The 139,273-nt window shown below is 37.1% G+C and overlaps 3 protein-coding genes across 4 annotated transcripts; 2 read left to right on the plus strand and 1 right to left on the minus strand.

The window, feature by feature from the left end:
- The first annotated feature begins 10,711 nt into the window (after positions 1-10,711).
- Positions 10,712-26,456, plus strand: LOC131164422 (uncharacterized). Its single transcript, XM_058121597.1, has 5 exons — positions 10,712-11,031; positions 11,382-11,548; positions 12,419-12,609; positions 12,724-12,921; positions 26,286-26,456. Exons 1-5 carry the CDS (start codon positions 10,712-10,714, stop codon positions 26,454-26,456), a joined length of 1,047 nt encoding a protein of 348 aa, XP_057977580.1.
- A 22,061-nt stretch (positions 26,457-48,517) lies between these two features.
- Positions 48,518-88,941, plus strand: LOC131164574 (2-C-methyl-D-erythritol 4-phosphate cytidylyltransferase, chloroplastic). Its single transcript, XM_058121867.1, has 12 exons — positions 48,518-48,815; positions 48,940-49,022; positions 49,161-49,232; positions 51,969-52,024; positions 54,526-54,605; positions 54,727-54,809; positions 64,365-64,442; positions 81,412-81,480; positions 84,921-84,989; positions 85,103-85,149; positions 88,400-88,490; positions 88,662-88,941. Exons 1-12 carry the CDS (start codon positions 48,545-48,547, stop codon positions 88,731-88,733), a joined length of 1,071 nt encoding a protein of 356 aa, XP_057977850.1. The 5' UTR covers positions 48,518-48,544; the 3' UTR covers positions 88,734-88,941.
- Positions 88,942-90,763: 1,822 nt separating this feature from the next.
- On the minus strand, positions 90,764-101,223 carry LOC131164709 (protein STICHEL). 2 transcript variants are annotated; one of them, XM_058122117.1, is made up of 7 exons: positions 100,817-101,223; positions 98,235-100,665; positions 97,534-97,753; positions 95,284-95,844; positions 93,124-93,925; positions 91,885-91,966; positions 90,764-91,790 (listed from the first exon to the last, which is right to left on the minus strand). In XM_058122117.1, exons 2-7 carry the CDS (start codon positions 100,419-100,421, stop codon positions 91,689-91,691), a joined length of 3,954 nt encoding a protein of 1,317 aa, XP_057978100.1. In that variant the 5' UTR covers positions 100,422-100,665; positions 100,817-101,223; the 3' UTR covers positions 90,764-91,688. The 2 variants fall into 2 exon arrangements, with proteins under 2 accessions (XP_057978100.1, XP_057978101.1); XM_058122118.1 differs by having other exon boundaries at positions 100,849-101,028.
- Between the last annotated feature and the right edge of the window lie 38,050 nt (positions 101,224-139,273).

The following is a 139,273-nucleotide window of genomic DNA, read 5'->3' on the forward strand; positions in this document are numbered from 1 at the left end:
CCTCGCAATTGACGACCTAGAGGTAATAGGAGAATATCCATAGATCAACACGTTAGACGAAGATCTCATGAGCATCCCAATAAACAGTGACCAGGAGAAGTGTGTCCAAGTCGGGAGCCGCTTACTAGAAGTCTTAAAAATAGAGCTGAGCCGACTATTGAGGGAATATATAGACATTTTTGCCTGGTTAGTCGATGATATGCTGGGGATCGATCCCGCAATCATGGAACACAAGTTATAGGTGGAGCTTGTGAAACAAAATAAGAGGAGTTTCACTTTGGAGCGAGTCAGGGTGATAGACAAAGAGGTAATGAAACTTTTGAAGGCCAATTTTATAAGGGAAGTCAACTATCCAGAGTGGCTCAGCAACGTTGTCTTAGTAAAGAAGCCAAATGGAAGGTGGCGGAATTACATCGACTTCACAGACTTGAACAATGCATGCCCAAAGGGTAGCTTCCCCCTTCCAAGGATCGATCAGCTGGTGGACTCCACATCTGGACACGAACTCCTAAAGTTTCATGGATGCATACTCAAGGTATAACCAAATTTGTATGCACCCTGAAGATGAGGAGAAGGCACCGTTCATCAGCGAAAGGGGACTCTACTGCTACAAGGTTGTAACACCCCAAAAAATGATATGTCTGGGAGTGTAAAAATAAATAAATAAATTAAATTAAATTAAAATTAAATAATTAAATAATAATATAATATATATATATATATATATGTAATCAATCCTTCCTGATTCTTCAAGAAGGATTAAATTCAATTTCAATCCAACACACCCCAGAAGCTTTCTCTCTCACCGTCCCAACTCTCTCTCTCCTCAACTCACTTTCTCTCTCCTCGATTTTTCGATGAAACATGTGTCGATTGAAGAACGAAAAATATCCCTAGGTTCAAAATTCAACCACCAACATTTTTAACTATAGTGGATTTATCATTTGGGCGTCGTAGGCACCACTCCTGGGATAAGGTAAGGAGAGTAGGTTATGTCAGGCATATTTTAAATATTTTTGATTAAATTTGAATATATGAATTTAATTATATTTATGTGATTTAAATATATGCTTGGGTTTGGGGATATTTTGGAATTAAATTAAACTGAGGGGATTTGATCATATTGGTGTTTTTAAACATGTTAGAAATTAAATTTAAATATAGGAAGTGGATCATAGCCATGTTTTTTTTATAAAAAAAAAATTAATCGGTTAATGGGAGCGTGTGAGCCTAGGAATATTAAGATAATTGTAATTATGGGGTTGTGCTAATTAAACTAGGAAAATATGATTTTAGGGTTTTAAGCTCCGAACATCGTGGACGTTAGTTTAGAGATCTTAGCAGGCACCCTCTCAGTAAGCAAGTAAGGGGAATAAATTATAACCGATATTTTTGGGAAATTAACTGATTGATTTAAAGTATGCGAAAATGAGAATACTGTATATGGTTTTGGAAAACTATGATATGAATATTTCCCTGTGATTATTATATTATGATTATCAGACAAAAATTGTGTGGCGTGAGGAATGTGAAATAACAGTTTTGTACTGGGAATGTGATTTATATTGAAATATCTGATTTGCACTGAGAAATGATAATATGAGATATACTGATGTATTTTATAAAGATATGAAGATATGAGAAACTCAGCTGTGTTTTATATATATATGATGAAATGTGATATACAGATATGTTTTACTGAGAAACAATGAAATGTGATACACAGATATGTTTTACTGAGAAATGATGAAAAGTGATATACATATATGTTTTATAAAAATGATGAAATGAGATATACAACCATGTTTTACCATAAATGATGAAATGTGACATACAGATTTGTTTTATATAGAAATGACTATATGTGATATATACAGACATGTTTGATACAGATATGATGAGAATTATACAGACATGATGAAATATAAGCATAGAAATGTGAAAATGAGAACTCTGATGGATCAGTGATATACAGAGAACACGATACTGTTGCTAGCATATGTGTTAGTGTAACCACACATCTTGGATAGAGTGTGGTAGTGACAGTCGATTGGGCCTATGAAGAGTAGAGTTACCCCATGGGGTCCGGACCAAGAATGGGTAGGTCAATCGTACTACAGATGTGTATAGTTTTGATCTAACTTGGTAGGCCAACCACGGTTAGGTCCTGCCTTCAGGCTGCACAACCCGATCATATGGGGTGAATACATGACGATGTGATATGAATGTCCTCAGGATGGTTCCTCATTACAGATGCGATAAATGTATGTTACAAATATGATGAACAACTACAAGTTACAAACTCGTAGTGTTATATACTGGTGGATACTCATGAGCTAGAACTTGAATATGAGAAATGAAATGAAACATGAATAGCCATGAGTTACAGATAGTGTTATATAATGGTGGATACTCATGAGCTAGAACTTGAATATGAAAAATGAAAGCTTATGAAACTATGTTTATGTATATATATATATGATTATTGGTACATATCTGTTTGTTTTTCTCAATTGATATAATTATTTAAATGAATGTGTTATGATACACCAAAACTCATGTTGTCACACACTGTCAATAATTTATTTTGTCTTACTAAGAGGTGTCTCACTCCTATAAATTTAACATCTCAGGGAATACTAGAAATCAAGTCCAGAAAGCTCCAGGGCAGGTCTGGTTGGTTGTGTGTAAAGGGTAAGTATTAGTGAGATTTGTCATGTGAGTAGTGGTATTTTGGGAACTTCTGGTATTGTATAAAATTTTAGATTTAGAGAGAGAGAGTTACTGATGTGTTTTGATGATGCTAGCACTCTGGTATTGTGTTTGGGATTGTATACATATTTGTTTCCGCTGCTTGGTATTTTTATAAGTGTTGGACAGAGTACTCGGTACCCCACTTCGGGTCAGGTCATGTTGATATATGGTATCAGAGATATTTGATAAATGATTGATTATTATTGTTTATTATTGTATTAGAAAAAAATGGTAGAAAAACCAGGGCACGACAGTTTGGTATTAGAGTTACTAGGTTCTGCAGACTTCAACGGAATACAATACCAGAGTATAGGAATGGATCTTGATGAGAGTAGGAGATGGGTAGATTGGGATTTTAGTCATTAATTGTTGGAGGTTAAAGATTGGAATTTAGGATTTTATCTTGCAACCTAGAGGCAGGAAATTCCGTAGTGGTTTCTGTGATTTTCCTGAGGTGACGATTTCAGGAAAGTCATGGAAAACTATTGCCGGTTCTTGTTTCCGAGTGGTAAGACTGAATCTTAAATTGGGAATGAGGACGTTAAAATGAATGGTTATAGTAGAATTTCTTATGGTTCTTAATCAAATAAGTGTATTAGTTGTGTTATGATGATAGGGTTCTAAGTCTGTTTTGTTCAATTTTTAAGATGGACCCTAGAAACAGCAATACAAATGCTGGTGGTGGCGACAAAGCAGGGCCTTCTAATATGGGTGGCAAAGATTCAGATGCAGTGTTGTGTAGTGTCACCCAACAAGTGATGGCAGAGATGACCAGGAATTCAGGGAAATGGGGTTGTACGGCTGCACAGTTTACACATATGAATCCCCCGTCATTCTTCAGAGGGGCCGACCCATTCGTGGCTAAGAACTGGGTCCAAGAGATTGAGGAGATGTTGGCAGTTCTCCCTTGTACTGATGAGCAGAAGGTTTTGTTTGCTATGTTTAAGTTGATAGAAGAGGCTAAACGCTAGTGGAGATCAGAGATTGTTGAAGGAGCAGAGACCTGTGCCTATAGCTATAACCTGGAGTCGCTTCAAGGAGATATTCTTCGAGTGATATTTCCCCGCTACTACCTGAAATGCTAAAGCATAAGAATTCTTGAATTTGACCCAGGGACACATGACAGTACAACAGTATGCTGTTAGATTCGTCGAGTTGTCCCATTTTGCCCCGTACATGGTGCCAAATGAGGAAAGAAGGCGAGGAAATTTGAGAGCGGCCTGAGGCAAGGCATTTATGAGCAGGTAGTGGCTTTTCAAGTCCATACTTTTTTAAAATTTGTAGATAAAACCACAATGATTGAGACCACCCTGCAGAGAGGTGTTAGGGCACAGAGTCAGAGGAAGAGGTCAACACCTCCAGATTTTCAAGCAGGTACCATTCAAAGGCCTTGGAGGAGGCATGGAAGTAGAGGAGATCAGAGACAAGAGATGGGAGACTGAGTCGTATAGGGCAGACCATTGCACCCTCCTTGTCCTAGGTGCCATAGGAGACATCTAGGAGAATGTTGAGTTAAAGAGGTGGTTTGTTATCGATGCAGTTGATCTGGCCACATAGCACGAGACTATCGTGCACAGATGGGTAATGCACCTGCTCCTAGAAAATTTTGAGAGAACAATCAAGCACCCCTAGAAAATCAGCAGAGGAATACCATCTCGGCCCGGGTTTATGCTCTGACACCGGGAGACGCAGAGGCAGCAGGTGATGTGGTGACAAGTATCATTTCTATTTTGTCGTATATAGTTATCATTTTGTTTGATTCAGGAGTGACTCACTCCTTCATTTCTTGAGATTTTATCAAGATATGTGAAATAGAAGTTCAACCACTAGATGTCAATTTATCAGTGACTACGCCGACCGGGACCGTAGTGTTGTGTAGGAGGGTACTTAAAGATTGTCCAATCCGTATTCAGTGGAGGTCCTTGCCAGTTAACTTGGTAGTTCTAGACATGCATGGTTTTGAGGTGATTTTAGGAATGGACTGGCTAGCTGCCAACTATGCCATTATTGACTCCTATCAGAAAGATGTAGTATTCAGACCTCCAGAAGAGTGGGAGTACACATTTGTGGGGACATGTGTGCGTACCCCACCACCGATATTATCTACCATCCAGGCATGGAGGTTGCTACTAGATTGATGTCAGGGATACCTGGCCTATGTAAAGGAAGTGCCAGAAGGGGAATTAAAGTTGAAAGATATCCCGATAGTGAGAGATTTTCCTGATGTGTTTCCGGAGGATTTGCTAGGACTGCCTCCTGATCATGAGATAGAGTTTGCTATCGACCTATCTCCGGGAATAGTGCTGTTTCTATAGCGCCGTATAGAATGGCGTCGGCAGAGTTAAAAGAGTTGAAATAATGGTTACAGGAATTGTTAGACAAGGGGTTTATCAGGCCCAACGTGTCACCTTGGGGAGTGCCGGTATTGTTTGTGAAAAAGAAATATGAGTCGATGAAAATGGGCATCAACTACAGAGAAATAAATAAAGTAACAATTAAGAATAAATACCCGCTTCCCCACATTTATGACTTATTTGACCAGCTTCATGGGACACAAGTTTACTCTAAGATTGATCTCCGATCAAGGTATCATCAGGTGAAAATCAAGGCAGTGGATGTGTAGCGACCTCAATTTCCTAAATAAGAAATATAACATAATAAATGGAAAAGTCAACCCGAACTCGTGGGTAATGGGGACACCTGTCAAATACAACGGAAATCTACGCAGCAGTAAACATAAAATCCAAACATTCATCCATAAAGCATAATACCAGAGCTTTCTATAACATTATAAAACTATACTTCTATACATCCTCTTATACATCAAAATGTCTCTAGGGTCAAACACAAAATAACACTGACTCTATTACAAAATCTTACCCTCCTCACAGGGTAATCTCACTAGCTCAACGACGGCCTTGACCCGCCGATCTCTCATAGGCTCCTGAAAAATTAATTAATTTTGGGGGTGAGACACTTCTCAGTAAGGGAAAATAAACTAAATACAACTGTGTGGCAATATGAACATTTAAGGCATTTATACATATATAGTGCATTTCATATTTTCATAAAAATTCACCTTATCATACTAAATATTCACATGCTTTCATATCTTCTAATAAGTCATATCATACATAAAACATCTGTTATAGCTGAATAGTACTGAAAATATACCCAGTATGAATAGCTAGCTGGTGTCATGTATTACCCCCCATGACGGGTTGTGCAGCCCGAAGGCGGGACCGGACAATGGCTGGCCAACCACTGCCGAGTCAAATATGTTTGTAAGTACGATGGGCCCGTGACACCCTGGTCCGGACTGTCAGGTGGACGTCCACACTCTACTAAAAGCCACATCGACTATCCATCTCCCATCCCCTCGTGGGATGGTTAGCACTAATCTGACGTAAATATCTTATGTACACATATAGCTACGGTACCGAGCCCCTGAACTGAACTAAACTAGCATCCTGGTTGTGATAACATATAATACATGACCATTTATAATATCATTGCGGTCTCGTGCCGAAAATATAGTAATTACAGCCTCGTGCTGAATGTAACATAATTATGGCCTCGTGCCGAATATATCATAAATATGGCCTCATGCCAAAATCGTTTCAGGTACATACATTCTGAAAATAATTCAATTTATCATGCATTTCAACATCACAAAGTACTATATACTTTCATAATTTTTCGAACTATACTGCGTTCATGTCATTAACATATCGTAATATTTCTTCACATAAAATAATATTCATGCCACACATGTGCTGTGCAAAATCATACTTCATATTCTTAAATCATAATTTTCTAGCATCTCATACATACATATACATTTTAACGTCATAGCAGTATATTCCCAAAACGTACATTTCATTCATAATATACCAGTATAACATAAGTTTTTTTGAAAATAAATTAATTTGTAATTAATAATAATTTGCATGGAAAAAATAACTATTTTAGTTTATTCCCTTACCTGACTACTGAGAAAGCCCCTAAAATTTCCTAGCCTAACCCCAGTAAGATTTTCTACTCAATACCCTGAAACTCAAAACTTCCAGTATTAAACATCAGTATTTTCATGCGTACATCAATTCCTATAATTATCACAAAGTCTAATTTGGCTTAAAAAGCCTTACCTCAACTTAGGGATGATTTCTAAATAGCTTTCACCAGCGATCCGCTTCGATAGATTTGGAGAGAACTTCCCTAGGAGCGTCGTGGTGACTTTGGATAGTCGATCCAGTGTAAAAATGGCCCAAAAACAAAAAGAGAGAGAGAGAGAGAGAGCCGAAGGGGAGAGAGAGAGAGAGTGGAGAGGAAGCTTAAAAATGAAGTTAAAATCGGATTTTCCATATATATAGAGCCAGATTCGTCGATGAGACACGTCATCTCGTCGACGAGTCCTTCATTAAATTCGTCAACGAGACCCTACATTCGTCGACGAAATTCAGGCTGCCTCAGAACCCCTCTCGGTATTTTCTCATCGACAAAGCCCTGTGTTCGTCAACGAAATTCTTAAAGCCTTCATCGACGAAGTCTATGGCCTCCTTTTGTTTCTGTTTCTATTTCTCTCCCTCTTAATTAGACAAATTCCATTTTATTTGGGTCATTACAGGATGTTCCAAAGACTGCTTTCCGAACAAGGTATGGCCATTATGAGTTCTTGGTTATGTCGTTTCAGACAGACGAATGCTTCTACTGCTTTTATGGATATGATGAATAGGGTTTTCCATAAATACCTGGATTAGTTTGTGATGGTATTCATAGATGATATTCTAGTTTATTTGAGGAGTTTTGAGGAGCACGGAAATCATTTAAGGCTAGTACTTCAGTTGCTATGGGAAAGGAAGTTTTATGTTAAATTCAAGAAATGTGAATTCTAGTTAGAGAAAGTTGCATTCCTTGGACACATGTTATCTAGGGATGGTGTCTCAGTGGACCCTAGAAAAATAGAGGTGGTAGTTGATTGGGCAAGATCGATAAATGTTCAAGAGGTTAGGAGTTTCTTGGGTTTGTCAGGGTACTATCGCCGAGTTATGAAAGGATTTTCGAAACTGGGTCCTCTGACATGGTTGATGAGGAAGAATGTAAAGTTTGATTGGAATGACGATTGTGAGCAGAGCTTCCAGGATTGAAGCAGCGACTCGTCATTGCACCGGTTTGGACTATTCCATCAGGAGATGGTGGATTTGTGATCTACAGTGACGCGTCTCTGAGAGGACTTGGGTGTGTATTGATGCAAACAAGGGAGGGTTGTGGCTTATGCTTCTCGACAACTCAAAGGGTATGAAAAGAATTACCCTACCCATGATATGGAGTTAGCAGCTTGGTTTATGCGTTGAAAATTTAGAGACATTATTTGTACGACGGAAAATGTGAAATCTATACTGACCATAAAAGTTTAAAGTATTTCTTCACACAGAAAGAGTTAAATATGAGGTAGAGGATGTAAGAACCCGACCTGAGATATGTAGATCTAATAAATAACAAAATGGTAAAAAGGTAAATTTTGCAGGCTTTGTTGACAGAGCCATTGTTCTCATTGACAAAGGCCCTCATACTCTTTGCCGCCAAAATTCAGAGCCTCGTCAATGAAGAGATACTGAATGCATTGTAAAACATCGGAATAAGGTTCATCACCGAAGGAGCTGGTTCGTCAACGAAATATATGGATGATTCGTCGATGAAGGCACCATCTCATCAACAAGGTTGGTCGGGTCAAAGGGTTTATAAATATCCATTTCTCTTGCTTAGTTGCTAAGAAACCTCTCTCTCTCTCTCTCTCTCTCTCTCTCTCTCTCTCTCTCTCTCATTCTTCTCTATTTGTCGCCTGATTCAACAATCCAACATTACTGCGTGGATCAGGGGAGGAATCTCTACATTTTTAGCGGATCAAAAAGTCATTTTTGAGGATTTTCAGGTTTTGACCCAAAACCGAGGTAAGGGTCCCATTTTAGTTTTGTTTTGGAATATATGTAGTAGTCCGAATTGTAGTGAAGTATAGTTCTTGGATGTTTAGGTTTTGGTGTCTCGGTTTGTAGTTTTGGAGTCGTAGAGTTCGTATTTTGGTATTCGGGAAAATGTAAGGGGATTCTGTTTATATCAGTTTATTTTTGAAATCAGGATCGGTAAACCTGTAGTTTATGATCATATGTATGTTTTGACTACTTATTTGGGAAAATCAATCGGGTGAAAATACGGGATTTTTGGGTTACAGTTTTTTAGAAAATTTGGGGGTTTCGGGTATCATATCTATTTTGTTTGGAAAATCGTATGTTATATTAAAACTGTAGTATTAAGATGATCGTACCCATATTTGTATTAAACTGTATTCTTGAACTGAAAACAATATGATTTGTTGTATACCAAATAAGTGTGGAATGAATGGTTGTATGTAAAATGTTCCAAGTTTTTGTAAAAACAGCTAGGGGCGGCTAATTACCGTACGCTGATGAATATAGGGACATGAGTTCCAAAATTGTTTCAGGTTTTGTAAATCAGCCAGGGGCCACTGATTACCATACACTGAATAAGCTAGGGGCGGCTAATTACCATACGCTGACGCCATGTCTCGGCTAATTACCGTGGGCGAGAGTGTCCAGCTCTATATCCGAGGGTGTGAAATATCGCTTGTTCTTTCTGACTGGTCACCAATGGGTGTGCGCTACACCGTAGTGGCAATGATATCGCTGTGAGGCTTTGGTTATCACAGGTTTTTGAGTGCTCGTATTGGCAATGTTATCGCTGTGAGGCTTCGGTTATCGCAAGGTAATTGTGTGCTTAGTGTGATGACACTAATCGTATGTTTGGGTATCGTATGTACTGGAACTGGATTATGAAAAATACTGGAGCTATATTGAACTGTATCGTATTGTATTGTGTTATGTTTTATGCCGAAATAACACTCGTATGCCACACACTGATATAACCTGCTTTCTTCCTTACTGAGAGGTGTCTCACCCAAAATATACAAATATTTTTCAGGTCCTTCAGGCAACCGAAACTAGCATCCTAGTGTCCGGAAGTGGGGGTGTCAGTTAGCTGCGTTTAGTACCTACGTAGGTACGAGTTTTGTAACCGGGTTATCGGTGTTAAGTTTTGTAGACACCCAGAGTATGTATAGTATTTTGGGATGTGTATTTCTAGTTCTGTATAGACTCTGGTATGGTATGATGTATGTATAGAAAGAGCATTTTTCACTGCGTATTTTATGAGTATGAATATATATGTGAATGTGTATAGGGTTTACGTGTGCCCCACGGGGTCAGACCCTCATTCAGTATTGTATCATGTATGTTTAATTGATACAAAGACAGGTTAGGTTACTATATTCACACATGGGACCATCTGCGAGTTCGGGGCGTGACAACTTGGTATCAGAGGTAAACCAGGTTGTTAGGTCTTGTAGACTTGGTTAGACGTATTTATGTGTACATACCAGAGTATAGGATGTAGGAAATGGGTAGTGTAGGTCAAGGGTTGTTTTGTTGCTAGATGAGGACTCGTTGACGGTGTTCTGTGTTTTTTGTAGAATGACGATTTCAATAAAATCACGACAAACCGTTGATGGTTTCATTTCGATGTGATAAGACATACCTGGACCCGTGAGAGTAGTAGTAGTTGACATGATTAGTTTTCAATGATTGTGTTAATTGTGTACGATATAGGAATTCTAACTGATTCCTATCTTACTTTCGGAATGGAGCCCAAAGATAACAACTTCGATAGTGGTTTCGAGGGGACTACAAGTGATGAATCTCCTTTTGTGCCTTAGGGTTTGACAAGGCAAGTTATACGAGAGATCGGGTGGACTGTTAGGAGACGTGAGCATTCTCCTATTGCTACAGGTTGTACCATAGAGAGGTTCACCCGCATGCACCCTCCTACGTTTACAGGAGGACCCGATCCGATAGTAGCAGAGAACTGGGTGTAGAAGACCGAGAAGATGTTTGAAGTTCTCCACTGTACTGACCAGCAGAAGGTTCTCTATTCTACCTTCGAACTGGCATGGGAAGCCAAAAGATGGTGGACAGTGGTGAGCCTGCTTGAGAAGCGAAGAGCTAACCCATATGGTATGACGTGGAGCCGCTTCAAGGAGGTATTTTTCAAGAGATACTTCCTGGTTTCCACGTGTGACGCGAAGGCCGATGAGTTCTCGAGCCTGATGCAGGGAACCCTGATGGTGCAGAGATATGCTGTCAAATATATTGAGCTATCTCGTTTCATGCCGTACTTGGTCTCAAATAAGTATAAGAAGGCTCAGAGGTTTGAGAAGGGTTTGAGGAAGGACATTCACAGGCTTGTGGGGATGCTGCAGATCCGATAGTTTTCTGTGCTAGTGGATAAAGTCACCATAGTTGAGGTGGACCTCCAGGGAGATGAGGTGGTACAGGAACAGGAACAGAGGAAGAGGCCAGTATCTTCTAGTTCTCAAACTGGTCCTCGACAGGGACAGTGGGAGAAGAAGAAGAACTTTAGTTCAGGTTATCACTAGAATACCGAGCGACAGAGTTCTCAAGGGGATCCATCCTCTGCACTATGCGCCAAGTGTCGTAAATGGCACGATGGTGAATGCCAGCCGTTCTGGGGTAACTACTACAACTGTGGCAAATCAGGCCACATGTCATGGAGTTGTTAGGCACAGAGGAGCGATATGCCTGCATAGAGCCAGACCGTGGAAGTAATCAGCTGCCTCGGGGGAATTATCAAGCAAACATAGCTTCAGCGAGGGTGTACTCCCTTACTCCAGCAGATACAGAACACGCTAGGAACGTGGTGATAGGTACCATGTTATTGCTTTCGAATAGAGCTATTGTTTTATTTGATTCAGGAGCAACCCATTCGTTTATATCTGCTAGTTTTGTGAAACTGTATGAGGTTGAAACCCAAGTGATGGATGAATGGTTGTCTGTGGCTACACTGACTGAGAGTGTAATGATTTGTAGTAAGATGTTAGGAAACTGCCCAGTAGTTGTCCAGGGAAGGCTACTGCCGGGGAACCTAGTGGTGTACGCCATGTGTGGATTTTACATCATACTAGGGATGGATTGGCTATTCTTTAGTAATGCGGTGATTGATTTTCGTAGGAAGGTAGTAGTGTTTAGACCACTTGGGGAGCAGGAGTATGAGTTTGTAGAATAGTGTGTACGTTCGACGCCACAAATTCTGTTAACTATGCAGGCGAGGAGATTACTTTTGTACAAATATCAGGGGTACCTAGCTTGTGTGAAGGAACCACCTCGGCATGATCCAAAACTTGAAGATATCCGAGTGATTAATGAATTTCCGAATGTATTCCCAGAAGACTTACCAAGTTTACCTCTTGATCGAGAGGTAGAGTTCGTTATCGAGTTCCTACTAGGTAAGACACCAATCTCTAAAGCTCCATACCAAATGGCTCCAAATGAACTTAGAGAGTTGAAGAAGCAGTTGTAAGAACTACTGGACAAGGGCTTTATTAGACCTAGTGTTTCGCCCTAGAGAGCTCTAGTATTGTTCGTGAGGAAGAAGGACGGGTCAATGCGAATGTGCATTGATTACCGTGAGATTAACAAGGTAACAATGAAGAACCGATACCCGTTGCCTTATATAAATGATCTGTTTGACCAGCTGCAGGGAACGTAGGTCTTTTTGAAGATCGATCTATGATCAGGGTATCATCAGGTGAGAGTTAGGACTAAGGATGTTGCGAAAAATGCTTTTCGAACCAAATACGGTCATTACGAGTTTCTGGTCATGCCTTTCGGGTTGACTAACGCTCAGACGGTATTTATGGACATAATGATCAGGATTTTCTATGAATATCTAGATCAGTTTGTAGTGGTATTCATGGATGATATTCTGGTATGCTCTAGGAGTTCAAAAGAGCATGAAAACCATCTGAGGTTGGTACTTCAGGTACTACGGGAGAAGAGGTTGTATGCTAAGCTAAAGAAACGCGAATTCTAACTGAATCAGGTCGCATTTCTAAGCTATGTAGTGTCGAAGGGGGGTATCTTAGTTGATCTTGGTAAGATAGAAGCAGTGATTGACTGGGTAAGACCGAAGAGTGTACAGGATGTTCAGAGTTTCCTAAGACTGGTTGGGTATTACCAGCGGTTTGTGGAAGAATTCTCGAAGTTATTGGGCCCTCTGACACGGTTGATGAGGAAGAGTGTGAGATTTTATAGGATCAATGAGTGCGAGCAGAGTTTCTAGGAGTTGAAACATCGATTGGTTAGTGCTCCGGTTTTAACCATCCCATATAGGGACGGTGGTTTTGTGATTTACAGCGATGCATCGCTGAAGGGGTTGGGATGTGTGCTGATGCAACAGGGTAAGATAATTGCTTATTCTTCTCAACAACTCAAGGAGTACAAGAAGAATTACCCCATGCATGATTTAGAGTTGCCGGCAGTAGTATATGCGTCGAACATCTAGAGACACTACTTGTACGGTGTACAGTGTGAGATCTTCATGGACCACAAGTGTGATGCCCCGATTTTCGTACAAATTTTTTTCAATAATAAATAAATATTCATACGTCATGAACAACATCCATAAATCGGCCACGTCAATAATCCTACTATCATTCATACTACTCGACTCGCACTGAGTACTAGGTAAAAAGTTATTTTATTTATTTAACCTAACAACGGAAAACAATATATTTATATCATCTGAAATACAATACTGAGAGTATCAAAATACACATATACACCATACTATCTCATACCCAAAAACAATACAACCCTAGGGAATCACACCTCCCTAGTCCACCAAAAACTCACTCTGTGTGTGTCAGGGTTTCAGCTCCCTATGATCACGGAGCTTTATCACCCGATATGTCCTTGTTCCCTAAAAAATTTAGATAATTTAAGTGTGACACATCTCAATAAAAAGGAATAAATTATTTACAGCGTGTGGCTTTTTCCTTCATATCATATATATATATATATATATATATATATATATATATTAACTGTTCTGATACCCACTGCTATGAAACTCAAGCCTGTATACAATATTTATACCTACACAGCGAAAACATAAACCATACATCCATACATACTATACAATACCAGAGTTCAATACATTCAGACCATAGTCATATAAAACAACTCTCTCTAGTAACACCAATCCCAAAAATACAAAACTCACCCTAAAACCAGGGCTATCAAGAAATCTCTCTATCTGCAAGCCTGGTTTGCTCGCCTACCTGGATCACCTGAAAAATGTTAAAGTAATAGGATGAGCCAACGTTCAGTACGATGAAATATGTTATTGCTAGTGTGTGGCAAATGAGTTACAATACTATGAAAATCTATTACTATATAATCATGTATCACTGAACTTGTAAATGCAATACCAGTAATATAAACCATCACCTTTTCCCTGTTGCTTAACATATCTGTACTAAGGTTTCTACTTCAAATACTTCTAATACATATATTGTCTCTATAAATCTATATAAACATAATAATAACTGAAAACTTCCCAGTGGATAATTGTGTGTCATGATTTAACCCCTTATAACAGGGTTATGCGGCCTATAGGCGGGATCTACCCTGACTGGTCGACCAGAATAAACCACTATACTCCATTAGTCTGATCAGCCCTCCTCAACCCATATCTGATGGGGAGTCTGTCCACTCGTGGGCTCTATACAATCGACTGTTATATCACGTATTATCTGAATAGGTGGTTGCACTCTATATGCTGTATGTAGCAACGGTATCATGCTCTGTAAATTGTAATGGTCCGACAGGGTCTGATACTATATAATATATTTCTGTATATAACTATCTGTTTTACCATGATTTTGTAATAACTGTATAAACCATGACGTTGTGATAAATTGTACCTGTATTAACTGTATTTTCTGAAATAAACTGTAAAACTGTATGTCATGGTACTATAAACTATATTTGTATCAACTATATAATCATGGTATTCTATAATTACTATAAAATATATTCACTGTCTGTATACTCTGTAAAACATATCTCTGAAAAATACTGTAAAGCATGTCTCTGTACTATATCTATATTCTCAAGCCACACAATAATTTAAAACATATTATACATAATGGATAAACTATATAAATTTCTACTGTGAATAACAATTTGGTATAAATATATATATATCCTATACTGAAAATCATACTAAATTTGTCTAGCATAACATATTTCTCTTACCCGATTTCTGCTAAAATCCCCCCATTGTAGCGAGTCCTACACCTGCAGGGTTCTCCACTCAACACCCTAAAAATCATAAATTCCAGAACAAAACATCATTATTTTTACTTCTACGTTTCCTACAACTGCTACTAAACAAAATTTTATTTAAAAGACCTTAGCCTGAATTTGGGATGAAATCCAACTTCGTCCCACCAACGATCCGCTAAAGCAGAGTTAGAGAGAACTTCCCCAGGAGCATCGTGATAGCCTTAGATCGTCGATTCGGTGAATTACGGGGCCGAAATCGAAGAGAGATGGAGGTGGGGCCGTGGGAGAGAGAGAGAGTGAGCGAATTCGGTGGATTTTTCTGTGAGAAAACCGAGTTAAACACTATTTATATTGCGGGATTCGTCGACGAGTCATGCCACCTCATCGACGAGTCCTGTAGAAAGTTTGTCGAAGAACCTACAACCTCATCGATGAGACTTGGAAAATTTCTTGGGACTCTCACCTTCAAAATGCAACGTCGTCGCGTTCGTCGACGTAGTCGGCTGCCTCCTTCTGTTCCTGTTTCCATTTCTCTCACTCTTTATTATTTAAATACCATTATTCTTTGGGTCACTACAATATGAGTTCAGTTATAACATACTTTACTTTTCAAAATAACATTTCATTAGAGAAAATACACTGGCAAATATATTCTCATAGTCATATAGATATACAACACAAGCTTTTATAAGGTTTAAAATCATTGCAACACATTTTTACTTGCAAAGTTCCTAAGAATAGGGAAGATTACCCACCCATACAGGTAGCTTCCCTCTGCTCTAGCACGTTATGTAGCCAGGTATGACCACATCTGATACCTATCATTGCACTCACCTTACTCAATAAACCCTCAGGCAGAGAGTTTCACTTCGCCTCAATTATTTATGTCATTAACTCACACGGTTCATTTCTCATATTTAACATTCTTTATTTCTCAATTTCCATTCTTTTTTTCATTTCTCATTTTAGCCAATTTTATCATTCTTTCACTTTCCATTTCCATTTTACTTTCCTACTCATGAGTATCCTTGGTATCAAATACCAACGTCGCGTCTGTAACTTATGGCCACCTTGAAGATCTTTCTATCCAGGTCATGCTTCCCCCCATGGTCAAGGTTGTACAGGCCAAAGGCTAAATCTAACCGTGGTTGGCCAACTCGGTTAGATCAAAATATCATATCACGTCTATAGTACGACTGGCCGGCCTATAACCCTGATCCGGACTCAGAGGGACCAACAACCCCACAAAATGGCACAGTCGACTGTCACGCCACACGCTCCAAGAGTTTGTGTGGTTGCACTACACCACTAGCAACGATACCGTGCTCAATATCATAACCATGGGGTGATATCGCTGTGAGGCTTCGGTTATCGCAGGTTATCGGGTGCTCGTATTGGCAACGTTATCAGTGTGAGGCTTCAATTATCGCAGGGTAATTGTGTGCTTCGTGTGACGACATTGACCGTATGTTTGGGTATCATATATACTGGAATTGGATTTTGAAAAATACTAGAACTGTATTGAACTGTATCGTATTGTATTGTGTTATGTTTTGCGCCAAAATAACACTTGTATGCCACACACTGATATAACCTACTTTCTTCCTTACTGAGAGGTGTCTCACCCAGAATATACAAATATTTTTCAGGTCCTTTGGGTAGCCAAAACTAGCATCTTAGCGTCTGGAAATAGGGGTGTCAGTTAGCTGCATTTAGTACCTGAGTAGGTACGAGTTTTGTAACCGAATTGTTGGTGTTGGGTTTTGTAGACACCCGGAGTATGTATTGTATTTTAGGATGTATATTTCTAGTTTTGTATAGACTCTGGTATGGTATGATGTATGTATAGAAAGAACATTTTCCGCTGTGTATTTGATGAGTATGAATATGTATGTGAATGTGTATAAGGTTTACGTGTGCCCCATGGGGTCGGACCCTTATTCGGTATTGTATCATGTATGTTTAATTGATATAGAGACGGGTTAGGTTACTATATTCACACCTAAGACCCATCTGCGGGTTCGAGGCATTGTAACGCCCCGAACCCTTAAACCCAGGTCCGGCGTGTTATACCGGATAAAATCCTTGATAATCCATAATTAACATAACATATGCAGCGGAAAACATAAACAAAATCTTCATATAACACAATACCAGAGTTTACTAATTTCTATCTATAATCCAAAGTATCCATCCAACACCTGCATTCCCATACATACATACATACATCTCCAAAAGCATTTCAGTATTTTCACAACCATTTTGTTCTCAACAGGCTTAAAACATAAAAACTTAAAACATAAATATTTACATTTCCCCAAAGTGTTTTGAAAATATACCCTTTCTCTTTAAGTCCCTAAAAATGCTAAATATCCTCGAGCTCCCTAAGCTCGACCTCGAGGATATCCTGAAAAAGAAATAATCATATTCGGGTGAGACACATCTCAGTAAGGGAAGAAACCATATATTAAAATAGTGTGTGACCAACATGAGTTTATAGATAACATAATATTTAATATTTGAAAATCCTTAACATAATTTCTGAAATCATTCCCTGATCCTAATCAAATACATGCAAATGTTTAACCCACGAGATTACCCGAAGATAGGGGTGATTACCTGCCCATACAAGTAGCACCCCTCTGCTCTGATATTTAGGCAATCCAAAGGTTGCAGTTAAAGCATACCAGGACGCTCACCTTACTCAGTAAGCCCTCAAGTGATAAATTAATCTCGTACTCACATCGTTCAACAATAGCTTATTGGCAAAGGCCCTAAGGATAGAGAAATCTACCCGCCCATACAAGTAGGTTCCCTCTGCTCTAGTACGTTATGCGGCTACTGCCACATCTATAGCTACTAGTGCACTCGCCTTATTCAGCAAGCCGTCAGGCAAAAAGTATGCCTCGCCCAATCGTAACATGTTCTACGTACACATATACTTCTATTATCATAATACATCATTCTTTTCTATCATTATACATTCATGCACATTCATTCCTGTTCATAACTTAACTTTGTATTTCGTTTCACTTTAAGCGACTCTTTCCCATTTACATCATTTACCTTTGTCATTTCATTTCATTGCCTTTTCATCATCATTTCATTTCATAACATTTCATTTCATTACTTCGTACTACAGTTGGTCTTTAGCCATCATCAGTTATTCTACGTAGAAACGTGCTAGATTTGCTAACATAACTCCTTTTAATTGTCATCAGTTAGTCTACACAGAAGTATGCTAGATCTACTAACATGGCTGTCTTTCAGCTATCTTACATTTACATGGTTGCATTTAACATACATAGGCAACATTGTCCATGTCATATTTTATTCTTATTGTTTTACTTACTTAGCCTGTATCTCATACATTTAACATATATTTGCACAGATTCTCATGCCACACAATTTAACAGCAAAATTCATACATTGCCCGTAAAATAAGCCAACTAACATTTAATATTTATATACTAAAAATACCTTTCATGTCTTACATAAATATTCTGAAAATATTTACCACTTTCATCAGTTCAATTTCGCATATACATATCTAATAAATAATCCTAAACTCGAAAAAAATATAATTTAAACAGTTGGCATTTTACCCATATCGAAAAAAATTACACGTACATATAACACAATTTATTTTTCGTTTAATTCATAAAAATTCTAATTTAATATATATTTTTTCTCTTACCTAGTTTCTTGAATTACGCCAACAAGGACTCCGAAAAATACCTGCGACGCTCACCCAGACCCTGAAATTAAATTCCTAATTTCAATAAATTATTCCTGAATAAAATATTAATTTAATACTTCCTATGGCCATAATTTTTAAATAAATAATTATACCCTTAAATTTAGCCAAATTGCCAAATTTCCTAAATCCCACTCTCGCTTTGGAGTAGGGCTTAGAAAATCCCAATTGGAAAATTATCTATGCCAAAATGATGATGACAACGACTAGGACCCTGTGGTGGTGTCCATTGGTCGATTTAACCACATATTAACAGCAAAATTGAGAAAATGGGTCATTCCCACGACAAATCTGCTCTAGTAGAAATGTCGTCAGCGGAACCAGAATTCCAACGGCACCTTCCATTTCCCGATTCGTCGCAAACTCGCCGAATAATTGAGAGAAGGAAAGAGACAGAGACGGAGGTGGATGTAGGAAAAATAAAAACATTCAAGGGGGGGGGGGCGGCCGTTGATTCTTCTACTTCTTTCTTCTTCTTCTTCTTTCTTCTTTATTCTCTTCTTATCTCTTCTGTCAGTTACTTTTTATATATATATATATATATACATATATACATATATACAAATATATTTATATATTATATTAACCTACTATATAAGTATATATATATTTCCCTTATTTCAATTAGTTTTTTTTTAATTTTTAAATCCAATATAAAAATGTTTAATTTAATAACTAATTATTTAATTATTTAATTTATCTTAATTTAATTTAATTTTTTTAATTTTCATTTAATTTTTTTTTTCTTTTCCCACGCCATTCTTTTATTTATTTATCTGTTATTTTATTTATTTATTTATTCTAAATTATTTTAATCCTTTTAAATTTTTGGGTCTTTACAGGCATGACAGAGGAGGTGGCTGGAATTGATTAAAGATTACGATTGCACCATCGGTTACCATCTAGGGAAAGCTAATTTTGTAGCTGATGCTTTAAGCCGAAAATTAGGGAATGCCTCAGTATCAATAGTGAGGGCACAAGAGACATAAGAGCATTCGCTCAAAACAAGACTTAAGAATCTTATTTTGATGATAACAAATCAAGGGAACTTAACGTGTTTTGGTTAAGTGATGGTGTTTCAAGAATCAAATGTATGAATTCAAGATCAAGTGCTCACAAGCTTTGTTGAAAGTTTATACTCCAAAGACAGATGGCCAAATGAAAGCTTAAAGTAAATTTAAAGCTTGGACTCAAAGATAGAAAAATCTGATGAAGCTTAAAGTATATTAAAGCTTGAAGGATAAAGCTTAAAGTATATTGAAGCTTGGAGAAAAGATGGACTCAAAGAAAGACAAACATTAAGATTTAGTGCTTAGAATAAGAAGTCTTATGTAAGTACTTCATTTAATGTCGATATGGATGCATTGAAGCTCTTAGGTTTAATTATTGACTTAGAGACCAAATTTTGAAAACCCCCAAAAATATTTTCAAAATTTTCAATGCAATATGGAAAATATAAAAGTTAACAAAAGTATTTGGAAACAAAATTGTAAAAACATATGTTGTTGCACGATCAGGTGACTAACCTATTTTGGTCAGGTGACTGTACTTTTTATGCTGAAATAAATTGGGAACACATAATAGGCCCAGTCGACTGACCCCATGAGTCCAGGCGATTGACCCCATTCAGACTTTGAAATTTCGCTGGATTTTAAAAGATCAGGCGACTGACCCTGATAGTACAGTCAACTAAACTTCGTAACGGTCAAATTTAGACATCGAAGAAAAGTTTCCAAAGTTGATTACTTGGACCCCAAATTTTTTAACAACTTGGGAAACACTCAAAGTAACTTGGGGGACACGAAATAAAAGTTTTTTCCATCTATAAACACATAGGAAACCTAAAGAATTTATACACCAACAATTACAATCAGCAATCAAGCGCTATTGTTCATACTTTTCAAAAGCCTTATTGCAAACACTTTGCTAAAGTTTTTGCTGAAGTTCTTACTGATCAAATCACACGGTTCATTGCTCAATTACTAAGAAATTAAAATCTAAGAAAGAATCCAGTGATAAATTTCTGAGCTTCAATTCTTTCTATATTGATATTTAATTGAGGTATATTTGTTGTGCATTCTATTGTATTAATCAACTCTTTTGAGAGTGTCATTGTACACCAAATCTTTTCTTGTTGATTTTTACGATTCAGGTTATTGAATCGTTGGACTAGCGAGAGGGGATTCTTTCTAGAGAGATTTGCTAACGGTTCATAGGATTAGGTCGTTGGACTAACGAGAGGGGATTCTTGTTAGAGAGGTCGTAACTTTGGCCTAATAAAAAAGTTGAAAAGGGAAATCCTCATAGCGATTTTGTAACGACCCCGACCTGCCACGTGGGCCCGGAGTGCTACATTAGTGACGTCAGTGTACCTGATACCTTATTCATAAAATATAAAACATACACATGCAGCGAAAATAAAATATAAAATCCTCAAATTACATTACCATAGTTCTAACTATCTTTATACATAAATATACCCATTTTCACATAATTACATCCCATAAAACTAAACAAAAATAAAATATCTATCTACACACTACCTACATAAAATTTACATCACTAGTCTGACTCCTCTAGCCTGCTAGACTCGATCTCTAGGATTCCCTGACAAGACAATTTGTAAAGTAGGGGTGAGGCACAACTTAGTAAGGGAAAGACTAAGTTAATGTTAGTGTGTGGCCAGCATGCATTTAGTGTACAGAAAATAACCAGTTCACTAAATAGATAAACACATTTATGAAAACATTCTTATTTTACACTCACACACACAATTAGCCGAGGATAGGGAAGATTACCTGCCCATACAAGTAGCTTCCCTCTGCTCTAGTACCATTACTGCTACCAGGGCACTCACCTTTCTCAGTAAGCCCTCGAAATTATTTTATTAAATAACCGTATTCACATAAATTAACAGATATGCATATAAGACACTCCCTGTGACAAACACGCAATTTACATCCCCATGGCACGGGTTGTGCGGCCCGAAGGCTAGACTAAGCCCGGGTGATCAGCCCAAATAACATCCTCTGCAAACACATCTGCAGGCATCCACAGCAAAGCTGCAGGTCCGACGCCCTTACTTCAATCTCACGCAGGCAGTCGGCTAGACCCCCGACACTTCTATTCAGACAGTGTGGGTGCACATGGTGCTCACATTACACAGGTCCCTAGGGTTCTTAAAGCATATCATGCAATTTAGATAATAAAAATCACCATTTAAAACATTAATTCATATATATTTCTTGTTATTCCAAACACCTGGCCCTCCGGCCACAAAACACAATTCGGCTTATAGCCACCAATTAAAACTCGGTCCTCGACCATCAAATAATAATTCTAGCCCTTGGCCAATCAAATAACACTCGGCCATTGGCCGTTAGTTCAAATTCCTACATTTCAAAAACAGTTCCAGTATTTTCACAAGCATTTCCAGTATTTTACAAACAATTCAGTATTTCAAAATCTCAAATCCAGATATACAATAATCCATACAAATTAAGTCATCTGCCACACAATTTTCCACATTTTAACATATCCATATAAATAAACAAACTTTTCACCATTCATTTTATTTAAAATTACCATACCATATATCCTAAGTTTGTAAAATCCATTTCGAACGGTTGGTTTTCAAAATAGTCTTTAAATTCCCAAATGAATAAATAAATAAATAAATATATATATATATATATATTTGTATAAACATAACAATTAAATTGATTCAAATTTCATAAAATTACTGATTTAACTTAATCCTTTTACCTGATTCTTGAAAAAGCCCGATAACACTCTGGCCTACACCTCAGGTGTTAAAAAACCCCTAAACCCTGAAATTCAAATTTCACCATATTATTCGTCATAATTCCTATAGTAACTTTCCTTAAAATTTTCCTAAGTTTTGAATACTCTAAATAGTCTAATAAAAGCCTAAATTATCAAATTTACCCCCAATTTAGGATTGGAACCCCAGAGCTCCGATTCGAAAACTCGCTCCGACTAGATTGTAGAGAATCTCCCCACGAGTCTCCTGACAATTTTCATTCGTTAATGGGGCTTATAGTTTAAGAGAAATTGAGATAAGTTTGAAATTTGACCTTACCCCAGGAGATATGCCTACGCCGCTCTCACGACAGATCCGCTTCAATAGAAATGTTGGTGGCGACGAGCAGAGCCCAACGATATTTTTGGATTTTTGATCGGCCGAATAATGGAGATGAGATGGAGGAGAGTGGGAGAGAGGAGATGAGGAGTGAACGGAGAAATGAAACTGCGCTGAGGTGGGGCGGTGGCTCTCTGTGTCAATCCTGAGATTGAAATCTCAGGATTGATTTGCTTCACCTTTATCCATATAACATATATTATTATAACATTATATTATAATTATATTATATTATTTAATTAATAATAATTAATTAATTAATTAATTAATTTTTAAATTTTAATTTTAATTTTAATTTTTTAATAATAATTTTTTAAAAAATTTTAATTAATTTTTTTAATTTTATTTTTGGATCACTACAGATTTGCTTGGGGTAAAGACGTAGGTTTTGGACTGAACTTTGTAAAAATACGGTGTCACTCTCCTTACCCTACTCTCTTTAATTTTCTGCATATATAAATTGCGTGGATGCTTACTTAATTGTTGGAAATTAAATAAATATTGGGAATTGCAGAAAGCTTGATTAAAGAAAGTACGTTAACTACGAAAATCTTGATTAAAGGAAGTATGTTGATAAATATCAAAGACATACTTAAACTCAAGTAACTTGTTTGATATTAAAATCTGAATTTTGGAAGCTTGCTGAAATTTCTATTTTATTGTGAAAACAAGCTTACCTTATTGATTGAATTGAGTGTTGGTCGTTGCAAACCTATTGTACTTGTATGATTGAGTTGATTAAAGTTCAAAGGATTCTTGATCATTGTGTTTGTGTGTGACAGTTGAAAAGAAAGATAACTGGAGTTCAAAATTAACTAAAGGAACTTATAAAAAGAGTTTGTAAAGAAATATTTTAAAATCCCAATTTACCCCCCTCTTGAGAGTATATGTAGAGGTTAGGAAAATATAATAATTAAAATAAATAAGGAAAAGAAGGAAATTCGGTTTGGGAAACCCAAACCGTCAACAGTTTGGAGAGGGGCGCAGAAAACCGTCGACGGTTTTCTTTTTACTGCGGGCTGGTTATAGGTAAAATAGTTAAAAAGGGGTAGGTAAAACTCAAACTGTCGATGGTTTTTTGAGAGGAGCACGAAACCATCGACGGTTTTCTCGGTAGTGAGGGTTATAAAGAAAAATTCCCACGAGCTTCAATTGAAAAAAATTAAAATCTCTCTCACTCTCTCTTTCAAACCCTACAACCCTACTCCTTTCTTCCTTCGATTCTTGCTCTGTTAAGCCCTGTTTTGACGATCAGGAACCACCACGAGGTTCGTAGGAAGGTTCTCTACAATCTCACCAGAGCAGATTTTCAGTTTGAGGTTCCGGGACACCACTCCAAAATTTAGGTGAGGGTGTTAAATATTAGTTTTAATTGTAAATTTGGATTATTTGGGGCCTAGGGAATATTAAATGATAATATTATGGAGATTGAGTTGATTAATTTAGGAAAAATGAAATTTCAGGATTTTGAGCATCAAACGCCATGGGGCGTAGATTTAGAGTTTCAGGAGGCTCAATAAGAAACGGGTAAGGGAATAGATTAAGTTAGGCATTTTCATAAATTTATTTATGAATTAATGTAGTTTTTGGGAATAATGATGTTGAACTGAGAAAACCTTGATTTCAGATTTAATATTATTTTATCAGAAAATTATGTTTTTTATAGGCTAGATAATACTATACAGTAATACTCACTTGTGTGGCATGAGTATAGATAATTTTGACCGTAGATTTATAACGTGTCAGAATATTTTATGTTTTCACAAAACAAGCATGATTTGATAATAGTTTTAGAAAGATGATAATCAATACAAAAATTAGGATATTTTTTAGTATATTATGATAATACAGTCGGCATAGATGTCATGATAGTTCAGTTGGTGTAGATGTCATGATAATACAGTCAACGCAGATGCCGTGATAGTTCAGCCGGTGCAGATGCCGTGATCAGTTTTAATATGATGATATATTCAGAAATTATGAAATGATAGCTTTTATTCAGAAATATGTAAAAGCCATATTTTATTTTATAAATATGAAAATATTATTTATGAACAGTAAAATATTATGTGAAATGTGTTATATAGTAATTGAACCTAGATGGTTACGTATGTTAAGAGCACGGTACCATTGCTAGCTAGCCAGATCGAAGAGAAGGATACCCACTGTGTGCCAACCCGTTAGAGGTTGACAGAGAGTAGGATGGGGAGACCAGATTGGTGTATAGCTGATAGTGCAACCACACTATTCAGGAAGTGTGGGTTAGAGGCCGATTAGCTACGAAGTGTAGGCAGTGAGTAGGATACCCACTGTGTACTGATCCGTTAGAGGTTTGACGGAGAGTAGGATGGGCAGACTAGGTTGGGTGAGTAATCGTGCATAGTTATGTCATGTTTGACTTAACCTAGTAGGCCAGCCAGCGTTAAGTCCAGCCTACGGGCCACACAATCGAGTCATGCAGGGTTAATTCATAATATGTAGTTATACATCTAGGGTAAGATTTCAGTAATATGCAAATTTAACAGATGATTTAAATGATACGAAAATTCATTATGATATAGTAAGATTATGTTTAAAAGTACAAATTTTCATGTGTTATCAGTTACAACTTAAGATATATTACAGTTATATTATTTTGTAGTATATGTTTATAATATGATAAAACTCACGTTACCACAAACTGATATTAGTCTATTTTCCTTACTGAGAGGTGTGTCAGCCCAGCATTACAAATATTTCAGGAAATCCTAATAGACGAGTAGAGCGAGCTCCGTGAGAGAGGAGTTCGTTGGTATTACCTCAATTGCAGGGTAAGTACCAGGAGTCAGTGGTAGGATGGATTTTTAGAATATATGTGTATATGTAGAAACAGTGAAACTCTGGTATTGTATATAAGTTAAGTATATTATGGTTTCCACTGCTTAGATGACATGTATGTTAAACAGGTAAATTCTCGGTACCTATGGGTCCGGGTTGACTTTGACTATGTTTTATGGTATCAGAGTATTAATAATATGTATTAATATATATATATATATAGCAGAGAATTTGAGGTCGTTACAATTTTGGTATTAGAGCCTCGGTTGTTAGGTTCTGTAAACTTTAGTGTACAACTGAAACAATACCAGAGTATAGGAATAGATCAGGAATTTAGTAAGTCAATGCTAGGAAGTTAAGATGAGTATTTAGGGTTTTGTTCCATAATCGGGAAGTAGGATTTCCATAGTGGTTTCTGTGTCTTTCCTTGGGTGAGGATTTTAGGAAAGCCATAGTAAACTATTGTCGAGTTGTGTTTCTCAATTGCTGGACTAAATCTTAAATTGAGAATAAGGACGTTAGTTTAATTGATGATATGAGATTCCAGTTAGATAAATATGTTAGTTATGTTCTGTAGACAGGGTCCTCAAACTATGTTTATCTTCTTTTCAAGATGAACCCTAGGGATAGCAGCGCTTACGCCAATGGTGATGATGGTGCAGGCCCCTCTAGTGCAGGCGGCGGTGATTCAGACGCAGTTTTGCGTAGTGTAGCTCAGCAAATTATGGCTGATCGCACGAAGTTCTAAGGAGCTGGGAGGACCATCAGCAGACTAGGGCTACACTGTAGAGAAGTTTGCTAAAATGAATCCTTCGGCTTTTTCAGGAGGAGTTGATCCTACAGTTGCTGAAAACTAGTTGTAAGAGATTAAGAAAACATTGTTGGTACTGTACTGCACCGATGAACAGAGGGTCCTATATGCTACATATAAGTTGACAGGTGCGGCTGAGAGATGGTGGACAGCTGTGAAATTGCTTGAGGAACATAGACACTTCCCATTAGCCGTGATGTGGAACCGATTCAAGGAGATGTTCTTTAATCATTATTATACTCCCACAGTTAGAGAAGTTAAGATAGTAGAATTCTTGAATCTGACACAGGGGCAACTGACGGTTCAGCAATATGCAACAAAGTTTATTGAGCTGTCACGCTTTCCCTACATCATTCCAAATGAGATTAAAAAGGCGAGAATGTTTGAGAGGAGTTTGAGGCATGACATCCATAAACAGGTGGCAGTTCTAAAGGTGCTAGATTTCTCAGAATTAGTGGACAGGGCTACAATGGCAGAGGAGAGTAGTCAAATGGATGTGAGGACATTGAGTCAGAAAAAGAAGTCCATGCCTCCGGGTTTTCGGGCAGGGTCCAGTCGAGGCCCTTGGAGGGAAGATAGATAGAGCAGAGTTCCGAGGCAGAAGACTAAGAGACGAGAGATTAAGGGCGAGCAGACATATCCAGTTTGTCCTACATGTGGAAAAAGACACCAAGGAGAATGCCAAGCAGGGAGAAATGTCTGCTACCAATGTGGTGGATCGGGTCATGTAGCATGAGACTGTCGTGCGCAGTATAGTACTGCTCTTGTTCCCAGACCATTTGGAGGGAATATCCAGGCACCCAGGGGTGGCGGTGTAGTAATCCGACTAAAAATAAATAATAATAATAATAATAATAATAATAATAATAATAATAATGATAATGATAATGATAATAATAATAAATAAATAAATAAATAATAAATAAAAAGATATTTTGGAGAAGATATTTTGATGAACAGTTGAGAGATGCAAAATAATGGCAAACAAAATAATGTATTATGGTATTAGCAGTATTTATGCTAGTAGAACATGTTACGTTTGGGCGAGGCAAACTCTTCACTCAAGGGCTTGTTGAGAAAGGCGAGTACCCTAGTTGTGTCAGGTGTAGTAGTAGGCTGCATAACGTGTTAGGGTAGAGGGAACTACTTGTATAGGCAGGTAGATTTCCCTATTCTTAGGAGCCTTCGCTAGTAAACTTTTGTATGAACTGTGTGAGTGCGAGATCAATTTATCACTTGAGGGCTTATTGAGTAAGGTGAGTGCCTTGGTATGCTTTAGTTGTGACCTTTGGGTTGCCTAGGTATCAGAGCAAAGGGGTGCTACTTGTATGGGCGGATAATCACCCCTATCCTTAGGTAATCTCGTGGGAAAAATGTCTTGCATGTGTTTGATTAAGATCAATAAATGATTTCAGAGATTAAGTTAATGATTTTCAAATGATAAATAATATGTTGTTATATAAACTCATGTTAGCCACACACAGTTTTAGTATATTATTTCTTCCCTTACTGAGATGTGTCTCACTCGAATATGAATTTATCTTTTTTAGGATTTCCTCGAGATCGAGCTTCGAGAGCTCGAGGTTTTATAGCATTTTTGGGAAATAGAAAGAGAAAAGGGTATATTTTTATGTTAATTTTTAGATGTATAAATTTATGTTATTATTTATATGTTTTAAGTTTCTAAGATAGGAATGGTTGTGAATATTGGATGTTTTTGGAGATATTTATATATGTTGAATACAGGTGGATGATTAGTTTATTATGGTTGGTAGATAGGGGTAGAAAACTCTGGTATTATATTTGTTGAAAGATTGTAGTTATGTTTTTTACTGCATAAATGATATTAGAATATGAATTATCAGGTAACTAAGTGGATTAGTAGTATTTCGGGTCCACGTAGGGGGTCAGGGCGTTACAATTTTGTCTACGGACAACCATCAATAAATAGCCACAAGTTCATTTTTCTTGGAAAAAAAAATTAAAACCCTATTCTCTCTCTCTAGGCTACGGCCTTCCCACTCTCTTTCCTCGATTTTTGGCCCGATTTCAACCCGAATCGAAGGATAAACTGTATTTCAGGATCTTGACGTTGATTCTCCGCAGTTTAACCGGAGCGATTTTGTGATTTAGGCTTTCCAAGCACCACTCCAAAACTAGGGTAAGGAAGATGATTTTAAAGTTTAATCAGTTATTGGGAATTTGTAGGCTTAGGAAATGTTAAATGGTCATTATTCTGGGGTTGAGCTGATTAAATTAAGGCATATGGATACAGGGTTTTGTGTGAACACCGCAGGCATTGTTTAGGATCCCTATTAGCTTTGGTGCAATCCTAAGAGTGGGGGTGAATTGGTATTTGAAAATTTTCTCCCCTAGGTCAATCTACTAATCAATAGTATTACACAACCTTAAGGTCAATCTAGTGCATGCAAAATAAATCAATGCAGATATATAATGGAATTTAGATTGCAATGGAAATTTAATCAAGCATGCACAATAAAGCAGTATAGGAGATGATACCTAAAAATGTTATCGAGGTGTGGTCAAAATGCCTACATCCTCGCCTTGGCTAACAAGCACAAGGATTACCACTATAGGCTCACTTAACGGGTAGAGCAGCACCTAAACAATTAGGTCAATTAGCATAAGGCTGACCTCAACCTTTACAACCAGGTCAATTAACACAGGGCTGAACTCAACCTACATAATCCTTGTCGGGCTGGATTACCGCCCCCTCAGGCCACGCCTGGAAACACTCAGATTTTACAATCAAAGAATATTGGTACAATGATTGTGCTTTCGTGTAAAGCACATATGTACCCAATTACGCACAGTATAATCAATACACTACCAAAAGATAGGATTTGATAAACTCAATATAGTCTAAGTGTCTACTCTCAAATGATTATATGAGCGATGTAATTAGTGCGTGAGAGTGCAAATGATATGATCTTTGTATCACACAATATATTTAATCACATTGCATAAGCAAGGACCACAAGCACACTTCAAATATCTCAACCAATATTTTTGTCAATATAAACCACAAGAGATATTTAAATAATGGTTTGTAAAAATATTTATTTAATCTTTGTGATAAAATGATGATCTCAATGAAAAGGTATATCAACAAAGATCTTCAGCCTGCAAGCAAATATCTCAAAATATTTCTCAAGGATAAGCACAAAAGATATTTGAAAAACAATTTGAAAAATAATTTTGCAACCAAGACATAATATGAACTCTTGAGTTTTTGCAATGAAAATGCAAAACTCAGAAGCTCTAAGAAGTTTTTCTACGAAAGGCTTATTTACGAAGCCTCCTAGAAAAACTAGAAGTTTACTCTCTTAGAAAAATAAATCTCAATCAATACAAGCAAAAAAGAGTTTAAGCTTGGTGGGATGAACACAATAGCACTCTTACTAAGTGGTATTTGCAATATGGACGAGTAACAATGAGAGTATAAAGCTTGGATATGAAAAATAGGCTTTTTGAGATTTAGAGGATATTTGCTAATTATTTTCTTAATGTCCTGCTAATTTTTGCAAATGAAGGCTTATGTAGAGATAAGAATAATTATAGCCGTTAGGACGTGTAGGGTATTATTAATATTGTTTTAAACCAATTTAACCCTAATTAATCCCATTTAAAAAAGTTAACTATGGTAAAAATTATGGGGCAACCCGAGAGCACCGGTTGACCAAGACAAGTTCGATCGACCGAAGTTCTTGAGGTTCGGTCGACCGAGCCAAAAATGAAATGCAGGGTCGGTCAACTGGATAAGTATGTCCAAGGCAATTTTTTGAGTTTCGGTCGATCAAGACTAAAATGAACTACCCGGTCGATCGATCGGACATCGAGGTCCAAGGCGATTTTTCTGAATTAGGGCATTTAGGTCAATCGGGAAGATTTGAACTGAATAGTTCGGTCGACTAGAGTGTTGGAGTACATTTTGGGTTCGGTCGACTAAGTGGTCAAAAAGTTGACTCCCTAAGGGGTTCGATCGACCGGGTCTAAATGAACTATATAAGTTCGGTTGATCGGTAGGTAATGAACTGTGAAGTTCGGTCGACTGGGCCATGGTCAACTGTTGACCCGGCATCGATTCGGTTGAGCGGGGGCATTTGTACTTAAGCAGTACAGTCGACCGAACATGACACTTAAGTGCATTTCGGTTCTTTTTAAGCATGCAAACATCCTATTGAAATGATCATTCATATATATGCATGTGTGAGTGACCTAGGGTCCTTTTTAAGTCTTTTTGAAGACATCGAAAAAATCTGGTGTCGATCAACCGAAGGGTGTTCCCTAAAGTCCGTCTATGGTCTTGAGCTTATCCATCCTACCTTACTGGTAAGGCATTAATTATTATTACAGACCATTTTCCCTAATTACTATTACAAACCCGAATAAATGATTAATATAAATTACAACACAAAATGATCTTTAAGGTCTTTGTCTTTCTTTAAGTCCATGTGTGTGCACTATGTGATACTTTCAATTGGTCCTGCACACAAACTCATTCACCATTAAATATCATAGTATTTGTCATAATCAAAATGGGATATGACCAATAAGGCCAACAATCCCTGCAGACATATCTTCAGGAAACATGTAAGGGGAATAGATTATGTCAGGTATTTTAAAAAATTTGACTGATTAAATTATAATATGTGATTTCTAAGTAATATATGTGTTTTCTTGAGTATACAGATTTATGAAAATGGGAACTTTGGAAATGATATATGTATGTTTTGAGAAAATTGGGTTATTGGGTTGAGTAAAACCCTAGAGATGGTTATACTAGTATTTTCAGCAGAATATTATAGTATAAGTTATCACTCAATCTGTGTGGCATGAGTTTGAAAGTTATGTATAATTAAATTTGTTAGTTTGCGTGGTAAAATATATATAGACAGAGATATGATTGTATACAGTATTACAACATTCTATATAGAACTATAGTACATCATTTGATACAAAATTATAGAAAGATAGTGTTCTACATAGAACTATAGTACAACATTTGATACAAAATTAAAGAATGATAGTGTTTAATATAGAACTACAGTATGGTGGTATTTTTGTGCAGAGTTTGGTATTTTAGTGATTTTATACAGATTTATAGTATGACAATTTATACTGATTTGTGAAATGAAATCATGTACTATATTGTTTTAGAAATCGCATTATATGATTTAAGAACCCTGATGGACCATGCTAAGCACGGTATTGTAGCTTCACAAATACCAGTGTTGCCACACTTCTCAAATAGAGAGTTGGTGGTATACAGTCGATTGTGCCATTAAAGTGTAAAGTTACCCCCTAGAATCTGGACCAGTTGGGTGGGCAAATCGTACCCATAGTTACAGGTACAAATGCAGATAAAGTTGACTTAGTCTGGTTAGGCCAACCATGGCTAGGTCCTGCCATCGGACCGCACAACCTGGATCATGCGGGGTTAATTCATGACATTGTTTGTTTATCCATTCAGGGCAGTTTTTCTATGCATATACGCGCATTTACTTTTATAGAGATATTATCTTATACAAAGTATGATAAGAAAGGAAAATATGTATTTTTAAATATATTTGTATATACATGTATGCAGTTTTATATGATTTCACAATGAAAGGAAAGGTAAATAATTATTGTATATTTGGAACACTAAAAATCATATTGCCACACACTGATAATAGTATTTTCCATCTTACTGAGAGGTGTCTCACCCCTATAATTTCTATTATTTTTAGGAAACTTAGATAGCCAAGCTTAGAGCACCCTAGGGTAGGATTTGAAAGTGTTATTTAGGGTAAATAGTGATGAGACACCGTGATGTATAAGAAAGTATTTTGTGTGTTTTCAAGATGGATTTTGGATGATTTTTGGGGATTTTAAGTATTGTTATGATGATGAGTAGAACTCTAGTATTGTAGTCGGATGTGTATATATATATATAGATGCTTCCGCCGAGTATTATGATATGATAAGGACTGTTGTACCTGGTGCCACTTTGGGCACCCCAGGATACTATAGTGTATTTTACACAAAGATTATGTATGGTATAATACACAGGGTGATACAAGATGGTAGGGGTGCACAAAAATTACTGAAAAATCGAAAATCAGACTAAAATTGAATTGAAACCATAAACGGTTTGGTTTTTCAATTTTCGGTTTCTGTGCGGTTTTCAAAAATAAAAATGTTTGGTTTAGGTTTCGATTTTGGTTTTATGTTGAAACCGAACCAAAACAAACCGAAAATTAATTTATATAAGATATATATGTAACGACCTCAAAATTTATATCATTTTTTTTTCTTTCTTCGTATTATATATATATTAACTGTTCTAATACCCTCTACTTTGAAACTTAGGCCTGTATACAATATTCATACCTACGCAGCGGAAACATAAACCATACATCCATACATACTATACAATACCAGAGTTCAATACATTCATACCATAGTCATATAAAACAACTCCCTCCAGTATCACCTATTCCAAAAATACGAAACTCAGTCACAAACTCACCTTAAAACCAACGCTATCAAGAAATCTCTCTATCTACGAGCCTGATCTCTTCGCCTAGCTGGATCACCTAAAAAATATTAAAGTAATGGGATAAGCCAACGCTCAATAAAACGAAATATGTTATTGCTAGTGTGTGGCAAATAAGTTACAATACTATGAAAATCTGTTACTATATAATCATGTATCACTGAATCTGTAAATACAATACAAATAATATAAACCACCATCTTTTCCATGTTGCTTAACATGTCTGTACTTTAGGTTTCTACTCAAAATACTTCTAACGTACATAAGTATATTCTTTGTCTCTATAAATCTATATATACATAATAATAACTGAAAACTTCCCTGTGGATAACTGTGTGTCATGATTTAACCCCTCATGACAGGGTTGTGAGGCCTGTAAATAGGATCTATCCTGGTTGGCCGACTAGGATAAACCACTATACTCCATCAGTCTGATCAGCCCTCCTCAACCCATATCTGATGGGGAGCTTGTCCACTTGTGGGCTCTATGCAATCGACTTATATACTATGTATTATCTGAATAGGTGGTTGCACTCTATACTATATGTAGTTACGATACCGTACTCTATAAACTGTAATGGTCCAACAGGATCTGATACTATATAATACATTTATGTATATATAACTATCTGTTTTACCATGATTCTGTAATAACTGTATTAACCATGACGCTGTGATAAACTATATTTGTATCAACTGTATTTCTGAAATGAACTGTAAAACTGTATGTCATGGTACTGTAAACTGTATAATCATGGTATTCTGTAATTTCTATAAAACATATCCACTGTCTGTATATTATGTAAAAAACATATCTCTGAAAAATACTGTAAAACATGTTTCTGTACTATATTCATATTCTCAAACCACACAGTAATTTAAAACATATTATTCATAATTACTAAACTGTATAAGTTCTGCTGTGAATAATAACCAGGTAAAAATATACATGTCATACTGAAAATCATTTTAAAACTGCCTAGCATAGCATATTTCTCTTACCTGTTTTCTGCTAAAAATCCCCTACTTTGACGGGTCCTACACCCGTAGGGTTCTTCACTCAACACCCTAAAAATCAAATATCCTAGAAGGAAACATCATTATTTCTATGTCAACTACATTTCCTATAACTGCTGGAAAGCCAAATTTCAACAAAAGGCCTTACCCTGAATCTGGGATGAAATCCAACTTCGTCCCTCCGACGATCCGCTCCAGCAGAATTGGAGAGAACTTCCCCAAGAGCGTCGTGGTATCATCATATCGTCGATCCGGCGACTAACGGGACCGAAATCGAAGAGAGAGAAAGGAGAGGCCATAGGAGAGAGAAAATGAGAAAATTTTGTTGAAAATTATGCATTTAACCTAGATTTAGGCTATTTATAATGTGGGATTCGTCGACGAGCCATGTCACCTCGTCGACGAGTCTTGTAGAAAGTTTGTCGACGAACCTGCACCCTCGTCGATGAATTTCAGACTTCCCAAAAATCCTCTCTTGGTATCTTCTTGTAGATGAGACGGGACCTCGTTGACGAGATCCTGAAGAACTCTCGTCGACGAAACTCTTGTGTTCATCGACAAGGCCTGGAAATTTTTTTGGAATTATCACCTCCAAAATACAATGTCGTCAACGAACGCAAATCAGCTGCCTCCTTCTGTTATTGTTTCCATTTTCCTCCCTTTTTATTATTTAAATATCATTATTCTTCGGGTTGTTACTATATATATATATATATATATATAATATGACTATAAATTTTTAAGAATTTTATGAAAATTAAAGGTTATTTTTGTTAAAAGTGGCCAACAAATTTTATTTTGTTAAAATTATGAGTCTCTATAAAAAATTAAAATGCTCAATAAATTTTCAACAACTTTATGAAAAATAAAGGTTATTTTTTTTTCTAAATAAAAATTGGTTTAAAACCCAAAAACCGCAACCGAACCACCACATTTTCGGTTTTCAATTAAAACATAATTTCGGTTCAGTTTCGGTTTCGATTAGAAAATCCCAAAACTGAAAATTTCGGTTTGGTTTATGGTTCTGGCCAAAACCGAACGGTGTACAATCTTACAGGTTGGTATCAGAATTATTATTATTATTATAACAGCAAAATTTTTGGGTCGTGACAGTTGTCGTATCAGAGCCTAAGTTGCTAGGTTATGTAGACTTTAGCAAACAAGGGATAGCAATACCAGAGTATAGGAATGGATCTTGATGAGGGTAGGAAATGGGTAGATCATGATTTCAGTAAGTCATTGTTGGAAGTTAAGATGAGAATTTATGATTTTGTCTCGCTGCCTAGAGGCAAGAGTTCCATGATGGTTTCTATTTTTTTCGTGGAATGATGATTTTAGGAAAGTCATGATAAACTATCATTGGTTTTTGTTTCTGAGTGGTAAGACTGAACCTTAAATTGGGAATGAGGACGTTAAGTTGATTGGTTGTAGGAGGATAACTTATGGTTCTTAGTTAGATAAATGCATTAGTCGTGTTATGATGATAGGATCCTAAGACAATTTTGTTCTATTTTCAGGATGGACCCTCGGAATAGCAATGCACACATTGGTGGTGGTAACGATGCGAGGCCTTCCAGTATAGGCGACAATGTAACATCCTCAAAATTCTTACCATTTTTTTTTATATGTATATCTGCATCCATACCTAAGCAACGGAAACACAATCATATAACCATTTATATATATATATGCTAAACAATACCATAATCCAGTATATACAAGCCACAACCATACAAAATAAACCCCTCCAACATCATCTACCTCAAAAATACAAAACCTTGTCATAACTTATCCTACAACCGGGGCAATCATGTAAACTTCCTATCCGCGAGCCTAATCTGCTCGTCTAGTTGTTTCACCTGAAAAAAAATGGTAAAGTAATGGGGTGAGTCGGCGCTCAGTAAGTGGAAATATGCTATTACTAGTGTGTAGCGGCCGAGTCATAAAATTATAATAATAGTATTTAAAAACTGAATAATTTGGAAATTTTGTACAACACATGTATAATAACTTAAAACATTTGTATCATCTGAACCTTCTATCATTCATAGAGCTACATCTTACTATATACAATAAAAGCTGTAAAACTATATACATATACATAACTGTGTTCTTTCCTTGGGACTCTGTATGTCATGATTTGACCCCTCATGACAGGGTTGTGCGGCCCGTAGGCGGGACTTAACCTGGTCGGCCCTCTAGGTAAGTCACTATACTCTATACTACTCCAGCCCGGCCAAACTGCATACATTCCTAAGCTCAAGACTAGCTACTACCTCATCAAACCGGCCCCCTCAACCCAGCGAACTGGGAAGCTGCATACTCTCAAAGCACGGCTGACGGTACCCATACACTATCTGAGATATGTGGTTGCACTCTATCTATATCTAGCAACGGTACTGTGCTCTATATTCTATATCTGTACTATATCTGTCTGTAATCTTTCCACAGGGATCTGATATTTTATATATATACTATACTATACTCTTTATACTATTTTCATAATGTTTCCAAAATAACCATAACACTATTAATCTGTACTGTAAATATTGTAATATATGTAGCATCTTGATGTTGTAACTGTGTAATTTTTCTGTACTTTCTTTCTATATAATCTGAGTGTTGTGACATTTAGGAAAGCATAACTTTCTATATACATTGAATATACTATTCTGAATAAATATCTGTGTACTGATATATATATATATATATATATATCTGTCTGTGTAATCATCTGAATAAAACTGTATATGTGTACATATTCTGTCTATATTAAATCTGCCATTATCTATCTATAGCTGTATAACTTGAAATACTGAAAAACTGCATATCAATATCATGTACTCTGGCCACACAATCTTTGAAAATTCACATTCTGTATAATATTTGGTATTTATGCATATCTATATAATTTCTGATAACATAAATAAATTTCCTAACATAACACATTTCCCTTACCTTAACTCTGAAAAGCCTATACTAAATTCTGGCCCTATACCCGCAGAGTTCTCAACTCAACACCCTAAAAATCAATTCCCCCTGAACAAAACATCAATATTTCTTCGTGTATTGTATTTCTTATAACTAAGGGAAAGACAGATACTGAATAAAATGTCTTACCCTGGATTTGGGATGAATTTCAACTCAACTTTCCCCACGATCTGCTCTGGCAGACTTGCAGAAAACTTTGCCAGGAGTGTCATGGTGGCCTCGGATGTTCAATCCGGCAAGAAATGGGGCCAAGATCGAAGAGAGAAGGGAAGGGAGTCGTAGGAGAGAGAGAGAAGGGATTTGCGCTGCAATTTTGGTTAAAAATTCAAGTTTTAGCTATATATAGGATGGGATTCGTCGACGAGACACGTCTCCTCATCGACGAGTCCTTCAATAATTTCGTCGACGAACTTCCTCCCTTGTTGATGAATTTCAGACTATCCCAAAAACCCTTCTCGATATCTTGTTGTCGACGAGGCATGGCTTCATCGATGAGGCCTACTTATGAGCTCGTCGACGAGGCCTTGTATAAAATTTCTAGGTTATTCCATCCAAAATGCAATGTCATCGACAAAGCCTACTACCTCCTCCCGTTTCTGTTTCCATTTCCCTCTCTCTTTAATATTTAAATATCATTATTTTTTTTCGGGTCGTTATAGACAGTGATTCTGATGCAGTATTACGTAGTGTCGCTAAGAAAGTAATAGCAGAGATAGTGAGAAATTCAAGGGAATAGGGCTGTCCACCAGCTCACTAGGGCTGCACAATCGAGCGATTCACTCGTATGAATTCCTCGTCATTTTCAAGAGGAGCCAACCCATTCGTGGCAGAGAACTGGGTCCAGGAGATTGAGGAGACATTGGTAGTTCTCCTTTGTATCAAGGAGTAGAAAGTATCGTTTGCTACTTTTAAGATGACAAGGGAGGCTAAACGCTGGTGGAGGTCAGTGAGGTTGCTGGAGGAGCAGAGGCCAGTATCTATAGTTTTGAGCCAGAGCCACTTCAAGAAGATATTCTTCGAACGGTATTTCTTGCTACTACCGGAAATGCTAAAGAGGCAGAATTTTTGAATTTGACCAAGGGGCACTTGACGGTTTAGCAGTACACAACTAGATTTGTAGAACTGTTCCGATTTGCCCCATACATGGTGTCGGAGGAGGAGAAAAAGGCGAGGAGATTTGAGGGAGGTCTGAGATAGATTATTTATGAGAATATAGTGACATTCCAGGTCTAGACCTTCTCAGAGTTGGTAGATAAAGCCACAGTGATAGAGACTAGCCTATAGAGAGGTGTTGGGGTGTAGAATCAGAGGAAGAGGCCTATGCCTCCTGAATTCCGAGCAGGTACTAGTTGGGGTCAATGGAGGAGATATAATGTGGGCTTGAGGTAGGAAGTGGGACGCCGAGCCCCTCAGGGTAATTCTGCACCCCCAATTTGTATTAGGTGTGATCGCAGGCATTGGGGGGGGATGCTAAATTAGGACTAATGTCTACTATCAATGTGGTCGTCTTGACAATATTGTGAGAGACTGTTGTGTGTCGCCAAACAACATACCCACTCCTAATCGTTATCGAGGAAACAACCAAGCACCCCAAGGCAACCAGCAGAGGAACGTCGCCCCGACGCGGGTCTATGCACTGACGCCGGGAGATACAGAGGCAGCCGACGACGTAGTGATAGGTATCATTTCTATATTTTTAAATAAAGTTGTTGCTTTGTTTGATTTAGAAGCCACACATTCTTTTATATCTCTAGGGTACATCAAGTTATGTGGGATAGAAACTCAGTTGTTAGACACCAAATTATCAGTAGCCACACCAACAGGATCAGTAGTGATATGTGGAAGGGTGCTTAAAAATTGTCTAGTGGATATTTAGGGAAATATGCTACTAGCCAATCTGGTGGTATTTGACATGCATGGTTTGACATGATTTTGGGAATGGATTGGCTAGCCGCCAACTATGCTAGCATCGATTGTCATAAGAAAAAGGTAGTATTCAAACCTCCAAGGGAGCAGGAGTACATATTCATGGGGACGTGTGTGCGCTCTCTGCCACAGATGTTATCAGCTATTTAGGCGAGGAGACTACTTTTGGAGGGATGCCATGGGTATTTAGCTTGTGTGAAGGAAGCACTCGAGGGAGGATTAAAGTTTGAGGATATACCAGTTGTGAGATAATTCCTTGATGTCTTTCCAAAGGATTTACCTGGATTGCCTCCTGATCGTGAAATTGAATTTGTTGTTGAATTACTTCTAGGGATGACACCAATAACTAAAGCTCCTTATAGAATAGCTCCAAGTAAATTAAAAGAATTAAAGGAACAGTTGTATGAATTACTAGATAAAGGGTTTATCAGACCTAGTGTGTCACCCTGGGGAGCGCTAGTTCTTTTTGTAAAGAAAAAAGACGGAACGATGAGGATGTGTATTGTAGAAACCCAAACCTGGGAAAATAAAGGAAATAAATAAGAAAAGAATTAAGGAAATTTTTAAAGGGAAAACAACAAGATTCGTTGACGAACTCCTTGTTTTCGTCGGTGAAGTCTTTTCTACAATTCGTCGACGAAGTTCAAGCGTCATCAATGAGGAAATGCCGAGAGGAATTTCAGGCCTAGGGTTCGTCGATGATCCCCTTCTTTCATCTACGAACTTACTTATGTAGTTCTTAGACGAAGGCACCAATTTGTCAACGAAGTTGGCCGAGTCAACGACCTATAAATAGATTTTTAAGTTACTTTTGAATTAAGAAATCATATTTCTCTCTCTCTCTCTCTCTAAACCAGCGCCCCTCACTCTCTATCTATGATTCTTTACCATTCGTCTCCAGATTCGACGATCGAAAGTTACCACGAGGATCTAGGGGAAATTCTCTAAAAGTCTACTGAAGTAGATTTTTAAACAGGGTTTTTCCAAGCATCATCCCAAAGTTAAGGTAAGGGTATAAATGGGTTGTTTATCTAGCATATAACTATTTAAATGGGTTGTATGAGCCTAGGGATGTTTAATGGTTGTTAATCTAGGGCTTGAGTTGATTATTCTGGGAAATGTGTTTTTAGGGTTTTGGAGCCCATGTTGCCCTGCTTGGGCTATAGGAGCGTTGTGGGAATTCTCTCTCAGTAAGCAAGTAAGGGGATTAAGTTAAGTCAAGAGTTTTATTAAAGTTGAATCGATTAAAATGCTATATATGTATATTTATTTTTTCAATTGTTATTTCAAAAACCAACCGTTCAAAATGGATTTTTCAAACCTAAGATATATAATATGGTATTTTGAGTAAAAATGAATGGTGGAAAGTTTGGTTTGACGTTATAAATGGGATATATTGTATGTTAAAATTGTGTGGTAGATGAATGATATTTTGAGGTTATGGTATAACCGAGTTTGTGAATGTTTGCGAAATACTGGAACTTTTTGTGAAAAATGCAGGGATTTGATATAGCGGCTATGAGCTGAGTTGTATATGATGGCCGCGAGGGCCGAGATTTGACATAGTGGTTGTGAGTCGAGTTTTATATAACACCAGTGAGGGTCGGGATTATGTTTAGCAGCTGTGAGCCGAGATGTATATGATGGCCGGGGACCGAGTTTTATAATATGACTTATTTTATACGAAATGAGTTTGAAATACAGTTTTTATTACTTAAATTGCATGATATGCTTTAGGAATCCTGAGGACTAGTTATGTTACGAGCACGGTACCGTTGCTAGAGATTCAGTATTTGGCCATGTGCACCCACATTGTTCAGGATAGAAGTGTAGGGTGGTCTCAGCTGACTAGCCTCAGTAGAGGGTGTACCTTCCCTGGAAGTCCAAACCAGGAAGTGGTAAGGTAATCGGACTCGCAAGCAAGTTGTGGATGCTTACGTAGTCGAAGTTAGATGTAGACGTTTGATTTGAATTTGTTTGGGTTGATCACTCCAGGCTTAATCCAGCCTTCGGGCTAAACAACCCGTACCATAGGGAAAGTAAATGGTATTTAGTCCTAAGGAATGTCTTTTATGCATATCTGTGGATTTATGTAAATGATGTTACTTATTTACTAAACTGTTTATACTATGGAAACGAGACGGGTATTTTCAACTGTATAAAGAGAGTAGGATGTAAAATAGCTATTTTCAATTAAATGAAGGATAGATGTTTTCTATAAACACTAAATGCACATTGACCACATATTGATATTAACTTAATCTTCCTTACTGAGAAGTGTCTCACCCCAATATACAAATCATCTTTTCAGGATACACCTAGGATCGTGCGTAACAGACTATAAGGGTTGAGTTAGAAGTATAGTATACGTACATGGAATGTATGAATTGAGTAGTTTTTGTTTATGCAGTTTTAATTGTAATAAGGAAAATTGGAGACTATAGTGTAAAATGGTAGTTTAGAACTCTGGTAATCGATTATGGAGAATGTTTTATTTACTTTCATTGCATTTATATAATAAATATGGTATCAGGTACATAGACATCACTAAAGTAGCACCCCGGGCCCACATGGCAGGTCGGGGCATTACAGGTGGTATCAGAGCCTAGGTTTGCTAGGGTTTGCAGACTTTGATAGTGGATGATTACCAGAGCATAGGTTGAGATAAGTTAATGATAGGAAGGGGTAAGTTAGGTTGGGTTTTAGTCTAGAAGCTTAGAGGTAGAGATTTGTTGACTGTTTTATGTGTATCTTGGAATGACGATTTTAGGAAAACCATGGTAAATCCATCGATGGTTTCATTTCTAGGTTAAGATACTAGAGCTCAGAAATTTAGGTTGGGATGTTGGGATGGTCGAGTACGTGCGTAGTGTCAGTATTATGGTTAGAGGTCGTACCTTGATGGTTTTGTAGCAGAATAGTGTAAATGATTTATTTGAACTCAGATGTTATATTATTTCGTCGTTCCATACTTGCATCAACTATGATAAATGTGGAATTCTAAGTCAGCATCTATCCTATCTTCAGGATGGATCCCAGGGGAAAGGAAATCATGGCTGGAGGGGATAATCATGTGGATACCTCTAGTGAAGATGACGTTGATGCCTCAGTAGTGCTGCATAGTATAACATGGCAGGCAAGGAAGGAAACTCGAAGGGATTCTTGAGAGCAGAGTCAGCTAGCAGCTGATAGGGGCTGCACATTGCAGTTTACCCAAACGAATTTGCTGGCATTTTTAGGAGGACCAAACCCGATTGCAGCTGAAGATTGGGTTCAGGAGATGGAGGAACTGTTGGGTGTGCTGGAGTGCACAGAGGAACAGATGGTGCGGTTTGCCACCTTTAAATTGGTGGAGGAAGCAAAAAGGTGGTGGAGGTCGGCAAAGAGAGTGAAGGAACAACACACAATGTATGCATCTATTACTTCGAATTGTTTTAAGGGGGTTTTATTCTGTAAATACTTCCCTGTTGCCACTCGAGAGGCAAAGGCAGAGGAGTTCCTGCATTAGACCCAGGTACACATGACTATGTAGCAGTATGCGGCCATGTTTGTGGAGTTATCCCATTTTGCTCCGCACATGGTCCCGGATGAGCCAAAGAAAGTTCGGATGTTTGAGAGAGGTCTGAGGCAGGGTATACGATCACAGGTAGCGGCGTTTTTGACTCAGAGTTTCTCTGAGCTGGTAGATAGGGCCATGGCAGTTAAGGTCATTATTCAGGAGGGAGAGAGAGCAGCAAACTAGAAGAAGAGGCCGCCCTTGCCTCAAGGTTTTTAGTCCAGAACCAGCCAGGGTTCATGGAGGTGGTCTAGTAATTTTATGGGCCAGCGACAGGAGATGGGATCTCGAGCCCCTTAGGGGAATTCTCAGTATTCTACCTGTCCCAAGTGTCATAAGAGGCATTAGGGCTAGTGTAGGGTTGGATCAGCTGGCTGTTACCAGTGTGGTGGGGTAGGACATTTGGCACAGGACTATCATGGACATTGAATTACGCACCTCCACAGCATCAGTATAGGAGAGGTAACTAGGCACCTCTAGGTGGTCACCAAAGGGGCACCGCCCAGGCGTGGGTGTATTCTATTACTCTAGGTGACGCCGAGCACGTAGGAGATGTAGTTATAGGTAACATTTATGTACTTTCAAATAAAGTTGTTGTGCTATTTGATTCAAGTGCGACACACTCTTTTGTGTCTTTGGGATTCATTAAATTATGCGTGGTAGAAACACAACCGTCAGATGCCGAGTTAGAGGTAGTCACACTAACAGGGTCAACGGTAGTGTGTAACAAGGTGATTAGAGACTACCCAGTGGAGATTCAGGAGAGAAGGCTACCTACTAGCTTAACTGTTTTCGATATGCATAGATTTGACATTATTTTGGGGATGGATTGACTAGCATCTAGCTATGCGAGTATCGACTGCCACAGAAAGGAGGTAGTATTCAGACCTTCTGGAGAGAAAGAGTTTAAATTCGTTGGGTCGTGTGTGCGCTCTGCACCATAGATCCTTTCGGTGATTCAGCCAAGAAGATTACTTTTAGAGGGTTGCCAGGGGTACCTTGCATATATGAAAGAAGCACTAGAGGAGGGACCTAAGCTTGAGAATATCCCAGTGATAAGGGAGTTCTCAAATGTGTTTCCTGAGGACTTACCAGGATTGCCTCCAGATCATGAAGTGGAATTTGCCATTGAGTTAACTCCAGGGACAACACCAATTTCCAAGGCTTCATATCAAATGGCTCCGACTGAACTAAAGGAGTTAAAGGAGCAGCTACAGGAACTTCTGAATAAGGGTTTTATCTGACCGACCATATCACCCTGGGGAGTGCCCGTGTTGTTCGTGAAGAAGACGGATGGGTCGATAAGGATGTGCATCGACTACAGGGAGATCAATAAGGTGATAGTGAAGAATAAATAACCGTTACCTCATATTGACGACCTGTTTGACCAATTGAAGGGCACTCAATTTTTCTCTAAGATCAATCTGCGATTTGGGTATCATCAGTTGAAGGTGAAATCAGAGGATGTATAGAAGATAGCTTTCCGAACTTGGTATGACCATTATGAATTTCGGATTATGTCATTCGGTTTGACGAATGCACCTGCAGCATTCATGGACCTGATGAATAGGGTGTTCCACGAGTACTTGGATTAGTTTGTGGTGGCGTTCATTGATGACATTTTGGTTTATTTGAGGAGTCCTATAGAGCATGAAGCTTATTTGAGGTTGGTTCTTCAGGTACTCAGAGAGAAGATGTTATTTTCTAAATTTAAGAAATGCGAGTTCTGGTTGGAACAAGTGGCATTTCTAGGACATGTAGTGTCCAAGGAAGGAATTTTAGTGGACCTGAGCAAAGTAGAGGTGGTAGTTGATTGAGTGAGACCCAAGAATATAAATGAGATTAGAAGTTTCTTGGGTTTGGCAGGGTACTATCGTCGGTTCGTCGAGGGCTTCTCCAGGCTTTCGGGTCCTTTGACACAACTTACGAGAAAGAACAGTAGGTTTGACTGGACTAGTGAGTGCGAGTAGAGCTTCCAGTAATTGAAGCAACGTCTAGTCACAACCCTAGTGTTGACCATTCCATTAGGGGATGGTGGATTTGTGATCTATAGCGACACATCTCAAAAAGGGCTTGGGTAACAGGGAAAGGTTATTGCATATGCTTCTTGCCAACTTAAGGAATACTAGAAGGACTACCCTATGCATGACTTGGAGCCGACAACAATAGTGTAGGCGTTAAAGATCTGGAGGCACTACCTATATGGTGAAAAGTGTGAGATCTTCAATGATTATAAGAGTCTTAAGTACTTTTTCACCCATAAGGAGTTGAATATGAGGCAGAGGAGGTGGCTTGAGTTGATAAAGGACTACGACTGTATCATTAGTTACCACCTGGGAAAAGTTAATGTGGTAGCTGATGCGTTGAGTCGAAAGTCAGTTGGTGCTTTAATTTCAGTAGTTGTGGCACAATATTAGATTAGAATGAACCTGGAGAGGTTGAGTGTAGAAATAGTGGATGGGGATCCATAGGCGATCATGGTCAGTTTGATTATTCAACTAACCTTACAGGAGAAAATTAAAATTCGCTCAAACGAAAGACACAGAGTTAATGAAAATTATAGAGAAAGTACGGAGTGAGTAGCCGCCAGATTTCAATGTTTTTGAGGATGGAGTTCTCAAATTTCATGCTAGATTGTGTGTGCCTAACGATGCAGAGATTAAGAGGATGATTATGGAGGAGGCTCATCGCTCTCTCTATACTATTCATCTAGGGAGCACGAAGATGTATAAAGATCTGCGAGAATTGTTCTAGTGGAGTAACACGAAGAGGGAAATTTCCAGATTTGTAGAGCAGTGTCTGACATGTTAGTAGGTTAAAGCAGAGTACTAGAGGCCAGCGGGACCACTTCAGCGACTTGATATCCCTAAGTGGAAGTGGTAGCATATCTTGATGGACTTTGTATCAGGGTTGCCTTCGACGGTGCATGGGCAGAATGCTATCTAGGTTATTGTGGATCGGCTGACGAAGATTGCACACTTCGTTTGGATCAGAGTCAGTTACTCTATGAATAGGCTGATAGAGCTTTATGTGTAGGAAATTGTATGACTTCATGGTGTCCCAGTTTCTATTGTTTCAGATTGAGATCCACAATTCACCTCTTGATTCTGGAAGAGTTTGCAAGACGCCTTGGGATCTCAGCTCACTTTTAGTACTACGTTCACCCGCTGACGGATGGGCAATCTAAGAGGATCATTTAGATTCCAGAGGATATGTTGCGGGCGTGTGTGCTGAATTTTGGGAATAGTTGGATTCGATATCTACCGCTCGTAGAGTTTGCATATAATAATAGTTATCAGACCAGTATTGAGATGACACCATATGAGACTTTGTATTGTCGCTGGTGCCGATCTCTGTTGTACTGGGATGAGGTGGGCGAGGGGTAGATTTTGGGGCCGAAATTAGTTCAGCAGACCTCTGCAAAGGTCGAGCTTATCAAGGACAAGATTAAAGTAGCACAGAGTCGGAAAAAGAGTTATGTGGATACTTGCCGACAGGAGTTAGAGTTCGAGATCGATAATATGATATTTGTGAGGATTGCTCCGATGAAAGGGGTGATGAGGTTTGGGAAGAAAGGCAAGTTGAGTCCTAGGGTACATTGGACCATTTGAGATCCTAGAAAGGGTTGGTCCAGTTGCCTATCGAGTAGCGTTATCCCCAGCGTTGTCTAGGGTTCATAATGTTTTCCATGTATCAGTGTTGAGGAAGTACGTGCCACATCCTTTGCACGTGATAAGTTATGAGCCTTTGGAGATTGGGGATGCTTTAGCATACGAGGAGGTACCAGTTCATATTTTGGATCAGAAAATACAGGAACTGCGTACTAAGGATATACCATTAGTGAAGGTGTTGTGGTGTAATCATGCAGTTGAGGAGGCTTCTTGAGAGTTAGAGATAGAAATATGCCAGAAATACCCACAACTTTTCAGAGCGGATCAGTGTTAGACATATCAGTACGGTTGCACAGGTAAGTGTTAGTTTTATTTGCAAGTCAGGTAAGGTAGGTGTGTTTAGTTTGTTAGTTGTTTATGATTTCGTATATGGATGGTCTCTGGGAGAGTTTTGTATGGTATTGTAATCTTTAGAAACATTATGTGTAACCACGGTATTCCTACGCCATAAGTGAGGTTATCTAATAAACTTAGGACGGGGCCGCTATGTGAGTGGCTACTGACTCTTTGGTAGAGATGGATTGTGAGTTTAGGGGGTGAACAATAATAGTTAGACAATTTAGAGGACGAAATTCTTATAAGGGGGATGAGGAGATTGTAGAAACCTGAACATGGAAAAATAAAGGAAATAAATAAGAAAATAAGTAAGGAAATTTTTAAAGGGCAAACAACAAGATTCATCGACGAACTTCCTGTTTTCGTTGACAAAATCCTTTCTGCAATTCGTGGACGAAGTTCAGGTGTTGTCGACGAGGAAATGCCAAAAGGAATTTCAAGCTTAGGGTTCGTCGTCGAACCCCTTCTTTCATCGACGAACATCCTTTTGCAGTTCATCGCAGTTTGTCGACAAAGGCACCAATTCGTCAACGAAGTTGGCTGAGTCAACAACCTATAAATAGATTTTTAAGTTACTTCTTCATTGAGAAGACTCATGATAGCTACTCTGCTTGAATGACTTTTGAATATTTTGATTGATGAAGAGGTGTATTGTTCATTGCTTGTCTTGCAAATTCCTATATTTCATGACACTGAAAAATCCCAGGAGTTAGCTTGACAACCAATGTTTTATTGGTTTTTGCATATTTTGAAAAACTTAATGATTGTTGTTTCTTCAAGTCTAGCCTGGGGAGAAGTATTATATTTCCTACTCGAGAATGTCTTCCATCCTCATTTCCTTTGCAAGGAGATTGTCATGGAACTTTGGTGCTTTATGGTACGTTACGCACGCACACATGGTGAATGATGTTGTTGATGAACTTAGCTCATTGTTGAAGTTAGTGGCATCTTCTCAATCTGTTCTTATTCTTGGATGTGCTTTCAGAAAGTTGGCAAGATCAATATGTGTGCTTCTTACTTGTAGCACTCAATCTACTTGCGGATCTCAAACATCATGTCTTTTGAGTGTGACCCTTCTTATGGAGGGATTCCCCCCTCACATTGCTTACAGACAATAGAAGAAATAAAACCATGGAAAAAATTATTATAGATTATTATTACTTCATAAAGAGTTCTGATAATGAGTCGTGCAATTCTAGTTTGTTTGGAGTGCCAGTTTTTGCACTATTTGCTATCTCCCAGTCTCTATAAGTAAAAAGATTCCTATATACATTATTTGTGAGCGTTATATTGAGTTATGTGAGTATCATTCTGTTTGAATAATTCTAGAAATATATAGTGTCAATTTAGTTTTGGAAAATAGTTTTTATTTTTTGTTAATAAATGAACAATAATAAATAGTTTTGACACTATTTACTTGTGATTGTTATTAGTATACATTCACATCTTTCATATACATTTATATTTTTAACTAAATTAAAAAATTAAATTGACTCTATGTGAAAATTTGAATTATTAAATGATTATTTGCTCCAAAAATTTAATTTATTATTACTATAATAACTAAATAAAAAACAAGAACACAAAAAATTGAAACAATCCATGTTCAAAATTATAATTAATTTTTTTTTTGAAAATGATATACTTTAAATTATTAATAAAACAAAAGAATGCACAGTAAATTTCGTTGTTTGGTCCAGAGAGATTTAAATGATAAACCAATTAATTGACTGACGCGTGGCAAGCAAATCTTGCTGATTGGAGATTTGCTTGAAACATAAGTTGGAGTTAACGCGTAATAAATTTCGCTGTTTGGTCAAGTAAGATTTGTTTAAATTTTACTGGACCAATTTTGGGAATTATTTTTCTCAAAAAGGATTTTATTTAATATGCTTTTTAAAAAGAAAGGATAAACCGAAAAAAAACTCATTGAAATGGAATGAATATGGAGTAGGTAGTGGTGGGAATGTCGTGTCTGCAGCCAAGTGACCTCAGAAGCCAGTCTGTCCGTAAGGCCGCTATTAATAACTACTCTTCTCTCTCCTCCTTCTCGGTTCTCAGTTCTCCCACTGAACCAGAGAGAGGGAGAGAGAGGATGGCGCTACTTGGGCTTGGAGCGGGATTTTCATTCCCTACTCCTCCTCAGAATCTCCCAACTGCCGCCAAATGGGAGTCCCTGCTCTCAAATTTGTCGAATTCCAAGATTTCTTTTTCGCACTTTTGCATCGAACCAGCAGGCAGCAATAGCTATACCTACTTGCTTTTACATATGTATATATGTGTGTGTGTGTGTGTGTGTAACTATTGCATTCAGTGTATACCCATGTGTATGTTTTGATTATTGATGTAATAATGCATCAGGTGATAGAATCCGTTTGGGAAGAAAGCCGATAAGCGCTACATCAAGCATCAAGTCCTCTGCGAAAGCTTCTCAATTGAACCAGGTTTGTTTTTTGGGTACACGACACCCTTCTTCTTCTTCTTCTTCTATATCGGTTTTTTTTTTTTTTGGGGGGAGGGGGGGGGGGGGTGGGTGGGTGGGGAACTTCCATGTTGGACTTACTCTCTGAGCTTTTCCACAGGCTTCCGGGATTGTGAAAGAAAAAAGTGTGTCTGTCATTCTTTTGGCTGGAGGACAAGGCAAAAGGATGGGCGTAAGTCTTTCTCTTTCTCTCTGTGAATCTGTGTGCGCACCCCCCTCTTCTTTTCTCTTACATAATTTTCATTTTATTTTAATGAGTGATGCATTGTCACGCTGTTATATGACAGGTTTGTCCACTTAAATAGCTAAATGCTGTATGGAACACAATGCATGAACACAATTTTTATTGAAAATTGCATCCCACCATCTTCAGAGTTCAATTTCGTTTTATTTAGTTCTTTTCAGGCTATATAAAACAAATGGGAAACCTCAATAGGTGTTGTATTGTGTTGATGATAGGGGTGTTACATTGCTTAGTAGGTTTATTTTTGACTGACCTCGTAGAAGCCCTCCATCTTTACTCAATCATCAAACCACTCCTATGAATCTATTTGATAATGTGGGTGCTCTCCCTGTTCAGATTTTAAATTGTCATTTTGCTGTTGGGCTTTTGCAGATCCATAAGGCTCCATTTGGATCAAAGATTTTATTTGAAAAAAGGAAAGGAAGAGAAAATAAGAAGGAAAATCATTTTTCATTGTGTTTTCTCCCTATAGTCTATATCAAATACTATTAAGAATGAAAAAGTTGTTGTGGTATGATTAAAAATTAAGGAAAATCAAAGGTTAAGATGTGTAAAATCGAAAGTTAGTTCATTGGTTTGCTATATATTTGATTTTCTTTCTCACTTTCCTTGATGACCAAATATGAAAAAATGGATTCCTCCATGTTTACCTTTTCTTTCCCTAGTGTTTTTCACGTTCCAAACAAAGGCTAGGACTATGGATTATGACCTTTTTGGTGCTTGTGGAAGTCTGTTTGCTACTTATTAATATAATTAGTTATTGCGAGTCATGGCCTGTAGGTTTATGCTTTCAAATCATCCATAGTTCTACTAAGATGTATAAACTTCCTTTAAGCTTCTATTAGAATAATTTTATTCTCTGTTCTTAATTGCTAGTAAAAAGGTTAGAAATAGTTCAAAGATAATGAGAATGAAGAGTAATAATAAATATAATATGACGCAGGGTTTTCATTTGGTTGGCTTGGATATGCTATTAATTTTGCACATGTCGGCCAATGGTTCCCAGCAGTTCCTAGTTACTGTCTGGATGAGGTTAATGAGACCAATCAAACGGCAACCTTGATCTATCTTTACCTGACTGTGTTGTACTCTTTTTTTTTTTTAAAGTACTCCATCTTAGCTTTAATAAGCAGTAGAGTTATGGCATCTGGTGCTTGACTCTTTTGTTTCATTCTTTCATATTCTTCTTTGTGACGTTGTTGTCGTTATCTATTTAAGTCTTTCTTTATTTCTTCTGTGATCTTATGATTAGTTAGGGTCTGTTGACTCTGTTTAGTTTTAGAAACCTGTTTTCATTTCCCATTTTAGTTTTCTAAAAAATTACAAAAAAATTAGCTAATTTTTCATTTTGTTATGACATTTGTATTAGAGAAATGAACAAAAATGGGTAGTTTTGGAATTATTTTTTTACAAAAATTGTTTTATTTTTCATTTCTAATTTTTCAAATAATTACAAAAATGCCATCTTGTTTTCCAATTTTCCAAATTTGTATAGAAAACTTGGAAAACATCTTTTCATTATTTTTCTAGATGTCCAACACTTACTTTGCATACAGGAGCATGGAATTTGGATATTGGACTTTAATATGAATCTTAAAATTTTCAAAACATGTTAAAATTTTTATAATTATTTGAAACTAAAAATTGAAAAGTGGAAAATGTTTTCCACAACTAAACAGTCCCTTATCCTTTATAAATATTTTCTCCTTTGAATGCAAAATCATTCTAGCCCTTAATCAAATAGAGGAAAATGCTCTGGATCGGGGGAATTGGCGGAAAAGGATTCATGTAGCTGACCCCACCTAGTGGTAAGGCTTGTTGTTTTTGTTGTTGTTGTAATGCAAAATCATTCTACAACCCTCCTTTGCAATTGCAAGGCAACTCCTAATGCCAAGATTTTAAGGAGTGTCCTGCATTGGATACAAGTTAGGATGTGAGGAGGGATAAATTAATGTTTAGACCAATTCAATTTCCTTCTGAAAAATGCTTCTCTGAACTTTCTTATCGTTTTCTAATATTCTCAACCCCTGGATTCTAGAATTTGATAGTTGTAGAATGGTTAGCTAGAAGGACATAAATATCTTTTCAGCCACTCGCCAAGCCTACATCTAGAGGATTTGCTATAGCTCCTACCTAATCCTCCATCCTTTCTCAATGTCAATCTTTGCAGTTGAATTCTCTAGAAAAGTGAATAGTTTTGTCTAGATGAGATTTTCTATTAAAACAATTCATAATGAGTTTTGTTTTTTAATAACTGAGAAGTATTGTATCCAGCAATTCTAATGAACTTAAAATTCAAAAATTTCTTCTCACCTCCCAAACTAAAAGAAAATAGTGTCCATTGAACTATGTGCTGTTGAGATCCTATAGTACATTTGTTGTGGTTATGTCAATGTATCTAGATATATGTAGATATCTATAGTAGAATCATATGAGAGGGATGTTATTGAACCAATTTGATGAATTACTTCTTAAGGCTCACATCAGAATAGTGCTTGTTGATGAGAGTTGCTTCAAAAGCAAGCAAACATCTAAAGAGTCACATGCATGCTTTTGTGTTTTTGTACATATTGTGTATGTATTTGTGTGTTATATTATTATTTTTATGTGCTTTTAATTTTTTTCAATGTATGGATGATGGTTTTCTTATGTTTATGCGGATAGGCAAGCACTCCCAAGCAGTACCTCCCACTTGTTGGCCAACCAATTGCATTGTATAGGTAAATGGCACAACTCAGCTCAATGCGAAAGGCACTTTGTTGACTACTTGAGGTGGGCTTCATTTATGTTTCTAGGTCTTGTGGACATAATAAGATGGAATAATCATAGTTATTAAAAATCTAGGTGCAGTTAAGCACTAAGGACTTCAAGAGCTATAAGGCATGTGAGTTAGTATAGTCAGATATATATATATAGTAGTAAGTGTATATGTGTGCATGTGCATGTGCATGTGTGTGTGCGTGTGCACGCGTGTGTGCAAAGGTATTTAAATATGCATGTATCCACACACATACACATGGTGCATTGTTGTTTAAATAATATAGTAAGGTTCCTCAGAGTTTGGCCTTGCCATCAAATGAGTGCCTAAAATTTAAAACATTTCATTTAAGCCCATAGAATCTTGTGTCTATCCAATCCTTCAGTTATGAGTCAATAATTCAGTTTCAATTTACTCCTTATACCCATTGAATTTCAAAATTTATTTACAAGTAATCGATTGAATCTTCCAAAATAACAAATAGGAGCCTCATGTTATAATAAATAGAAATAATTTTTTATTGAGTACCATAATTCATGTAGTTATTTCAAATTCTTACCATACTTTATTAATTTCTTCATCTTCCCCAATGTCAGGGGTTTAGGTAGTATCTTTTTCTAAATTTTGCATGTTTGCAGATTTATATTAATAAAAATTTTTTAGTCAATTCCCCTAGAGGTAAGATTCCCATATAGTCTGGCATGTCTTATGAATATGTTGATACAATTCTTCTTTAATCATAATATTAATATTTTCTATAAACCTTATTTCTCTTATATTAATAACTGTATGTTTATTTACGGCGGTATGTTTAATTGCATGTGTTGATATTGAACTGATATAGTGAGAAATTCCTTTCCTTTGAATGCTGATTTGCATTGGGACTTCTAATCTTCTAAGAAAAGAGATGTGGGTCAACCAATTTATTTTGAATCTGTTTGAAATTATATTGCAGCACAGTGGGTCAGGATTATGTACATGGGGTCTTACTTTTCTTTCAGAATTTCAATATTCAAGAAATGTATAGAGTAAACGGAATTTTACTCTTCTGCAATCTCACAAGAACCAAATTTCTAAAGCGGAAGCAAAACTTTATTGAATTGAAACTCTAAACACAAAACACATTACTGTAACCTTTTACACTTAACCATTGACTTATTACAGAATCCAAAAATAAAACAAAATAAAAATATTTTGTCTATGGTTCCTGCCCTTAAATTCTGCGAAAAATGATTGTTTGTGCCTTGGAATTGATTATTCTGAGTCTCAACAATTCAAAAGAAGCTAGTTTAGTGTATTCATTAGGCTATTTTCATGGCCTTGTGGACTGGCTGCTGCATTCTTTGGGATTGGTTTCTAAATGATTGTCTACAATTGATTGTGGTGAAAACCTTTTACTTTCAAGATTAAGGCAATTCAAATTTCAACCCATCCACTACTCCTAATTTGAAATGTATTATGCTATGAGTTTAAGGAGGTATATGCCTATTTATCCGGCCTTAAGAGCTTTTAATATATTTCAGTTTTGAAATGAAATGACAGTTTTGCCACTAACAGAGCGCCCAAATGTTTAAAGAGATGGAACTTCCATATATATATATATATATATATATATATATATATAATTATATATATAAATGGTCAGAAAGTATTTTCCTATTTGACCAAACCTTTGCTTGTGTGGGTTGTATATTATCTAGAAAATAATAAAAAATGAGTGGAAAGTAAGGTATCTCAGAGAAAAATCAATGTTTTTATTTATGTGACTCAATTAAAGTTTTCTTTTTATTTTGTGGTGTTTTTTTTAATTAGAAAGATATCAATTATAGTTGTTCCTATTATTTAGAAGTATAGTAAAAAAGCATGAGTTAGTTGATGTGATAAAATCAGATAGTAAATAATAACAAAATGCAATAGCAGGTTGCTTTAGTTGGGTTCTGCTGTGCCTTGTTCTTTTTATGTGCCTCATGATGCCTTTGATAACAATAGGGGTATGTTATTGTGATTGAACATTTTATCTGTGGAGAAGAATGGGTCCTGCTTGTAACTCATGTCAAGAGAATATCAATGTTAAGAATAATAGAGATTTAAAAAAAATAATGAATTATCATTGGATATTGGTTGATATATTAAAAAAAAACTGAAGCATTTCATATATATTGGCTGCTTGATATAGATATCAAAATATTTACAAATTGTGCATATATAGATTATGAGAACATCAGCAGATTATTATTTCATAATTTCCATTTATGGGACTTTGTGACTCATATTAAAACTGAAATTATCTAGAGATATTATAGAACTGAAAATGTCAGCAGATATATAAAAAGATATTGACATATATTGTGTGCGCTACACTAAGGGATGGACCTTTGAAAATTTGGTTTGCCTTTTCAGTCACTGTCAATTGGTATGGTCGGTTTTGTTCTACAGAGATTACCATTTTCTGTTTCCTCGCAGTTTCTACACTTTCTCACTTATGAATGAAGTAAAGGAAATCATTGTAGTTTGTGATCCATCCTACAAGGACATCTTTGAAGGTTCATATGGTTTCTAACTCTTATTTCTCCCCTCATATCTGAAGTATGCACATGCCGTTGAGTTTGTCCTTCAGCTATAGGGATATTCAATTAACCATCCAACTTGTCGATCTTGTTCCAGACTCCAAAATGAGGATCCATGTGGACCTTAAATTTGCACTTCCTGGGAAGGAGAGGCAAGATTCTGTATACAATGGACTTCAGGTGTGCACTGTGTTATTTACTTATTTAGTATGAAAATACTCACTTTTTTCCACTACATGTTTTTGGTTAAGTGGTAAATTTTGGCTCGTGCATTTCTGCAATCCATTTTTCCTCCTTGCTTGAAAAATATATATAATTGGAAATGAAAAATGATAAATTTTTATGATGATAAATAGCAAGAGTAAGAAAAGGAAGTAGCAATTAGCTCAGTCTTCTATGGTTGAGTGTTGCGGAATGAAAGGAATGAGAAGATGTTTGAGATTAGCTTATTCATCTGCCTCGTTTGGGATAGATGTTCTTGGCTACACTTTGGGATTTTTTTTCAAGTTCTTTTTTTTTTTCGTATTCTTTTTGAGTGATTTGCAATGTTATTTGAGGGCTACTTCATGTTATTCTTAAGGCTGTTCCATTACTTCCATATAATTTTGAGATTTCCTTTTCAAATTATGCTTTGTCCCTGTTGCATTTATCCTTCCTTTCTTAAAAGAAATTCCTTTTCTTTCCTTCGAATGAATGAAGATTTGAGCTGCTCGATGACCAGAAAATCTTTCATGGGCTGGCTGCCACTGATATCACTTGTTTTCTTGGTTACTATCACAATCATACCTCAAAGAGTCAAAGCAGCATCGTTGCTAACATCATGGCATTTCCTTTTAGAATGTCAACCTCTTCCACGTAAGTGTATTTGTACGAAGTATGGATTTCAATAGAATGGATGGGATTCAAAATCTGGAGTTAATTTTAGCCATGGAAGTCCTTGTAAATTTGTTTATATGGTCTCTTGTTGATTTTCTTCACTTGGGTGGGGTTTAGAGCTGGCAATGGGCACAAGGTTCAATTTTGGGAGGATTTCAAGATTAGTGAAGCTTCTATTTATCAAGCCTAGTGGTCTATTTTGCTTATTGATGTTCTTGATTCTTTCTATTTCTTGCTGGGGTGTGGTAGAAGATGGTGAGTTTGGATCCATTTGGAGATTCTCTTTTTTTAGGACTATAGGAGTCTTCATGTGTGGGCTTGATATATGTGGGTGAGCACCAACTTGACTCAAAAGCTTAAGCCATTAGGTCTTGGGCGCAACCATGCATATAAGAACTCATCTTCCACTCAATGTTTTCAATGTGGGACAAACTCACAAGTGGAATTCTTAACAATTTCTCTCTTACTTATGAGTTTTAACCATTCTCCCTTGAATAGAAGCCATTACTTATCATTGAGCCAACTAGAAGTTATTAGTTATTACTTAACCATGGGAGTCCACTCATTTAGGGATTAGCATCTGTAGGATTTGCCATTTCTCTTCTACTGGATCAACATTTGCAGGAACACATGCATGAGCAGTTGAGCCCAATTCGAACTCTGTTTTTGGAGTAAAAACCGTCTCCTTTATGATAGCAACACCAATTCTTCAACAATTGCACAAGTGGGCCTTACGTGCTTTAGATTGCTTTCCATATGCTTTCAAATCAATCCTACTTTCCATGTTTTGACCTTGTTTGGATCCGTTTGCCTAGCTTAGATGATCCTTATTGGTCTCAGTCACACACTTGGTCCTTCAATTGTTAGCACATCAGGAGAATTAACCTTACACCTCGACTTTACGAAGTCATTCACCCAGAGTTCGAACCATAAGCTTTGATACCACTTATTAGCACTGGGGGAGTCCTTATGGGCAGGCTTGATATGCATGAGTGAACACCAACTTAACCCAAAAGCTTAAATTATTAGGTCTTGGGCCCAACCACGCATGTAAGCACTTATTATCCACTCAATGTTTCCAATGTGGGACAAATTCATAAGTGGAATTCTCAACACTCAAAAATCCTTACTTCTCTTTGGGCTCATTTGACTCAAGCTCCAAATGCCGGTCCTTTTCTTTTGCATTCCTTTATTGGAGAGGTAAGATTTCCACTACAATCAAGTTATTTACTTGGTATGCAGTTTTTGAGAAGATTAACACTAGTGATGTGTTGGAGAGCCAGAGATTAAATAATGAACTTTCTCCATGTGTGTACATTCTGCTTTCAAGGTGGAGTGACCATCTTAGACTTGGTTTTGTACCATACGGATGTAATTCTTGAGGAATTTTGAACATTTTTCAGTTTTTTTTGGGGAGCTGTGGGTTGTCTTTTCTCTTTGGAGTGTTTTTGCCTTCATCATTTCAGGGGCTTTGGTAATGCTAATGAGAGACAATCTGTTTGGAGGTGTGGTCTCCTTAGAGTGGGTTGGTGCATTTGGCTGTAAAATAGTGCTAGAATTTCAAGGAGTTTGCTTCCTTGCTTGATATTTTTGGGGTATGGTGGTCTTCCTGGCCTCGTATGGTGGTATATTCATGGTGGTTAAATCTCCTATTATCATACCCATTTTGTTAACAAGGTTTATCTCCATAAATTGGTTGTTTCACCGTGTCCCACCTCATCATAGTAGTTAAAGGTGCAAGGCGCATTGAGGCGCAAAGGGTACTTGGATCCTATGCACAAGGTGAAGGTGCGTGCCTTACGAAGGCGAGGCACATATTTATTAAAATTGTGTACAATTCCCTATGTGGTGGATAACTGATCTATAAACAATTAGCAGTAATATTTGAATTCTAAAAATACCAAAATACTCAATACCAAAACATAAATGCTTGGAAATTATAACTACCAAGTACTAAGTACCAGCGAATTCTCTAAAAATAAGCAAGTTCATCAAGATTCCAGTCTCAAGAAGTAACCAAATAAGCAGAAATAAGCAATGTTCATTATGTTCATGCTGTAAATTGCAGAAAAATGCTGCAGAAATAAGCAGCTGCTGGCAGGAATAAACAAAAGAAATAAACAGCAGGCATCCAAGCAAAATAAGTGCATCTGAATTCAACAATATTAGAAAAGGTGGGAAAGTATATTTCTAACGAAACAGCGAAAAGAAAAAGGGAAAAAAAGCCTTACACTCAGGTCTCAGGCTGAGGTGCATAGCTGCTCTGAAGTCTGACTGAGAGCAGAAGGTCATCACTCACACACTCACTCACCAGGAAGAAGAAGAAAAGAAGACAAGAAGAAGAAGAAAGAGAGAAGAAGAAAAACCTGGTCTGAATGTCTGATTTGATCAAGAATTGGAGAAGAAGAAAGTTGCAGTTTGTGAAGAACTGTAGCTTTGAGTCTCCTTTTCAACCTAGTCGAGATTGAGATTTGAAGAAGTAGAAGTAGAAGGAAGTAGCAAAGACGAGAAGGACTGTAGTACCTGGTTAAGATCAAGATTCAAACTTTTGAAGGTTCGAAGAAGAAGAAGAAGAAGAAGAAGAAGAAGTAGAAGAAGATGATGATGATGATAACTTCCCTGCTGGTGAAGAAGAAGGTAGGCTTGAAAAGTCTCGAAGAGCTGCGTCAAGGAGACGAGAAGAACTGTAGCACCTGGTCAAGATCAAGATTCAAACGAAGAAGAAGAAGAAGAAGAAGAAGAAGAAGAAGGTAGGCTTGAAAAATCTCGAAGAGCTGCTTTGAGGAGTTGGGCTCCAGGTAAATAGGACTTTAAAAAAAGGGGGTTGAAAATGGCCAACATTCATGAGGCGCACCTCTCTATGCCTCTCCCCTCACCATGCCTTATATTGCTGCAGTGCACATCATGAAGGTCGCCTCACCTTTGAGGCGCTAGTGAGGTGTGCGCCTTTGACTGCTATGCACCTCACCCAGTGTTACCACTGCTGTTCCATAAAAAATCCTATGAATCCCTTCAAACCTCCTAGACACCGAGCTTGAAATCGAGAAGAGAGACATGAATGCACCAGAAAGTTGGCAAAGTATGTTTTTTAAGAATAATTCTTGCTCCTTTCAATATATGATTGATTTTCCATCTTGATAATTTCTTCTCGAATCTCTCCATCACCAGTTCCCAAACCCTTGTATCTTTAAATTTTGTCCCAAGTGGAAGCCACAATAGGTTAAGGGGAGGCTTCCACCCTTGCACCCTAGAATGTTAGCAAGCATTTCACCTCCCATAGCTTTACCTAGAGGAATTAGTTGGGATGGAGTTTACGAGTCTAAGCATGTGGATGGTTTGGGTCTTGGTAATGTGTTGTCCAAGAACATTGCTCGAATGGCTTAATGGTTGCAGCAGTTTCACTCAGAGTTTGATTGCCTTTGGCATAGGGTGATTTGGAGTATTTGCAGTCTTCAAAATGGGTGGGATGCAAAATTGGAATTAATGGCACTCTTGTACTCTTGTGTGTTTTTGAAAATTTATTACTTAGATTTCTCAATTTTATTTACTTGGTTAGATGGAAAATGGCAATTGTGAGAAAATTTGGTCTTGGGAGATTTCATAGAAAGAATGAGGTTCCTTTTCCTATGGATTCTCCTCAACTTTGTTGTATTCTTCGGTCTCAACAATGCCCCCGTTTTTACATTTTTTTTCCTTATGATTTATTTTTTTGGTTCTGATTCACACTTCCTAGCCTTTTCCTTTGAATGCTTTCATTTGAATGGCGCAGATTGGCCATATTACACTCCTGGTGGGAAGGGGTAGTAATATCTGTTTTTTGAAAGATCCTTGTTTGGGGAATGTAGATTTGTCTTCCTCTTTTCCATGCCTCTTTTGCTTGAGCTCAAGGCGAGATGGTTCCTTTCCTTTTTTTGTTGTTGATTTAGGTGGTCCTTTGTCTTCTTTGGATTTTCATTTTCATAGGTTATTGAACGATTGGGAGATGGTAGAGCTATCCTCTTTGTTAGTCTTGTAGAAAAACTGTCGTTTTTCCTTGGAGGAGGATAGTTGGTCTTGGTCTTTGGATCCTTTGTGGGTTTATTCTTCCATATCTTTTCATAATTTTCTGGCTAGGTCTAACTCTTCTTTTCCTCTACATAGATCCATTTGGAAGGCCAAAGTTCCCTTTAAAATCAAGGCTTTTATCTGGTTGGTTGCACTTGATAGAATTAATACCAATACTTTGTTGCAAGTTAGGAGACCTTTGAAGGCTCTATCTTCAGAAGTTTGTGTTCTTTGTTTTAACTGTTCAAAATCCGCATCGCATTTGTTTATACATTGTGATTATGCTTGGAGAGTTTGGAATAAGATTTTTGGTATTTAAGGTGAATGTTGGGTGAGTTCAGAGGCAGTAGAGAATTTTTTGGCAGTTTCTTTTGGTGGCTTTGGCATGAAAAGGAAAGGGCAGAGCTCTGGAAATGTGCTTTCTTTGCAGTATTTTGGGGGTTGTTGATTGAGCGTAATGCACATATTTTTCTAGGGAAGAAGTTGTTGCATTTGCTGGTTTGGGAAAAGATACGTTAGTTGGCTTCTTTGGTGTGTGCGACAAGGGAATTTTAAAGGGGTGACCTTTTATGATATTCAGTGCGATTTGCGTTATGTGTTGGATTCTTACTTTATGCTGGTTTTATTTGTCTTTTTTTAGTTTTCCGGTATTTTCCTTTGTTTTTATCTATATTTTCCAGACTGTTGAGTTGTTTTCCGGTTTTTTTCTTTGTTTTTATCTGGATTTTCCAGACTGTTGAGTTGTCTTATTCTCCTGGTTGTATATTCTTAATCTTTTAATGAAATTCTTCTTTTATTAAAAAAAAAAAAAAGATTAGTGTTCTTAATAGAATCAACACTAATTGAATGTATGTTGTTTTTTTTTTTGGTTGTAATGTCCAATCAAGTACTCATCTACTTTTTATGTTGTTTTGTTTCGCATTCAACTTTGCCTGTGATGCACTTAATGTCCTAATTTTTTCACACACAGCCGGTCCCAAGCCTGGGTAAAGGAGGCGGGTTGCGTTAGGTAGCTGATAGCCAGCGTAAAATTTGTCAAATCACTATGATATGAATCCTTACCGAATATTTGCTGGGGCGTCCCCTACGAGCGACGCGTTGCACTTGAAACACTTGGGTGTAGTGAAAAGTGGGCGAGGGTGGGCTAGGTCGTCGCACCGAAGCGACGCGCTGTGTCGGTGCCTGGGTATGGTGTCAAATATGTGAGGGTTCCTACATCATTCTGGATGTGGGCAGGTAAAGACGTTAGTTCAGGAAATTAGGATTAGATTAGCAACTTGGAATATAGGGACACTTACGGGTAAAAGCATGGAAATTGTGGATACAATGATTAGAAGAAGAATTAATATAATTTGCCTTCAAAAAACTAAGTGGGTGGGGGAGTTAGAGAAATCAATAAATCAGGATTTAAACTTTGGTACACTGGAAAAGAAAAACATAAGAATGGAGTAGACATTATTATAGTCAAAAACTTAAAAGATAGCGTTGTGGATGTAACTAGAGTAAGGGATAAAATTATAAAAATCAAGATGGTATTAGGACAAGAGATAATAAATATCATTAGTGCTTATGCTCCTCAAGTTGGCTTAGCAGAAAATCTTAAGAGATAATTTTGGGAAAAATATGGATAGTATACAAGGCATACCAGGGACTGAGAAAATATTTATAGGAGGAGATCTGAATGGACACGTTGGAAGAGATAATAAAAATTATGAGAGGATACATAGAGGATATGGATATGGAGACAAAAATGAGTTTGAGGAGATGATCTTAGACTTTTCTATGTCATATGATTTTAGTATAATGAATACTTGCTTTAAGAAGAGAGAAGAACACTTAATAACCTTTAAAAGTGGACCAAATAGAAGTCAAATAGATTTTTTTTAACTAGGAGGGTAGATCGTTTATCATGCAAGGATTGTAAAGTTATTCCAGGTGAAAGCCTAACCACACAACATAGAGTCTTAGTGTTAGATATATGTATTAAGAAATGGAAAAAAAATGATAAAATAAACCAGTGTAAGAGAAATAGGTGGTGCAAACTAAAAGGAGAAAATATAATAAACTTTAAAGATAAAATGATCAAAGATGTGGATTGGACCATAGAGGATGGGATAGATACAAATACTCTTTGGAATAGATTAGCTAGCTCTATTAAAAAGATAGCAAGAGAGATTTTAGGTGAATCAAGGGGAAGATTCTTGAATAGCAAAGAGAGTTGGTGGTGGGATAAAGATGTACAAAAAATCATAAAGACAAAAAGAATTTGGTATAAAACGTGACAAAAATGTAGAAACAGAGATAACTTTGAAAAATATAAGGAGGCAAGAAAAGATGCAAAAAAGGCCGTTAGTGAAGCTAAATATAGATCATTTAATAGTTTGTATGATAGATTAGGTATAAAAAAAGGGGAAAGAGGTATATTTAAACTTGCTAAAGTTAGAGAAAGGAAGAGCAAGGACTTAGGAAATGTAAAATGTATAAAAAGTGAGGATGATATTGTCTTGGTTAAGGACGAAGATATTAAAGAAAGATGGCGAAGTTACTTTAGTAAGTTGTTTAATGAAAACCAAATAGAAGACTTAAACTTAGAATTAGCAAATGAGAAAAAAGCTACAAATATAAGAATTATTCACAAAATTAGAGTTAATGAAGTTAAGTTTGCACTAAAAAAGATGAAAAATGGGAAAGTTATGGTACCAAATAACATCCCAATTAAAGTTTGGAAATGCTTGGGTGATAACGGAATTATATGGTTAACTAATTTATTTAATACAATTGTAAAAATTAAGAAAATGTCAGATGAATGGAGGAAAAACACTTTAATACCTATATACACAAATAAAAGAGATATTCAAAATTGTAATAACTATCGTGGAATTAAACTTATGAGTTATACGATGAAACTATGGGAAAGGGTAGTTGAACAAAAATTAAGGTTAGAAACGAAGATCTCAGAAAATCAATTTGGTTTTATGCCTGGGAGATCTACCACAGAATTTATTTATCTTTTAAGAAGATTAATGGACAAGTTTAGGGAAAAGAAGAGGGACTTGCATATGATATTTATTGACCTTGAGAAAGCATATGATAAGATACCTAGGGAAGTTCTATGGTGGGTTTTAGAAAAAAAAGGTGTATGTTGTAGGTATATTGATGTCATTAAGGATATGTACGATGGAATAATGACTATTGTAAGGACTAGATGGAGAAACTAGAGAATTTCCAATTACCATAGGTGTACATCAAGGATTTGCTTTGAGTCCTTATCTTTTTGCTTTAGTGATGGACCAATCCACTAAGAGTATTCAAAAGGAGGTTCCATGGTGTATGTTGTTTGCAGATGATATTGTATTAATTGACGAAACTAGGGACGGAGTAGAGGCTGAGTTAGAATTATGGAGAGAAGCTTTGGAATCTAGAGGCTTTAGGATAAGTACAAATAAAACAGAATCTATGAAATGTAATTTTAGTAATGATAGTAGGAATATTGGAGATAAAGTTAAACTTGATGGTGAAGAAATAAATAGCACTTGTAGATTTTGATACCTTGGATCTATTATGCAAGCTGAAGGAGAAATTGAAGATGATGTAATGCATAGAGTTAAAGCAGGTTGGGTAAAATGGAGAAGTGCTTCAAGTGTGCTATGTGATCGTAGAATATCCTTAAAATTGAAAGGGAAGTTTTATAGGACAGCTATAAGACCAGCTATGTTATATGGATCGGAATGTTGGGTGATGAAGAAACCTAATATCGAAAAAGTAAAAGTTGCCGAGATGAGAATGCTTAGATGGATGAGTGGTATAACATTGAAAGATAAATTAAGAAATGAACATATTCGTGGTAAGTTAGGTGTAGCTCCTATAGAAGATAAGATAAAGGGAGGGACGCCTTAGATGGTATGGACACTTGCAACGTAGGCCACATAATGTACCTGTGAGGAAGAGTGACTTAGTTACTGTGGGGGGCAGTAGAAGGGGTAGGGGTAGACCTAAAATAACTTGAGAGGAGATAGTGAGTAAGGATTTAATGTCCTTAAATCTATCAAAAGAAATGGTCTATGATCTCATAAATTGGCGGAAAAGGATTCATATAGCCGGCCCCATTTAGTGGGACTAAGGCTTGGTTTTGTTGTTGTTGTTACCTAGTGCATTCAGAATATTTGTTCCCCTAATTTTTTTTTTTTTTGGGGGGGGGGCGGGGTGGGGTTGTAGTTGGTTTGTCTATCTTCTCTCAATATTTTTTGGGCAAAAGACACTGACCTCCCTTGAGGCTTCAAAAATTCCAAGGACCTCCGCTGAGGTTTGCCAAAAAGACATCGACCTTACAGACCTCTCTTTGTATTTGAGGGGAGGTTTGTGTCTATTTGGCAAACCTTAGGGTATGTATGTGGCATTTTTGAAACCTCAGGGGAGCTCTCGTATCTTTTTGCCAAACCTTAGGTGAGGTGAATGCCTTTTGCCCATATTTTTTTATTCAGAAATTCAGGGGTTTTGGAGGTAGAAAGGAGGGCAGGATTCTGGGTTTGTGCTTTTGCTACGAAATTTAGAATTTTCAAGTGGTATGCAGTGTCTTCTGGCCTACTGGTGTATGATGGTTTCGTTAGAATCATATTGGTGCACTGTTGCTAGTTTTTTCTGAATTCTGAGCAAGGTGTTTGACTAATTGGAAGTCTCTGCCTCATTATTTTGTTTCATTTTTATTTTTTCTTAAGAGGATATTTTATCCTCTTTCTGTATTGTGTTCTCTTAATAAATTTCTTCATTTATACAAACAAGTACTTTTCTTATTTTAAATGTTACTTTTGCACGCAGGCAGTTGATCTGAATACGGAGCTTCTTTGCATCCATGATTCTGCAAGACCCCTTGTATCATCTGGAGACGTTAAAAAGGTTTGGGTTATGAAATATGGTTGAACATATGTATCTTGTGCATTGGCTTATTTGGTTTCTTTTCATTTTACAGTCATTGTTTCTTTTGGGATAAGCTACAATTTTGCTGATATTCAGTCACCGCTATTTGGAAATATGCATCTACTGCTTAACTCTTATGGATTTCTTGCATTGGATCTAAATCTCTAGGCATGAAATACAAAGGCGATGCCTTATGTAAGAACGAATGCTAAGGAATTTGTTGAAAGGAGATTGTGAATTTTCATTTATTTAGATGATCTCTATTGGCTTGTGCGTAGGAGCATAAATATTTTGATTTATGTCTATTTTGCATGTATTCTAAGCTTTCTTTTGCGCTTTATTCCTTAGTATATTAAGCATCATGATTCATATTGCTGATCTTTAGTTCCATTATTTTGAAATAATTATGGCTAGTCTTTTAGCTGTGGAGTCTCTTTATTGGATCTAAATGTCAAGGCATGGAAAGGTATGAAAAGGTGATGCCTTATTGAGATTTTGAATCATAACAGCAAATGTTTTGATTTATGCAACTTTTGTTTGCATGTATTGCAAAGTTTCTTTAGCAGCAATGTACTCTTTGTTAAAGCTTGATGTGCATTGTTGGCCCACAACCTTACAGTTTAAGCTTTTAGGTAAAGTGGTAATCTAACATGGTGTCAAAGCTGGTTCCTAGGATATTGTGGGTTCTTGTCTCTTTGCCCGAGTTTATTATGTAGTGTTTAAAATAATTATTATATTCCATGTAATAGATGTTATCTATCGTGTGGGTGTATCTCTCCACGTGCTGTTGGGCTTCACGCACAGGGAGTGTTAAAGCTTGATATCATTGTTGGCCCACAACCAACAGCTTAAGCTTTTCAGTGAAGTGGTAATCTGAGACTCTTTGCTAATTTTAGCATTTTGATTTATTTTTTAAATTGTGTCTATATATATTGGTTTCAGCTTTTTACTTTTAATTCTTGCTCATCTTCTTGAATAATTTTATAATGTTCTTGGTTAAAAATTAACTTGGTTATATATATTTTGGCCCTATCACCCGATGTCTGTGCCCTTTATTTGAGAAGTGGGGAGACTTGCTCACACTTGTTTCTTCAGTGTCCCTTTACTTTGGTTGTCTGCAATAAATTATTTGGTATATGTGGTGAGGACTGGATTTGTCCCTCCATCTTGAAGGCCTTTTGCTGTAACACATTTAGAGATTTTAGAAAAGAGCCTTGTGGCGATGCACTATTATGGCTGTTATTTGGTGTGTTTGGTTGGAGAGGAATGCCATAGTTTTCAAAGGGGTGGCCATTGCTAATAATTTGGTCTGGAGTAGAGTTGTTCATCTTGTGTCACTGTGGCTGTCGGCTAATGGCTGTTTTTGTCTATGTTTCTTTGGAAGACCTGCAGTGAACTGCTCTTGCTTCATTGCGTTGGCTTTCATATTATGATGATCTTGTTGTAATTTTTTGTTATTGTTGTAAAGGGAACATTTCTTATTCTCCCAAATTTTTCTTTTTATTTTTCTCTTTCTTCTTTTGATGTTTATTCTTATCTCTTCTAATAAATTTCTTCGTTTATCAATTTTTTTTTTTTTGAAAACAAAATAAGATGAATTCATTAGAATAGAAAGCATATACAAAGAGGAGAATAAGAAATCCTCCTAAACTAAATGAAGAAAAAAAAGAAAAAAGAAAAAGAGAAAAACAGCCAGTAGTCTAATAAAGCTAGCTTATCTGGTTGAATATCAGAAAACTCACTCTTGCTGCACACGATTGTGAGGCTTAGTAATGAATCTTCTCCCATAACAAAGAGGTTGGCTTTTTTCTACAAAAAATTTGGGCATTTTGTTCCAACCATAAACCCCACAGAACTGCGAAAACTGCACACCTCCTCGAAGCATCTGCTTCCTTCCTTCTACTGAAACCAGAAAAAAGAGAGGACCTTCCTTCACCAACTGTGTACTAACCCAACTCTCTTAGGAGAGCAAAATGGTTATTCCAAATATTCTAAGAAAAATTGCATTGCAGAAACAGATGAGAATTGTTTCTGACCTATCAAGACAAAAAGAAGACATATCAGGAGAAAGTGCCTTTGAAATTCTCCTACTCTGCAACAGGGGTTAACTCTATTAAGAACAACCAACCAAATAAAAGCCTTGATTTTTGAAGGAACTTTGGCCTTCCAGATATTTTTAAGGAGCAAAAAAAGAGATATTAGCATTGTCCAAAAAATCAAAGAAAGATTTGCAAGAATAAAACCCTGAAGCATCCTTAGACCAAGAATGACTATCCCTCTTGAGAGAAAGATAAAAAAGAAAGCTCCTCCATTTCCTTATCATTTAGAATTCTACAAAAGCCAAAAATCCTAGGAAGACGAATCACTTTCAGAAATAAAAAAAGAAGAAATAACATTATTATGCCCAGAAGACGAGCGATAAAGATGGGGAATGAACAGGACAAAGCAGTACTTCCCACCAAAATATCTTCCCAAAAACAAATTCGAGAACCATTATCCAAAAGAAAATTAATATGAGGAAGGGGTGAAATATGAGAAATAGACCTCCACAAGCCTTTATAAGGATGTCCAATCCCCAAATTAGCATCCCACCATTCACATGCGAGCCAAATTTACTTTTAATGGTTCTATGCCAAATAGATGACTCCTTAAGGCAAATTGCCACAACCATTTAGCCATAAGAGCAGTGTTTTTAGATACTAGACACAAACCCCGCCCACCTTAGACGTACACATAACCTCCCAACTGACTAAATGATCCCCCTTCAATCCAATCCTGGATAATTTTTCAAGCTTACTAGCAAATCTCCATCAGAATCCTAAAATTAGACCAATGTTAAAGAGGAATACTAGCAATACAAGCTTGAATAAGAGTAACGTGCCCCCCTAAGTAAAATATAGCTCATATTTCCACCCATCCAAACGCTTAGACACTCTCTCCACCCCCACATCCCCCAAACCCACGGATCTAGGATTACCGCCCAATGGCTTCCCAGTGGGACTCATAACATTCAAAAAAGAATCTCTGCAATCATCTATGAAGATCATAGTATCATCGGCAAATTGAGGATGGGAGGCACAAACCCCCTCTTTACCCACTTCACTAGACCACTATAAATGGCACTCACAATCATGCTCCTCAAAACATCAACCGCAAAGGGCTCGTCGGTGGCTGGAGTCCCCGCGTCATAAAAAAAAAAAAAAACAATGGAGATAATGGAACACCTTGTCTAACACCCTCATCGTTCCAGACCATTATTTAGGTCCTTCATTCACAATAACCAAAAATAAAGTACTAGATAAGCCTCTTATCCAGAATCACCACCTCTCCCCAAACCCCTTCCGAGCAAAAATCTTATCCAAAAATTCCAACTTGACCTATCATAAGCCTTTTCAAAGTCCAATTTAAAAATAATTTCATTCTTATTCTTTTTTGCTAACCTCCTCCGCAACCTCATTAGCAACCAAAATAGCATCAACAATTTGCATACCCCCAACAAACACACTTTGAGCTGTAGAAATAGTCACTAACACTGCACTCAACCTATTAGCTAACTCTTTAGAAATGATTTTATACACACTAGTCACCAAACTAATAGATCTAAAATCAACAAGCTTAATTGATCAATTCCTCTTAGGTAAATATGGAGTTAATACTCTTGCTTTTGATCCAATTCCTTTAAAATTCATTAAAAACCTTCAATAAATCCACCCTTATCACACCCTAATAATCTTGAAAAAGGGCCATATTAAATTCATTTGGACTCAAAGCCTTATCCCTCTCCATCCCAAACATAGTTGCCTTCACTTCCTTCTCCTCCAAAGCACTCTCCAACCAACTCACTTGATTATTAGGAATTCCAATCTAAACCTTCAATAACAAGCCTACAAATGTCCTCTTCCATGTAAAGATTCAAGGAGAAAAGCAGTGATCTTAGTAGCAATCCAATGAGGATCAGAAATAAACTCTCCCTCTCCTACGGCCAATTCCCTAATCAAGTTTTTCCTCATCTTCCCTTTTGCCAATTAATGAAAAAAGTTTGAGTTACAATCACCCTCTTCCATCCATTAAAATTTAGTCTCTTGCTTCCAACTCCATACCTAAAAAATAAAATCCCTAACTCATTTTTCACTGCCACCCGTTTACCCTCCTCACTCTCTGAAAGATTAACACACTCCTTTTCTTTTTGTTTTTTGTTTTGTTTTGTTTTTTTTTTTTTGTTTTTGTTTGAAAAAAATATAAAAAATCCAACTTATCCAAAATGCTTGTCTAACCTAATATCCCAAAAACCTCCGTACTCTAAATTTTCAATGACTCTTTACGGCACCTAACCTTCCTCATAATCCTAAACCCTTCCCAACCCCTATCCAGATCCTCACTCTAAGACTCTAACCAAAGAGGGAAAAAAAAAATAATGATGAAGCCTCATATTCTCAAATTAGAAAGGGGATGGACTCCTCATAACCTTGCTACATTCAAACAAGATGGGAAAGGGATCACAGACAGGTACCAACTGTTTGAGAAAGATTCAAAAATTCATCCTCCCATCACTATAGAACAAAAAACTTGTCTAACTTATTGGCAACAACCCTCTCATCCCCAACAGACCAAGAAAAGCGTGCATTATCCAGGGGCATGTCTCTCAACGCACAATCCCTAATGAACCTTGCAAATTTCTGCATACTCAAAGTGACACTCCTGCCCTCTTCTTCGCCCTAGGAAACCTAACAACATGAGATCACCATGAACAATCCATCTAGGGGAACAAAATCCAAAAATAGCATACAGCTCATCTCAGAATGTAGGTTGAAAGGAGGGTCTAGAAGGACCATGAATAGAAGCTAGCCGCCGTTGATAATCCCCCTCCTTTTACATCTACCAAGACTGAAAGAAAAAACCCAACAAGGCTATCAATTCTGGAAATGAATGGAATAATGCCCCCAGCCACCCCTGAGAAGGGAGAAACTCCTATTCCTTACACCTTACCTCCCCCCCCCCCCCCTCCCTTTTTCTCTCTTAAAAATGCTCATCTCAAGTTTTGTTTCCTGAAATAACAATATATTAGGAGAATGTCTAATCAACTCTTCCTATATCAAACCCCTCTTCCAAGTATTCTCTAAACCCCTAACATCCCAACTAATGAACTTCATAATTTAATTCTTTCACCCCCTTTAACTTCTCCTTTACTTGCCCGTAATTTTTAGACAAGGCTAACTTGTTAGTTCTTTTTGAGCCTTTTTTTCTTTTTGAACTTGTTATATCCTGTTAGATAGCATTAAGTTCAAAACATGTAATTTTTTTAGTTTAAAAAACATTTTCAAGATAGATTAGTTGCTTTGTAAGCATATTTTATTTGATAAGAAAAAAAAATGCACTAGAAAGAGCATAACCAGCACAAGAAAGACCTCTTCCTAGAAAGCACAAGCCAAATCCAACCTGAGGGGTTGCAGAACTTGTTATATCCTATTAGATAGCATTAAGTTCAAAACATGTAATTTTTTTAGTTTAAAAAACATTTTCAAGATAGATTAGTTGCTTTGTAAGCATATTTTATTTGATAAGAAAAAAAAATGCACTAGAAAGAGCATAACCATCACAAGAAAGACCTCTTCCTAGAAAGCACAAGCCAAATCCAACCTGAGGGGTGTATGCAACCCTTCCCTCTACCCAATAGAATAAACAAACCAACCCTTATTTAGATTCACAGGTGATCTAGTAAAGTTTTTTGAGTTAGAAGACTTTTTGGGAGAAGCTCTGGTAAGAGGTTTCCATGAGTTGCTTGCTTTCAGATGAGAAACAAGGTCTTGTATACTTCTGTTAGAATACCACTTTACCTAAAACCTTAAGCTGTTAGGTTGTTGGCCAATAATGTATTTCTAGCTTTAACATTCCCCTGCATGTGCAGCCTGACAACACGTGGAGAGATAAACACATGATAAATAACACCCATGATAGGGAATACAATAGAAGGGGATCTTAGGTGCAATGGTAAGGTTGTTGCTGTGTGACCTGGAGGTCACGGGTTCGAGGCATGGAAACAACCTCTTGCAAAAATGCAAGGTAAGGTTACACACTATAGACCCATTATGGTCCGTCCCTTCCCCGGACCCTGCATACGCGGGAGCTTTGTGCACCGGGCTGCCCTTTTATAGGGAATACAAATTTTTTTTTTTAAACACCAAATAAATGCAGACAACAGGACTAGAACCACAGACCTTCTGGTAACCAGCTCTGATATAATGTTAGAATACGATTTTACCTAAAAGCTTAAGTTGTTAGGTTGTGGGTCAACAATGTATATCAAGCTTTAACTTCTTAAACAGAGTAGCCAAAGCTCATATATTTGAATGTGCTCCTTGTTAAATCTCCCTTTGACCTAAAACCTATGTTGTTTAGTTGTAAGCCAGCTCGTGCAGTCCGATTGCATGGGAAGAGGTAAACAGACAGTGAATAACACCTCTTTTTTTGTTTGTAAAACTAAAAATAATTGAGGAACCCAATGGTGAAGTCACTCGAGTACAGAAAAGATTTGTGTACAGAACAAGCTTTCTATAAATCTAGGAAAGACGACTCCGTTACAAAAGTAGCCATTTTTTCTTTCCAAAGATGTGGAGAGGAAAACCATATTCTCTTTACTCCTTTCAGAGAATTCTCTATTCCTTCAAATGCCCTAGCATTTCTTTCCCTCCCGGTGATCCTGAAACTGGCTCATAGAATGCTGTCCCCTATATCATGATTAAACCTTGGAACCTATTACAAGCTGACCTTCTCCAAGCTCTAGTCCCTTTTCTATGTTCTCTTTTATGATCCATTTCACTGCTAAGATTGCATGGATAAAACTTGAAAGGATCATCACCCATGTATGCAGAAGTACATTGTCTCTTCCTGGTTTTTGCACTTATAGTGCCTGTTCTCAGTGCTCCATCCTCTCTTCATCAAATTATCAACTGTAAGAATCTTCCCCCAAGTTGCTTCCTCCACAAGTCAACAAAAAAAAAAAAGAAAAAAAGAAAAAAAGAAAAAAAGAAAAAAAGAAAAAAAGAAGAAAAGAAGAAGAAGAAGAAGAAAAGAAAAAAGAATCTACTTTAGTGAGGCTTTGGTCTTCCAGATTGATTTCCAATAGGAGCTGATTCTGCCTGCTGCTTCATTGTTTTGATTCAATTCAGTATAAAGATTTCACTGTGAAATTACCTAATCTGCTGTGGGTCTAAAATTCCCTATCCTCTCCTCTCCCTTTCACCTAACGTTAATACAGTTTTTTACTCAAATCTAAGAATTGATCCATTTTTGATTCATTAAGTTCCTTCTGTAGCTGACATTCCATGTAACTTGGTTGTTAACTATCTTTAAACAGTCTGCAGCAATGCTATATCTTCATAGGATGACAATCTGTGCAGGCCAGGAAACTGATCTTCAATGGAACTTCGACACACCTGGGTTCATTTCTGAAAGAAATGAAAGCAACGCCTTCAAAAAAATTCCTCTCAGCCCTTCCTTATGTTCAATGCCAACCCAATGAGGCTTTTTATTATCCTTTGCCATGGAACCTCACCAAATTTGAAGCTCACCACTATCTCATTCTTGCACAAACTTCTGCATCTATTTTCATGAAAGGGCTTTGTTCAGGGTCAAAAGGTCCAACACTCCCGTTAAAGAGAAAATAGAATGGAAAAAAGATTTTTGATTGCTAGAGAACCTTCAAAACAATTAGGTTTAGCTTGTTACCAGTAAATTTCCCGAGCACCTCCCAAAGACTTGGTAAACAAATTAGCTAATTGATACTCAGATTTTATAAGTAGTCTTGATAAGCTTTTGCGAAAGATTTTCTCGAACAAAGTGTCAGTCAACTTCATTGTGCTTAGTCCTGTCATGAAAAACTGGATTTGAACCAATCGTCCAATACGAATTGATGCTTGATTATCTATTTATCAAACATGAACTCCATAGGCTAGGAATGCTGAAACCCAAGTTCTTCTAACATCTTCTTCAACACATCACTTTGCAGATTTTCATTTTTCACTTCACATGGAAAATTGGATTTGAATGAATGTGAACTGATGCTTTGCCTCTTGCCCTGAACTCAGATTCTACACTTGATTTTGTAAATATGGTTTGCTTCTTTCTTCAAGGATTCCAAGTTTCCACCAACAATGCCATAATACTCAGTTGTGGATCTTCAGTTAGTCTGCCTAATCTACATCTGTGTATATTCTTGAATGAGTGTGGATGACAATCTCCTAGTGGCTAGTTTGAGGAGGGTCCATAAACTAACAAAACTATTTGCAAAAGAAATCTAGCCTGGTGACAGTGAGATAATTCAACTTCCAACTGGTCTGCTGTCTCCAGGTTGAGCTAAAAATTTACCCACATTCTACATTAATTTATTATTAGGATCCATAAGAGTATGAATATGTTTGGATCCCAAAAAACATGTCTAATCAGATCAAGAACGTGAGGTCTAGCTACCCCAATTTTCAAGAAGTACTTCAATGGTGACAAATATTTAGTCAGGAAATTTGTCTGCATGAATTGCTTTAGATGCTTCATGCCCTGATTATTAGTTGTGATTACAATATACAAGAACGACAAAACCAAGTCTTAAGTCCCACTAGGTGGGGTCGGCTATATGAATCCTTTTTCGCCAATTTATGTGATCATGAACCATTTTTTTTGATAGATTTAGGGTTATTAAATCCTTATTATCTCATTCTAAATTATTTTAGGTCTACCCCTATTCTTTCTATTGCCCCCCATAGTAACTAACTTACTCTTCCTCACCGGCGCACTATGTGACCTACGTACCAAGTGTCCATACAATCTAAATCGTCCCTCTCTTATCTTATCTTCTATAGGAGCTACACCTAATTTACCACAAATATGTTCATTCCCGAATTTATCTTTCAGTCTTATACCACTTATCCATCTAAACATTCTCATCTCGAAAACTTTTACTTTTTGGATCGTGACCCAACATTTTGATCCATATAGCATAGCTGGCCTTATAGCCGTCCTATAAAATTTCCCCTTTAATTTTAAGGGTATTCTACGATCACAAAGCACACTTGAAACACTTCTCCATTTTACCCAACTTGCTTTATCTCTATGCATTACATCATCTTCAATTTCTCCTTCAACTTGCATAATAGATCCAAGGTATTGAAATCTACAAGTGCTATTTATTTCTTCATCATGAAGTTTAACTTTGTCTCTAATATTCCTTTTACCATTACTGAAATTACATTTCATATATTCTGTCTTATTTCTACTTATCCTAAAGCCTCTAGATTCCAAAGCTTCTCTTTATAATTCTAACTCAGCCTCTACTCCGCCCCTAGTTTCATTAATCAATACAATATCATCTGCAAACAACATACACTATGGAACCTCATTTTGAATAATCGTAGTCGGTTGGTCCATCACTGAAGCAAAAAAGATAAGGGCTCAAAGTAGATCCTTGATGTACACCTGTGGTGATTGAAAATTTTTTAGTTTCTTCATCTATGGTCTATCTAAATCTCCTAACAATGCACGATTTCAAGTCGTAGAATGACTTTTTAAGATAGCATACAGTTCTAACTCCCCCTGATCAACAAATGGGAGAGATTGCTCCATGTAAACTATCTCCTTGAGGTCATCATCTAGGACGGAATTCTTAACATCTAACTAGTGTAAAGGCTAGTGAAAAATAGTAGTATACATTGATGCACAAAACTGATTTTAGCCGCTGGCGAAAATGTGTAGGAATATATTAAACCGTATACTTCAATGTAGACATTTATCACTAATCTAGTCGTCAAGTAGTTGATGAAATCATCTGGATTTCACTTTTATAGAGTATAAATGATGACAACTGACAAACTTATTGGTAGGAAGCCCAACAAGATCCATGCATCTTTCACTTGCAAAGCAGACATCTCTTTTTCCATTGCAGCTGTCCACTCAGAGAGAGAGAACTTCAAATCTACCCTTGGGAATAGAGATGGACGATAATATAGTAACAAAACAATAGTAGATGGGGACAAAGAATCTTAAGACACCAAGTTAGAGATATATGGTGTTAACCTAGAAGAGCAATTGGAAGATCTATGTCAAGAGAGAGAGGATTTGTAGACAAAGGAACTAAAGATGTAGCACCAAAGTCTAGTAGATGCTTAACTATTTTATGGTACTGCCTTGTAAATGTTTGCAAGCTAGGATGGTCCACAGCCAAAAGAACTAGGTGAAAGTGAAGATACAAAGGAACATGGGCTATGCAAAGACAACAACCTTGAATTAGAAAGTGGAATAGGATTAGGCAAGGGGAAGGAGTCATTTAGGTTTTTTGGGTGCGAAGATTCAAGCTAGTGTTAGTGGACTAAAAAAATGTCATATATGCCGAGATAGAAGCAATGTGAGGCATATTGATACCCTTTTTGAGAAAAAAAGTACCCCTAGAAAAACACAATTGAGTGCTTGCAGACCTAGTTTATTATTAGGAGTTAATTGATGAACAATAGACAACCAGATATGCGAGGGGGGGGGGGGGTAAAGGAAATAGAGGTTTGTCAGGAAGGAGGGTTGGATATGGTATTTTCTCTGTAGATGGCATCTTATTGATAAGATAGCAGGCTTTAAGAAGTACATCAACCCAAAACACTCTTTTTTTGTAGTAGAAGAAGAAGTTCATTTGATAGATTTAGAATATACAACTAGGAGACTAAGACATCTCCTCAACAAATTCCGGGATAACCCAGATAAAAAACAAAGAGCAAACAAAACAAAAAGGAGAATAAACAAAGACCCACCCCACATTATCAATCTAACAAATATCGTCAATCATGCTGAATATTTGAAATATGAGGGCATTTGTGGCATCAGATTTGTTGCACAACATTTGGTGTGTGAGGACATGTGAGGCAGTGGTAGGCAATTTGTTTTGTTTTGTTTTCTTATCATGCAAGATGAGGGTAAAATATTCTTGGTATGAATTATGAATTAAATCCAGGACATCTTAGCAACCATGGCCTTGATATTATGTTTGATTGCTAGTTATCCTAAAAGCTCATGTCTTTAGGTTGTGGACCAACAATTTATGTCAACTCTCACCACTCTCTCACAAGTGGCTGGTTCATGAGGAGAGGTAAACAAACACTAAATGACTGTCAAATGTTTTGTGAATGGCCGAATGAATTGGCCTTGAGTTCTATATATTATATATAGATTTTACAAGAATGCTATACATGGAAAGTAAATAAGGTCTAGCATGATTCTAGCCCTATACAAGTAAACTATAATCTGTCAAGCCCTATACATGTAAACTAAATATATGCTAACTTTACAAAATAATGAATTGAAATATAAGGAAATAAATGTGGACTGAAATAAGGAAAGAAATTTTTTGCTTTGCTGTTTGACGCCGCCCCCCCCCCCTCAAATTGATGCGGGTTGATCAACAAGCATCAATTTGCTACTTAGGAAGCAATGTCGATGACGAGTGAGATCCTTGGTGAAGATATCCGCAATTTGTAATTTAGTGGAAATGTGTGGAAGAGTGATAACATGAGCTTCAAATGCTTCACGGATAGAGTGACAATCGACTTCAATATGCTTCGTGTGCTCATGATAGATAGGATTGGCCGTGATCTGGATAGGACTCATATTATCGACATGTAGAGGTGTAGGATTGGTCTCAGAAAAATCTAGCTCAACAAGCAGGCCTCGAAGCCAAATAATTTTAGAACAAGCAAGAGACATCGCCCAGTATTCAGATTTCGTCGATGACTTAAAAACTTTGTCTTGCTTCTTACTCTTCCAAGAGATCAATGCATCACCTAAGAACACACACCAACTAGTGATGGAGCAACATGTATCCGCACAACCAGCTCAATCAGTATCGCTATAAGCAACAAGGCGAGTAGAATTGTATGTAGGGAAGAATAAACCATTGGCAGAAGTGCCTTGAACATAGCGTATGATCCTACGGACAATAGCCAAATGAAGATGACGAGGAGTCTGAAGAAACTGGAGGACATGTTGTATAACAAAAGAAATATCTGGTCTAGTAATGGTGAGATTGACAAGACTACCCACCAATTTCCGGTATAAACTGGGATCAGTAAGTAAACCATCCTCCTCTTTGCAAAGTTTGACATTTAATTCCATGGGAGTGTCAACAGAAGTACCCTTTTGAAGGCCAGCTATGGCCACCAAATCACTAGCATACTTATGCTAATTGAGTGAAATACCCGAGGGACTATGATGCACCTCAAGACCAAGGAAATATGTGAGAGACCCAAGATCTTTCTAATGAAAGGACTCTGAGAGATGAGTCTTGAGCTGAGCAAGTAAAAGCAGAATCGGAACCAGTAATCACAATATCATCAACATAAACCAAAAGAACAACAATACCCATGAAGTGTCATACTTGCTCTGTTGGAATGAAAATTGTAATAAAGTGGTGCGGAATTTATCAAACCAAGCCCTCGGAGCTTGTTTGAGACCATAAAGAGAATGACGAAGCTTACACACATGTGAAGTCGGAGAGGGAAACAAGCCTGAGGGTGGCTTCACATAAATACACTCTTTAAGATCCCATGAAGAAAAGCATTCTTGACATCCATCTGATGTAGTGGCTACTCAATGGAAGCAGCAATAGCCAAAATCGTATGAACAGTAGTCATCTTAGCCACAGGAGCAAAGGTCTCTTCATAGTTGACACCATATTCCTGATTATTCCCAAGTGCAACTAGGCGAGCTTTGTAACGATCCAGACTTCCATCAGATTGAACCTTGATTGAGTAAACCCATTTACAACCTAGAGGAACAATGGTGGGAGAACAAGGCTCAAAGTCCTAGGTGTGATTGGCCTCTAGAGCGGCAATTTCTTCCAACATAGCTTGTTGCCAACAATCATGCTTGGCAGCATGTGAGTAGGAAGTGGGAATATCTAAATTGGACAATGCAGCAGTAAGAGCTGAAACAAAGTCACTAGAACTTGAAGAGGGAAATGCATACCAGTTTGGGGGTACAGACACTCGAGAAGAGCGACGTACCAAAGGCTCTGGAGGTGCTGCAACTGATTGAATCTGGAGCGTGGTAGGATCAGATATCAGATGAGTGATCGGAAGAGACTGTGGGCGGGAGTGCGCGCGTATACACAATACCTAGTTTAAAACAAGAATTGACTGGATGAGGATTTGAGAATTGCTCCTCAGAGGAGGGGCGAATCACAGTAGGAGAGTAGGGTATAGAAGGCACAGGAATGAAATGTTGATTTTCAAAGAAAATAACATTCCTAGAATTGCGTGTACGATGTAATGTAGGATCATAGCAAACAAATCCCTTTTGACACACATTGTATCCCAGGAATGCACATCGAACAGATTGAGCAGATAATTTATGTCACTAGGCGGTAAATGAACAAAACATACACAACCAAAGGTACGGAGGTTATCATAACTAGGTTTCTTAGCAAATAAACGGAAATAGGGAGATTCCATGAGTAGGACTTGAGAAGGTAAACGATTAATCAAGTAAGTAGCAGTTTTTAGAGCCTCAACCTAGAACAAGGATGGAACAGAGAATTCCTGCAAAAGAGTAAGTACCACATCTAGGAGATGACGATTTTTTCGTTCGGCTACTCCATTCTGTTGAGGAGTAGCGGGATAGGAACATTGGTGAATAATACCTTTAGAAGCCAAAAATGCCTGAAACTCAGTAGACACATACTCACCACAAGAATCTGTGCGTAATGGCTTAATAGAAGCATAAAATTGATTGCCAACATACGCTAAAAATTCAGTGAAAGTACGAAAAACCTTAGATTTAGATCGAAGAAAGTAGACCCAAGTAAATTTGCTGTGATCATCAATGAAAGTCACATAGTATTTAAAATTTTCATGTGAACTAATGGGGGAAGGTCCCCAAACATCACTATGGATAAGATCAAAGCACTGAGAAGCTCTATTAGCATGCAAAGGGAAGGGAAGAGTTTTGTTTTGACCAAGTTTGCAAGAGGCATACTCAAGAGATAAAGAAGAACATTCTTTATTACCAAGTAAACCAGAGTTAAATACATGAGATAAGATATGAGTATTGGGATGGCCTAAACGACGATGCCACACCATACTAAGATCTGAAACGTTATTACAAGCAAAAGGCTTAATAGTACTGGAGAACGTGCTAGAATAGGCAAAAGTAGTGGAAACAAGCGCCCCACTTTAGGTCCCTTCGTGATCGGTTCCCCCGTTACCTGGTCCTGCACAAGACAACCATTACTAGAAAAATTAACAGCACAATTGTTATCAACTAATTAATCGACAGAAATAAGATTCATGGAAAGCTGAGGAGCAAGAAACACATTAGTGAACTTAGAAAAGGCATCTCCGACGGCAGCTATTGGCAAAGAACTGCCATTGGCAGTCTTAATAGCAGATTGACTAGAATAGGGCTAAACATGACACAAGGTAGTGGGATTATTCGTCATGTGATTAGAGGCACCCGAGTCCACATACCAGAGATTAGTAGAATTATTACCTTGGAGCCCTATTGTTGATAATGCCGAAATTAGCATTTGTTGCACCATTTAAGGTGTGCAGTAATTCGCTGGAGGAGGTGCAAGAACAGAGAAGTTACCTGAAAAAGAGCCAGGGGTAGCAAAAGTCACCGTGGGGGGTACACTAGCAGAAGTCTGGAATGCCTAGGATTGACGATTCTGCGGGCGGATACGACATTCTTTGATAATGTGACCTTTCTTCTTGCAATAAGAGCAGAATTTATTGGAACAATTAGCAACGATATGTTCGAATTCTTTGCAGCAAAAACACTGCGAAGTGCTAGAATGCGCAGGCGGTCCTCGTTGTTGAGCAGCATAAGCCACAGGGACAGACCCGGAACTACCATGAGATTGTGCCAGAGTAACTTGAGTACTAAGTCGCTGTTCTTCATGAAGTAACTCACCAAAACAAACATCTAGAGAAGGAACATGAGAGCGATTTAGTAGAGACGAGCGAATAGATTCATACTTGGGGTGGAGTTTCATAAGAAATTGATCACGACGACTAGTACAGTGAAGATGTTGAATAATGGGAATAGAAGCCACATAAACGTCTGCTGTAGCCAGATCAGCATATTCATTCCAAAGAGTCTGAAACCCCGAATAATAGTCTTCTGGAACGATTGTCATGTTGAAACATGGCAATCGCATGCTCTAACTGAAAACGATGGGCACCGTTATCTTGATGTTATACTGTTTTAAATAAGTCCACATGGATTGAGCAGTGCGATAAGGTCGCAAGTTGGGGACAATATGTGGCTCAACCGAGCCAAGAAGCCAAGACATAATCCGAGCATCAAGTACAGCCCATGAAAGACAAGCTGCCAACTGCTTGGATTTATCAGGATTGGGTGCACAATCCGTGCCATCAATATGACTCCAAAGATCTTTTCCCTTCAGGAAAAATTTAAACTGAAAAGCCCATGTAGAATAATTGTTGCCCTTAAACTTGGCACACATAGGTGCAGAGTCCATGCTAAATAATGGAGAAAATTGAGAAGCCCAAAAAAAAATAGACTGTGCCAAAAGAAACAGACCACTAGTAAATCTAGAAGCCAAAAATAAACAATGCAGGTACAAAGAAAAACCAAGAACAACCTCCCTGCACTAAAAAATAAAATCTTGAACCAAAAAAAACTGCACTACAATTAAATCTTGAACCAAAAACCTGCTGTGCCGAGAAGATAAGTGCCAGAAACAGCAACAGAAAGTTTTTGCCTACTAGCCGAGAGTCACAAACAGCAACAGAAATTGGAGAAATAAGTGGCAAACCAGAAACCTGCTATGCCTGCTTGCCGAAAGTCACAAGCCTGCTTGCCGAGAGTCACACACAGCAATAGAAACTGGAGAAATAAGTGGCAAACCAGAAACCTGCTGTGCGTGCTTGCCGAAAGTCACAAACAGCAACAGATAACTGTTGCCTGCTTGCCGAGAATCACAAGGACATAAACTGGAGGAATAAATGGCAACCCAGAAACCTGCTGTGCCGACAGCCACGCAGGCACAGAAGTACCGAGAGAATAGAGAAAAATTTCAGAAGAGAACAAAACCACAACAGCCATGAAACCAAGAAGACAAAAAATCGAAGAGTGGAAAAAAAAAAAAAACTTTGCAGTTGGCTGGCTCTGATACCATGTCAAATATTTTGTGAATGGCTGAATGAATTGGCCTTGAGTTCTGTATATTATATATAGACTTTACAAGAATGCTATACGTGGAAAGTAAATGAGGTCTAGCATTATTCTAGCCCAATACAAGTAAACTATAATCTGTCAAGCCTTATACATGTAAACTAAATATATGCTAACTGTACAAAATAATGAATTGAAATTTAAGGAAATAAATGTGGGCTGAAATAAGGAAAGAAATCTTTTGCCTTGCTGTTTGACAATGACACCCCTACGGACATGACAATGTCTGACTTAATTTAACAAATGGAAGATAAATGCAGGCAACAAGAATTGAATATAAGACTTCTGCCTAGGAACCATAGCTATGATATCATGCTCAACAACCACGCAATCTAAAAGCTTAAGCTGCTAGATTGTGGGTCAAGAATGCATATCAAGCCTTAACAGTTAACACTAACATTTTGGGCACAATGAGATTCCATGTAATGAGCAAGAATTTCTACTCGATTGACATGCGTGAGATTTCTATCACAAAAGATTTAGCATATTGGCTATAGATGGGTGTAGATGGGCCTTGGATCATCGGTAAGATTGTGTAAGACTGCATACATTGTGACGACCCACCCTCTACCCTCATGAAGCTGGGAGCCTTGTGTCTTGGGGATGCCCTTTTAATAACTTTATGGATCTCACATGCATACCACGTGGGCCTTATGCTTTTCTTTCCTTAATTGAACGTTGAGAATCTTAAACTGTATGATGAATGCTGATTTGTTACTTTTAGGTTCTTAATGATGGATGGCTGAATGGAGCTGCTGTCCTTGGTGTTCCTGTTAAAGCTACAATCAAAGAGGTATGTATTGAATTGTTGCATGTTGCTTACATGAATGCTATTTAAAAGTGGAACTGCCTGTAATTTTGTTTCCTTTTATTAATTTTTTTTTTTGTAATGCACTTTGAAAAAATTAGTGAATGACTCTAAAATTTTAAAAAAAGCATGTTCATTTTCTTTTATGTTGACAGCAGCATTATACAAAATTTTCATTTGTTGATCATTATATACAACTAGTAAATACTCACGTGAGTTATACATGTAGTAAGTAGAAAGACGTAACTCTTAAGATACACATATAAATAGATACCCTTTAGAGAGTGAATAGGTATCTCTTATGGAAACCTATAATTCTTATAAGACACACCAATAGGTGCCTTCTACAATAAGGATAAAACTGTATGATCAAATATATAGGGGTAATTTTGAGAAGTTTTGGAACTTCTCTAAAATAAAGGAAGAAGAAGAGAAAAGAGTAGATGATGTTATCGTTGTGTGCTTCTATATTAAATGGATAAATACTATCTAATTATGTAGAGATATAAACAATCTTCCATGAATAGGATATCTCTTGTGGAAGAAATAACCCTTAAAAAACACTGGAATAGGTATCTTTTAGAGAGTGAATGGGTAGAAGGACATAAATTTTAAAAGACACATGATAATTACCAGCCGAGAGTGAATAGGTATCTCTAAAGGAAGGAGATAACTTTTGAGGGTAATTTTTGAAACTTCTCTAAAATAAAGGAAAAGAAAGAGAGAGGAAATGATATTATTATTGTGTTCTTCTGTGTTAAATGTATAAATATTATCTCCTTATATAGGGTTAGAGACAACCTTTTATGCAAAGAGACATTTTTTAGAAGACACATCTATTATAAATAAAGTATCTCGGATCACACCTCAAGTGACCATTCTCAGTCTCAAAACCAATCTTCCATGTCCTCACACATCCAAGCAAAAAACCCAAATCGAAGCTCAATGATTGCCAAACATTTGTCCTTTGACAAACCGATCTCAACCACAGTCCGTTATGGTTACCATTATGATAACTTTACACCTTGGCTTAACTCAAGCTTTCATTTGAAAGGTGGCCCTTCGACTTGGTTGTGCTTCACGAACCTGCACAACAACAAATAGGAAGGCCCTTTGGTCGAAGTGGCTCATGTGCCTGTTGGTAGCATGGGTCAAACACCTTGTGGAAAAACTCACCCCAATGCCCATCGGCTTGGGTAATCGATTAGCTAACAAAGTCAAAGATGCAAGTGCGTTAGTCAATTCTACAATAGCAGTTTCCAATTGCGTTCGCATTGGAAGAGCAACATTTGTGGTTCCCTTTGATTCCATAACCCATTCGGTAAATGTCACCACTATAACCAACACATAGCCGCTCATGTGGCTCGAGGACTATCTGTCCAAGGTGCTCACAACTTATTCTTCCCCATAAATCTAAGAATGTCACCACTCTCCGTGAAAAGCACCCTTAGACAAACTCCTTCAACCGCACGCTTCCACTAGATCTAGGAGTATCACCTCTAATTGTGGAATGAGGACACCATGAAGTTTTCAACAGATAAAAATCTGTGTTCCAATGCCAACCATAATATGATCACACTTCCAAAGTGTGGCAATAGCTACTTCAAAGGCCCAAGGTATTCTCATCTTAGTTCCCATCAATCAACCCTCATCCCTTTGCAAGGACATAGGGCACCATCAAGTAACTTGATGTTTATATGATATTCATTGAAGGCAACTTTCGCTCATTACCCGCAATGGGTCACATGACAATAGGGGAGTGTGAGACAAAAACCTAATCAAAGGTAACTTGCTCCTTCCCTCACGCAAAGTCACAAACCGAATTCCCACAATTGAGTTGATGCCAACAGTTTTAATCTCACTCTTCATTCAAGACCAAGAGATTTGCTCTGATACCAACTATCATGGATGTGGAGTTCTTAATAACCGCAAGGAATCACCTTTGCCAAAGTCCTCCTAAAGTGTCAAGGAGTTACGTTCGTGCGGCAGCAAGACCACACCAAATCCAACCTAGTTCTACTTATCCAAGGAAACACTCAAGTGTCTAACCCAATGGTCAAGTCTTATGGCTAAACAATTTTTGATCCAACTAAGATCATCACTGATGAACCCTGGCTTGAACGGTAAGGGAAATAACTCACATTCCACCAGTACTGAGAGTAACTCTCATTCTCATAGCATAACCGGGCTCTTGGATGATACCACCCAACTGTATAGCTGATGGCCAAGAAGGGAGTACACCTAAACCTCCAGGTTGAGAGTGTTGCATGATCCCATTCCCAAATGGATTGTCCATGGGGCTCCCTATACCACGCGGAGGCCGAGGACACTCTTCAAGGATGTCAAGAGCCCGCCCCTCAGCACTCCTTAGGGTGCTCGCTTAGTACTCAACAAGATACCGAGGGACGTAGGCTTCTCACTTGGTGTTCCCCAAAAGTCAGTCTCTGAAGTATTCTTGGTCACATACGAGTGACCGTTAGGCATTTATTGATCATACATCTTAGATTTGAGAATACCACGATTAGAACTATTGGGATCAACCACAACATCACAATGGCATACCGAAACCATCCTCGTGATCACCGAATAGTTGCATCCAAGTTAACCGACCTTCCATCTAAGTCAGAATCACGTACCAAACCATGTATAGGGTCGTAGAACTCTAAGACCCTAACACAATGCATATGAGGAACTTAATCAACTCATCTTCGTTTCTTTTGTTTTATCTACATTTACTGCATCTTATAACTTCTAGGGAAATCTAACTTTTAAAACCTTTGAGAGGTGTTGGGCTTTTGTGGAGCCTAGTTGTGTCTTAATTTGGATGACGACTTGACCTCTATTTAATTAGAGATTTCTATCCTAAGGCTTAGTCCATGGAGTGAAGGCTTGGGCTGTGAGTACAAGCCGTACTTGTGGGGGTCTGGGGGCAACGCCCCTGGGGAACATTTTTGGAGCCCATTCGGAACGGAATCCTAGGCGCAACATATAAAAAGGGTGCTTTCGGGTGATTAGGTGTAGAGTGGTTGTATCCGCTAGAGCGAGTGAGAGCGAGAGAATTGTATCGCCACACTCTCTGTGCTTTCTTCCTGATAATATTGAAATCCCTGCAACTCCGTGGACGTAGGCAAAATTGCCGAACCATGTAAATATTGTCTTGTGCGTGTGATTGAATTTTTCTTTGGCGTTATTTTTTCTCTATTTGTTTCTCACAGGTTTCGGGAATTTGTTCGTATATTCCTAACAAGAGGAACTTTTGTGCATATTTGTATTGGATTTGTTTTTTGCACCATTTATATTTAGCTTGGATCTTTACATGTTCGAAATTCAGTTGGTACACACTGTAAATTGTCAATATTTAAAATGAGCTTTACCTCTTATTTTTATGAAAAAAGTAGTGACATTTGTCTCCAATCTGTGTGCAGGCAAATAGAGAATCTTTTGTAGTGAAAACTTTGGACAGGAAAATGCTTTGGGAAATGCAGACTCCACAGGTTTATGTTGAAAGCATAAGGGACATGATATTTGCTTGAAGTTCTTAAACACTCTTTTTATTAGAGAGTAATGTGTCTCCTATCTTTCTTTTTTCCCTCTTTTTTGGTTGCAGGTTATCAAGCATGAGTTGCTTAGAAAAGGTTTTGAGCTTGTCAATAGGTAAATAATTCACATATTGTATAGATTTGTAGATGATCCAAAAACTCTGTGACCATTCAAGTCTATTTGGGTAGAAATAAAAAGGCTGATTGTGGAAAATTTAAATTAATAAATCCTTGGAATTATTGTTGAATTGCAATTTTGATTTCAATTGGAATGGATACAGAATAATAAATCTCTTGTTTGGAGAGCTCGAAGACGTAATGCACAAGTTGGAAATATTCATAGAAAATATGTTAAAAAAGTACATGCTAAATGCAAAATGTAATGAAACTTTAATTGATAGAAACTTTGATTGCTTTTATGCTTGGAAGATCAACCATAGAAGCTATTTATCTTTTAAGAAGATTAATGGAAAAGTTTAGAGAAAAGAAGAGGGACTTGCATATGGTTTTTATTGACTTAGAGATTAGAGAATAGGGTACCTAGGAAAGTTCCATATTGGGTTTTTGGACAAAGAAAATCTGATGTCATTAAGGGTGTGTATGACAGATTAATGACTAGCGTTAGGACTATGGGTGGAGAATGTAGAGAATTACCAATCACAATAGGTGTACATTAAGGATCTGTTTTGAGTCCTTATATTTTTGCTTTGTGATGGAATAACTTACTAGGAGTATCCAAAATGAGGTTTAATGGTGAATTTTTTTTTTTTCTAAATAGAAAAAGAAGAGATTTCATTAATAGATTAAGAATTTACATAAAGGAGAATAAGACATTTCCTTACAAAAGTCTAGGACAAGCCAGAATGGAAATATAAAGAGCAGCAAAAGAAAAAAAGAAAAAAAGAAAAAAAAACAAACATATCAAAACTCCCAAAATAAAACCATCAGATTAAAGCCAATCTTGTGAACATCCAAAAAGTTCACTCCATTGAAATACCTAAACCCAACACACCACAAATGAAGCCATATAGTGATTTTTCCCAAACCAGCAACAAATTCAACTTCTTCCCTGAAAAGATACTCTTTTAATTGATGAAACTAGGGATGGAGTAGAATATAAGTTAGAATTACGGAGAGAAGATTTAGAGTAGCAATTTTAGGGTAAGTAGAAAAAAGACTGAATATATGAAATGTAATTTTAGTGGTATGAGGAATATAGGAGAAAATATTAAATTTGATGGTCAAGAAATTAATAACACTAACAGTTTTCGATATCTTGGATCTATTATGCAAGCTGGAGGAGAAATTGAAGATGTTATACAATTAAAGCAGGGTGATGAAATGGAAAAGTTATTTGGGTGTGTTATGTGATCCTAGAATACCCTAGGAAAGTTTTATTGGATGACTATAAGACCAGCTGTGCTATATAGATCAAAATGTTGGGCAACAAAGGACTAACATATCCAAAAAAAAAAAGTTGCGGAAGTGAGAATGTTAAAGTAGATGAGTGATATAATGTTAGGCATATCACCTAAAGTAGATATGATAAGGGAGGGACGATTAGATGGCTTGGGTACCTGCAACATAGGCCAAATATTGTACCAATGAAGAGGAGTTACTGTTATTGGCAATAGAAGGGGTAGAGGTAAACCTAAAGTAACTTGAAATGAGATAGTAAGGATTTAACAGCCCTTAAGTTGTTGGACGAAATTGCCCACGATTGTATATATTGGCGGAAGGGGATTCATGTAGCCAACACCACCCAGTGAGACTTTTAAGGCTTGGTTAATTGTTGTTGGTGTTGTCATGATGAAATTAAAAATAAAATAAAATATGATCAGATGACTGGCTGTAAAGAACTTGAATTGGAGGATCTAAAGATCACAATTAATGTGGGTTGGGGGATTTATGTAGGAATAAGGGTATAATTAGATTAAAAAAAGTGGAAATTTTTTTTTTTTTTGTCCTTTATGTTTTATCTAAATGTCAAACTGATTTAAAAGCTGCGTTTGTATTAAAATAAGAAGTTTTTATTCATGTATTTTGGTGGAAACCTTGATTTAGAGGTGTTAGTTGTTACACTTGTAGCTTGTTTAAGTAAAGATGTAATGGAACTTATCAAAAGTGGACATTTCATTTATATGAAAATATGAATGTAACAAAAAGGCGGAGTAACAAGGTACTTGGGGAACTAAGATTATGTTTGGTTTACGGAATGTCTATTGTTAGGAATAGAATGATAATAATAGAAGAATTTGATAGCTTATAAAAGATTGATTGTCATCATAAACCAAATGACGATGCCAAAGTTCTAAATTTTTTTAGTTCATAATATGGAATAGACAACGAATGACTATTCCCAAATTTCACCAATATCTATTCCTCTCCTATTCCAAATATGGAATTACATAATCCTTTGTATGAGTGGCTTTTTAAAAAATTATTAATCCATATACATTTTTGTTACATCTTCGTCTTATTCCACCTTTATCTAGGAATATCTATTCTATGAACCAAATGCAACCCTATAGTCAACTTATAGTGACATGGGATTATTTTTCTTTGACCCCTAGTGGCCATCAGTCACAAAAGGTCATTCACAACAAAAGGTTGGGGAGAATGACAAGCAAGGATTTGCATTGTCACCTTCAACTAGTTGCAATGGGCTTTTGTCTTGTTAAAATTTCTTTTGTTGGGGTTTCAGTGTCCAAAATTAATCCCCAATGTTGCTGCTAATTGGCCTATTGTATTTGTATCTCAATCCTAGTTAGGATTCCAGTTTCTATTTAACTACTTCTTTCAGCATCTCGTTTATAAATATGCTTACAAATATTATATCACATGTTGTAATGACTTACCATTTCGAGCAAGAATCTATTGCTGCCAGTTTCTTGTAAGTATGTTATTTACCAAAAATATTGCTTTTTTTTTTTCTATTATATTTTCCCTTATCAAAAAGGAAATTTATTGGTAGAAGAAAGAGGTACAAAGAGGATAGGGTATTCTTCTAGGGAAAACAAAATAAAAGGAAGAGAAAAAGGAAAAACAATAAAGAGAATTTTGATTTTACATGCCATTTACTTTTGATTTATTTAAAATTTTAATTATATTTAAAACTAACTATTATTTTTTTAGTAGTATTCGGTGAAGAGAGAGAATATAATGGAAAATAGATTTCTTTTTATTTTATTTTATTTTTCTTTCTCAAACAAAATCCTCTATCCAAATGGAGGCTAAAGTATTGCTTTTTGCATTGGCATCAGTTCCTATTGTAAACCCCTCAAATTAAATATAATTCATTGCTTTCATGCCCGACTTAGAAATTCTAAATATGAATCAGACAGCATTTATACTCTTTTTTGCAGAGACGGGCTTGAAGTCACTGATGATGTGTCTATTGTGGAGCACCTTAAACATCCCGTGTACATCACTGAAGGATCTTACACCAACATCAAGGTAAGCGGGACTCTTGTATGATCTCTGAACTGAAAGATGGAATATTTAGTGTTTTAATTTTAATGGATAACAGTTATTTTCATTGGATACACATTTTGGACAGTAATTTTGTGCATGCAAAAGGGTGTCTTTTTCATTTGAATCCATTTGTTAAGTTCTTTTGAGTTGCAGGTCACAACCCCTGATGATTTATTACTTGCGGAGAGGATACTGAGTAACAGAGCTGGAGAGTCTTCGGAGTGAATTCCATTTTCTTTTGGTCTAAATAGTTGTATTTCATTATTGTTCAATTTTGCAGATGAATATGTGAATGGATAAAAAGAAAGAAGACCATTTTTAATATAGTCCCCTGCTCTTCTGTGAATCTTAGAATTGCAATATACCATGTGCCTTTTAGCGAGCAGGAAAACTTCAAAAGTTAATGGAGAATTACATTGTTTTGCCAGGGCTATTCATGCTCTTTATTGTTTTCAACTTTTCTTTCCTTTCTAGCTTTTTGCATCTTTTGTGCCTTGTGTAGTGGTTGTCATTTTTTGAGGTTATTACTGAATTGTTGGAGAGTGCAAGGTTGTCTAAGCAGAGTGGAAATTGGTATAAAGGGTATGTGTTTAGGATCTGTTTGTATAAGGATTTTATTTGGGGAAAGGAAAGAAAAGGAAAATAATAAGAAAACTTATTTTCCCTTGTATTTTTTTTCGTCAATAATGAAAGTTTGTTTTAATATGATTAAAAATTAAGAAAAATGAACTGTTGATGTGTAAAATTAAATTTTTGTTTATAGATTTGATATATATATTTTTTATTTTCTCTCATTTTTCTTGATCGCGACATATGAAAGTATGAATTCCTTGATATTTTTCTTTTCCTTTCGTAATATTTTCAGAGTTTCAAACATAGCCTTAAGGTTTGTATGAGAATTTTGATTCTGCTGAATACTTATTTGTTTGACAAGTAATGCGTCTAAGGATGATTAAGCGGCGTATTAAAACGCAAGTTCATTTTCCCTTCCAGTGTAAAACTGAATAACATATTTACTAATCCGCAGGAACCAAGGAAAAAAGGCAACAGCATAGACATTTATTCTATATAATTTCAATAAAATTAGAGTAAAAGGTTGAGAGTCAAAATGGTTAAACTTGGAAGGGAGAAAACTTTAGGAAAGATTGTTGCTTTTAACAGCAAGTAAGAGATTAAAGAGAGTGGGGAACCAATTATCGTGACTCTGGTTTGATTGCTCTTCTTTTGAGAGAGACTGAGTTTAATTGATTGATATCATTGTGTCCTTCCAACTTCTTGGAATTAATTTCTCCTTACAATAATTAAGGCTACTTGTTCAGTAGTAAATTAATGTTAGATAAAGATTTTTTATTTTCCTTTCTAAACAATCAAAAAATTATCACCTTATTTTTCAATATCTATACAAGAAACTTGAAAAATATTTTCTTTTTGTTGATTTTCAAGTTTTTTATGCATATGTTAGAGGACTTGAAATGGAGTGACAAGCTTTTTTCTATTTTTTTTTTTCTAAAAACCAAAACAATTTTTTTTTTGACAAAAAAAAAAAAAAAAAACTATTTTCTCAGCTTCGGATTAACTATGCCTCGTAAGTTCACTTCTTTCTCAACTTGGGAAAAGAAAAGAAAGAAATTTATTTTTCATTGCATCTTCTCTCAATATCAAATACCATTAAAAAATTAAGAAATTAAGATGCATATTTTTGTATCTGTTTTTTTTTACTATCTTTGATAACCAAATATGAATAAGCGATATTCTTTAAATTTTCTTTTTCCTAATATTTTTCGAGTTCTAAAGCCTTACTGGCTAAATAGCTTTTCATACGCTTGCTGGCTTTGAAGAAATAGACTACCTACGTTGGATAAACTAGCAGTGGGGGGATGATAAATGATGCAGCCTGCCAGCTATCATTTGTTCTTTGAATAGTGGTCAACAAGTTTACAAGAGAATTGCGGCATAATAATAAAATCCTAGCAAATCTAGGACACCAAAAAATTGCAACTGTTGCTAAACTTAGCTATGGAAGATGAGAAATTTGTTAAGGATCCTGGATGTTAGACTTGCATATATGATCAAGTACCTGAAAGTGTGAGCTGGTTGTAGGCAGACTAGAAAATCTTTTGATTTCATTGTGTTATAATCGTTCTAATTTTCCCATCATTGGTTATGAAATGAAGTTTATCTTTCATTTAAAAAAGAAAAGAAATAATTCATTTCCGATAAAATGAAATTTCTCCCATGTCAAAATACAATCGAGAACAAAACATTGTGGATATTATATGCTTAAAAATGCAAAAAGTTACTGCAAAAAAATACGGGGGAAAATAAATTTACTCATTTTTTTTTTCCTCTCCCTTCCCAAGCAAAATTCTTAATACCCACTGAAAAATCTGAGAAGATTTTGAGTGTTTTTGATGGAGTCTGCAGACAAAGAAGAATATTAAAAGGCATTGATTAATGATTAATGGGAGCAAAATTTCTTCCACGCGCACTTCTGCATCTAATCCAGCAAACATTCCAACCCAACCAGCATGGAAAAAATCTATCAGACCGTCGTTTTAGCTTCCGCCTTTAGTCAAGGCTGAGCTGATCTACCGAGTTACTACTACACATGCTCTTTAATCATTTCAGAATCTCAAGGAAACACATCTTTTTCCCAAAAGGGAGATGAGAACCCCACTCAACTTTTACTTCCCGTGTGGACCTCTCCTATTATGACGTGCCCTTACAGCAGCATCAAATGGAAATTACATGCCAAAAGATACGAAACAATGCATGGTAAGAGATAACCTTGTAACAGGCAGGCCTTCAATTCATGTGCATTTCAATTCCATTCCTTTCACTCCCCCATGTAATTCTCATTTTTATTTTCTTCCCGATCAAACAAGGGCTTCATAATCATCAAAACAGGCTTTACTCTCGAGTCCACTTTGAATGGGGAGAAAAAGGAAGATACAGATAATATAACCTCTCACTGTCCCTTGTTTACATCAGGGATCCCATCAAAATTTTCTGGATCTTAAACAAAATGCAGAAGCCCTAAGCCCCACCAAAATTTCTTTACAACACCCCTCTCTATATCATCTCCTTGCAGAATTTCGAAGGTGCAAAAAACTAAATGAAGAAAAATCATGAAGGCACTTAAAAGCTAATTAGACACTCCAACCACCTGGGTTTTCCTCTTTATTTTCTGAATCTATTTTCAGTTTTCTTTGATATCCCACACTCCCCGAACCATAAAAATCGCCCAGCTTTGTGTGATTCAACAGTGGCACCTTGGTTAACCTATATACACCAACGGACATGCTTGGTCAAAGTGATACAAACTATCCATCTTAAATACAAGAAGAGTAATGGAAAGAATGCCAACATCTACTACCTTTGCCTTTCTATGATGTTTGGTGTTATTCCAACAGAACAGCCCACTGCAACCTCCAGTTCCTGAACCAGATTCGTATCCCCTAGAAGAAACATCACTGGGCATAAGCATAAATATGATACAGAGAATAAAAAAACATTTGCTGCCAAGCACAACCAAACACTCCAGTAAGAACCCTATGGAAGATTAAACCATTTACCATTCGTAACTTTAGCTTCCACAATCAGCATAAAAAAATAGATACAAAAGTATGTTTCAGGATTTCAGAAGGAAATAACTGCATAATATTGTATAACTAGATAACATTTAGCTCTGATAGCCTCTTCAAAATACTTTGGCCAACTTGACATGGAAGAAACATGCAGTCCATACTTTACTACATAGAATTTTGGAAAAAAATAAATGCAGTGACCCTATTTTGGGAGCTTGGAATTTGAATCTTGGATTGAGATTTGTTTAGAGTTGGACAAAATGCAATACAAAATTACATAGAATTTTGTACTAATCCACACAAATCCAAATCAAATGTTTTAACGCCATGCTCCCAAACAGTGAATGTGCTATATTGAACATGAAAATAAGTTATTAGTGTGAATACGATCATCTGAAGATTTTCTGGTAATTTAAACTATGTAGCACTGAAACCTAATTACCTAAAAGCAACTACGACGCAGACTAACAATTTCAGAAGACTAATTGTTCAATCATATGCACTGCTGGCATTTCAAAAACTTAAAGTGTAGAACCTGGCTGGTCTGACTAACAGTTATGATGTTATAGATACAAGAAGATGCAGACTAAGAAAGATCATCAGTACAAACTGAAATCCCACATCCAAGAGTTTCTCCTATTTGAATTCTGATTTTTTTTCCCCTTTTAATAATGGAGGATAATTGTTTTCATCTTAATTTCTCCAAGCTGTCGACAACGCATTAGAATTCAAACCCTCACCCATATGTACTGTCCATCCACTTTGCAACTGGAGTGGTTCCTTCCCCTCCCCCGCCCCCACATGGGGACGAGTGCCATTCTGCAATTCTTTTCTTTGAAATACACAATCATTTTCTGAGACTCTAGACTCAACTGCATACATGGACTTTAAGATCTAGGAGGACTTCACCTACTCAGCTTACCAAGTTTCAAGCAATGTCAAGTTTAACAATAATGTGAAGTAAAGGAGATTACGAAAGACAACAATCATATCATCTACAACGGCAAACAAACTAATGGAAGACTCACAGATTGTCTTTGCTGAAATTGCCCGCCAAGCTGCTGTCATGCAATAAGCTCGGAGATATGGGATAATGATCAACCCTTTTACCAATTTGGTCCTTCTGGATCCTTCCATCATTAATCTTCAAAACTTTTATGTCATGGTTCAATCCATCTTCCCAGTACCCAGATGACAAATCCACTGAATTCATGGGTTCCATTTGATTTTGACGACACATGCCATCTTGAGGCAGGACTTGATTCTTCTCAGGTTTCAACCGACCCATTGATACTGGGGTCCCTTTTTCTGTAGCCTGTAGCCAAGCTGTTTCTAACCTTTGCTCAGAAATCACAGATTCTATTCTCTGCAATGGTATCTCCTGTTTCCTCTCTTTCATATCTCTGATATCAGTCCTCCCTTCAGCTGACAACAAGGGCGATCCAGCGGTAGCTTGAAAGGTTCCATCTACCAATGAAGGGGAACAATTAGAATGATCTCGTGCTCCTGCTTTCAGTTTATCTGCTGCATCACTAAAACTTCCTTTGGACAATTTAATCGGATCCTGATGGAAATCCATATCCGAATACCCAGCATTACTGCAAATTTCCTTTCTTTCCCTATTAGTTGACAATTCCCTCTGCTTCAGATCTGATCTATCTGGCAACTGAAAATCTGTCAAAGAAGCCTCACCATCTGACAATAGGATAATCCTAACCTCTACATTGCATCTTAAAACAGTTTCGATGGAATCTGTAATACTACTCAGAAACCTCTCTGCTCGGGATTTAATATCTCCATCCCTAAATGCAATATAAGCAACCAGAATACCTGCAAGCAGAATCATGTTAAAGTAGGAAAACTAGCAGAGAGAGAGAGAGAGAGCACATATAAACAAAGCTTTTTAAAGAAGTTTTAACTTTCCAAGAATGTTGAATAAGAGCCAGAATTCAGAATCCAGTTTTTTGTTTTTTGTTTTTTTTAAAAGAAAAATTATTATTGAACTGGCATCACTAGAAACTAAGCCAAATTAAAACTCTAAATAGTTACAAATACCTTCCGAATCCATCATCCAATCATGCGGTCCTTTGTTTCAGAAACATGATGCACAGAATTTTCTTTAGAAGTTTTACTAAACAATGTTCAAATTATTTAAATTTAATACTCAATGCATAGTCACTGCCCACTAGTGTCAGTCAACTAACTACAGCATATATATCTGTGTATGCAGTTTTTCTTACTTAGGAAGAAATGAAGCATAACAAGAACTCATTTCACATCCCAAATTTTCCCAGGTAACACATGTACTCATGGCCAGGAATTTTTTTTTTTTTTTGAAGAGTTGGATACAATATCAATGGAGTCTCATGAGACCTATTTTTTGCGAATGAAATGTCACAGAAGGAAGATGTTACATACTTACATGCCTTTCAGATCAAATAAAAGAAAAGAGAATTTATGCCAATTTAGAAAGCTGCCTTCTGTCTTGGAGTGAGCAACACTAAAAACTAAAGGCTGGAGTAAATTTGTTGAATTTGAACAAAAATATCATCATTTGACATTTTAATTCTTTATTATAAAAATTCACAGATGGAAGTCCACCACTTAATGAATATTTTACATCAGATCAAATATTCTGTTTTTTTCCCTCTCTTTTTTTCAACTTTTGTTGCTTGGACACTGTGCATGAGTGTATCAAGTGTCAACCGTGCCTACCCTTAGAAGATCTTCTATTATTTCAAAGTGTTTGGTAGGAGTACTCATGTCCCATTCCCAAGTTTCAGACGGAGGCACTCAAGGGTGAAATGCAAATTCCAAGTATCAGAGTTCCAAAATAATTAGCATGTTTCAGTCTTCGTTATCTTAAGTGCACTTCTTTTCATAAAAATGAGTTTTCTTAATCTACTTACTTGAGCATTGAGTAAGTTTTTGATAGTAGAAAACAAATATTTTAGATACAAAAGCATGAATTGTTGAATAACAACTGCAAAAGGGAGACTACAGCTAAAGATCCTCCTTTTTTAATTCCGTAATCCCCACTTTTCATGAAGTCACCAGCAACTTGCAACTATTATAAAGTTGATCCAATAGGCAAAATTCCAAAAAGCACAACATAAACTTCCCTCTCACATTGTACATGTTGCTTTCAGTTAAAGCATAAATCAAGCAAATAAAGTGTATGGGCTTACCTTCAACTTCAGAGATTGACACAAGCTTTCCATGTGCATGTAGCAGCTGCCTCAGGGTCTTTGAATGACACCTTTCAATACATCTTCCCCAAATATCAACCAACTTTTCCGAGTTTATGCATCTAAATATCATATTCCCAACCATAAAATCATCATATGATGCAGCTGAAGCACTGCCATTAACCAATGGGCTGTGCGTCGGCCTGGAATTGAAACTGAAATTATCAGCTGGTGACAATAAATCCCCTTGATGGGTATAATTCCCATGATATGGTAGAGACAATGAAGAAGAAGTTGATTTCCGAGGCATGCATTGAGAATCAGCCTTCTGCTTCTGTGCAGCAGCTTCTCTAGAAGCACTTGATGGATCATCGTCTGTTGTCTTAGAGCTCTGCCTCCTACTGCTACTAGACTGAGTGAAGTCTGATGAAGGGACTGATCCTAGCTGTAGCAGCATTGCTGTGAACCATGTAGAACGTTCACTTGAAACTCTCAGCTGTTTCTCAGCCTCTGATAGAAGCCTCAAAGCATTTTTAAGTCTCTCCAATTCTGTTTCAGTCACTAGAGAACAAATCCCAGCCTCAATAGCAATAAATAGAAAGAAAAAAGAATTTTCTATAATTTAAGTGCATTTTAAAATAACAGTTTGACCATTCAAGAATGTGCACTGAAACTTTTTTGTTTTGTTTTGTTTTTTTTTTGTTTTTTTGTTTTTTTTTTTAAAGAAAGAGAAACTCAAGAGTCAATCAGTGGAGAGTACTTCAGCTGTATTTCCATTTAGATCACCAAAGAAATCTTCTCCATACGTAATTTTTTTTTAAAATAAAAGAAAACATTTATTAAGAATTGGGCAAACACCAAGACCTATGTATAGACACAAGCAAGGATAGTCTAGGGTGTTGCAAGAAGGAATGCACAGTGTTGCTTAAGCCTAATCAAGCTGAATGGAGAAGGAAAAAGGATTCATGTAGCCAAAACCAATAGTCGGGATAAGGGTTTATTTTCTTTTATAAGCATTTTTATGAAAGTGGAATTTATTTCTTCATATTAAAAAAAAAATCAAATATTTAGAAAGTGCCAGAATTGGGCGAAACCAGAATATAGGCAGTCTCAAAAGGCAAAACCCCAACAAAAATTAGTCTGAAGGCAAATAATCCAAAGAAGAATGTGCTATACCAACTAATAACCTTAATGGAAAAAAGAGATTCATGTAGCCAACACCAATAGTTGGGATAGAGGCTCATTTTGTTTTAACCAGCATTGTTGTTGTATATTGCATGTTTTTCCTTTTCACACAAATAAAATCAGATATTTAGAGTCTTAGACTGTAGGTGGCACATACAGATTCAACGTGGAAAATCCCAACAAAAATTAGCCCAAGGCAAACTACTTAAGAGAAAGATCCATCCCGTTCAACTGCTCTTCTATTTATTCTACTCCAAATATTCCACAATAAATAAAGCAGGGCTGTTTTCCAAAGTGCTCAGTTACGGTATGAATCCCATACCAACTACATAATAAATCAAGAATAAATTTTGACATAGTGGATGCACATAGACCACACTGTTAAAAGTTTAATATACATTGTTGGCCACAACCTAACAGCTTAAACTTCTAGATAAAGTGGTAATCTAACATGGTATCAAAGCTTTGGTCATCAGGAGGTCCTAGGTTCTAGTCTTGTCGTCCGCTTCATTTTATGGTGTTATTTAACATTTGTTTATCTCTCCACGTGCTGTCGGGCTGCACGTGCGGGGGAGTGTTAAAAGCTTGATATATATTGTTGGCCCACAACCTAACAGCTTAAGCTTTTAGGTAAAGTGGTAATCTAACACACACTTCATGGATGCTCCAATGATTAACCCTTTGTGATAGAATACATGTACGCCTCATCTCCTCACAAAAGAAATGCATATGTGCATATAGATATAAAAATGTGTAATATTCAGAAAAACACACTTAACAAGAATTTAAGAATAAATATGGTTGAATGGTGTTTATAAGTCACTTTATGATGATTCATTCTTCAAACAAACATTCGGTTTGAATATAAAATAGTTAATTTGTCTTTAGACACATGAAACTGACATACCATCATCAGGGTGCCATCATATACTATTGATAAAGTGTTAAAAGCTGTGAAGGAATATGGACTGTTTCAATGCAAATTGCAATGTATGGATCTAGAATATACTGTTAGCCTGCCCAACCAAAAAACAGCAATATCACAGAGAAATGGGTGGTACTCACAACTTCGCCCTCCAACAAATGAGTCACTGTATTTCATATCAACAATGCGGTAAGTTCCAGCAATGAGATCCATAATGAGGCTGGCCATTTGAGACATCAATACCATTGGATCAACCCCAGAGTCCATCAACTCCCTGGCTCTTTTCACTGTTTCTGCAGTGTCTGATGACAAGGCCAACTCGAGAAGTTCCAGTAATTTGTCATCTGAAACAACTCCTACCTAAAGAGAAAAAGGCATCAGCCTATCAGGTAAACACAGATGAACAATTCAGCAATAGAAGTAAGGATTTAGAAATGCAATTTATTTTATAAGAAGAGGAATACACAGAAAGTGTCATAATCTACAAATAATTACAGACTAATCTTTTCCCAAGTCGTGAGAACAATAATCTACTAATGATTAAAACATTCCCAGATCTCGAGAAGTAATTGTTAACAGCCTGAAGCTTGAGCAATATGGCTAAGCTTCAGTCTTCATCTACAAATTCAACATTGAGCACAGAGACTCAAGCTAACACACAAGCAAAAATAAACAACATAACCCACAAGGAGGATATCAGTCTTTATATTAACATTGGAAAAGAAAGGGATACAATCAAGCAAGATAAAGAATAGAGGGAAAAAATTGAGTGTTAAAAATAGAATAAAGCCCTCAAATTCAAGCAGATCATGTCAAGGATGAAGTGAGAGAGCAGACTCACAAGTTCGTTCACCAGAGATGTAGTAATTCTTTTTCCTAGCAAACTCAATTGATCTAGCATAGTTTCTGCATCTCGAAGTGAACCATCTGCATTCAAAGCAATCAAATCCAGTGCATCAAACTCAACGTCCAGATTCTCTTCGGCAGAAATTTTCCTCAACCTGGCTACAACATCACAATCTTTGATCTTGTTAAAGAGATATTTTTGACACCGAGAGAGTATAGGGCGCGGCACACTGTCAAGATCAGTTGTTATGAAAATGAACACAACTCTCGGCGGCGGTTCTTCAAGAAACTTGAGAAATGCTAGCCATGTCTTAGAGGGTAACAAATGACACTCATCAATAACAAAAACTTTGTATCGTGAGAAGGCCGATTGAGGCCCCACAGACAGGTTTTTCAAGAGGCACTTGATCCGATCAATAGCCTTCTTATTGGTGCCATCAACTTCCTTAAGATCCCTGCTCTTCCCAGAAATAAAATCAGTGCATTCCCTGCATTCTCCACATGGCTTAGTTTCTTCAGTAGCCAGACAATTCAAAGCGGCTGCAAATATCCGAGCTGTCGAAGTTTTTCCAGTCCCACGGGGGCCCTGGAAAAGATAAACTGGTGCAATTCTTCCCCTTGAAATAGCATTCATAAGTGATTGGACCACAATATTCTGCCCAATTAATTCATCAAAGAACACGGGCCTATATTTCTGGCTCAAGCTCCTAATATTTTCCGGGGTACCTTCCTCTTCCCCTCCTCCACCTTGTAGCTCCAATGCATCTTGACTTCTGCAGCTCGACGACCACCTTCTCCCATCCAACCGACTCAAAGCCTCCAAATCAAGCTCCCCAAAGTTCGTCGAGAGCTCATCATCGCTATGCCCACTTCCCATAGACGAACCTCCTCCGCCGTCTGCATTATTGGTCAGCAGCGGGAGAACACCCTGGGCAGTCCTTGAAGCAATTCTCCGGTTGTTAGACAAGGAACGACGGCGTCTATGGTACATATTTTGGCTTCCACAGAAGATACGACTTCCTTTTCTCCTCAGAGTATCCGAGAACGACGGAGAGTAACAACTTCTACATGGCCCTCTATGTTTGGGCGTCCTCTTTGACCAGTAGCAAGGGATTCCGCAGCCCTGGCGCCCGGGCAAATCCAAATGATCATCCACCTCGTCATCCCCGTCGTTGAATGAGGCTGTAGTACCATCCCAAGACCCAACAGTGCTGGGATTGCGATTACCATATTGATTATAAGAACTGGTTGACAATGCCGGGGTGCTGTAGGAATAAGACGAGTCTTCTTTTCGGCGGTTACTCAGGAATTTAGAGGACGGATGAGACCAATTTTTGTTCCCGAGCTTCAAAAGCAAGGGAGAAGCTGCCGATATTCGCCGCAAATCTTCAGAATTGCAGTACTCTTCTGTGTCGTCTGATTGATCAATCAAACTGGCGGTTTCGTCTCGGCTCGAACCTAATGGCAGCATTCTCGAATGCAAGGAGTGAACTATCTGTTTTTGCTGTTGCTTTCTCTGTTGTTTTTGTTTCAGCATTGGGGAAGAAGTGAGGCCCTTCTTGGGTTTCTTCTTAGTGTTGGTTGTTCGCCTGATGGAGTGCGTGCCCAAGGAGACAACATTAGCGTCTCTGCATCTGAAAGCGAGGGATTGATGGCGGTCCCCCACACAGGTATCGCTCTTTGAATCTCCTCCTCCGTTAAGAGCATCGATCAAGCTGTCTTCCAGGCTCCCCGGAGCTGAAGATCCATCGTCGGCGTCGTCATTACGGCCCGGAACATCGATGTCAGAAGCCGCCATTGCGCTTCTATCGCTGGACGATTTGTAACCATTCCTCCAATTGTGGAGAAACACCCTCTTCTCTTTGTTGGTAACATTACTAATGCCGTCGATTCGAAGCGAAGGCTGCTGCGTTTTCCCATTACTGTGTCGTCGGGCGCTCTCAGTCTCGCCCTGTTTCCAAGCAGAGGAAGAAGAAGAAGGGACAGCAGCGGCAGCAGCAGCAACAACAGATCTAGAAGAGGAAGTGAGAGGAGACCTCCAAGTAGAAGTCGTCCCGGGATCTCGAAGAACACGAGCAGCCTTTCGGATTTGGTTGAGCTCTTTTTTCAGATGAAGCTTGCTGGGATCAAGCCCTCCACCGCCGCCGCCGCCACCGATACAGCCCCGCACTTCTGACGACATTTTCTCCCTTTTAAGGATAATACAGGAACGAATGATTCGATATTCGAAATGATGGGTGATGCTCAAAAGTGTGATTCGAGAAGCAGAGAAAGCGACGGATGAACCCTCATTTACAGTTTTCCTTTTCCCAAGCAAGCCAGGCTCACATTTTCATTCTCGTTCGAAGATTCTCAAGTTGATGAAAGCAGAAGCAGGCACATCACACTCGCCAAACCCACCTGGAACTCCCTCCCTGAAATGAAGCCTGCAATCCCAGACGAAGACGAAGCACAATGAGATGCTTGAAATTGAATGCCGGGTATTGGGTTAAGAAATGGATAATACACTGAATGAACAAATGAATCAGAGGATGGATGGAACGAATGAAAAACAGATCTGACAGATTTTAATATTACAGTGAAGCAGAGAGCGAGAGATAGAAGGCCACCGCAACTTTAGGGCTTCTGGTTGGCGCGCCCTCGTGAATCACTGAATCTTTTTCATCTCCCTGTCTCTCTTTTTCTTTTCTTTTCTTTTCGTTTCAAAACAATGTTTGCGTGTTCGGTCCAAAACATTGAAAATCTAAACTCCCTCCCAACAAATTCTTCCTTTCCACAGAGACAAACACAAACACACACATACAAAAAGTATATATATATATATATATATATATATATATATATATATTAATTTTCAAAAACTATAATCATTCGTGGATCGTCTCCTTTACAGAAGAATCACTGTTCTGTTCTGTATTAGTAATAATAAATATTGCATGTATTAAGGAAAATTCTCTAATCATGCATAAAGAGAATATTTATTATGATCGCTTGCATCTTTATAACGAAAATTCTAAACCAATCCCCTCCCATTAATAAGAAAATTTGCAATCCATGCCTTCAATGGTTGATTAAAAATTCATGGAATTGATGATGAGACAAAGGGATTGGAATGCTGCATCTAAACATTATGGTTAATTAAAGCAAAGGTTATGATGGATGGGGTGGTAGCAATGTTGCAATTATTGAGATAGGAGATAGGGCACTACTCCTTGTGGTCCAATTTCATGGATGCTCCAACCCTACAAGTGACATTGACCATGCAACCTATTATTATTTTTATTATTATTCACTCATAAAAATTTTAAAAAATGAGTTGTGATATTGTCAATTTTGCGATCATCATCGGAGAGAGATCGAACTACTCATATCTAAGTTAGAAATCACTAAATAAAGGTGTATATCAAAATAAATTAATGTTATAACGTTACGATATACGTGTTTGCCGTGTATGTTATTTATGCAATCGAGGCATGGATGCTCTCATCATCATTATCATTATCATCACAAATTATAAATATTCCCTAAGGATTTAAATATAAATTTTATCTTGTTTCAAAATATACTTTAAACCGTAAATTTTCATTTAAAACAAATATTTTTAGTATGGGTTATATAATCTAAACTCAGTATTTTAAAATTTTAGTAGTCTTTGAAAAGCACTATAATAGTGCAATACTAATTTTGAAATAGCATAGCCACTTAAAACATGCAAAAATTTTAACATAATAATTTGAAAAATTGGGTCCTTGCTATTATCCTACAAAATACCTAAAATTAAAACATCTCACATTGTAGGATAATTATATATACTAATATTCTACTTACAAAAGCATTCTTTTTTCTGAAAAAAGAGTTAATAAACACAAATTAAATTATATTTATGCAAATTAATTTGAATATTTATTTATAAAATTGACTTAATATAATAAAGTTCATAAAAAAATAAATCTTATAATTTTCTCGTGCATAGATAAGTGTCACGAGTTGAACACTTTAGACCTTGTGAATGGTTATGTTGCACTAATTAGTACACTCTTTCTTAACTTGTCAATTGAAAGTATACCACAGTTTCACAGTATGAATGTATTCACAACCATCAAATACAAAGCTAAGTAGTAAATATGCATGAAAGTAAACGAGAGTTATGCTATAAACTATAAAACAACGTAATTCATTATTAACACCTTCATAGACAACGTGTGTTTAGCAAGGGAAACAAGTAGGGTAAACATGTAGAGACTCGGAAAATAGTGATAATAAAAATAATAAAGAAAATAAAAAATTTGATTTGGCACAGGCCAAACCGTCGATGGTTTTGGATGAGCTCAGAAAACCGTCGATAATTTTGAGTTATTGTGTCTAAGTAAGGGTAAAACAGTGAAAATGAATTTGGTTACAAACCAAACCGTCGACAGTTTTGTCCGGGGACAGCCACATATAAATGACCATAAGTTCATTTCATTTGGAAAAATAAAACTCTCTCTCTCTCTCTCTCTCTCTCTCTCTCTCTCTCTCTCTCTCTCTCTCTCTCTCTCTCTCTCTCTCTCTCCTGAAATCAGCCCGAATTGAAGGAGGAACGTCATTTCGGGATCCTGACATCGATTCTCTGCAATTTAACCAGAGTAGATTGGGTGTCTGAGGATCCTAGGTACCACTCCAAAGTTAAGGTAAGGAAAATGAATTATGCCCGAATTATATTCGTTGTTTTTAAAGTTTAACCAGCACCTAGGGATGTTAAAATAGTGGTTTTTCTAGGGTTGAGTCGATTAAACAAAGGTATATGAATACAGGGTTTTGTGCGAAATGCTGCAGACATCGTTTTAGTATCCCTACAAGCATTTATTCAATAGATAAATAAGGGGAATAAATTAAGTCAGTTTATTTTCTGAGATTAAACCGTTTAAAACTGAGATTTTAAGTACAAAAATGTTATACGTGATTTTCTGAATGGTTAGACATATGAGAATTTTGGATTATTATTGTTATAGGTATATTTTTGGGAAATAGGTATTCTGAAGTTGAGTAAAACCCTAGAGTTTGTTATACCATTATTTTTAATAGAAAAATAATGTTATCCCAGATAGATTTTTATATTATGAAGTAATACTTAAATCGTGTGGCATGAGAATAATTATTGTTGTATGATTAAACATGATGGTTTATATATATATATATATATATATATATATATATATATATATATATATATATATATATATGAAATGATAGTTATGATATGACAGTTTAATATTGAGTTGTAAATTTATACTAAAATCATGAAATGTTGGGAATAGTGTGATTTATAAAAAGACAGCATTATACCAATATGATTTGTTGTTATGAAATGCATGGTGGTTTACAGATCATATAATGAGTGAGAAATATGAATTGATGAATTTATTACTATATTATGTTATGTGTGAAGGGTCACGAAAGGGGTGAATTGACCATGTTATGTGTGAAGGGCCATGAAAGTGGTGAATTGACCATGTAATGTGTGAAGGGCTATGAAAGGGGTGATAGCCGATCTTTATACTTGTTTGTAAATTTATATGAATAAGACCAGGTATGGGCCGAATTACAAATGTTTCAATACATGTTGTGAAAAGATGTGCTTATAGTTTAATGGCAAGCTAAATATATCATTTCGAGAAAGTATGATTGAGTAGAAAGTGTGTATTTTAAAAGTTACAGGTGAGAATTATGAATTGAGTATGAATGGCTAGATTGAGGGACGACGGTACGAAACGCCTTAACCTCAGCAAATGATTTATATGTGTACAGATCATGTAACTTGTAATTTATATGTATAGGGCTTTTGATCCGAGTTATGAATTGAAAAAGAATATGTGCTATGAAATTGTATAGGTATGAGTATAGTTTAAATTTCTATTTCATTTAAGTTAATTAAGATGAATCATATATATATATATATATATATATATATATATATATATATATATATATAAGCTCATTGTCACTCACTGGCACTAATTTATTCCGTATTATTGAGAGGTGTCTCACCCCATTAATATTTCAATATTTCAAGATCACCAGGTAACTAGACCTAGGAGCTAAGGGACGGGGTGTAGATATTACAAATAGGGTAAGTGTTAGTGTGACGACCTGATTTTCATGCCATTTTTTTCCACATATATAAACTGTTAAATTTCACCATTTTGATACCTTCTAATATAAACCGTAACATCATCACGGACTAGGTAAGGACCGTGGAACTTATATAACCATAAACCACCTATGCAGTGGAAAGCGGAAAGCAAATATCCATATCAAATATATACAATACCAGAGAATCGGTATCTCTCCAAAATATACATACTTGACCATTCCCAAAATGCTCTCACCTGGATCTAGGGACTACTCAAAAAGTGACTTCCCAAAAGACTTACCCTCCAAACAGAGCAGTACTGCAGTCCCCTCTACCTGTGAGCCTGATCTGCTCACCTCAAAAATAATAGAATACTGGGATGAGACAACTCTCAGTAAGACAAGATATGCTATTACCAGGGTGTGGCAAATGAGTTTACATAATGGTAAAATCTGATTCAGAAGTACTGGAAATAATTGAGTTTGAGGAAACACATATAAATAATACACAGTATAGCTCAAACCTATGTTACTTAACATAAACTGCTTTTCTGAATATTCTATTCATAATACTTCTAATATTTATAGGTATGTCTACGATTTCTGTAAATCTAGATATATATAATAACTAAGAAAAATTTCTTAGATGGATAACTGAAAGTCATGATTTAACCCCTCATGACAGGGTTGTGCGGCCCGTAGGCGGGACCTATCACTGGCTGGCCAATCAGGATAAGTCAACTAAACTCCGAAAGTTAGATCAGCCTCCTCAACCCTAACTGACGGGGAGCCTGTCCATAACTTAGGCACGATCGACTACTGAATATCCACATACTATTTAAGTTGTGGTTGCACTATGAATTGAAAATAGCTACAGTTCGTGCTCTGAAACTGATTTGGTCCATTAGGGTCTGATATTATATATATATGTAACTGATATTTCTATATTACTGTTTTACCATGATTCTGATATAACTGAATAACCATAACATGAAATAACTGATCTGAATGTGCTGTATAATCTAAATACTGAATATCTGAAGATTTAACTACTGAACATCTGAAATGTTATTGTTCTGAAATCTATAAATCACGGTACACTGAAAATGTTGTATTATTTATTTTTCTGAATATATTCCATAAAAATGTGATTTTGCAAAATCTAAAAATATCTATCTATTTGTAGATATTTTTACATACATACATACATATATATATATATATATATATATATACCGTACATCATGATATTCTGAAATTCGTATAAATTCTGTATAATAATATTTTCTACTAATATGTTGTAAATCATGATATCTGAAAGTTATGAAAATACTATACTGATCTGATACTAACTCATGCCACACAACTAAATAAAGAGTCTCCGTACTGAAATCTATACTTTCCCGAAACACATAAACCTACTGATAATATTACTAATTTAACTAGCATAACATATTTCCCTTACCTGACTATCTAAGTACTAAATTCTATTTACAATCTCACGCATATGACGTTCATAATTTCAACATCCTGAGATAACACACGTATAATTTCCCAATCAAACAACTGAATTCTCTTAGATAATTATCACATACATATTCTCCCTAAATCCACATATGCACAATTTCTAGACTATAAACCATTTATCATTTTACCCGTGTTACTGAAATATCACCCACTGGGGTCCGTAACCCATGCCTACAAGGTCCCAAAACACCATATTCCTAAAAATATAATACCCTAATTTTACTTCACAAAACTCCAGTATATTCTTATATAATACAAAATCTAGGCTCAAATAAATTCGGTAATACTAAAAATGCCCAAATAATCTAATTACCTTGGTTTTGGGATGATTCCCAAATTTCTCAAATTAACATTTTGCTTCGACTATGTTGTAAAGAATCTCCCCAGGATCTCCATGGTAGCTTCTGATCGTCAAACCGGGGAGAAATCGAGCCGAAAACATAGAGAGAAAGCAGAGAAAACATATTCTAGAGAGAGAGAGAGAGAGAGAGAAAATTATGCCTGAAATTCTCACACAAAAAATGATTTTCGGCCTTATATAGAAAGCTTGTCCATGTCGACAAGCCACATCACCTCATCGACGAGTCCATGAAGGAGGTTCGTCGAAGCACTCTCTTCTTGTTGACGAGTTTTAGGCTCTGGAAATAGTCCTCTCGGTAATTTTTTGTCGACGAGACACGCATCCCCGTCGATGAGCTTAAGAGTCCCTGCTGAAACTCCTTTTAAAATTCATTTTCTCTCATTTATTTTATTATTTAATTACCATAATTCTTAGGGTCTCCACATTCTCCCCTCCTTATAAAAATTTCATTCTCGAAATTTATTATCTATATTGAATACCATCTTTTAAAGAAAATGGGCTACTTATTTTATTACTTACCCTCACTTGTGGCAGAGGAATACCGTGGTTACATTCAGGGTCTTGGGAGATTACAAATACATAAACTAAAATTCTCCCAAAACCAAAATACTACCTACTACAAAAAGATTATTACATGTACTGATTAACCTACAAAAGGGACATTACATACTTATCTGCATCATTTGATTAAAACCGTCTATTTCCTTCCTATTAAGATCAGCTACTCCCTTAACCGCCTAGAAGAAATTTATATTCAGGAGATAGTCCATTCTCACGAAGTGCCAGTGTCTATAGTGTCAGATCGAGACCCACATTTCACGTTACGTTTTTAGAGGAGCTTGCAGGAGGCTCTAGGGTTTCAATTCTCTTTTAGCATGGCGTTCCATCCTCAGTAAGATGGGCAGATTGAGAGGACGATACAGATATTAGAAGATATGCTTCAAGCATGCGTGCTGGATTTTTGGGTAGTTGGACTCAGTTCATGTCGCTGGTGGAGTTTACGTATAATAATAGTTATCAGACCAGCATTGACATGACACCGTTTGAGGCACTTTACGGTAAGAGATGTAGTTTTCCTTTATATTGGGACGAGATGGGTGAGCGGCGAGTTGTGGGATTAGAATTAGTACAACAAAGATATGATAAGGTTCAACTCATCAGAGATAGAATCAGTGCAGCTTAGAGTCGACAAAAGAGTTAAGCTGATAACCGCCATAGGAAATTGGAATTTGATATCGGTGATCATGTGTTTTTGAAATAACTTCGTTAAAAGGAGTTATGAGATTTGGAAGGAAAAGTAAACTTAGCCCTGGGTCATTGGCCCGTTTGAAATTCAATAGAAAGTGGGGCCAATTGCCTATAGGTTAACTTTGCCACCTGTGTTATCTAGAATACACGACGTATTCAATGTCTCCATGTTCAGGAAATACATCCCAGAACTTTCTCATGTAGTTAGTTATGGTGGATTAGAGCTCAGTGATTCACTAGTTTATGAGGAGGTACCAGTACAAATTCTGGAACAAGAATTACGTAATAAGAATATTTTTCTAGTGAAAGTCCTGTGGAGAAACCACACAACAGAAGAAACTTCTTGGGAGCTCAAGGAACAAATAAGGTAGAAATACCCACAATTGTTCCAAGAGATTTAGTTATAACCATGTAAAGTGTAAATAGTTATGCAATGTTTCTTTTGCAGGTTAGTTAGTGTATGTATTAGTTTAGTTAGTAAGTAATATTTTAGTTTTGAGAGAATTTTATTTTATATATGTAATCTCCCATAACTTTGAATGTAACCACGGTATTCCTCCGCCATAAGTGAGGATAAGTAATAAGATAAGTAGACTGTTTATCTTTAGGGGATGGTGAAACATATGGATAGTAAATTTTGAGGATGAAATTTTTATAAAGAGGGGAGAATGTAGGGACCTGAAGGAATTATATTAATTAAAGAATAAAAGGAGAAAGAAAGGAAATTGTAATTGGAATTTCAATAGGGGTCTCGTCGACGAACACATCACATTCGTCGATGAACACACTTGAGGGGATCGTCGACAGGGTCACGTGTCTCGTCGACGAGAAATTACTGAGAAGTTATTTTTAGCTTTGAATTTCGTCAACGAGGAATAGCCATTCATTGACGAACTTCTTTTGTGGCCTCGTCGACGAAGTGACGTGGTTCGTCGACAAGTGCAGGTGTATAAATAGCCTAAACTTGATTTTTCTACAGAAATCACGCGAAGAAACTCTCCCTTTCTCTCTCTCTCTCTCTCTCTCTCTCTCTCGCTCTCTCTCTCTTTATGTGAGACCCCATGGATGAAAGACTTAAAAGATTAGATGTTACTACCCATATCAATAAGGTGCACCTTTCTTTTCGGGAGCTTTCCCATAAGAACTCCATAGTTAAGCGTGCTTGGCTTGGAGCAATCTTGGGATGGGTGACCACCTAGGAATTTTTCTCAGGAAGCGTGTGAGTGAGGACAAAACATACTGAAAAGAACACGTGTTGGTTTGTGGGGCCAGTCATTAGTCCGATAAGGCCCGCCCTCCTGTTGTCTGGTCCAGGTGGAGGAGGAGAGACGCAGTGCTCCCTGGTAGACCCAGGTTAAGGCGTTACAAATGGTATCAGAGCCAACACCCAGCCGGAAATGTGATAAAATTCACATCGCCTGGGTTTGGAAATGTGGGTTCGCAACGAGGATGTTGCATTCTATAAGTAGGGGAGAATGTGAGACCCTATGGATGAAAGATTTAAAAGATTAGATGTTACTACCCATATCAACAAGGTGCACCTTTCTTTTAGGGAGCTTTCCTATAAGAACTCCATGGTTAAGTGTGCTTGGCTTGGAGCAATCTTGGGATGGGTGACCACCTGGGAAGTTTTCTCAGGAAGTGTGTGAGTGAGGACAAAACACACTGAAAAGAACACGTGTTGGTTTGTCGGGCCAGTCATTAGTCCGATAAGGCCTGCTCCCCTGTTGTCTGGTCCAGGTAGAGGAGGAGAGACGCAATGCTCCCTGGCGGACCCAGGTTGGGGCGTTACACACACACACACACACACACACACTCTCTCTCTCTCTCTCTCTCTCTCTCTCTCTCTCTCCTATCCATCCCTTTCCCCTTCTCTCTAAGATTCTGGGCCGGATTCTTATTGGTTCGACGATCCGAGACCACTAAGACACTCTTGGGAAAGTTCTCTTCAAGTCTACTGGAGTGGATGGTTGGTGAGGCTGACTTGAACTCCATCCCAAATTCAAGGTAAGACTTTTTATTTAGTATTTGACTTTCCTACAGTTGTAGGAAATGTAGCAATCGAAGAAATACTGAAGTTTTGTTCAGGAAAATATTATTTTTAGGGTGTTGAATGGAGAACCCTGCGGGTGTAGGACTAGACACTGAAAGGGTTTTTCAGTAGTCAGGTAAGAGAATAAACTAAAAGAGTAATTTTTCATGAAAATTATTATTATTTAATAGCAGATTAATTTTTAGAAAGCATGTATGATATATGAGTATATGTGTGAAAATGTATATTTGGGAAAATATTACTATTACATAGGAATATATATATATTTTAAGTATGCAATGTCAAGAAATGTGATTTTAGAACAGAATTTATGATTTTATTCAGTATTGTGTGGCATGAATATTATTTTACACATATTGTATTATGTTAAGTCAATTTTATAAGAAAAAAGCATATTTCAGTGATTTTTAGGAATAACAGGATAATACAGTAAACTATGATTTCAGAATACATGATAAATAGTACATCTATTCAGATCAGTATGTATGATATGTTCGGCGCAAGGCCGTGATTGATAGCTGGTGCAAGGCCATGGATTATGCATGTTTTCGGTGCAAGGCCGCAGTTATGAATGTAATCGGTGCAAGGCTGTAATTATTTATGCTATTATAAAAATCAGAAAATTTTATCAATCTATTTATGTTCAAATAGTATAAAAGCATGTATTATATGTTATAAGAACCAGATGATAGTTCAGATCAATTATCAGGAGTATGATACCATAGCAATACAGTTCAGTTCAGCTCAGACCAGCCATTGTCGGGTCCCGCCTTCGGACTGCACAACCCATCATGGGGGGTAATACATGACATCAGCTAGCTATTCACCCTGGGTAAATTTTAGAATTATTAGTTATATTAGATGATTTTATGAACAATTAAATACAATATAATTTAATAAAATTATGAAATTATATGCTTACTCAGTTATGATATTATCAGTATTTTCAAGCATATGACATGTATTGTAAACAAAAACTGTATTTAGTTTATTTCCTCTACTGAGAGATGTCTTACCCTAACTTAAACCATTTCAAGGAACCCAAAAAGATAGGCGGACCGAGCCCACCGTTGAGGCAGTATTACTATCCCGCTAGGAGGGTGAGTTTTTGAGTTAGGATCAGTAGGTTTTTGCTGTAAGATCCTAAATGTATCTTTTGATGTTTTGGGGATTGTACACATACAATATTATTGTGGAATGTAGGTAACTCTAGTATAATGTACTTTATGGTTTGGTGAATGAAATTTATATTTACTCCTGCTTAGGTTTCCGCTATGTACGACAAGTGTATCCCCGTTACCCATGGGTTCGGGTTGGCTTTATTATGTTTTAAATTAATGATAATTAATATGGTTGATATGTGGTAAATTAATCAGGTCGTTACACCCTTGGTGGATTTTGAAGGCGTTTTTCAATGCTCGAGTCAGTCTTGATGTAGTGTATATAGATTTTTTTATAAAATATCTTACAACTTCATGGGGTATCCTCCAGAGTCTTCTCAGAGTACGTCCTTTACCTTTTCCTAGTGTATGCCTTTTTTTTTTATAGGCTTCCATAAGGTCCAAGGGGTTAAATGCCTTATCAAGGTTATATGCCTTATCAATAGAGGGTTATCACCTTTTAATAATATCCCCATTTAATACAAGGAAAACCAATGTTCTTCCTTATTCAATGACCTTCAAGCCATGTGGAGCTAACATAAGGTATTTTTACCCATATTAGGTACCCCCACTTGAAAGCTTGAAGGAAAAAAAGTCTTTCGAGTTTAGGGGTGATGGATGTTTTTCAAGATCCTAAAGTCAAGAGACACCATTTTTGTAAGAACCTGAACTGTGATATATAAAATAAATAAGAGAAGGGTAAAACGATAAATGGAGTAGGCTTCGTCGACGAAACCAGAGTTCGTCGACGAAGCCAGAGTTTGTCGACGAAGGCCCTTTTATTGCTCAGTGACGAAATGCAGAGGCTCGTCGACAAAGAGAAGCCAAGAGGTTTTAGGAAATCCGAAAATCTCAGGCTCGTTGACGAGGCCACCGCTTCGTCGACAAACTCCCTTCATTGACTCATCGACGAAGACGCCACCTCGTCGACGAGGTTGGCCGAGTCAAAGGTGCTATAAATATCCGTTGGGTTGCTTCTTAACTAAGTAATCAAGTGTTCTCTCTCTCTCTCTCTCTCTCTCTCTCTCTCTCTAAGAACTCAAAATTCTCTCTCTCTCTCTCTAGATTTCTTCGTCGTACGTTGTTAGAATTGACGATCCGACATTACTACGAGGATCAGGGAAGGATTCTCTTTGAGATTTGTGGAACGGATCTTCGTTTCGAGCGTTTTTGGATTTTGACCCAAAATCAAGGTAAGACTCAGTTTCATTCCCATTTTGGTAGTTCTGTAGGGAATGGAATTGTAAGTATGTTTTGTACTGTGATTTATAGGTTTTGGGAACTTGGTTCGTTGTTTAGGAGCCATAGAGTTTGGGTTTTGGATTTTTAGGGAAAGGTAAGAGGATTCTGTTTATATCAGTTAATTTCAAAATCGAATTTGGTAAAACTGTGGTTCACGGTCCTATGTGTTTTTTGACTACTCATTTGGGGGAATCTAATGGGTGAAAATTACGGGATTTTCATGTTACAGTTTTGGGAAAAAAGGGGCATTGAGTTGCATCTCTGGTTTCGTTGGAAAACCGTGGATATATATTGTGTTATATATGTGTGTTGACTCTACGAGTCCAATCCTGTTTTGATAATGACAAATCACTTGGTATTTGATCTATGCATTGAGTTTGTGAACATTACCTATATTAAGCATGCATGGAAAGATAACGAGTCATGGAAGCCACAAAGTAAAACTGACACATTTTGGCAAGCTCCATAGAAATCAAAGAGTACAAGAATCAAGATGCGAGTGGCAAAGTTCAAGAACATCTTGGGAATGGGTATTTAGAACTTATGTATTTACATTGTCGTATGATTTAATTTGAGGCTCAACATATACCTAGAATGACTTTAGGTTTTATGCATTTTATGAACATCATTAGGGGACTTTCATGGACTTAGAAATATTCTTAAAACCTTGGAAAGTGTTTTTATAAAAGAGCCAAGAAAGAAAGTAAAACAGATTTTTAAATTAAAAAAAAAAAGAAGAAAAATTGAGAAAAAGGGGACTTCAGTAGCCTGAACTCAACCTCAGTCGCCTGAAGAATTTCTTCAGGAGCTTGAAGATTAAGTTCGGAAGCCTGAAGAATTAATGGAAAACACAACAAGTTGGCTGAGGCACTTCGATCTCCTAAACTTGGGACTTCAGGCACTTGAACTCGCCACTTCAGGAGCCTGAACCACTCTTCAGTTGCCTGACCCTATATTCCAAGTTAATTTTTCAAAGGTTTAAGGAACTTTGGTCGCCTGGGCTTCAACCTCAGTCGCCTGAACTTGTTGGAAAACTTAAAATTTTGATTTTTATTAAAAGAACTCGCTAGCTATTTCTTTGATCCAACGGTTGAGATCAATTCTAAGGGTAAGACACTATCTATACTGAATATCTAAACCCTAGAAAAAAAGCTAAGACTTGCAACAAGAGAAGAACATATCTTATTTCAAGAACATAGAGAAACTTGAGCTGATTGCTATACGATTGCCTGCACTTCATTCTTCAATCATCTTCTTTAGGCATATCTATTCTAGAAATCAAAGGGCATTCATTCATTCAACTTTATTTCTTCTTGGTATTGAGGTTTGGTGATTCAAGTTATTTTTTTTTCAAGAGCTTCTCATCTCATCACTTGCTATTGAATATCTTTAGAGAATTTGATCTTGAGCATTATTAACCATATAGAGATTTTGTTTAACATGTTCATTACTTCAAAAAGTTTACTTTGTCATTGAGATATATATTTTTCAAAGAACCACTCATTTAGAAATCTATAGTTAAAAGGTGCTGAGTGATAGAAAATAAGTAAACGCTATATCTAGATAATCTCACTGCTTGGTAAAAGATTTATTTTTCTTCATTGGTTAAAAAGATTTGATTCTTGTATGTGGTTGTTAAAGGATCTATATTTTAGATATATTAACGTTTGATTAAATATCCTTGTTGCTTTATAAATATACATTTTATTGAGGGATATTCTTCTGAACAACAATATATTCAGTTTGTGGGTATTGAACATCATTATCTATATATATACATATTTGCATATGACAAAGATTGTGTTGAGAATGAATATTTGAAAGGAATTTTTTGATTGTAATTGATATAATCTTCAAAGCCTTTTTATAAGTTCACAAAAGATATATTTGTGCATTTTAGCAAAGTGAACTAGAATCCTAAAATTTTCCAAAGTGCTTAAATATATATATTTATTTGGGAGATCTGATAAAAAGAGTATTGTATGTTGAAGCATAATCATTCATAAAACGATTGTATCGTTTTCAAACATTCTGAGTTTCAAGTTATATCATATGTTAATGTATTAGAAATTTGAATTGTACTCACGAGCTTTTGTTTGGAAGCATTTTTGAGTGTTTTTTACAGATTCAGTGTATTCACGGTTCGGTGTGTGAACCGGTGTTTGAGGAGAGAGTTGTATCTCTTGTAAGCAACGAAGTAGGAGCGAGTTGTGCCTCTTGTAAGCAGCAGATTGTAAGGGAAGCTCTGTCCCAATTTAAGGAGCAGGGATTTAGTGAAATCCTTAAGTGGTTGCTCAAGGCGAGGACGTAGGTCAAGTCGGCTGAACCTTGTAAAAACCGTGTTTGTCTTCTCTCTTCCCTTCTTTCAGTACTGCATTTAAATTGTTTATATTGCATGTATAGGTTGGATAGCATTGTACATAATTAATTGAGTAATAAGAACTCATTGGTAAATATATAAGTAGGGATTAAGTGGTAAATAAGTTTCAAAGAATTTTTAAATACCCAATTCACCCCCCCTCTTGGGATTACACCTGATTCAACAATGTGTTATGGAGATGGTCCTGCCTTGACTTGTTTAAACTGTATTTTGGAAAATCATGATTTTTAGATTACCAAAATGGGTGTGGATTGAACTGTTATATGAACATGCATGAGTTGTGTTTTGATGAAATGACATAGGAACAGGGTTTCGAATTATTCCAGGCTTTGATGTCCGTCTTTTACTAAAGAGTGCGCAATACCCCTAGATCGGTCGATTTTTATCGAAGGGTGTGAAAACACTAGATCTGCACCGACTCAACGCTGTGGGGCTTAGGCTATGCTAGGTTACCGGGGGCACCGACTTTTGCCGAAGGGTGTGAAATACCACCAGACAGTCTGGCTTAGGCCGAAGGGTGTGACGACACCAGATCGTATTGCTTTGTATCATTGGTATACCGGAACTGTTTTGTGAAAATAATGGAACTGTAATGAATTGTGTATGTTTTATGTCATGATAATACTCATATTCCAGACACCGATATAACTTGATTCTTCCTTACTGAGAGGTGTATCACTCCTATTGTACGTACATGTTTTCAGGACCTTCGAGTAACCGGAACTAGCGTCCTTGTGTTGGGAGCGTAGTGGTCGGTGTACTACGTGAAGCACTTATGTAAGTACTAGGACTATATTTGGTTGTCATTTTGGGTTTTGGATGACACCCAGGTTTATGTTTTGTATTATGGAGCTTAGACTCATTTTGTATAGACTCTGGTATGGTACCATGTATGTATAGAAAGAACAATATTCACTGCGTATATGTCATGTACGTGAATGTGTATAGGGTGTACGAGAACCCCACGGGGTCAGACCCTCATTCATTACTATATCATTGGTGTTTTGTATGATATGGGGACATGTTAGGTTACTAATTCATCCCTGGGTCCCATTACTGGCTTCGGGGCATGACAGCTTACTATCAGAGCTAACCAGGTTGTTAGGTCTTGTAGACTTGGTTAAGCGTAGCTATGTGTACATACTAGAGTGTAAGATGTAGGAAATGGGTAGAGTAGGTTGAGGGTTGTTTTATTGCTAGACAGGGACTCATTAGTCATGTTATGTGTTTTTCCTGGAATGACGATTTCAGTAAAATCACAGCAAATTATTGATGATTTTCGTGTCGGTGTGATAGGGCAGACCTGGACCCGTGAGATGGTAGTTAACATGATTAGTTGTAAGTGATTGCGTTAACTGTACGGGACATAGGAGTTCTATAGATTCCCATTGTATTTTCAGAATGGAACCCAAGGATAATAACTTGGAAAATGGCTTCGAGGAAACTGTGAGCGATGAGTCTTCTTCTGTGCCTCGAGGGTTGACAAGGCAGGTTATGCGGGAGATCGGGCGGAGTGTTAGGAGATGCGAACGCTCCCCTACTGCTGCGGGGTGTACCATCGACAAGTTCACACATATGCACCGTCCAACGTTTGCAGGAGGACCCGATCCGATGATAGTGGAGGACTGGATCGAGAAGACCAAGAGGATTTTGGAGTCCTTTATGCTACCTTCCAGCTATCTGGAGAGGTGGGGCGATGGTGGACTGCGGTGAGTCTACTGGAGAAGTAGAGAGCCGGTCCTACAGAGATGACATGGAACCAATTCAGGGAAGTGTTCTTTGAGAGATACTTCCTGGCCTCCGCACGTGATGCAAAGGAGGATGAGTTCTCTGCTCTGACACAGGGAGATATAACGATACAGGGGTATGTTGCTTGGTATATAGAGCTATCCTGTTTCGCACCGTGTTTGATCTCGAATGAGTATGGGAATACTCGAAGCTTCAAGAAGGGCCTGAAGAAGGACATCCGCAGGTTAGTGGGTATGCTTCAGATCCATGAGTTTTTGGTTTTGGTGGATAAGGCCACAGTAATCGAGACCGGCATCTAGGAGGATGAGGTAGATCAGGAACCAAATAAGAGGTCAGTACATTCTGGTTCTCAATCTGGATCTCACCAAGGAGCATGGAAGAATAAGAACAAGAGCTCGGGTTATCGTTAGAACACCGAGCGTTAGGGTTCTCAGATGAATCAGTCGCGTGATCGTTGTATCAGGTGCCACAAATGGCATGATGGTGAATGTCAGCTGTTTGGGAGTAACTGCTACAACTGTGGCCAGTCAGGTCACATGGCTCGAGATTGTCACGCACCAAAGAGGAGTACGCCCACTTTGAGTCAGAATCGAGAAAGTAATCAGGTATCCGGGGGAACTTATTAGGTGAACACAACTCCGACAAGGGTATACTCGCTTACTCCAGTGGATGCTGAGCATGTGGGGAATGTGGTGACATGTACTTTGATGTTGCTTTTAAATAAAGCTGTGGTTTTATTTGATTCGAGTGTGACCCATTCCTTTATATCTGCTAATTTTGTAAAACTATGTGGGGTTGAGACCTAAGTCATGAATGAAAAATTGTCTGTAGCTACATCATCTGGAAGTGTATCATTCTGTAGGAGGATGTTAGAAAACTGCCTAGTGGTAATTCAGGGAAGACTGCTACCGGCGAATCTTGTGGTATACGACATGTCTGGGATTGATATCATACTGGGGATGGATTGGTTATCCTCTAGTTATGTTGTGATCGACCGTCGCGAAAAGGTGGTAGTATTCAAACCTCCTAGGGAGCAGGAGTACGAGTTTATAGGATCGTGTGTGTGTTTGATGCCACAGGTTCTATCGGCATTACAGGCGAGGAAGTTACTCTTGGACGGATGTCAGGGGTACCTAGCTTGCATGAGGAAATCGCCGTGGGATGAGTTGAAGCTTAAGGAGATTCGATTGGTTAACGAGTTCCCAGATGTGTTTCCCGAAGACTTACCCGATTTACCTTTGGATCGTGAGGTGAAGTTTACGATAGAGTTATTGTCTGATAAGACACCGATCTCTAAAGCTCCGTACCAGATGGCTCCAGCAGAACTTTAGGAGTTGAAGGAGCAGTTGCAAGAATTACTGGACAAGGGCTTTATCCGACCCAGTGTTTTGCCCTATGGAGCTCCAGTGTTGTTTGTGAAGAAGAAGGACGGGTCAATGCGCATGTGCATTGATTACTGTGAGATCAATAAGGTGGCTATGAAGAATCGTTACCCGTTGCCTCGTATTGGTGATCTCTTTGACCAGCTACGAGGGACGCATGTCTTTTCAAAGATCGACCTACGGTTAGGGTATCATCAAGTGAGGGTTCGATCTGAGGATGTTGCGAAGACTGCTTTTCGAACCAGATATGGCCACTACGAGTTTTTAGTCATGCATTTTGGGTTGACGAATGCTCCAAAAGTGTTCATGGATCTGATGAACAGGGTTTTCCATGAGTACCTGGATCAGTTTGTAGTGGTATTTATCGACGATATTCTAGTATACTCTAGGAGTTCAGAAGAGCATGAAAACCATCTGAGGTTGGTGCTACAGATTCTGCGAGAGAGGAAGTTATATGCCAAGTTGAAGAAGTGTGAGTTTTGGTTGAATCAAGTCACATTTTTAGGCCATGTGGTGTCTAAAGGCAGTATCTCAGTTGATCCTAGCAAGATTGAATCTGTGGTCGACTGGGTGAGACCGAAGAGTGTGCAAGAGGTTCGGAGTTTCCTAGGACTGGCGGGTTATTATCGTCGGCTCGTGGAGGGATTCTCTAAATTTTCTGGACCTTTGACACGATTGACCAGGAAGGGGGTGAAATTTGATTGGACCGAGGATTGCAAGCAGTGTTTCCAGTAGCTGAAACAGCGATTGGTTATTGCTCCAATTTTGACCATTTTTTAGGGGATGGCGGTTTTGTGATCTATAGCGACGCGTCTCTGAAGGTTTTGGGATGTGTGCTTATGCAACAGGGTAAGGTAATAGCGTATGATTCTCGACAACTCAATGAATACGAGAAGAATTACCCTACGCATGATTTGGAATTGGCTACTGTAGTTTATGCACTGAAGATCTGGCGACACTACCTGTATCATGTTCAATGCGAGATTTTCACTAATCACAAAAGTCTCAGGTACTTTTTCACACAGAAGGAGTTGAACATGAGACAGAGACGGTGGCTTGAGTTGATCAAGGACTACGATTGGACCATTAGTTATCATCCGGGAAAAGCTAACATGGTAGCTGATGCGTTGAGTCGGAAGTCAGAATATGCGGTAGTATCTGCAGTTGTATTTTAGCATCATATTAGATGATATTAGGAAAATCTTGTTATAGAGTTGGTGTCTGGTGATCATCAAGCTTTCGTTGCTAGTTTGGTGATCCAGTCGACTTTGTTTGAGCGTATTAAAGCCGCACAGGCTAGTGATGCAGAGTTAACTGAGATTGTGAAGAAAGTGTAGTAGGGGTTGGCTGTGAATTTTAACATCTCTGAAGGAGGTGTGTTGAGGTTTGGAACCAGGCTGTGTGTTCCAAACGACGATGAGATCAAAAGGACGATTCTGGAGGAAGCGCATCGTTCATTGTATACGGTACATCCTGGTAGTACGAAGATGTATTGGGATTTGCAAAAGACCTTCTGGTGGAGTAGTATGAAAAGGTAGATTGCTCGGTTCATGGAGCAGTGTCTGACATACCAGCAATTGAAAACTAAACATTAGAGGCCGACAAGGCCGTTACAGCCCTTAACTATTCCAGAATGGAAATGGGAGCATATTTCCATGGACTTTGTGACCAGATTGCTGCCAGCGCTTAAAGGGTAGAATTTCATTTGGGTGATTTTGGACAGGTTGAAAAAATCTGCTCACTTCGTATCGATGAAGTTTAGCTACTCTCTGAGTAGGCTAGCAGACTTGTACGTGCATGTGATAGTTAGAATGCATAGGGTACCGGTGTCCATTGTGTCGGATTGAGACTCGAGGTTTACCTCTCATTTCTGAAAGAGCTTGCGGGAAGCATTGGGGACGAAACTTACTTTCAGTATAGCGTTCCACCCCCAGACTGATGGACAATCAGAGAAAACAATACAAATCTTAGAGGATATGTTATGAGTGTGTGTGTTAGACTTCGGTGGTGGTTGGATGCAGTCCTGCCACTATTAGAGTTCGCCTATAACAATAGCTTCCAGGCTAGTATCGGGATGGCACCGTTCGAGGCTCTGTAAGGTCGGAGGTGTCAGTATCCTTTGTATTGGGATGAGGTTGGTGAATGTTAGGTGTTAGGACCTGAACACATGCAGCAGGTGTCTGAGAAGGTGGGTTTGATCCGGGATAGGATTAGATCAGCTCATAGTCAGTAGAAAAGTTACGCGGATGTTCGCCGCCATGAGTTAGAATTCGAGGTGGGGGGTAAGGTATTTCTGAGGATCACTACGATGAAAGGGATGATGAGATTCGAAAAGAAGGGCAAACTGAACCTGAGGTATATTGGACCATTCGAGGTTCTTGAGCAAGTGGTTCCAACAGCCTACAGGATTGCACTACCCCCAGCACTCTCGAGGATCCATGATGTGTTTCACGAATCCATGTTAAGAAGGTACGTGTCGGATCCATCGCATGTTATTAGTTATGAGAATTTGAAAATTGGGGATACTTTAGCGTACGAGGAGGTACCCGTTCATATTCTAGATTGTAAAGTTCAAAAGCTACGTACCAAGGATATACCATTAGTGAAGGTATTGTGGCGTAATCACGAGGTTGAGGAAGCTTCATGGGAATTGGAAGCAGAGATACGCCGGAAGTATCCACAGTTGTTCTGAGTTGTGGTTTTGATAGTAGAATCAGTGAGTATGTATGTGTTACCCTACTATTGTATTAGGATAGGTGGTTAGTCGTTGGGAGTGTGTATTATTGTGAACTCCTGAGATGATTTATGTATGTAACCACAGTATTCCTCCTCCATAAGTGAGGGTGTGTATGTATTGTGGCGGCGCTACGATGTAAATGGCCGTCGATCCTTTCTAGAGTTAAGAGTGTGTTTGGTGGTGTGAATGAGTTCGTGAATGAGAGATTACAAATTTCGAGGACGAAATTTTTGTAAGGAGGGGAGGATGTAAGAACCTGAACCGTGATATATAGAATAAATAAATAAGAGAAGGGTAAACCAGTAAATGGAGCAGGCTTCATCGACGAAGCCAGAGTTCGTCGACGAAGGCCCTTCTATTGCTTGGTGACAAAATGCAGAGGCTCGTCGACGAGGAGAAGCCGAGAGGTTTCAGGAAATTCAAAAATCTCAGGCTCATCGACGAGGCCACCGCTTCGTCGACGAACTCCCTTCATTGACTCGTCGACAAAGACGCCGCCATGTCGACGAGGTTGGCCGAGTCAAAGGTGCTATAAATACCCTTTAGGTTGCTTCTTAGCTAAGTAATCAAGTATTCTCTCTCTCTCTCTCTCTCTAAGAACTCGAAATTCTTTCTCTCTCTCTTTAGATTTCTTCGTCGCACATTGTTAGAATCGACGATCCAACGTTACTATGAGGATTAGGGAAGGATTCTCTTCGAAATTTGTGGAATGTATCTTCGTTTCGAGCATTTTCAGGTTTTGACCCAAAATCGAGGTAAGACTCGGTTATCATTGCCAATTTCGTAGTTCTGTAGGGAATGGAATTGCAAGTTTGTTTTGTATTGTGATTTATAGGTTTTGGGAACTCGATTCGCTATTTAGGAGCCATAGAGTTCAGGTTTTGGATTTTTGGGGAAAGGTAAGGGAAATCTGTTTATATCGGTCATTTTTGAAATCAGATTCGGTAGAACTGTGATTCACGATCCTGTGTGTGTTTTGACTACTCATTTGGGGGAATCTAGCGGGTGAAAATTACAGGATTTTCATGTTATAGTTTTTGGAAAAGGGGGCATTGGTTTGCATCTCTGGTTTCGTTGGAAAACCGTGGATATATATTGTGTTATATATGTGTTATGGAGATGGTTGTGCCTTGACTTGTTTAAATTGTATTTTGGAAAATCATGATTTTTAGATTACCAAATGGGTGTGGATTGAACTGTTATATGAACATGCATGAGTTGTGTTTTGATGAAATGAGATAGGAACGGGGTTCCGAATTGTTCCACGCTTTGATGTCTGACTTTTGCCAAAGAGTGTGCAATACCACTAGATCGGCCGATTTTTACCAAAGGGTGTGAAAACACCAGATCTGCACCGGTTCAACACTGTAAGGCTTAGGCTATGCCAGGTTACCAGGGGCACCGACTTTTGCCGAAGGGTGTGAAATACCACTAGATAGTCCGGCTTAGGCTGAATGGTGTGACAACACTTAATCGTATTGCTTTGTATCGTTTGTATAATAGAACTGTTTTGTGAAAATATTGGAACTGAAATGAACTGTGTATGTTTTATGTCATAATAACACTTATATGCCACACACCGATATAACCTGATTCTTCCTTACTGAGAGATGTCTCTCCCCTATCGTATGTACATGTTTTCAGGCCCTTCGAGTAATCGAAACTAGCGTCTTTGTGTTGGGAGCGTAGTGGTCGGTGTACTGCGTGAAGTACTTGTGTAAGTACTAGGGCTATATTGGGTTGTCATTTTGGGTTTTGGCTGACACCCGGGTTTATGTTTTGTATTATGGAGCTTAGACTCCTTTTGTACAGACTCTTGTATGGTACCATGTATGTATAGAAAGAACAATTTTCGTTGCGTATATGTCATGTATGTGAATGTGTATAGGGTGTACGGGAACCTCACGGGGTCGGACTCTCATTCATTACCGTATCATTGGTATTTTGTAGGATACAGGGACATGTTAGGTTACTAATTCAACCCTGGGTCCCATTACCCGGTTCGGGGCGTGACAATTTTTTTTTCTTTTTAGTAGTCAGCTTTACGTGATACTCCTACCTTCTTTTTTATTTTATTTTAAATTGCTAGGCCTCTCGAGCCTTGGCTTCGAGGTTCTCCTCTATTTGTAGAGTCATTATGCTCTTGAATTATAATTACTTTTAATTATTGGGCCTTGGTATTCATGTACATGTGCAACAACTACTTAGGACTTAGTCTTCATAGTTCTGCAAGATTGTTTCTTAGAGCTTGATCTTCCTGGCCTTGTAGAGTTGCTCTAGAGTTCCTTTTTCAATTATAAGCATAACTCACCTATAATTTACATAAGCTAAGCACATAAGTTGATTCATAAGTATAATTCATCTATCATTTTATGAGTAGAGCTCATTTGTCATTTATGAGTAAAGTCCATTTGTCAATTATATGCATAGTTCATCTATCATTTGTCAATTATGAGCATAGTTTACTTGTCAATTATGAGCATAGTTCATCAATCTATCATGTATGAGTAGAACTTATATATCAAATCCATTGTATCACCTCGAAATACGCCCTACTAAGTATTATGGCTGAATTTTTTCTTTTTTCTTTTTTTTGTTAAAAAAGGAGCTTTTTTTTTTAATTGTCAAAACAAATAATGTTTTTTTTTTCAAAAAAAATTATTAAACATATGCAAATTTATATTATTATAATGATAGGAGGAATATTGGAGATAAAGTTAAACTTGATAATGAAGAAATAAATAACACTTGCAGATTTCAATACCATGGATCTATTATGCAAACAGAAGGAGAAATTGAAGATGATGTAATGCATCGAGTTAAAGTAAGTTGGGTAAAATGGAGAAGTGCTTCAAGTGTGCTCCGTGATCATAGAATACCCTTAAAATTGAAAGGAAAGTTTTATAGGAAAGCTATAAGACCAGCTATGCTTTATGGATCAGAATGTTAGGCGATGAAGAAACATAATATCGAAAAAGTAAAGAATCTTTAGATGGATGAGTGGTATAACATTGAAAGATAAATTAAGGAATGAACATATTCGCTGTAAGTTAGGTGTAGCTCCTATAGAGGATAAGATAACGGAGGGACGACTCAGATGGTATGAACTCTTGCAACGTAGGCCACATAGTGCACCACTGAGGAAGAATGATTTAGTTGCTGTGGGGGGTAGTAGAAGGGGTAGGGGTAGACCTAAAATAAGTTGGGAGGAGATAGTGAGTAAGGATTTTTTTTTTTTTTTAAAAGGAGGGCGGCACCTCCAATTATTTATTGATATACCCTTACTTTTGGCGGAGGAATACCGTGGTTACAAGACAAGCATTGGGAGATTACAGATAAACAACATTAAAGGCCTCCCAAAAACAACACCAACAACCAACCAAAAGAGGACTACAAATCCAAACAAAGCTAAATAAGAAACAAATCTAAGCAGGCCTATCAAAACAAAAATAAAAAATAAACTAAAATCTAAACTAACTAAATAAAAATCGAGAGGACGAACTAATAGCGAAAGGAAGTGAGACCCAAACTATCCATCCAAAGGATACCTTTCAGAGAACGTGGTAAAAGATGTTGTTTTTCATAGATGACATTGTTTCCCATTTCTCCTTCTCTAGCGAGAAAATCAACCGCACTATTGCCTTCCCTATATTGATGGATCACCATGAAGTTCACTCCTTCTAGATTAAGGATTTAATATTACTGAATTTGTCAAAAAAGAAATGGTCCATTATCGCATAAATTGGCGGAAAAAAGATTCATATAACCGACCCCACCTAGTGGGGTGAAAAACACAAAAGATTATATCAGTTGTAAAATAAAGCAAATGGATGCTAAAAATGAAGTTTCAAAAAACCTTTAAATGATAAAACTAATAAGGATTTCAAGAAATAAAAGTAGAAGACATGTAATGGTAAAAATTTGAATTACTTACCTTTGGTATATAAAAATAAAGATAGAGTTGTTCATAGAGTGGTTACTCATTGATGGGGTTTGATTACAAGGGAAGTTGGGCAATCTCTAAAAATTTGGAGCTAGGTAATGAGAATAAAGTAAAGATGAGAACTGCTCGCCTGAATAAAAATATGCAATCTACCTAATAAATCACTATAAACTAACATAGGTTGGTAAATCGTGTGCAGAATTGTTAGTTGTGCACAATTGGTATATGTCTTCATAACGAATGCAATAAATATGACTATAACAACAACCAAGTAATTTTACAAAGCTAAAATTCCAATCAACATTGTTAACATCGATCAAACATATAACTAAAGCAACAAATATGCTCCGTAATTAATACCCATTTTTGAACTAGAAATTAAGCAAATGCAAGCTGCTTCACTATAAAGGACTACCTTGTCTTCAAGTGGACATGAATGACTTGCCAAACTAGTTTTTGCTACTTCATCACCTTAGACTAACTTAGACAATAGAAGGTCGTCACTAGATCGCTTTTTGTCCCTTTTTTTTAGCCTTAGGGCCAAAGTGTGTGTTGGTCTTGATCCCCCCCACCCCAACTTCCTTTATGAGTAGTAAAATTCTCCTAGCTGGCGTTCCAAACTATTGATGCAAAAAATTTATGTGACACCCTGCTTTTCATACCATTTTTTTTCATCTCCAATAAATACTAAATATTAATCAAACATCTGCCACATTAAAAACTCTGATACCATTCTAACATAACCTGAACCGAAATGGGTACCGGGTAAATAGTCTTGCTTATATAAACAAACCTAACAGCGAAAGTCAATATTTACAAACCATCCAGAATACAAATAACGAGAGTTCTATACATCCGTAGATATTCCAAAAATCCATAATATACCCTAGGGAATTTCATAAACATATTCCCAACACAAAACACTTACCCTGTCTACTAGGGTACCAGCTCCCCTCTAACTCGGAGCTCTATCTACTGTTCTGTCACGATTTCTTGAAATATTTAAATATTTGGGTGAGAAACCTCTCAGTAAGACAGAATAAAATATTTACAGTGTGTGACATATGAGATTAGTTATTTCATAATACACTCATTTTAATGATTATATATTTTGAGAAAATATTCATATATGTACTCATAATCATATAGTCATAAAACATAGTTTAAGTTTTGATTCCATTCCTCATACTCATACATATACAACTAATATTTATCAGCGAAAGTACCCGAAAATAGGAGAGATTACATGACCATACATGTAATGCCCCTCTATTCTGTTATTGTTTGTAACCTTACCCGATTAATTCAGGTGCAGCTACAACTGATACCCATCAGGGCACTCACCTTACTCAGTAAGCCCTCGGGCAAAGAGTTTTACTTTGTCCTAATTATTTTTGCCATTAAATTTACACTCTTTCATTTCTCATTTTCATTTCACAATCTAACTCATGAGTGTCCACTAGTAACAAATACACACCTGTCTGTAACACATGGCTGCCCTGAGGATATTCACATCGTCATGTTTCCCGCATGACCGATTTGTGCGGTCTGAAGGCTGGACCTAACCGCAGTTGGCCTACCCGGTTAGATCAAAACAAGGAATCTATCTATCTGTAGTACGATTGACCTACCCACTCTTGGTCCGGATGCCAGGTGGCAACACTACCCTTCTCACTGGCTCAATCGACTACCACGCTAGACTCTCCACGAGACCGTGTGGTTGCACTATCACCTCACTAGCAACAGTACCGTGCTTTTTATCCAACTCCAGTTTATCAGGGTTCTCATTTCCACATTTTAGTATTCGTATTTCAGTGTTCATATTTCAATATGTTGGTACATTTCGTCACATTAGAAATATTCTCATCATTTTCTATTTTATTCTCATCATATCAGTACACATTCCATCTTATAATAATAGATATCTCATTTCACGTATTTCAACATTTCTCAATAAAGCATATTGATATTTCTTATTTCCTCGTTTATCATAGAAAACATTTCTATATATATATATATATATATATATATATATATATATATATCATATTCCATCATTTCCAGTAAAATACACATTGGTATATCACAATTCATCGTTCTCAATAAAACAATTTTGTATTCCATTTTTCATCATTTCTCATATTTCAAATCTTATATCATCACAATTCAGTATATAAAACATAACTAGGTTTCCTCTTATTTTTATTTCTACATAAAACATTTCAATATATATATAAATCATAGTCTCATTATTCTCAGTGCAAATCACATAACCCAGTTTCAAATATATTTCCAATATAAATCATATGTCACACAATTTAATTTGATATTCGTATCATAACAATCACAGGCAAAATATCATATTATCATTTTTCACGTATTTACTCAACCATAAATTTTCCAAAATAACTGTTATAATTTATTCCCCTTATATGCTTACTGAGAGGCCTGCTAAAATCCTTACATTCATGCAAGCGGCGTTCAGAATTCAAAACCCTGAAATCGCATTTTCCCCGATTCAATTAACTCAACCCTAGAATTATAATTATTTTAATATTCCTAAGCTCACACGTTCCCATTAACCGGATAAATTCTAAAAACACGGGTTCGATCCACTTTCCATATTCAAATTTAATTTCTATCATATTTAAAATACAAATATGATCATATCCCCATAGTTTAATCTAATTCCAAAATATTTTCCAAAAATTCCATTTAATCAATTCCCTACAATTTAACTTAATCCCAAAAATCTGATATAATCAAATATTCCAATTTAATAATCACCTATTATAGTTGAATTTCTAAAATAATTGTCATAATTTGTACTCCTCACCTTAACCTTGGACTGGTATTTAGGATCCTAAAATCAAAAATTTGCTTCGATTAAATTGTTAAGGATCGAAGTCAGGACCTTGTGGTGATGTCCGATCGTCAATTTGGCTGAAGATTTGAGAGAAATTGAGGAGAAAGAGTGCGTTTACCTTATCCCAGGAGTGGTGCCTACGACGCTCTTACGATAAATCCACTCCAGTTAAAATGTTGGTAGACGAGATAGAAACCCAATGGTATTTTCCGTTCTTTAATCGGTAGAGAATCGGGGAAGAAATTGAAGAGAGAGAGAGAGAGCATGGAGAGACTGAGAGAGGAGAGGCGCAGGGGGCTTAATTTTAATCTCTTAAGGTTCTTAATCATTCAGGAGATGAATGTATATATGTATAATATTATACTTATATCCTTATATATATATATATATATATATATATATATATAACCATCATATTACTTGATTTAATTAATTAATAATAAATCCTCTTTTTTTTTTTTTTTTTCCAGATTACTACAATTTAGCCCAATCTCCAAATTCATAAATCGTGGCAATCCTACAATCAAGGAAAAAGAAAATGCTTAGGAGAATCTCAACGACTTTTGGGAGACTTCTCCGATGCTCATGTCTGTTTCGATAGCATAACATAGGTCATATAATCATAGTATTTTCTTTTTTTATAAAATATCTTACCTTCCCCAATATATGCTTTAGTCACATCTTGAAGTACCCTCTAAAGTCCTCTAAAAGAGTGTTTCTTACCTTCTCTTGGTGTGTATATTTTATAGGGCCCCCCAAAGCTAAAGAGATAAAATGCCCGAAGGTTATATGCTCCATCAATAGAGGGTTTTATGTTATTTTGAAAGGTATATAAGTTATACCTCTTAATATTTGTCTTTAATATAAAGAAAAATAATTATCTCCCTTAGTTAATGACACTCGACCATGTGGAGCATAGGATATTTTTACCTATTTCAATAGTTAGTGCCCAATGGACACCCTTATGATGAGGAGGATCTAATTAAAAATTAAAGAAGATTAAATCTCTTCTTCTTATCCTTCTTAAGAAGTTGTCTCCCCAACTCAAATTCTATAAAATTATTTATGCAACAAATTAGTATAATGTTTTAATCGCACAAAAATAAAATAACTTATATTTTTTTTTTATTAAATTAAAATATCAAAATTTACAAAATGATATATATAGGTTCAACAATCCAACTAATTTGCTTGTATACCATACAACTAATTATTAAGAGATAGGTGCGTACGATCCCATATCATTAATTACTCTCTGTAACTCTAACCAATCATCTTGACCTTCTAGCTGGGCATCTTGTTTTAACCCATCTTGACTTAATTTATCCTTATCGATTGCCAAGATTCGATATCAACTGCATTATTGGACTGAATCGTATGAATATATAATATATAAACGATATATATGCAATATAATTTGGCACTTGGTCACCCAAATTTATTGCATTGAAACATTCAGCCATCTATCTATTTATGTATGATAATGCATATAGCTAGCTAGCTAGCTATAGATTCAACCTAATTTGTTTTTTGAAGCAAACCTAGTTAAGAAAATTTAAGAGGTGCCGGTAGCTAGGGAATAATAAATTGATGAACGAACAATACTGTGGCCATAAAGTCAGCAACTCCCAATACTGTGGCCATGCATGTTTTCCATCCACGGAAACATATATATATATGCATTCGTCAAATTAAGACGAACATACCAACATTCAAAATATCACAAATAAAAATCAAACAATATCTCCGCGGGATCTCTGCATAAATTGAATAATATAAATTGCTAGAAGACGATCAGATGAGACAGTACAGCCCCTCCTGAGCCCCGCCAAAAATTAACAAAGTCGATCTGCTGTGCCTCTGGAGCAATGATCGATGATGACCAGATATATATATATATATGATCCAGTTATATATAATTATAATGGGTACTTGACCAAAAAGGTTTACTGCTAATTTTCTATTCTTTTCTCCTTTCCTGCATGCCAAAATGTGAAAAGGCAGTCAAGTAATATCGAAGCCATGCCTCCCCAGTATCCCCTTAATAAAACCCACAAAAGAAAAAATGACCTCTCTCTCTCTCTCTCTCTCTCTCTCTCTGATCAGAGGAAGACGTGAGGGACACTTACAAGTCAAAAGCGAGTGATGTGTTTAGCAACGCGGCGGATTACAAAAGTGGTGAAGAGGCTAGCTGTTAATTGGAATATGAATATGAATATGCATGTATGCATGCATGCATGATCCTTCATCCTTCTCTGTTATCTGCTTAATTTCTTAAATCATTAAGAGAGTAATTAGAACGTGGCTGCGCCGCAGTCCATTCTACATGTGGCCATGCATGTGCCCTTTCATTGGCTCCCTCCTACTGCTCATCCACCTTTCTCTACATCTGTCTATTACTGCTTCTCGAATTTATATACATTAAAGATAAACCATAATAGGAGAAGTTATTAAGTTAAATTATCATTAATTATGTTATATTTTAAATAAATAATTACGTATACTTTTTTATTTTTCTAAAATTAATGACTCAGATTAATTTAAAAAAATTTAATTATTTAAAATCAACCAATAATTAATTAAAATATAATGTAATTAGACATCCTTAACCTAATAATTTTTTTCATCATACATTTCCATCTCATTACCATATATTTTACACTGCCTTTGAATTTTCAGTCAAAAGGACTGCCCGCTCATTGATAAAGGTTGGATCATATTTACATGAATAATTACTACACACGGAAAATTTATTACTTAATTTCTTTCACGATTTTTCAATAAATTAAAGCAGTACAAATCATTAATTAATAATTAACAATTAATTAATTCTATGTACTGTAAAGCAAGCTAGCTGTTGTAGTGCATATGCCAAAAACATATTAGCCCCATCTATAGTTGGTTAATTAACTAATTGCCAAATTTTAACCAAATTAAACGGAACAAATTAAGGAAACAATTAATTAACTATTAATTAGTCAATTAAGGACAAATTTAGCAACTAAAACACCGAATGCATGCATCGAATATATATATATAAAATATTTTACTAATAAATAAATAAATGTAGAGGTTAATTTTTGCTGGAGCTGCATGCATGCATGCATTGCACATAGGTGTGCGTAGAATAGAATCTAATTAAGCCAAGACAACATATAGCACGTTCCTGGCCAGTATTAGGATTTAACGACACACCTTTAGCCCGCCACATCACTTGTCCTTATTTACAAATTTGATTATGAATGTATCATTCTAATATTTTGGTTGCAGCAGCATGCAGAAGCTGCAGAATTAGCAGCCATTTTTAATTAGTTATTACATAAAAAAGGTCAATCATGATGCATGCTTGGTCTTTTAATTTTGAGCTAGCTAATTAAGGCCATCAATTCCAATCAATCATCAAATGGGTCATTTTGTATTAAGCTGCATTATTTATTTGTTAGATGTACGTAGTCTAGGACAAAAATTAAGGAATATATATATATATATATACATCAGATCAGTATCGATGTTTTGAAGGAACAAGATTAATATCCTAAGACATAACAAAAACACGTTCCATATGTGTAACATGGACGCTTCCGGTTTATATTTTGGGATAAACAGTAAAAACACTCAAGTAAGGTAGTATTTTTTTGAGATTGTTGAAAATTATTTAATGGCTCATGTTTGATTAATTTTAGGTAATTATAATAACAATAGAGGAATTTATGTCGTTATAAGATATTATTGGAAGGACTGTTCCATTTGTTAGCATCGGATGGTTTTCATGTGGACAACTCTAGCTAGTACCCATGCACTTGTGAGTATCAAGAGAGTTTCCACGCAAGCTTGATATATTTGGGCGGATACTAATGATCTATCCTAAAAGTTTAAGTCAGTAGGTTTTGGGCACAATTAACCATACAGGCATAAATACAAGCCACTCATTTTTTTGCTTCATTTTCAATGTGGGGCAACTCTCACAAGTGTAATTTCCAATAAGTAGCTAAGATTGCTCAATGAGCCGAGATTGTCAGTTGGCAAGCACTGGGATGTAACAAGTCTACAAAATAGAATTAGGAAACTCACAAGAGAATGCTACTATCACAACCATCAAATGACTAAGTTATTAATAAGTGATGGAAGAAAAAACACAAGGGAGAGAATTTTATTTTTTTTGGTTGATTGAAGGTCACACTAAGCCTAGATTACACAAGGGAAGGTAGCCCACCCTCATCTCATCATACACTTTCCCACCCCTCTCAAGATTTGAACAAAAAAACCTCAATGTTAAAGTCCCAAACATTCAGTAGAATGTATCCTAAGAGATAGAGTACTCTCTCTTGTGTAGCTAAATATTCAGTAGATTTATCATAATTATGTTGGGGCAAATTTGTATATCAAATTAGGGAATGAGTTATCAACCTATATATGTAACAAATTGGGAGAGTTACTTACACTTGATAAATCTACTAAATGGGATTTAAGCCCCACATGTGCTAGGTATTAGCTAGTGTTTTTCTCAACCACTCTCTCTGCTATTCTAGTTTATTATAGGCAATGTTCTTATATCAATCTTAGTGGTCTACAAGAAATAGGATTTGCCATTTGTAAACTATGTTGGTGTGTTTCAGTAAGTTTTTTAGGTTTTTTTTGTTTTGTCAACACACACACCTTAAGTTCATCACCATCAACTGCCCTTATTCTCTCTCCAAATGTAGATTTATAAGGGTCAAATGCACTAATGTTTCTTTCATGTCAAGAATTTTGAATGTCGAAGGTTAGAATGAAATGAGTCCAAACGTTTGGAGAATTAAGCCTAATGGTTGTACAATGCATTTATGGTGCCTTTTGTATCTTGACTTTTGAGGTTATGTCACATGCATCACTCATATGTCATTTTCCTTGTAATTTGTACATTGTTCATCTCAACTATCTATTTTTATACATAAATGTTTAGGGTACAATTTTCACCTTTCTTCCTCTATATTGTTCTTCTACAATCTTTATCTATAATTCATATGAATCATAGGTACAAAAGGACACAAAGCGGAGAACCATAACTAATTACGCGCAAAAGATGCGTAGTTAGGCGTTTAAATTCATGCATTAAAGACTATAATTTTAATTAAATGTTTGATTATGTCTCATATTTTAACATTGAGCTCCATTTATAATATTTGGGTTTTATTCGATAATTTACGGATTTTTGGAATTTAATTATTGCAGGATAATTTTTGAAAATTAAAATTGAAATTAAAGTGTACATGGGTCATGCATGAGCTCGAGTATGAGAAGAAGCCATGCAATCAGATAATTTTAGGAGGCTGAGCCATGTAGGAAATTTGGAAGAGTCGTATGCATGAGAATGAGATGCACGTGCATGAAGCCTTGCATGGAATCCGTTAGCCTGGATGAGCGTCTAGAGGGGGGGTGAATAGATGTTTTTTGCGGATGTGCAGATTTTCTACAAACACAGAAATCTTACCAAGAACAAGTGCATAAAATCACAATGTAAAGATGCAAGAAATCACAACAACAGTATGAAAGAGATATGAGATAAGAGAAACTTAACACAAAGATATTTACGTGGTTCAACACCCCGCCTACGTCCACGCCTTGAGACCAACTCAAGGATTCCCAAAATCCACTATGATCCTCCTTCGGGCGGAGAAGCCAATACACACGGTTGCCCACAAAGAGCTTTAACAAGGTGCTCACTTAGAGACACCCTACGATTGCTCACAAAGAGCCTTTCTTTACAAGAAGTAGATGAGAAATAAATATGAGTTTGAATGCTCCCTTTTGAGCTGAGTATTACAACAGAATCCTTACTCAATGTCCTCTTGTCAATAGAGTAGAAGCAAAACTAAGAGCACTAAGAAGAGGGCAAGTGAGTGTATGAGCAAACCCTAGAAAATGAAAGCACCAATAAATGATCTTTCTACAATGTTAACTTTCTTGGTAAGGAATAAATGCAATTACTCCTATTTAAACACTAAATAGACGAGGGGAATGTTGGGGAGCAGTTGGAAATTTATTAATGTAAGACAAGGGTCAAACTAGTCGTTCTGCAGAATTTAATGAACGCTGCTGCCCGACGTTCGTCGACGAAATCTGAAATTCGTCGACGAGCTCTTCAGTAAATTCATTGACGAAACCCTGTGTTCGTCGACGAGTTGCTATTTCTGAATTCAGGTACCTCTTGGTATATTTTGGTCGACAAGAACCCTGTGTTCGTCGACGAAGGTATGTGTTACACTCGTTGATGAAGTCCTGTGTTCGTCGACGAGTCCCTTCTTCTAAAGAATTTTTTTTTTTAGTTCTAAGAAGGTCCTTGTCCGTTTAGGGGTTTCTTTACACATCTTTAAATAACTTTACTCGTTTTTGTTGTGTGTGTGTGATATGCCCATTTCTTGCTCTTAGTTTTGAGTTTACTTCTATATACAAGGGATTTACAAGATAGTCTCTCTCTCTCTCTCTCTCTCTCTCTCTCTCTCTCTCTCTCTCTCTCTCATGGCACACTCGTCCTTTAGATCACTTTGTATATAGTGTAGCATCCATGACTGCATTGAGAGGCTGTGCTTTTGGTCATGGCACAAGTTGCTTCGATTGATTTGAGACTTGTTGGTTCTGGTGCCGTTCTGTATAACTGAACATGACTTAGAGAGAAAGGTTAGTAGCCTTGAGGAACTTCTAATGGGTTGTTGTCATCAAAACAAAGTAGGAATGAAAGACCCTTAAACTACTTGGTCTAACAGAATCAAATGAGCCGTGTGGAGAGTCTTAGAGAGGCCCATGCATTGAATTGACCATGTGAATGGGTCATGTATGTGAGCCTATATGTGATTAAACCTAAGGGTCATGTGTGTATGTCATGTGCTTGCTAATGGTGGGCTTTGAAACAACAAGACACATGGGCTTAACGTGAGCTGGTGCACAATTAATGAGACCCATGTCATACCCCATGGAAGAAAGACTTTAAAGGATTAGATATTACTACTCATATCAACAAGATGCAATTTTATTTTTGGGAGCATTTCTATAAAAACTCCTCAGTTAACCATGCTTAGCTTGGAGTAATCTTGTGATAGGTGACCTTCTAGGAAGTTTTCTTAGAAAGTGTGTGAGTGAGGACAAAAAATACTGAAAAGGAAACGTGTTAGTCTGTGAGACTTGTCATTAGTCCGATAAGGTCCGCACCCTGTTGTTTGGTCCAGGTGGAGGAGGAAAGACATAGTGCTCCCTGGCAGACCTAGGTTGGGGCATTACAAAATGGTATCAGAGCAATTACCTAGCCGGAAGTGTGATGAGATTCACATTGCCTGGGTTTGTAAATGTGGGTTTGCTACGAGGACGTTGCATTCTGTAAGTGGTGGAGAATGTGATACCCCATGGAAGAAAGGCTTAAAAGGATTAGATGTTACTACCCATATCAACAAGGTGCACCTTTCTTTTCGGAAGCCTTCCCATAATAACTCCTCAATTAAGTGTGCTTGACTTAGAGTAATCTTAGGATGGGTGACCTTTTGGAAATTTTTCTCAGGAAGTGTGTGAGTGGGGACAAAACACACTGAAAATGACACGTGTTGGTTTGTGAGGTCAGTCATTAGTCTAATAAGGCCCGTCCCTTATTGTCTAGTCTAGGTGGTGGAGGAGAGAAGCAGTGCTCCCAGCAAACCCAGGTTGGGGCGTTACAACCCATGCATGCAACATTAAGGAGTTGTGAAGGAGATCGGGTCGTGTAAAGAAGAAAAGGCCATGCATGCATGTAAATCAAAACCCATGAAATGGCTAGCTGGAGCCAAAATGAAAGGAAAAAAAAGGGCTAGGTCATGATGTGACCTAGCTATGCACTGTGTGCGTGTGTGCGTTGGGACTAAATTATAAAAAGGGGAGGCATCCTTGGGTTTGGTTTCAAGTATTTTTGGTTTTTATTTTCTTTTCTTTCCTCTTACTGGGTTTCCAGCACCTCCTTCTCCTCTCCCTTATTCTCGTCCCTCTCAGCTATCTCGTTTCTTTTTTTTTTTTCATCTCTCTGCCTCTCTCTCCCAAAACTCTTGGCTTCTCTCTTTTTCTCTCAGCCTCTCCCTCTTGGCCTCCTTTCTGTCTCTTAGTCCTTTCTCCCTCTCACCTCTCTTTCTCATCTTCTCAATCCTCTCTCTTCTCTCATATTTTTCTATGTTTTTTTTCCTCTCTGCATCTCAAGTCCCTCTCAGCTCTCTCTGTCTCGTCTGCTACTGCCCCTGCTGTTTCCTCTCGGCAGCTATCATGCTGTACGTGGAAGAGCAATCCAAGTGCTGCTGCTGCTACTACGAGCTATTGTTGCTGCCGTGCCCTTGCCGTGTTGCTGCCTTAGTGCTGCTGCTGCATGGAGGAGGACCCGAGCAACACTATTGCTGCAACTCTCCTCAACCCAATGACTCTCTCTCTCTCTCTCTCTCTCTCTCTCTCTCTCTCTCTCTCTCTCTCTCTCTCTCTCATCTTATCTCTCTTTTTCTTTGTTTTGGTTAGTTCAATTTAATTTGTCTTTCTTTTATTTAAATACTGTTTTAAGTTTCAACAATTTCTTTGGGCATTTTATTAATAAAGTCAGTGTTTTTATTCAGTAATCCTGTTAGAGTTTAATCTTGTTTGATCTTGTCATTAAATTTAGTTTATTGATTTAGTTAAGCTTTATTTAATATCTAGTTCAGTTTGTTTTCATTTACTTGAGATATTGCAGGGCTTATTTATTTCATCATTCTTGTGTTGGGTTGGGCATTTAGTTTTACGTTAAGGTTGAGTTTGATTTGGTTTATCCCTATTTAATAGTGAGTTGATTGGTTATTTTCATGCATGTTAATTTTTTAGGGTTTACGTAGTTCTCTTGCAAAAATCTCAAAAATCTCAGGAGCTCGAATCTGAACTGTGTTCAGTAAAATTTTCTCTTCTTATTTTCTTTTGGAATTACACAAAATTTGGAACTAAACTACATTCCCTAAGGATACAAATTGGCCCTTAGGCTAATTATTACACAACTGAACTCCTATACTTAGGATAATTTCCGAACTGCTCATTTTTCAAGTGAGTCAATTTTTTGGCGTCATTGCCAAGGAATGTCAGTTTTTCTTTCAAACTATTATTTTTCCCATTATTTTAATTTTTCTCATGAAAAAAAAAAAAGAAAACAAAAAGGATTTTTTAAGAAAATATGGCTGCACCTGCATCACACAATCTTATGGATTTTTTGCAGCCTACATGCACCATTGCACCATCTTACAGTATTTTACCTAATGACGCACTTAATTTCACGATTCAGCATGGGAGGACGTAATTCAGTTCTACGCGACAGAATCCAAGTGTCCGTATCAGCATCTAACGGAGCTTGAGTTGACTTGCAATATTTTTTTTTCCTAGTGCTAGAACTGATGAATTTACTAGACTTTATTTATTTACTTCCTCTTTGAAGGATAGAGCGAAGATGTGGTTTAATGCTTTGATGCCTCATTCTGTCTCTAATTGATCTGATATGGAACGTAAATTTCTGCATAAGTTTTGTCCCTCAGAGAGAATTCAATTTTTGGAGGAACAGATTAGTCAGTTTATACAGAAGGGCGACAAGACTTTTCAAGCCTACTGGGGGAGGTTCAAGGATCTGATAAATATTTGTCCACATCACGGGTTTGAATCATGGAGGTTAGTTGATTGTTTCTATACAACTCTTGCTCCTGATTGCAAACAATTTGTCCAAATTATGTGCAATGGAGAACTCTTCAGCAAGGAACCAGATCAGATACTATCATTCTTTGATTACTTAGTTGAAAGTGCCCAATAATGGAATACACGATACGATCAAGCACCAATGTCAGTACAACCTCTTAGCTCAATCAGTGGAGGAGGTAAATATGAGCCAACATATTATCCAGACGCTTCTCTGCATCAGTATCAGCCACAACAGATCTATCAGAGTTACGCACTTCCAGGATTTCAATCTAATGAAGCTCTTGTTCCACAGACGTCTTTTGAGGATAGCATGACACAAATGGCTAATACACTTTAGGAATTTATGCAGATTAATACTCAAACAATAAATAAATTGTAAGGCACCATTAATGAGTTAAGCATGCAATTGAGTACCCTAGAACAAGGGGAATTTCTAGCACAACCTCAGTCTGATCCTCAAGAATACCAGCAACAACACCAACAAGTACATAATGTCTTAGAGGATTCTCTTAAGACAACAGAGGCCGTTATTACTTCGAGAAGTGGAAAATAAGTTTCCCAACTTGTGACACTTATCGACAAATAAATAGTTGTCTCGACACCTAAAATTATAATTAAGACAGATGAAGCCAAAGAAAAATCAAAGGAAGCGAGCCCAGAAGTGAAGGAGTCAGTTAATGAGGAGGCCGAGACTAATAAGGAGTACCAACCTGTGGTACCTTATCCTTAGAGATTGGTAGCCATGGAACCATCACTCCCTATTGGAGTAAATGTCAAGGAGTACAATGCTGAAGGAAATCCCCGCAGTGGTAAGGTGATTGGTACACCCAATAAAGAAGTTGAGCAGAATGGTAATAGTTTAAATTTCAAGGAACCAGGTAAAAATTTTAATGTTGATGCTTCTGAAGAACCAAAGGCAACTGCTCTCTCCTCGATTTCTAGCCTGATTCCAACCTAAATTGAAGGAGGAACGTCATCTCAGGAATCTGGCGACGTTCTCTGCATTTGAATCGGGGCAGATTAGCTGGTTGAGGATTCCAGACACCACTCCAAAATTAGGGTAAGGATGATGTTTTTAAAAGTATAATTAGTTAATTGGAATGGGTGGGCCTAGAGAATGTAAAATGATTTGTATTCTGGGGAATGTGTTGATTAATATAGGAATTATGGATACAAGGTTTTGTGCAAACGCCACATGCACGATTTAGGATCCCTGCAAGCTTTTCTTCAGGAATCAGGTAAGGAGATAGATTATGTCAGGTATTTTTAGAAAATTTACCAGTTAAAAAGCAATATTTGATTTTAGAAATTATATATGTGATTTTTCTAGATATTCAGGCATATGGGAAAGATATTTATGAATTAATATATATATTTTGGGAAATCTAATGTTTGAGCTGAGTAAACCCTAGAAACAGAATTAATATTATTTTCAGCAAAATATGTTTTTCCCCAAGCAGATAGTATAATATAGTGAACACTCACTCGTGTGGCATGAGTATGATTCAGAAATTTATGAGTATGTAGGCTTGGGAAAATATAGTTGATTTATTGGAAATATGCATAGGTGTATTATTTCAGGATTTTGGGGAATAGTATGTCGTGAGGGTTAAGTTGGAGGCAAGCCTCCCAACCAATTAGGTAAGGGAAATATGCTATACTAGGAATTTTAGCAAGTTTACTAGAAAATTATATGTGTATGTATATATATATATATGGATAGATATATTTACTAGACAGATTTTTATTAGACAGATATTACAAATATTTTACAGACCAGTACTTTATAGTAATTACAAAATGCCATGTTTTCCAAAACCATGACACTCAGACATTACAGATTATTCAATCAGATATTACAATCAGACATACAGTTATTTTATTCAGATATTATAGTATTTACAGATCATATTTATAGTGTTATGGTTATTTTGGAAACATAATAAAAATAGTAGGGTAATTATAGTAATAGTATATATAGTATCAGATCTCTGATGAATTATTTCAGATAGATTCAGTTAGCAAAGCACGGTACCATTGCTATTTTCAGATTAGAGTGCAACCACATATCTCAGATAGTATGTGTGTAACAACCTGCTTAACTTGTCACATAATAACCATAAATAATAATAATAACATCAACCTGAACCCGTGGGTAGTGGGGATAGCCTGACATGAACAGCGGAAACTTAAGCAGTAGTAAAAATAAATTACATCCATCAAACCATTAATTACATAATACCAGAGTTTACTACATCATCAATATACTGTACTTATATACAATCACCAAAATATCAAAATGACCCTAGGATCATATAATAAAAATCTCCTGATCCTAGATCAAAGCTTACCCTTCTAACAGGGAAGCTCAACTCACTCAACCGCGGCCACGACCCGCCGGTCTCTCAGGGTCTCCTAAAAATCATTTAATATTCAGGGGTGAGACACTTCTCAGTAAGGGAAAATAAACTAAATACAGTTGTGTGGCAACATGAATATTCAATGTAGTTATACATATACAATACATTTCATATATCTGTAAACATTCGTCATAACATACTGAATCATCATCTGCTTTCATATTTACT

Source organism: Malania oleifera, chromosome 9, assembly GCF_029873635.1.
Source record: "Malania oleifera isolate guangnan ecotype guangnan chromosome 9, ASM2987363v1, whole genome shotgun sequence".
NCBI classification, from domain to species: domain Eukaryota; kingdom Viridiplantae; phylum Streptophyta; class Magnoliopsida; order Santalales; family Ximeniaceae; genus Malania; species Malania oleifera.

Bases quoted from the DNA above. Each gene is read 5' to 3' on its own strand.
- LOC131164422 (XM_058121597.1), top strand. From the start codon at position 10,712: ATGTTTGAAGTTCTCCACTGTACTGACCAGCAGAAGGTTCTCTATTCT. The intron at 11,032-11,381 runs GTTTGAGAAGGG...GTGGCAAATCAG, and splicing joins AAGTATAAGAAGGCTCAGAG to GCCACATGTCATGGAGTTGT. The intron at 12,610-12,723 runs GTATGCTCTAGG...TAACTGAATCAG, and splicing joins TATTCATGGATGATATTCTG to GTCGCATTTCTAAGCTATGT.
- LOC131164574 (XM_058121867.1), top strand. From the start codon at position 48,545: ATGTCGTGTCTGCAGCCAAGTGACCTCAGAAGCCAGTCTGTCCGTAAG. The intron at 49,233-51,968 runs GTAAGTCTTTCT...TTATGCGGATAG, and splicing joins GACAAGGCAAAAGGATGGGC to GCAAGCACTCCCAAGCAGTA. The intron at 64,443-81,411 runs GTTTGGGTTATG...TGTTACTTTTAG, and splicing joins CATCTGGAGACGTTAAAAAG to GTTCTTAATGATGGATGGCT.
- LOC131164709 (XM_058122117.1), bottom strand. From the start codon at position 100,421: ATGTCGTCAGAAGTGCGGGGCTGTATCGGTGGCGGCGGCGGCGGTGGA. The intron at 91,967-93,123 runs GTGAGTCTTCCA...TGTTTCTTCTAG, and splicing joins AATTTCAGCAAAGACAATCT to GGGATACGAATCTGGTTCAG. The intron at 91,791-91,884 runs GTAGTAGATGTT...TGGTGTATATAG, and splicing joins AACATCATAGAAAGGCAAAG to GTTAACCAAGGTGCCACTGT.